Below are 144,179 nucleotides of genomic sequence, written 5' to 3'. Positions count from 1 at the left end.
AAGACCTTGGCAATACCGTGTTTCACCTTCTTCACCATGGTATCAAGAGTTGTGCCTCACGAATTTGGTCTTCCAAAATTGGAGTGACTTGAAGGTTGGCAAGAAAACCTTGAGGAACGACTTGGAGGTTGAGCTTGCGGAAAGCTTCACAAAGATCCGGTTGGAATGGCTTGAGAATTAAGTTGTTGCAATAAGCCTTTCTGCTCAAAGCATCTGCAATCACATTCACCTTTCCTGGAGTGTATTCAATACTTGGATTGTACTCTTGAATCATTTTGACCCAACGAGTTTGCCGGAGGTTGAGGTTGGGTTGAGTGAAGATATATTTGAGGCTCTTGTGATCGGTGAAAATGTCCACTTGCCTTCCCAACAAGAGATGTCTCCATGTTATTAATGCATGGACAACTGTCGCCAACTCAAGATCGTGAGTGGGGTAGTTCCTTTCATCTGCCTTCAACTGGCGAGAAGTATAGGCCACAACTTTCTTCTCTTGCATTAACACGGCATCGAGACCTTGTAACGAGGCATCACAGAAAACTTCGTATGGCTTGGACTCATCAGGAGGAGTTAGGACAGCAGCTGTGATGAGTTTCTCTTTGAGAGTATTGAAAGCAATGTCACACTCAGGAGTCCATGAATACTTGACATGCTTCTGGAGGAGGTTGGATAGAGGTTTAGCAATCTTTGAGAAATTCTCAAAAAACCTTCGGCGATAGCTTGCAAGCCCAAGCAAACTGCGGAGCTGCTTGACATTCTGAGGAGGTTCCCAGTTGACAATTGCAGAAGCCTTTTCTGGATTAACAGAAAGCCTTTGGCAGAGATGATGTGGCCAAGGTAAAGAACTTCATCAAGCCAAAACTCACATTTGGAGAATTTTGCATAGAATTGATACTCTCTGAGCTTGTCGAGCACCAATTGCAAATGTTTGGCATGATCTTCCTTATTCTTGGAGAACACCAAGATATCGTCGAGATACACCAGGACGAATTCATTGGTGTAGGGGTTGAAGATGAAGTTCATCATGCGAGAGAATGTTGGAGGGGCATTAACAAGCCCGAAAGACATGACAGTGTATTCATAAGAACCAAAGCTTGTTCTGAATGTTGTCTTAGGGATATCTTCTTCACGAATGTGAATCTGATGATAACCCATACGGAGGTCGATCTTGGAAAACACCTTTGCACCTTTGAGTTGCTCGAATAACTCGTTGATGTTGGGAAGTGTGTACTTATTCTTAATTGTGTTCTTGTTCAATGGGCGGTAATTGATGCAAAGTCGGTCTGTGCCATCCTTCTTTTGGACAAAAAGAATACCACAACCCCACGGAGATGAACTTGGTCTGATCAGACCCAGACACTCTTGTTCATCGAGCAGTTTCTTCAATTCCTTCAGCTCTTTTGGCCCAAGCTTGTATGGACGCTTGCAAACAGGTTCAGTACCGGGCTCAAGATCGATAACGAACTCGACTGGCCGGTGAGGAGGCATACCCGAAAGCTCTTCTGGAAAGACATCTTGATACTCACAAACAACTGGAATATGAGAAATGGCGTCTAACTCGCACTTCTCATTGAGAGAGAAGAACAGAATGGTTTCATGACGAGCGGCATAGATGATCACATCCTCAGAAGGGTGCATCAATTTAGTCTCCCTTGCAGCACAATCAAGAGAAGCCTTGTGCTGAGAAAGCCAATCCATGCCAAGAATTAGATCAATATCAGAGTCGCCGAGAACAATTGGGGAAGCCAGGAATATATAATTGCCCATCCTGATGGTAACATCTGGAACCACCAAAAGAGAACTCAAGTGCTTCCCCGGGGAAACAACCGCTAATGGTTTTTCCAAACATGCCGAAATGAAATCATGCTTTGTGAAGAACGGTGTTGACATGAAACAATGCGATGCACCAGTATCGAATAAAACTTTAGCAGGAATAGAGTTAACCGAGAGGTTACCCATGATCACATCTGAAGAATCCTCTGCTTGAGCTGCATTCAACATGTTTACCTTTGCATGCTTTGGATTGTGCTTGACAACTGCATTGCTTGAAGACCTCACATGAGGAGAAGGCGGAAGGCGCCTCTGGGTGCACTTGTTTTCATAGTGACCTTTTAGACCACACTTGTTGCAAGTAACATCTGAGAGCGGACAATGATAAGGAGGAGGAGGAGGACCACCTGTCCTTGGAGCTTGAGTCTGAGACTTGTTCTGATAGCCTAGGTTGGGTGGGTGGGAAGATCCATGACCAACTAAGTTCTTCTGCTGGTAGGGTTGATGAAACGGAGGAGGTGGAGGAAGCCAGAACTTATATTGCTTAGCTGCCACTTGAGAGGAAGAAGACGAGTGAACTGCATCCCTGATTCTCTTCTTTGAAGCCTCACACTTGAGCTGATCAGCTTCTTGCTTGTGGGCCATGTTATAGGACTGATCGAACTGAGTAGGCTCAACAAGAACAAGAGCTAACTGCAGATCTTCTCTGAGGCCACCCCTGAAGTGATAGATCATGCTCTTTTCATCAGGACCGTCTTGCCTTGCGAAGCGAGCAAGCTTCTGAAACTAGATGTTGTATTGATACACGGACATGCTTCCTTGCTTGAGATTGCGGAATTCCTCACGCTTGCTCTCAACAACACTTGTTGGAATGTGATGAGCTCGAAAGTCCCGGCAGAAGTCAGTCTAGGTAATCGCTCGAGCCCCTCTGGAATCTTTGTATTGCTGATACCAATCAGCTGCTTGGTCCTTGAGCTGAAAAGAAGCGAACTTGACGTAGTCCTTAGGCCTAACATTGCTACATTCAAAATGCTTGTTAATGTCCACGAGCCAATCATCGGCGTCTATGGCCTCGGCACAAGCGCTGAAAGACTTTGGCTGGTTTGCAAGAAACTGGTTGAGGGTAGCAAATTGAGGCTGGTTGTTGAATTGCCCTTGTCCTTGATTCCCTTGGTTGTCTTGACCTTGGGTGCACTCTTGCAAGAGTTGCAAAAGCATCTAGGTATGGGCGTTGGTGGCTGCCATCACAGCTTGCCATGCCTCCGGAGGCGGAGGAGGTGGTGGAGGTCTGGACTGCTCTCCGTCAGTACGTTGCGGATTCAGACGCGTTGGGGGAGCCATCCTGAAGAGGGTGACATCCGTTAGAATATGATAGGCAAGCTGAATCAATGGATAGATATGTGCAACATATAGTGTTCATAATAAACCAACCGGATCTACCAACATGGAAGGATGTATCAACTATGGGAGTATCTTGGGAAGTTGGTTTCCAATGTAACGCCCTAGATACAAGTTTCCTTATTTGTAACTCTGACCCTTGCCTTTTTCGGAGATGCGATACGATATTTCTTTCGTGGTTGGGTTTTGTCTTCGTCTTGCATTTTGTTCATGTCATGCATCCCATATCATGTCATCATGTGCATCGCATTTGCATACATGTTCATCTCATGAATCCGAGCATTTTCCTCGTTGTCTGTTTTGCAATCCGACACTCCTACGTCCTCCGGCGCCCCTTTTGTTCTCCTTTCGTGAGCAGGTGTTAAACTTTCTCGAACTGGACCGAGATTTGCCAGGCGGCCTTGGTACACCACCGGTAGACCGCCTGTCAAATTTCGTGTCATTTGGAGTCCGTTTGATACTCAAACGGTTAACCGGGTAACCGTGAAGGCCTCTTGTGTGTTACAGCCCAACACCCCTCCAAAACGGCCCAATAACCCTTCCAAACCTATCCCATGTCCTCCGCCGTCGGATCACGATCGCGTGGGCGAAAACTACGCCTCATTTGGACACTCCTACCTCCTCCTACCTATATATATGTGTGTGTGCCTCCCCGAAATTTCGCGCAGATGAAACCCTAGCCTTTTCCCCTCTCCGCCGCCGGACGAGTCCTTCCCTCGCCGGACATGTCCGCCTCCACCTCCGGAGCCAACCACAGCGTGCCACGTCACCCCGCCGCCCTCACTCTCCTTCGCGCCTGCCGCGGCCCGCCCCGGGCCAGATCTGGGTCCCCCCCCCCCCGCGCCCGCTCGCCGGCGCTCCCGCTGCTCCCTCGCCGGCGCTGGCCCCCGCGCGCCATCGTCCGATGTCCCCGCCGCCCGGAAGCCCGCCGCCTCGGCCTCGCCGGCGCTAGCGCCTCCACCGCCCAGCTCAGCGCTCGCCGGCCGGAGCTCGCCACCGGAGCTCCCGCGTCCCCGCGAGCCGCCTTGCCTCGGATCCGCGCTGAGGTGGCCGGAGCCGCCGCCCGCAGCCGGATCTGAACGGGGGACGGCCGGATCCGCACTCCTCCGGCCTCCCCCTCGCCTTCCTCCCTCGCCGGAGCAAGCCCTCCCTCGCTGGAGTTGACCTCGGGATGCATGCCCCGATAACCTAAATCCAGAACTATAGGGTAAAAATCGCCTAAGTCCTTTTTTCCCCTCATGAATTATGTTGCTCCCTTCATCATGACATAACTTTGTGCTCGGTGGTCCATTTTCTGCATATGATATATCAAAATGTTCATCAGGATGTGCTCTTCATTATGTTCCATTGTGCCATGCTTGTTTGAGTCCATCTTGATGCCAAAATCATGGATGCAAGAGTGCTATAAATTGTTAGGTGCTGATTCTTAGCAGAGTATGAGCTTTTGTCATTTTTGCTACATTTGTTGTGTGCTGCATATGGTCATGAGCTCTACATGTATTTTGGTCTATGCCATGCCATCTTTACAGGGGTGTATGCCATGTATTTTTGTGATCTTTGTGATGACTAGCACATGCATGCAAAGTAGCTCTCGTGATATTGCTGATTTTAGAGACTTAGAATTTCACGAAGTCTTTGCTCTGCTGTTATTTTTATGCCATGTATTCATGTTTCTACAGTGAGATCCATGCTTTGTTTGAGTATCTTTAGTAAGGATGATTTGGACATATGGTTATGCTCTATCCATCCATGCCCATGTTTGAATTTATCGAGTGCCCTAGCATGACTTAATCTTGCTCTACTTTTTCAATAAAATGTTCCTGGCAGATTGTTTACATGTTAATCAATTTTGCCAAGGTTGTTGTAGTTGATCCATGCATGTTATGAGCATGTTCTTGCCATGGTTAGCCTCTTGATAATGTCTTCTTACTGTTTATATGCTTATCTTGTCATGCAATGCCTTGTGTTGAGTGAATCGAGCTCGCAAAGAGGCATTCGTATTTCTGTTTTTGCCATGCCCAGTTTTTCTGCTAAGTCTAAATCTGTTAACGAACTTTGTTATGTTTACATGGGTGCCATCATATTTTTTGTACCCTTTTGGCTTATGGTCAGTAAGGGACTTTTGTTCTATGCTTTGAGTAGATTCATGCCATGCCATGTATTGCTATGTTCTTTTCCTGTATCATGTTGTTTGCTTGCTCTAAACATGTCTTCCTGATGTTAATTCCTGGCATGTTATTTTCACTAAGTCTGTGATGCTGATATCTTCTGCACTTTTGCCATGCCTGTTTGAACCTGCTCTTTTGTGTTTTAGCCGTAGCTCAGTGTTCATATTTTGTCAAGCATCTTGAGTAGATCACTGCCATGTGCTTTGTTGCTATGTTGGGGTGCAGTAGCTTAGCTTCTTGTTGCATTCTAGTTGGCATCGTGCTGTTAATCGCATGATTGTGCCATTCTTGTTTTGTTTGCCATTTGCAAACTGTGCATCCGATTCTGGTGATCTTTATATCGATTTCGACCGAAATCATCTCATCTTTCTAGCGGCACACTTGGTTTTGCCAAGTTGAGGCCTGGTTCAATCTTTTCCTTCCAGAGCTCGCATATGCATTGCATATCACATCTCGCATATCATGCCATGTTTTGCATCATGTTGCTTGTGCATTGCACCGTGATTGATTGTTAGTCCTTTGCTTCTGTTCTTGCTTTGGGTAGAGCCGGGGGACGAGTTCGTGATCGAGGAACCTGTTGAGTACGCTAACGAGGATCAAGCTTTCGTCAACTCGGAGAACTTTGCAGGCAAGATGACCAAACCCTCGAAATCACTTCTATCTTTGATTGCTAGTTGCTAGCTCTATTGCTATGCCGCGATACCTACCACTTGATATATCATGCCTCCCATATTGCCATGTCAAGCCTCTAACCCACCTTTCCTAGCAAGCCGTTGTTTGGCTATGTTACCGCTTTGCTCAGCCCCTCTTATAGTGTTGCTAGTTGCAGGTGAAGATGGAGTTTGTTCCTTGTTGGAACATGATTATTGTTGGGATATCATTATTAAATCTTATTTACTTTAATGCATCTATATACTTGGTAAAGGGTGGAAGGATCGGCCTTATGCCTGGTATTTTGTTCCACTCTTGCCGCCCTAGTTTCCGTCATACCAGTGTTATGTTCCTTGATTTTGCGTCCCTTACGTGGTCGGGTGTTATGGGAACCCCTTGACAGTTCGATTTGAATAGAACTCCTCCAGCAAGGCCCAACCTTGGTTTTACATTTTCACTAACAACCTATCACCTTCCCTTGGGTTCTGCAGACTCAAGGGTCATCTTTATTTTAACCCCCCCCCCCGGGGGGGGGCAGTGCTTCTCTAAGTGTTGGTCCGAACTAGAGTCCTTTGTAGCGCCACCTCGGGGAAACTTGAGGGCTGGTTTTATTTGTACGGGGTGCTCATCTGGTGTTGCCCTCAGAACGAGATATGTGCAGCTCCTATCAGGATGTCGGCGCATCGGGCGGTCTTGCTGGTCTTGTTTTACCATTGTCGAAATGTCTTGTAACCGGGATTCCGAGTCTGATCGGGTCTTCCTGGGAGAAGGAATATCCTTCCTTGACCGTGAGAGCTTGTGATGTGCTAAGTTGGGACACCCCTGCAAGGTTATGAACTTTCGAAAGCCGTGCCCGCGGTTATGGGCAGATGGGAATTTGTTAATATCCGGTTGTAGATAACCTGACACTTAGCTTAATTAAAATGAATCAACCGCGTGTGTAGCCGTGATGGTCTCTTCTCGGCGGGGTCCAGGAAGTGAACACGGTTCTTGTGTTATGCTTGAACGTAAATAGTTTTAGGATCACTTCTTGATCACTTCTAGTTTACGACCGTGCTTTGCTTCTCTTCTCGCTCTCATTTGCATAAGTTAGCCACCATATATGCTAGTGCTTGCTGCAGCTCCACCTCACTACCTTTTCCTACCCTTAAGATTAAATAGTCCTGATCGCGAGGGTGTGAGATTGTTGAGTCCCCGTGACTCACAGTTACTTCCAAAACCAGTTTGCAGGTGCCGATGATACCAGTGCAGGTGACACAACCGAGCTCAAGTGGGAGCTCGATGAAGACCTTTTCGTTGTTGTGTTTCGTTTCCTTTTGATCAATAGTGGAGCCTAGTTGGGGCGATCGGGGATCTAGCATTAGGGGTGGTCTTCTTTTATTTTGGTTCCATAGTCGGACCTTGATTGTATTCTGGATGATGTAATGCTATATTTATGTATTGTGTGAAGTGGCGATTGTAAGCCAACTCTTTATCCCTTTCTAATTCAGTACATGGGATGTGCAAAGATTACCCCTCTTGCGACATGCCTACTATGTGGTTATGCCTCTAAGTCGTGCTCCGACACGTGGGAGATATAGCCGCATCGTGGGTGTTACAAGTTGGTATCAGAGCCTTCCCCGACTTAGGAGCCCCCTGCTTGATCGAATCGCTGACGTTATTGAGTCTAGAAGAAAGTGTTTTGAGTCTTAGGATTATGTATATATATATCGTAGAGTAGGATTCTTTTTACTCCTCAGTCCCTTCGTCGCTCTGGTGAGGCCTCCTGACGTAGAAGTTTTGACTTTTCTCTCCTCAAATTTCACGAATTTTTTTTAGGATCACGCGGGTATCTTGGAACCGTTCCGATAGTTTTGTGACGAGAACATTGTTCTTGGTTCCTCCTAACATTTAGGAGTTGTGGCAGTGTCCCGGGGAGTTGAGCTCCGAGGTGTTGTCATCACAATTTTATCGTTACAGTTCTGGAATACCTGAGTTCGCCGACATCGAAAATCTCCTTTATGTAGTTGTTGGTGAGATAACCTCGACGCCACCCAGTACTGGGGCGGGAGTTCGGGAGTATTGCCATAACTCATATAACAGATGCTTTTAGAAGGTTGAGGTAAACGATTTCCGAAGGTTTCTTGGTTATGTGTTGAAGGATGGATACAGCTGGATGTAGGATTTGCTAGTTTTGGGTGAGATATTATGCTTCCCCTGTATCCCCAACACCTGATTGCATAACCGGAAAGTTTCGGGAGTTTATAAGTGGGAATTCAAGTATATCGTAGGATATCTTTCCAACAGACACATGATGCGATATGGGATCTATCATATGTTTGTTCCGGCTTATTTTGCAAGCCAATCCTTTGTTTTTGTGGTATTCGAGTTGCTTCGAAGTCAAATGTTGATTCCATACCTTTCCTAAGCAGTGTTCTCATATTTCTATGTGAGTACTAATCCATTTTGATCATCGAGGTTGTCATGTTAATTCTTTTTCATCCGGCGTGTTTCTCTTCAAGTGGATCTGATCATGTCAACATTCGCAAGACCACCTTTCAGTTCTTCTCAACGGTGTTCGTTTCATCCGTCTCCAAGTTGACTTTGTTTTCCCGCCCTCCCACCCTTTTTCTTAAAGGACTTGGATTTCTTAATCAAGTATCCATTTTATTGATGGGAAGCCTCTCCATTCTTTTCCGTCAATGTTCTTATCCGGTGATTCTCAGGAAGATACTAACGGAGCTTCAAGTTTATCATTCTTCATTCTTTTCTTCTCCGGTGGATTCAAGTCAAGCTTTGTCGATCATATACCTTCCTCGTTTCAAATGTTTTCTCATGCCGGTGCACTTCTTAATCATTCACCTCTCGCTATTCATTTGTTCCGGAGTGCTCAAGATATCTCGAAGATTCGTGTTTCCACTCTGCTTGTGTTCAAGCTCTTTCGAGGATGTTATCTCATTCAAGCCATTTAATTCAACCGGTGCAATCTCCTTTTCAAGTAATCATTTCAACGGTGTTTCCCTTGAGTGGGCCCTAACCCACAGGTCTTTTCTCAGGATCTTACCTGACTCTTCTTCTCTTTTTCTGGAGTTATTTTCAATTCATTTCAAAGTTTGACATAAGAATGAGTTATCATCAGTCAAATGCCTTCTCCAAGATCTTTCACACTCTTTTCATCATTGGTTCAACCTTTCTATTTCTTCATTCCAGAGTGTCTCAACAATTCATGGTGGTGTTTCTCGTCATCATTCTCAACATTTGAAGACCGAAGAAGAGTTTTCCTCCATATCTTGCTCCATTCTCTTCAAGATTCATGATGCTAGCCTTATGCCATCCTCTCATAATTGTTTTCAATTGTGAGAATTCTTTTCACCCATCCGGAGCAATTCAGGAGTCTTTTCAGTTTGATTCTTCGGAGGCCATCATCTCAGAATTATTCATTCTCAGCTTTCAGCTCTCTTTCTCTAAATCTTACCGGTGCATCGCTCAAGTATTCTCTAGTCTGCTCGTGAGATCTTCGTTCTCATGTATCCAAATTTCCATCAAGTATCGTCATTCGTTCTCTAATTCTCCCTGGTGTTTCTTTATCTTTTCTTCGTTCATTTGCTAATTCTTACCGGTGATTCATCCCTTTACTTCGTTCTTTTCCAATTCTTACGGTGGTTTGTTCAAAGATTGTTCTTTCTTCGTTATCATATCAATTCATTCGTTGTTTCCAAATCCTACCGATGGTCCATTGAGTTTACGCTATATCTCTCCTTTATTTTTATTTTTTTCCAATCAGAATGAGTAGTATGCCAAATCCGTTGCTTGTCATAAATTTAATTGGTGAAGGATAAGCATAATCTAATTCTTATTCTTGTTTCATCCAAGTGATTAATTCCTTATTCCGGAGGTTCATCAAATTCTTGGTTTCAATTGTTTCATCTTTCTTTTCCGGAGTTCCAAGTTTTTCCGCATTATCTCGTCGCGAAGCTCCATCTAAATCATCGCAAGGCTTCACCTTGTGTTTTCAACTTTTCTTTCTTTTCGTTTGATCATTCTTTTATTATCGGAGTTCTTCATGGAGGCTCTACATGATGGTTCATCAAGGATTTAATTCCTTCTCGAAGTATTCATCGAGATTCTTTTCAAAGGAGCTCAAGTATTGTTCATCTTGCATTCCGAAGTGCAATTCTTTCTACCTTATCTTTTGAGATGGTGTTATGTCATTTTTGACAATTTCTGTGTGTTTCATGATTCACAAGTTTAGGAATGAGATATTTAAACCCATCAATCTATTCTTGGGAGTTATCTTGGGTTATATTTCACCTAAAGCTTTCCTAAGGATTGTTACTATTTATGGTGCTTATAAATGATCCAAGTTCTTCATTCATCCTCCCGGTGAAATAAGTTTCTCGTCTCCTTGTTCATATCAATTCAGTCTATCGTTTCCATTAGTGGTAGAATTTCACCTCAAGATTTCGAGATGTTTTCCATAATCTGTGACGCCCCGAGTCCGATGTGCCAGGTGTCCTCCGCTTATTTGCTGTTGTTGGCTTGTCATTTGCTTGTGTGTTGCATCTTATCATGTCATCATGTGCATTGCATCATCATGTTTTCAAAACTTGCATCCGTCCCGGCCTCCTCGTTCTCTCCGTTGTCCGTTCTGAGCCCAGACACACTTGCACGCGCCCGCGGCATGTCCGAAATAGTATTTTATAAGTGGCCGGAAAATGTTCTCGGAATGGGATGAGAGTTGACGTGTGGTCTTATTATAGTGTAGATAGACCGCCTGTCCAGTTTCATCGCATTCGGAGATCGTTTGATGCCCCAACGGATAACTATAGCGGCAGTATAGTCGGTCTAACGTCGGACGTTTTCGGTCTCCGGAAACAGTCACCGGGCCTCCCTCTCTTCTCTTCTCTCAGCTCGAGACCGTCTACACGGCTCACTACCTACCGCTAGGTCCAACCTAACCTCTCTCGTCGGCCCGCAGCCTCCTCCCGTGCGCGTCCGAAATCTGTCCCGGACCCGAACCGGACAGTTGTCACCGTTGGATCCGGAACATCCCCAAACGTCTACAAAACATCTCCGTTTTGTTTATTAGACTTCCTAACCTATTTTTCTCAACCGCTTGATTTCGATCAAAGGCTTCAGATAGCCCCTAACCAAAAATCCAATACTATAAATAACCAGTCAAACCCTAGCCTATCCTGTCCAATCCACCAATCCTCCTTGCCGCCGCCACTCTCTTCATCGGGATCCTCCCATATCCATCCACCCTTTTCCAGCCGATCCCGACCAAATCCCTCGTTTTCAGCACCGGTCCAACCTCCTCCTCCCCTCGATCCACCCAATCCCGCAACCTCCTCCTCCCGAGAGCCCCGACCAGAGCACCACCGAGCAGAGCATCGGCCAACCCCCGAGCGCCGCCCTCACCCTCGAGCTTGAGCAGGCTGCTCCGCGCCTCCTCCCCTCCTCCCGTGCCTCGATCCACGGTGGATCGAGAGCAGCACCACGCCATGGCCCCGCCGTCAAGTTGCTCCGACCCGCAGGTCCTCCTCACCGCGCCTCCTCCCAGTTTCTTGCTGTTCTTCTCCTACTGCTGCTGCTAATCGTGTGGTCGCCTTGTTTCTTCTGCAAGGCCAGAGCACCACCAAGACGAAGAACGTCCCCGGCCACCGGTGCTGTCGCCGGCCTAACCTGCTGCTGCCGTTGCTTCCCTTGTCGAACGAACGATGCACGACCCCAGCGCCTCGCCTCTTTGAACGAACCAGGGACGAACGCCTCGCCGGAGCTCCGCAGGTCGCCGTGCGCCCCAGCTCCTTCTTCTCTTCCTCCCTGACCCCTTTCTCGTTCCCGTGTCCTGCAGGAGATCATCGCGCGCCGACCGTCCCGAGCTCCAATCTGCGACTCCCCTTGCCAGATTTGAACCCAGGCACCTCCCCGCGCTCAGTTCCGCCCGTTCCGACCGGTTCCCGTCGACCCTGTCGCCAAGACCCTCGCCGTTTTCTTCTCCATTGCCATGGCTCTGCTCCTGTTTCTGTTTCTTCAGGAATGAGTACAGCAGCAGCTCGTCTCGCACGCGTTGACCGAACAGAGGGCTAGCAGGCCAACTGCGCGCCCCCTGCCGGCCTCCCCTCTCCACCAGCCGGGCCTTGGCCCATGTGAGCAGCGCCCAGCCCCTATCCTGTTTTTGTTGGGCTAGGTGGTTTCAGCCCATGGACATATTTTTTCCTGCCTGAACGTGTTTTTCTTCTTTTTCCAGTGAATTCCTGTTTTGCAGAAAAGTCTCTAGAGTTCATGCATTTAATATCTCACAAACCGCGCATCGGATTAAAATGATTTATATAGGAAATATGCTTAGTTTTTCATCTAGTTTCATAATATGTCATTTTCATCCATGTTTAAAATGATGTTTGCATATACTTTGCCTATTGCCTTGTTAAAATGTTTTATTCCATAACTAATTAACCGTAGCTCCAAATCTAATAAACTTTATATGTAAATGGGGTGGAAAAATGTCTAGTTTAACATGGTGGAATCACTTTGCATGTTTAATAAATCTAAAATTGTGTTTAGGGAAGAACAGTACCAAACCTAATATATGCATATGGGGATTTACCGGAATTGTTGTTCGTTGCTTCCGGCCTCATTTAAACTTGACTGGATAGGTAGTTTTACTTTGCTTCACCCTCTTGCCATGTTAATCAACATTTAATATTGTTGGGTACATAAACAAGATCGAACTAAATACGTTATGTGGTGTTTTGGCAATATGCACCCCGATGCATATTGAGCTCCACTTAATTTGTAGGATTGTTTGTGCACTTTGCCATGCCATGCCTCAATAAACCGGACATGCATCATACTTGTTTGCGCATCGTGCCATGCTTTTGTGGTGGTTGTTTACTATGTTGTTTGCTTCTTTCCGGGTTGCCTTTCTCGTGAGCTTCGGTTCCGTTCCGGAGTTGTGAGGATCTGTTCGACTACGTCCTTTTGTCTTCTTCATGGACTCATTCTTCTTCCTTGCGGGATTTCAGGCAAGATGACCATACCCTCCAAATCACTTCTATCTTTGCTTGCTAGTTGCTCGCTCTTTTGCTATGCCCATGCTGTGATACCTACCACTTGCTTATCATGTCTCCTATATTGTTGAACCAAGCCTCTAACCCACCTTGTCCTAGCAAATCGTTGTTTGGCTATGTTACCGCTTTGCTTAGCCCCTCTTACAGCATAGTTAGTTGCAGGTGAAGATTGAAGTTTGTTCCTTGTTGGAACATGGAGATGTTGTTCCTTGTTGGAACATGTTTAGTTGTTGGGATATCACAATATATCTTATTTAATTAATGCATCTATATACTTGGTAAAGGGTGGAAGGCTCGGCCTTATGCCTGGTGTTTTGTTCCACTCTTGCCGCCCTAGTTTCTGTCATATCGGTGTTATGTTCCCAGATTTTGCGTTCCTTACGCGGTTGGGTTATAATGGGAACCCCTTGACAGTTCGCCTTGAATAAAACTCCTCCAGCAAGGCCCAACATTGGTTTTACCATTCGCCACCTAGCCTTTTCTTTCCCTTGGGTTCTGCAGACTCAAGGGTCATCTTTATTTAAACCCCCGGGCCAGTGCTCCTCTGAGTGTTGGTCCAAACTAGAGCACCGTGTAGGGCCATCCCTTGGCAACTTGGGTTACCTCGGCTCCTGTACGCTTAGCTTATCCGGTGTGCCCTGAGAACGAGATATGTGCAGCTCCTATCGGGATTTGTCAGCACAGCGGGTGGTCTTGCTGGTCTTGTTTTACCATTGTCGAAATGTCTTGTAACCGGGATTCCGAGTCTGATCGGGTCTTCCCGCTAGAAGGAATATCCTTCGTTGACTGTGAGAGCTTGTTATGGCCTAAGTTGGAACACCCCTGCAGGGATTGAACTTTCGAAAGCCGTGCCCGCGGTTATGGGCAGATGGGAATTTGTTAATGTCTGGTTGTAGAAAACCTGAAGTTGACCTTAATTAAAATGCATCAACCGCGTGTGTAACCGTGATGGTCTCTTTCCGGCGGAGTCTAGGAAGTGAACACGGTGTTGGAGTTATGCTTGACGTAGGTTGTTCTAGGATCACTTCTTGATCATAGTTTCTCGATCGTGATTTGCCTTCTCTTCTCGCTCTCTTTTGCGAACAGGTTAGCCACCATATATGCTAGTCGCTTGCTGCAGCTCCACATATTACCTTTTACCAGTCCTATAAGCTTAAATAGTCTTGATCGCGAGGGTGTGAGATTGCTGAGTCCCTGTGACTCACAGATACTTTCAAAACCAGCTTGCAGGTGTCGAGGATACCGTGCAGATGACGCAACCAAGCTCAAGGAGGAGCTCTATGAAGATCGTGTTCTTTATGTTATTCCGTTTTCCAGTTGGTCAGTAGTGGAGCCCAGTCGGGATGATCGGGGATCTGTGTAGCATTTGGGGTAGTCTTCTTTTATTTTGGCTCCGTAGTCGGGCCTTGAGTGTATTTGGTTGATGTAATGCTTTATTCATGTATTGTGTGAAGTGGCGATTGTAAGCCAACTATGTATCTCTTTCCCTTATGTATTACATGGGTTGTGTGAAGATTACCTCACTTGCGGCATTGCTTTCAATGCGGTTATGCCTCTAAGTTGTGCTTCAACACGTGGGAGATATAGCCGCATCGAGGGTGTTACATAATCCCACAACAAGCTTACTCTTTTCATTGTTGGTTTTTTCCAACAACTCCGTTCGACCCTTCTCCTAAAGATGCTTTTTCAAGCTCATTTGAGGTAGAAGATGTTGTTTTCTCCTCTATACTTTTGATTCCATTCTTACATTTGTTCCGGAGGCAGTGTGTTGTTGATTTCATCAAGTATCCTCTCATCTTGTCAAGATCATATTCTATGCCTTCCTTTTCCAACCGGAGTGTTATCGTAATTGATCTTTATCGTTCCTTGTACATTTCGTTGCTACCGGAGTGCTTGCATGTACTTCTTGTACATTGAAACCCTTTTCTTATGTTCTTCCAACCTACAAGGTTCTCGTAATGTTCCTTGTTCCTCTTTTCTAACGGAGTGTTTTCAAATTCCTTCATCTTCGTTGTATTCTTTCTTTCAATTTGTCAACCTCGCAAGGTTCTTTGGTTTCACTCGTTTCTCAAAGAAGCAACTTTGTTTTACCTCTTATCTACCTCTTCCTTTTTCCCTCCGGTGCCATCCTAGATCTCGAGACGAGATCCTTTCGTAGTGGTGGAGTGTTGTAACGCCCCGGATACAACTTTCCTTATTTGTAACTCCGACCCTTGCCTTTTCCGGAGATGCGATACGATATTTCTTCTGTGGTTGGGTTTTGTCTTCGTTTTGCATTTTTTTCATGTCATGCATCTCATATCATGTCATCATGTGCATCGCATTTGCATACATGTTCGTCTCATGCATCCGAGCATTTTCCCCGTTGTCCGTTTTGCAATCCGACACTCCTACGTCCTCTGGCGCCCCTTTTGTTCTCCTTTCGTGAGCAGGTGTTAAACATTCTCGGAATGGACCGAGATTTTCCAAGCGGCCTTCGTACACCACCGGTAGACCGCCTGTCAAATTTCGTGTCATTTGGAGTCCGTTTCATACTCCAACGGTTAACCAAGTAACCGTGGAGGCCTCTTGTGTGTTGCAGCCCAACACCCCTCCAAAACAGTCCAATAACCCTTCCAAACCTATCCCATGTCCTCCGCCATCGGATCATGATCGCGTGGGTGAAAACTACGCCTCATTTGGAAACTCCTACCTCCTCCTACCTATATATATGTGTGCCTCCCCGAAATTTCGTGCAGATGAAACCCTAGCTTTTTCCCCTCTCCGCCGCCGGACGAGTCCTTCCCTCGCTGGACATGTCCGCCTCCACCTCCGCAGCCAACCACGGTGTCCTCTCTCTCCTCCGCGCCCGCCGCGGCCCGCCGGGGCCCGAGGCCGGCCCACCCCAGGCCAGATCTGGGCCGCCGCCCCGCGCCCGCTTGCCAGCGCTCCCACCGCTCCCTCGCCGGCGCTGGCCGCCCCGCGCCACCGTCTACCGTCCCCGCCGCCCAGAAGCTCACCGCCGCCAAGTGCCTCTGCCGCCCCGCTCAGCACTCATCGGCCGGAGCTCGCCACCGGAGCTCCCGCGTCCCCGCGAGCCGCCTTGCCTCGGATCCATGCCGAGGTGGCCGGAGACGCCGCCCGCCGCTGGATCTGAACGGGGGACGGCCGGATCCGCCCCCCTCCGGCCTCTCCCTCGCCGGAGTTGACCTCGGGATGCGTGCCCCAATAACCTAGATCCAGATCTACAGGGTAAAAATCGCCTTAGTCCTTTTTCCCCTCATGAATTATGATGCTCCCTTCATCATGCCATAACTTAGTGCTCGGTGGTCCGTTTTGTGCATATGATATATCAAAATGTTCATCAGGATGTGCTCTTCATTTTGTTCCATTGTGCCATGCTTGTTTGAGTCCATCTTGATGCCAAAATCATGGATGCAAGAGTGCTATAAATTGTTAGGTGCTGATTCTTAGCAGAGTATGAGCTTTTGTCATTTTTGCTACATTTGTTGTGTGCTGCATATGGTCATGAGCTCTACATGTATTTTGGTCTATGCCATGCCATCTTTACAGGGGTGTATGCCATGTATTTTTGTGATCTTTGTGATGACTAGCACATGCATGCAAAGTAGCTCTCGTGATATTGCTGATTTTAGAGACTTAGAATTTCACGAAGTCTTTGCTCTGCTATTATTTTTATGCCATGTATTCATGTTTCTACAGTGAGATCCATGCTTTGTTTGAGTATCTTCAGTAAGGATGATTCGGACATATGGTTATGCTCTATCCATCCATGCCCATGTTTGCATTTATGGAGTACCCTAGCATGACTTAATCTTGCTCTACTTTTTCTATAAAATGTTCCTGGCAGATTGTTTACATGTTAATCAATTTTGCCAAGGTTGTTGTAGTTGATCCATGCATGCTATGAGCTTGTTCTTGCCATGGTTAGCCTCTTGATCATGTATTCTTGCTGTTTATATGCTTATCTTGTCATGCAATGCCTTGTGTTGAGTGAATCGAGCTTGCAAAGAGGCCTTCGTATTTCTGTTTTTGCCATGCCCAGTTTTTCTGCTAAGTCTGAATCTGTTAATGAAACTTGCTATGTTTACATGGGTGCCATCATATTTTCTGTGCCCTTTTGGCTTATGGTCAGTAAGGGACTTTTGTTCTATGCTTTGAGTAGATTCATGCCGTGCCTTGTATTGCTATGTTCTTTTCCTGTATCATGTTGTTTGCTTGCTCTAAACATGTCTTCCTGATGTTAATTCCTGGCATGTTGTTATTTTCACTAAGTCTGTGATGTTGATATCTTTTGCACTTTTGCCATGCTTGTTTGAACCTACTCTTTTGTGTTTTAGCCGTAGCTCAGTGTTCATATTTTGTCAAGCATCTTGAGTAGATCACTGCCATGTGCTTTGTTGCTATGTTCGGGTGCAGTAGCTTAGGTTCTTGTTGCATTCTTGTTGGCATCGTGCTGTTAATCGCAGGATTGTGCCATTCTTGTTTTGCTTGCCATTTGCAAACCGTGCATCCGATTCCGGTGACCTTTATATTGATTTCGACCGAAATCATCTCATCTTTTTAGCGGCACACTTGGTTTGCCAAGTTGAGGCCTGGTTCAATCTTTCCCTTCTGGATCTCGCATATGCATTGCATATCACATCTCGCATATCATGCCATGTTTTGCATCATGTTGCTTGTGCATTGCACCGTGATTGATTGTTGGTCCTTTGCTTGTGTTCCTGCTTTGGGTAGAGCCGAGAGACGAGTTCGTGATCGAGGAACCTGTTGAGTACGCTAACAAGGATCAAGCTTTCGTCAACTCGGAGAACTTTGCAGGCAAGATGACCATACCCTCGAAATCACTTCTATCTTTGATTGCTCGTTGCTCACTCTATTGCTATGCTGCGATACCTATCACTTGCTATATCATGCCTCCCATATTGCAATGTCAAGCCTCTAACCCACCTTTCCTAGCAAACCGTTGTTTGGCTATGTTACCGCTTTGCTTAGCCCCTCTTATAGCGTTGCTAGTTGCAGGTGAAGATGGAGTTTGTTCCTTGTTGGAACATGGTTATTGTTGGGATATTATTATTATTATATCTTATTTACTTTAATGCATCTATATACTTGGTAAAGGGTGGAAGGCTCGGCCTTATGCCTGGTGTTTTGTTCCACTCTTGTCGCCCTAGTTTCCGTCATACCAGTGTTATGTTCCTTGATTTTGCGTCCCTTACGCGGTCGGGTGTTATGGGAATCCCTTGACAGTTTGCTTTGAATAAAACTCCTCCAGCAAGGCCCAACCTTGGTTTTTCATTTGCACTAACAACCTATCACCTTCCCTTGGGTTCTGCAGACTCAAGGGTCATCTTTATTTTAACCCCCCTGGGGGGCCAGTGCTTCTCTAAGTGTTGGTCCGAACTAGAGTCCTTTGCAGCGCCACCTCGGGGAAACTTGAGGGCTGGTTTTAGTTGTACGGAGCGCTCATCCGGTGTTGCCCTGAGAACGAGATATGTGCAGCTCCTATTAGGATGTCGACGCATCGGGCGGTCTTGCTGGTCTTGTTTTACCATTATCGGAATGTCTTGTAACCGGGATTCCGAGTCTGATCGGGTCTTCCTGGGAGAAGGAATATCCTTCGTTGACCGTGAGAGCTTGTGATGGGCTAAGTTGGGACACCCCTGCAGGGTTATGAACTTTTGAAAGCCGTGCCCGCGGTTATGGGCAGATGGGAATTTGTTAATATCCGGTTGTACAAAACCTGACACTTAACTTAATTAAAATGAATCAACCGCGTGTGTAGCCGTGATGGTCTCTTCTCAGCGGGGTCCGGGAAGTGAACAGGGTTCTTGTGTTATGCTTGAACGTAAGTAGTTTCAGGATCACTTCTTGATCACTTCTAGTATACGACCGTACTTTGCTTGTCTTCTCTCTCTCATTTGCGTAAGTTAGCCACCATATATGCTAGTGCTTGCTGCAGCTCCACCTCACTACCTTTTCCTACCCTTAAGCTTAAATAGTCTTGATCGCGAAGGTGTGAGATTGCTGAGTCCCCGTGACTCACAGTTACTTCCAAAACCAGTTTGCAGGTGCCGATGATACCTGTGCAGGTGACGTAACCGAGCTCAAGTGGGAGCTCAATGAAGACCTTTTCGTTGTTGTGTTTCATTTCCTTGTGATCAGTAGTGGAGCCCAGTTGGGGCGATCGGGGATCCAACATTAGGGGTGGTCTTCTTTTTTTTTGGTTCCGTAGTCGGACCTTGATTGTATTCTGGATGATGTAATGCTATATTTATGTATTGTGTGAAGTGGCGATTGTAAGCCAACTCTTTATCCCTTTCTAATTCAGTACATGGGATGTGCAAAGATTACCCCTCTTGCAACATGCCTACTATGCGGTTATGCCTCTAAGTCATGCTCCGACACGTGGGAGATATAGCCGCATCATGGGTGTTACAGCCAAGTTGATGCCATGGTCATCCTTTCCCTTCCGGAGTACTCATATGCATTGCACATCATATCTTGCATCCCATGCCATGTCTTGCATCATATTGCTTGTGCATTGCACCGTGATTGATTGTTATTCCGTTGCTTGTGTTCTTGCTTTGGGAAGAGCCAGGAGACAAGTTCGTGAACGAGGATCCTGTCGAGTACGTTTACGAGGAGCAAGCTTTTGACAACCCTGAGAACTTTGCAGGCAAGATGATCATTACCCCTGATATCACTTCTATCTTTGCTTGCTTGTTGTTCGTTCTATCGCTATGTCGCGCTACCTACCACTTGTTTATCATGCCTCCCATATTGCCATGTTAAGCCTCTAACCCACCTTCCTAGCAAACCGTTGTTTGGCTATGTTACCGCTTTTGCTCAGCCCCTCTTATAGCGTTGCTAGTTGCAGGTGCCTTGCAGGTTGTTCCATGTTGGAACATGGATATGTTGGGATATCACAATATCTCTTATTTAATTAATGCATCTATATACTTGGTAAAGGGTGGAAGGCTTGGCCTTTTGCTTGGTGTTTTGTTCCACTCTCGCCACCTTAGTTTCCATCATACTGGTGTTATGTTCCTTGATTTTGCGTCCCTAACACGATGAGGGTTTATGGGCCCCTCATGATAGTTCATTTTGAATAAAACTCCCCCAACAAGGCCCAACATTGGTTTTACCATTTGCCTAATAATAACTAAAAACTTGCATAGGGACTTTCCGGACCCCGTGGACTTAATCAACAACCCGGGCCAGTGCTCCTCATGAGTGTTGGTCCAAACCGGGCAGACTGCGGGGCCACCTCGGGGAAACTCGAGGTATTTGGTATATACTTGTAGGCTGACCCATCCGGTGTACCCTGAGAATGAGATACGTGCACCTCCTATCAGGCTAGGTCGGTGCATCGGGAGGTCTTGCTGGACTAGTTTTACCATTGTCGAAATATCTTGTGCACCAGGATTCCGAGTCTGATCCTAGGGTCCCGCGATGGAGGATTGTCTCTGTGGATCGTGAGCTTGTCATGGGCTAAGCTGGGACACCCCTGCAGGGTTTAAACTTTTGAGAGCCGTGCCTGCGGTTATGTGGCAGATGGAAATTTGTTAATATCCGATTGTAGAGAACTTGACACTCGACTTAATTAAAATACACCAGCCGCGTGTGTAACCGTGATGGTCTCTTTTCGACGAGGTTCGGGAAGAGAACACAGTGGGGTTATGTTTGAACGTAAGTAGTTCAGGATCACTTCTTGATCACTTCTAGCTTAGGACCGCTGCGTAGTTTCTCATCTTACTCTTGTACTCGTATGTTAGCCACCATATTTGCTTAGTGCTTGCTGCAACTCCACCTCATAACCACATCCTACCTATAAGCTTAAATAGTCTTGATCTTGCGGGTTTTGAGATTGTTGGGTCCTCGTGACTCACAAATACTACCAAAACAGTTGCAGGTGCCGATGATACCGATGCAGGTGATGCAACCGAGCTCAAGTGGGAGTTCGACGAAGACCTTGGCCGTTACTATGTTTCCTTTCCGGATGATCAGTAGTGGTGCCCAGTTGGGACGATCAGGATTTAGCAATGGTGGTTGTCTTCTTTTCATTTGGATTCGTCCGTAGTCGGACCATGTGTGTACTCCGAATGATGTATGAATTATTTGATCATTGTGTGACGTGGCGATTGTAAGCCAACTATTTACTTCCTTGTTCTTGTACATGGGATTGTGTGAAGATGACCCTTCTTGCAACAATACCAAATGTGTGGTTATGCCTCTAAGTCGTGCCTCGACACGTGAGAGATATAGCCGCATCTTGGGTGTTACAAGTTGGTATCAGAGCCTACCGATGGTGTACCAAGGCCACTCGACAAACCTCGGCCCATTCCGAGAATGTTTTTCTCCCGCTCACGAAACGAGATCTGAGAGGTGCAACGGGTGCATGTGTGAGTGTCGGATTCCGAAACGGACAACGGGGAAAAAGACCGGATGCATGAGACGAACACGAATGCAAATGAGATGCACATGATGACATGAGATGGAATGCATGACATGAACAAAATGCAAAATGAAGACAAAAACCCAACCAAAGAGGATATAACATATAACATAGCCGGAAATGACAAGAGTTGAAGTTACAATTATGGAATGTTACATCTGGGACGTTACACATCTGTCCTCCACCTTCCAGAACGATCTCGCTGCCCCGCCTCGGGGAAGGAATTGTGACAATGCATGCCAAAGTCCTCCTCGTGTGTTGCGCCTCTTCCGCCTGCCTTTCCATGCTTGCATGTCGATTGGTCGGCCTCGCATCCTGCAAAGCAACCTGATTCTGGACCAACTCACCAACTACTGCCTGATCCTGACCCACGTCCCTTGTCTCCAATGGTACAATGCCAGGCTGCACCGCCACGCGTCCAGACAGCCGGTCAAAAGCAGACGTCCTGAACGTTATCCTTTCCCTGATGTGATTCCTCAGACGCGCTGGGGCCACCGGTGGAGCTTCCATGGGCGGTAGCCGCCATCCCTGGTTTTCCTGGCTCCGACCACCAACTCCGGCGAGCCCACTCCTTCCGGCACCACTGCTGCTCCCAACATTCCGGTCTCCCTGCGACCTGCTTCCAGTCACGCCTCTAACGTCTCTCACACCGAATTGCCAATGCCTCCGACTAGTGACCGGACCGCCACCGCCGCCCATGATGTCTTCGTCCGGCAAACCGCTCTGCCCGCTGTCCAAGGACCCGCCTAGGAAGAAAGGTTCATCCACCTCCGTGTAGTCTGTCACCTCATCCAGATGAATGAGAACTCTATACTGTAGCACCGCCGGCTCAAACTGCTGCAGCCCCGATTCAGGCACGGTGAGCCATCGAAGGGACGGGATGGCCTCCGGATCCGCCGTCCAAGCTGAAAGCTGGAAGGAAGAGAGATTGTTCCTTGCGCATGTCTCCGACGCCACATAATCCACCAAACACGAAGATCCCAACAGCCTCCCCACCACCTCGCGATCCCAAGCATGAGGAGGGATGCCCTCGATCTCTAGCAACACCTTGTGGAGAAACACTGCGTGCACGGCTTGCGCTTGCCTATTCCACAGACTTAAAACCAGCCTAACTCCATTGTGATCCAACGACGGCATCGCCGACATCCTGTTTCACTCCTCCGGACGCACGGACACGATTAGGAAATCCTCCGGTCTGTAGCGGTGCACAGAAAACCACCGAGACTGAATGACGGCCTTGACGCGAAGTGCCTCGCGGACGGACTCCGGCGCGATGCCCCTCCTGGCCCCCGCAGCGTAGATCACCATGGACAGCTGAAGGTGCCTCTCCAGCTCATCGAGCGACTGCGAGCGCCGCACGATGCAGACCTCCGCCGGATTGAAGGTCGTGTCCACCGGCAGGACCAGCCTAGTCGCCGGAAGTGAAGGCCAGACCTGCCCCCCCCCCCCAAGGTGTGGTGCGGCGGTGACAACGGAGGAAGAGGCAAAGGCGCTCCTCTGCTCTGCCCAGAACTTGCTCTGCCCAGCTGCGCAGCTGAGCCACTCACCGATACACCCCCCGCACCCCGGCGCGAGATCTTGGCGACGACACGACGAAGCTCCTCGGGCGACGCCGGGTTACGAGGCTGCGTACAACCGCCGGACCCATGCCTCGACAACCCGCACCGAATACAGACGATGGGGTTGGTGCAGTCCCTCCGAAAGTGGTCATCTTTGAAACAGCGGAAGCACAATCCCTCCATCTCCGGCGACACCTCCCGCCGCGGAGACGCCTGAGAGGGGCGACTTGGTGGGTTCTGAGGCCCAGAGAAGCGGCGACGCCTCCACCGAGATCTGTCGGAGGGACGTGGCTGGACCCATGGCGCCTTGGGCTGCCGCCCCTCCAACGCCGCCCGCAGCCCCGAGGAGACCTCCGGCTGCCCTTCCGCCAGCCCCGGCGCAACGGAACATCCAGAACACGACGACAAACTAAAGCCAGAGACAACTGGGCGGTCGCCAGCATGACGTGGGGTCACCGACGGCGAGCGCGAGTGGTCAGCCATAGCCGGGGAGGAGGAGAAGGTGGCCGTCACGGCCGAGTGGCACGTGACGGATGGGCGGTGGACATCGGTGCCAGAGTGACGCGCGGCGGAAAGGGGAGGGTAAGGCTCTTGCTCTCGCTCTCGCTCTGGCTCTGTTGAACCTCGCCCCGCGGTTGTCAAGGTTCATTCAACGGACCGGAAGTTGCCCTCCGCCCCATCCTCCTAAATTGTGCAAATCAAAGCCAACAAGAGACTGTTTGCTTCTCAAAAAAGGAAAAAGAAAAGACTGGTGGAAGACCTGGCAAATCTTCTCTCCTCCAGCGCACTTCGGCATGTCGTGCGCACCACCGCCGCCAATCCTCCGCTTGCACCCGCCCTCTTCTATCTCCCCCTTCTCATCCCCACGGCGGCCGCACCTTTCCCCACGAACCTGCCCGTGGAGGCTCGCCGCGGCGCGCGAGATGCCGTGGCCGCATGTGCTCACGGTGGCGGGCTCCGACTCCAGCGCCGGCGCCGGCATCCAGGCCGACGTTAAGGCCTGCGCCGCCCTGGGCGCATACTGCTCCTCCGTCATCACTGCCGTCACGGCCCAGAACACCGCCGGCGTCCAGGTGCGTAGGCTGCCCGATTTCTTCACTCATAGGTTCCTTTTTCACTTGCTGTCCCCGGCGGCGTCAGTCTGATCAGGAGAAGGAAGTAAATTGGGTGGTGGTGGTGGTGATGCAGGGCGTCCATCTCGTGCCGGAGGAATTAATCCGGGAGCAGCTCCAGTCGGTTCTTTCGGATATGTCGGTGGACGTGGTGAGCCATATCTATTCCTCTTCCGGTTGTGATGCCAACTTCAAATAATTCAGTTTAGGTATCTTGGATAGTGCTAGCTATTGGAAGATCTGTTTAGTGCTCTGTTTATGCGCTGCTCAGAGTTGATGCTGTCGCCTACTACCGCTGTTGCTGACTTGCTGTGAATCACTAAGCGGGGCATCTGTGTTTGCATTTGCTAATTTTTTACTTCCCTAGAAACTGGAACTTTGGACTGTCTAAATCAATTCTCATTTGGCATGATTAGTCTTATCACCGACAGTTCATTGACTGGTTAGTATCGTGTATCTTCAGAAGGCAGGTTGGAAATTTGTGCTGTTGCATTCATGCAAGTTTTGTTGTACGACTTATTTGATCGGCCTCAACTCTAGGTTTTGTGGTAGGATTTGGAGATGCTGCCCCGATGTGTGTCCTATGTGGATGACCTCGGATTTTTTTTCTTTTATTTTTTTGTTTGTCACTTTGATCAGCCTCAGTGCTTAGCTTAGCTTGGCATTGTTTCAATAATTAATAATATGGCTGTGTGCATCATCTGATGCAGAGGCCAGGGCTATATCCTCCTTTTCGGGGAAAAAAGATGTTGTACTTGACTTCCGCTGACAGTATTTATGTTAGTCTTGCGGACTGTGCATTAAGTAGTTTTTCACTATTATTAGAAGCCGTCATATGACTCTCTGGTTCTGGAACTTGAAGTGATGCACAACTTAGTAACTTAGTGTGCATTGATTGCATTTTAGCTTATCTATAGCGTATTAGCATGTTCATTGCCTTTTCTTGATTTGATCAGGTGAAAACAGGAATGCTCCCTTCGGCTGGAATAATTAAAATTCTGTGTGAGAGTCTCCAGAAGTTTCCAGTCAAAGGTATGGGGATCCATTGCAAGAGTTCGATTAAAACATATCTGTGGCAGCCCATTTATTTACTTAATATGACTTCCATATCTGAAGGCAGCTTTAGTGGTGGATCCAGTTATGGTGTCTACAAGTGGAGATAGTCTTTCAGATCCATCTACTCTCACTTACTATAGGTACTTGACTAATATGGATGCAAATTGATGGATGCCTACCGGCTAATACTTGTTTTGTACTATGTGCATTTATAAGTTCTGGTTGCATTGTTGTTGGCATAACATTCTCAGTTTCATATTGCTTACTAAGCTACTGTTACAATTGCTTTGAGCAGGGATGGACTATTTGCCATGGCCGATATAGTCACCCCAAATGTGAAAGAAGCATCAAAATTACTTGGGGGTGTATCATTGCACACAATCGCCGATATGCGTGATGCAGCAGAATCCATTTACAAATTTGGTCCAAGGTTTGCATTTTGTATTCTTGTAACCTTATTTTATTTCTTTGTTTTGAAGCGGGTCATACCTTATCTATTGCCATACCTTACACCTGCACTATCCTGTGCTTGTACTGATATGCATCCAGTTGTTAACTTACATGGGTAAAAGTCATCCAGTGTCTTATCCCTGGGTATAACCTTCTAAGTATATCTGTTGAAGCAAACTGGTTAAGCACATTTTGGATGAATGTGAAACCTTGTGAGCTGTTGCCATGTGCTGTACTAGTTGAAAGCTATTTCACCTTTCAATGGTTATTTAAGAAATGTAATCACTACACACTATTGCTAATTAGATCCATGGAAGTTTTAAGTTTTCAGTCAATAAAGTAAATGATGTGTAATTTGCAGATATGTACTTGTGAAAGGTGGGGACATGCCAGATTCGTCAGAAGCTATTGACGTATTCTATGATGGTATGTGTTCTATGATTATCTTTTCATACTACATTATTACATCTAGCTCCTGCTCTTTTAGCAGCCTGATATAAACTCTGGCCTACATCATTAGGCAAGGAATTCGTCGAGTTTCGTGGGCATCGCATAAAGACCCGCAACACACACGGAACTGGTTGCACTTTAGCCTCATCTATTGCGGCTGAGTTAGCAAAAGGTTCAAGTATGCTGAATGCTGTTCAGGTTTGTGTTAAAGTACTTTGTACCCACATATATCTTCACACAGTCAAGTTGCTCTCCACAAGTTCTCCCGTATAGTGAGTTCGGAAAATAGTGCATCACTAGAATAACTAGCCTTGTATTAGATGATCTATTGTACTCCCTCTGTTCCATATTAATTGGCACTAAATCAGTGACAATTAATATGGATCGGAGTTTGTAGCATACTTTTGTTGCTGCCAGCATCTTGATCAGTAACTAGGCATATCATCTGTAGACTGTTAAGTGTTGATCCATTGGCATGTCTGTTTTGGCCTATTTTTAGAATTGCTACATGTATCATGCAAATATCATCATAATTGTCAGAAAAATGATTCCTAATTTGTTCTTAGAACTTAGTATTTGCCTGCTTTATCATATCATGTAGCTAAATCAATCTCTAGTGGTTTCTGAATGTTTGTTTCTTTTGCTGTATATGTGAACTCTGCAGGTGGCGAAGAACTTTGTTGAATCGGCTCTTCATCACAGTAAAGACCTTGTCATTGGAAATGGACCTCAAGGCCCTTTTGACCACCTTTTCAGGCTCAAGTGTCCTCCATACAATATTGGATCGCAGCAAAGGTTCAATCCAGACAGCCTCTTCCTGTATGCAGTGACAGACTCTAGGATGAACAAAAGGTGGGGCCATTCAATAGAAGATGCCGTGAAAGCTGCAATTGAAGGAGGCGCCACCATTGTCCAACTGAGGTCTGTTTATTGCAAAATAGGAGTACTTGTGAATATCTACTATTGTATTTCACTGATGTACTTGGTGTTTGGTAATGTTCAGAGAAAAGGACATTGAATCACGACCGTTCTTGGAGGCTGCCAAGGCTTGCATGGAGATTTGCAGGTCGAGTGGAGTGCCGCTGCTGATCAACGACCGTGTAGACATTGCCCTAGCGTGCAATGCTGATGGTGTCCATGTTGGTCAATCAGACATTTCGGCACGGGAGGTTCGGGAGCTCCTTGGACCGGGTAAAATCATCGGTGTCTCATGCAAGACCCCTGCTCAAGCCGAGCAGGCTTGGAGGGACGGGGCGGACTACCTCGGCTGCGGCGGCGTCTTCCCAACCACGACGAAGGCGAACAATCCCACCTTGGGATTTGGAGGGCTGAAGGCTGTTTGCTTGGCTTCAAAGTTGCCCGTGGTCGCCATTGGTGGCATCAACGCGACAAATGCAGGTTCGGTGATGGAACTTGACTTCCCCAATCTCAAAGGTGTCGCCGTGGTCTCTGCTTTGTTCGATCGCGAATGCGTCTCGTCTGAGACGAGAAACCTCAGATCCATCTTGGCGAGTGTGCGTTGCTTGGCTTAGATCCCAGAGCTAGCTTTCACTTCTCTTGTTTTTTCAAGGGAGGATAAGCTTTTACTTCAGTCGAGTGTAATAATCCATCTGAAAAATTGGAAATCACGATTACATGGTGCGGTGGTACGAAATTTGCCTCCACGGTTTGATATGGAAGTATATGAATGCGAAATTCCGTTGTTTGGAGAGACAACTAAGCTATTTATGCTTCTGAATTATAGTTGTACTACTAATTTGTTGGCCCCTGTCAAAAGTAAACTCTCCATGACATCTTCCTCTCTTTTTTTTTTTGCCACAAATGGTGTAGTGGTATTTGACCAACATCTCTAAATTTCCACCAATATGAACGATCTGATGACAGAATCCATCTCTGGAGAGGCAACTTGAAGCATTGCCAGACTAATTTTGTTTCTGAAGTGTACTGTCTCTCTCAAAGTAAATGGCCGATGATGCAGCTGGAGCTGGTTGTTAAGTTGGCAGACGTGCCCCCTACTCGATCTGCCTGTCACCGTCGCCTTAATTAAAAGATGAAAGTTCTGGTATCGCCACATCTTGGCTTTTGCAATGGAGTAGGAGATCTCATGGAGTAGTGGCATTTGACAACACCCCCGCCACCACCACCAATCTCCTTCGTCGGCGGGTCTGATTCAGCCAAGATGAACGATCTGATGACCGACTCCTTCGTCGGCGCCGCTGCAGCAGCGCCCCAGGCCAAGAGGCAGCAGGACGGCGGGCCTACCGCCGGCGTCGAGAAGCTGCAGGCGTTCTTGGCAGAGGCGGAGGCGGCCAAGAACGAGATGGCCGCGCTGCGCAACGAGCTTTCCCAGCTCCAGTCCGCGCACGAGGCTTCCAAGTCCCTCCTCCGCCCCGGCGCGCCCCGCGCCGCCACGCAGGCCGCGCTCGTCCGCCTCCTAGGCTCCGCCCGCCGCCTCCGCGCCCGCCTTGCATCCATGGACCGCCGCGCGCCGGCGCCCGCGGCGCACGCCACCGCGGGCCTCCGCGGCCGCCTCCAGGACCTCACTGCCGGGGTCCAGACCCTCCGGCGTCAGGTCTCCGCCGAGCGCCGTGGCGACGCGGCCCGCTGCTACCTCGCCGTAGCCGGCGAGGCCCCCACCGAGGACCAGCTGGACCGGCTCGTCGCAAGCGGCGGAGCGGGCGCCGACGAAGCCGACGAGGCGATGCGGGCGGCCATGCTGTCCTCCTCCGAGGCTGAGAAGGTGGAGGGTGGGCTCCTGGAGCTGCAGCAGCTGTTTCTCGACATGGCCGCGCTGGTCGAGTCCCAGGGCCCGCTCTTGGAGGACGTGGAGCGGCATGTTGCAGCGGCAGCGGAGGACGTCGGCGCGGCCGAGGGGGAGCTGCGAGAGGCCCGGCGGCTCCAGGGCGCCGCGCGGCGGAGGAGGATGTGGTTGGGCGGGGGGCTCGCGGCGCTGCTGCTGGTCGCCCTCGCCGTGGCGGCCGTCGTGGTGGCTCTCGCGCTGGCGCGGCGCAAGGGCGGCAGGGTGCAGCTCGCCGGTGCCGGTCTGTCTGGCTTGGGTGAATTTGCCAGTGTTGGTGTGTTTCGTTTTCTTGGGTTGTGATGAGCCCCGCGTTCGGTCTTTTCGGTTTGCACGGTCCGGCCTTTCGATCTTTTAAGAAAAACCGGTCTGAAATTATTTCGGTCCCCTCTGTTCTTCACTATCTGGTCTTCGGTCTCTTTTGAACGGTGTTCAGTCCGGACCAAACATACTAATTTCGAAATATGTTTGTGGTAACCATGTGGCAGATTGTAAAACTGTCACATCAAATCATAATCTATATCTATACTTTTATACTTATACTTACTTATACAATTATACTATACTACTATTAAAAAAGCAAACATGAATCCTCCTAAAATCACATCAAAAGTGTACACAGAAGTAACAGAGACGTTTGATCAATCCCACTAAATCACATCCAACGTTCTATATTACATCAAAGGTCTGTCACACCAATCAACGCTCAGGATTAAATGTTCTACCAGGACAGACGCCCACGTTTTTCTTTTTTCAAAAAGGGGGATCTTCCCGGCCTCTGCATCAGAGTGATGCATACGGCCATTTTATTAACCAAATAAAAAGGTTCCAACAAGTTTTCGAAGTCTCCAACAGAAGAAAAAAAAGGACAGCAAGCTCACACAGAGCTAAATAGGGCTGGAAACACAAACTAGCCAAGAAAAAACGCCACAACCGGCTGGTTAAAGATAGATAGGTGCACTAATTACCTATCATATTACATGACCGCCATCCAAACCGATTGAAGATATCCCGAACTACCATCTCCCAGCGGACAGATCCAGTAACCAAATGCTCCCTGGCCCCCATCGGAGTGAGTAGCGACCACGAACGGATTAGTGCGTGGCTCGGGAAATAACCTGCAAAAAATGAATACGTGATGTTCTGTTAAAAACCAAATCATTTCTGCAATTCCAGATAGTCCACATCAAAGCGCAAACTCCAACCCGAATGTGTCTCGCCAAGTCAGGCTCAATCCCATTAAGCCATGTCCCAAATAACGCGTTGACAGAATTCGGTGGAGTAATATTAAAAGCAATGTGGACCGTCCGCCAAAGGACTTTGGCCAACGGACAATCAAGAAAGAGGTGTTTGATCGTCTCATCCCGATCACAGAAAATACACCTAGTAGGTCCTGTCCAATTACGCTTTATCAAGTTGTCCTTGGTTAAAATAACTTGTTTATGGACAAACCACATAAACACTTTTATTTTCAAAGGAACTTTGACATCCCAAACATTCTTGGAGGTAGGAATGGAGTTCGAATTAATAACATCAATGTACATTGATTTAACTGTGAATACTCCCGACCTAGTCAGTTTCCAGCGTAATTCATCGGGTTGTTGAGAAAACTGAACCTCCATCAGTCTCCTAACTAGAAGGAGCCATTCTTCCCAACGATTGCCCGCTAGCGACCGTCTAAACTGAATATTAAGGGGGATAGATTAAAATACCGTTGCAACGAACACCTCACGTCGTTGAACAATACGATACAAAGACGGATATTGAATGGCCAAGGGTGTCTCGCCGAGCCAAGTATCCTCCCAGAAGCGCGTACTAGCGCCGTTTCCAATAACAAACTTTGTTCTATTAAACAAGGATTGTTTGACTTTCATCAGTCCTTTCCAAAAAGGCGAGTCAGTCGGCCTGACTGTGACCTGGGACAAAGTTTTTGTCTGGAGGTACTTGCTGCGAAGGATTTGTGCCCACGTGGCATCAGTCTCAGATGAGAGCTTCCACAGCCACTTACTAAGAAGGCATCTGTTCTTAACCTCAAGATTCTCAATGCCAAGACCCCCTTGGTCTTTCGGTCTATAGATGATATCCCATTAGCAAGCCGGTATTTTCTTTTAAGTTCATCACCCTGCCAAAAGAAACGCGGTCGATAGAAGTCCAATCTTTTCCTAACACCAACTGGGACCTCAAAGAACGATAAGAGAAACATAGGCATACTCGTGAGCACCGAATTTATCAGAATTAATCTTCCTCCGTATGACATGAGCTTACCCTTCCAGCAACTCAGTTTCTTCTCAAATCGGTCCTCGATGCACTTCCATTCTCTGTTTGTCAGCCTACGATGGTGGATTGGAATACCTAGGTAAGAGAAAGGTAAATCCCCCAACTCGCACCCAAACAATTGCCTATAAGCCTCCTGTTCTTCTTTGGCTCTACCAAAACAGAACAACTCACTCTTATGAAAGTTAATCTTTAACCCGGTCAATTGTTCAAAAAGGCATAACACCAGCTTCATATTTCTCGCCTTGGCCAAGTCATGCTCCATAAAGATGATTGTATCATCAGCGTACTGAAGGATGGATACACCTCCATCAACGAGATGAGGTACCAAGCCACCTACTTGACCATGCTCCTTAGCCCTTCCTATCAAAATTGTTAACATATCCACCACAATGTTAAACATGATAGGGGACATCGGATCTCCTTGTCTTAGGCCTTTATGTGTCTGGAAGTAATGACCTATATCGTCATTCACTTTAATTCCCACACTCCCTTTTTGCTTAAATGATTCAACCCGTCGGCGCCAGGCTTCATCAAAACCTTTCATACGCAATGCCTGTTGGAGGAATGGCCATTTGACCTTATCGTACGCTTTCTCGAAATCCACCTTAAAAATTACTCCATCTAATTTTTTGGAATGGATTTCATGGAGCGTTTCATGAAGGATGACCACCCCTTCAAGGATGTTTCTGTCCGGCATGAAAGAAGTTTGGGATTGTTGCACCACAGAATGCGCAATCTGTGTGAGCCTATTAGTCCCGACCTTGGTGAAAATTTTGAAACTAACATTGAGGAGGCAGATCGGCCTGAACTGCTCAATTCTCACAACATCCATTTTCTTAGGAAGCAATGTGATAGTTCCAAAATTCAAGTGAAATAAGTGAAGTTGTCCAGAGAACAGATCATGAAACATAGGTAACAAATCCCCCTTAATAATGTGCCAGCACTTTTTATAGAACTCGACCGGGAATCCATCCGGTCCGGGAGCCTTATTGTTTTTCATCTGTGCAATAGCATCAAACACCTCCTTCTCTGAGAACGGGGCGACCAAAATTGCATTATCGGCATCCGATAGTTGAGGTATATCCTCAGTCCTGGACTCATCGAGGGACACACAATTATCCTGCCGAGGTCCAAATAACTGCCTATAATACTCGGTAATATAGGTTTTTAGGTTATCTTGTCCTAAAATAGTGCCCTCATCTTGTTCAAGTTGAAAGATTCGCTTCTTTCTGTGCTTACCATTAGCAATCAAATGAAAGAATTGAGTATTCGCGTCCCCTTGGACCACTTTGCGGGCCTTAGTCCGCAAAGCCCACTTCAATTCTTCTTCGCGGAGAAGTTCTTTCAACCTCTTCTCCGCCTCAGTTTTAACCTGAAGCTCAGCTGGCAGCAAAATCATGGATTCGGCCTTTATGTCCAGGGTCTGTATAAGAGAGAGGAGCCTATCCTTTTCAATCTTATACATCCCACTGAGGTGCTTAGCCCAACCCCGTAATAAACTTCTCAAATTCCTAATCTTATTTTGCCAACGCTCGACCGCAGTCCTACCTCCTGCACCCCTAGCCCATTCCCGGGCAATCAGGTCCAAGAACCCATCGCGTTCGAACCAGGCCATCTCGAATGAAAAGGTGTTTTTGTTTCCCACGTGGTTCGGCTCCCCTGAGTCCACGAACAAGGGTGTGTGATCGGATATTCCCCGCGAAAGAGCTTGCACCGTAACAAGAGGAAACTTCTGTTCCCACTCCACGCTCGCGAGAACTCGATGGAGTTTTTCGTATGTCAGGTTTGGCATAGCATTAGCCCAGGTAAACTTTCTGCCAGAAAGCTCAATCTCCCTCAGATCCAAGCTTTCGATAATGGTATTGAACATAAACGACCACCCACCGTCAAAGTTATCATTATTCTTCTCCTCTCTCCTCCTAATGATGTTGAAATCACCCCCAACTAAAATTGGAAGCTGCTCTGACCCACAGATTCGAACAAGGTGCGCCAAAAACTCCGGTTTAAGCTCGGGCTGTGCGGCACCATAAACCGCCACCAAAGCCCAGTTGAAACCATCAACTTTAGACCTGACTCGAAACTTTACCGCGAAGTCGCCCATCAATACACTTCGGACTTCAAGTGAATCGCATCTCACACCCAGCAAGATACCACCCGACCTTCCTCGCGGAGGGAGGCAATGCCAATCGAAATCAACACCGCCCGCAAGAGAGGAAAGAAACTGGGGCGCAAAGTTATCTCTACCAGTTTCCGATAGAGCAATAAAATCTAAACGATGCTCCAGAGATGCCTCAGCAATAAACCTTCTTTTAGCCAAGTCTTTCAGACCTCTGCTATTCCAAAAGATTCCTTTCATAATTCGTCATGAAATTTTTTAGTAGTCCGAATCCTAGCACTCCTACGAACTGCAGAAACAGGATAAATCTTCCGTTTCCACTTGCGCTTTGGTTTACTAGGCTCTGTCGCCTGGTCCTCATAACCGGGCTCAGCGGTACTAACAACGGCATTATCTAGGAGCATATCATCGTCCTCGGACCCATGATTGGAGGGTGCTAGATCCACACACAGATTATCGAGCACTCTAACCCCTAACGCATCAATCTCATCATCATTCATTGGTTTAACCGTTGCGAGATTACGAATCATCTCTAAGGCACGTTCCGCCTCCAAATCTAACAGATCATTCACCGAATTGGAAATCTCACTATCAGTACCCCCTAGTGAAACTCCTAATTGGTTTGCATTATTTATAATCTCCTCATTAGAAAAATGCAATAAAGAATTAGAAATGTTGATGGACATACCAGAAGAGACCCCAGCATCATGAAGCTTGGCCGCCCTCATAGCGCACTGATGTCTACTACACAACCATTTTCTTGTAGACGTTGTTGGGCCTCCAAATGCAGAGGTTTGTAGGACAGTAGCAAATTTCCCTCAAGTGGATGACCTAAGGTTTATCAATCTGTGGGAGGCGTAGGATGAAGATGGTCTCTCTCAAGCAACCCTGCAACCAAATAACAAAGAGTCTCTTGTGTTCCCAACACACCCAATAGAATGGTAAATTGTATAGGTGCACTAGTTCGGCGAAGAGATGGTGATACAAGTGGTATATGGATAGTAGATAAAGGTATTTGTAATCTGAAATTATAAAAACAGCAAGGTAGCAAGTGAGAAAAGTGAGCGTAAACGGTATTGCAATGCTAGGAAACAGGTCCTAGGGTTCATACTTTCACTAGTGCAAGTCCTCTCAACAATAATAACATAATTGGATCACATAACTATCCCTCAACATGCAACAAAGAGTCACTCCAAAGTCACTAATAGCGGAGAACAAACGAAGAGAGTAGGGTACGAAACCACCTCAAAGTTATTCTTTCCAATCAATCCGTTGGGCTATTCCTATAAGTGTCACAAACAGCCCTAGAGATCGTACTAGAATAACACCTTAAGATACAAATCAACCAAAACCCTGTTGTCACCTAGATACTCCAATGTCACCTCAAGTATCCGTGGGTATGATTATACGATATGCATCACACAATCTCAGATTCATCTATTCAACCAACACAAAGGACCTCAAAGAGTGCCCCAAAGTTCTACCGGAGAATCACGACGAAAACGTGTGCCAACCCCTATGCATAGGTTCATGGGCGGAACCCGCAAGTTGATCACCAAAACATACATCAAGTGAATCACGTGATATCCCATTGTCACCACAGATACGCATGGCAAGACATACATTAAGTGTTCTCAAATCTTTAAAGACTCAATCCGATAAGAGTACTTCAAAGGGGAAACTCAATTCATTACAAGAGAGAAGAGGGGGAGGAGAAACATAAGATCCAACTATAATAGCAAAGCTCGTGATACATCAAGATCGTGCCAAATCAAGAACACGAGAGAGAGAGAGATCAAACACATAGCTACTGGTACATACCCTCAGCCCCGAGGGAGAACTACTCCCTCCTCGTCATGGAGAGCACCGGGATGATGAAGATGGCCACCGGAGAGGGATTGCCCCCTCCGGCAGGGTGCCGGAACGGGTCTAGATTGGCTTTCGGTGGCTACAGAGGCTTCTGGCGGCGGAACTCCCGATCTATTGTGCCCTCTGATGTTTTTAGGGTATATGGAGATATATAGGCGGAAGAAGTACGTCAGGGGGGCACGAGGGGCTCACGAGGGTGGAGGGCGCGCCCAGGGGGGTGGGCGCGCCCCCCTGCCTCATGGCTTCCTCGTAGGTCCCCCGACGTGCACTCCAAGTCTTCTGGGCTTATTTTGTCGGAGTAATGGGCCACGGGTAGGCCAACCCAAGTCCCATGACCTTTCAAGACATCGGGGCAGGCTGCGCCCCTCAAGACCCCATGGCGAAGAGCCGTCTCCTGAGGAGTCGACGGCAGGGCGGCCGACTGCCCGCTCACGGCCGAGTTCCAGGGACGACTTCCAGAGAAGCCGACTTTGGGGAGTCGGCCGGCGACTCCAGCAAACCCATGACCTCATCAAAGGGGACGGGGCAAAGGCGTGGCTACAGTGAAGCCCACTCCCCGCCCCTTACCAAGGGCAGGCATGGCCACAGCACGCCGTACCTGGGAAGATCTCCGTGCGGCGTGGCACTGTTGCCCGACCGGCCCTGACATCAGCACCACAGTACCAAGTCCTGCGCCCACGACGGCTTGTCTGTACGACCTGGAGGCAGCGGGGCCCACCAGTCAGCGAGACCTCGGGAGACGGCGGGAGAACCGCCAGTCGGACCCGTCGGGAGTCGGCCCGAGGGAGTCGGCCGAGCCCTCCCCCGGGGCCCACGCGCCATTAATCAAGATGAGATGGGGAGTGGCCACAGTGATCGCCCGCCAGGCGGCGGGGCTGTTGCCACGACCCCATGACCAAGCCTGCATCATCAGAAGCACGGCTACAGTAATCAGCGGCCGGCAAGACCTGCCCGTGGCGGACGCGGCCTGTCGGCTCTGTACCAGACCAATCGGCGGGGCCCACCAGTCAGCGGGCCCCAACAGTCGGCGGAGAAGTCGGAGGTCGGAGGCACTGACGGCTGGGCCCGCGCCCAGTCAAATTACCATTGTACCCCTGGGGGGTAAGCCTATATAAACCCCCCAGGGCACCCATGCAAGGGGTTGGATCCCAGTAGTTCTAGACCATACCACATAGAAGGAAAGAGCTAGCCTTGCCCTCTTCTACCACCAGAAACAGCTCAAGGAGCACCCGTGTAAACACTTGGCCATAGTGATCATGCGGAGACCCCGCAGAGCAGCAGTAGGGGTATTATCTCCCCGGAGAGCCCCGAACCTGGGTAAGATTCGCCGGCATGCATGTCTACGCCTCATCCCGTTTCCAGGCACCGGCGACGTTCTACTCGCCCCCATCATGATAAGCCATCCGTTTGCATATGTCACACCAAACCCCCACATTTGGCGCCCACCGTGGGGCCTGGTGCACCGCCGTTCGGAGATCTGTTCTGGACGGGAACCCTTTTCCTCCCTCGTGAGCACAGCCAGCCAGGCACGCCAGGCGAAGTCTGCATCGACGCGCTGCGTAGCGTTGAGATCGCCTGCGCAACCAGCTCCTTGGCCGAACTTGTCGGCGAGGTCCGCCTCTCCGACGAACCTGCGTCCGACGCAGGCGCGGGCGGCCCCGAGAACCTCCTCGCGGGCCTCCTCGATCAACTCCACGTTTCCGGCGAGCCTGCCATAGACTTGGAGTCCGTAGGCTCCACCGACCCGATGCTGGTCGACTCCGACACCGCGTCGATCGACGCGTTCCCCACCAACGTGGTGGTCTACGACGAACCTCTCCCCCCCCACAGAGAGCGGCGGAAGCACTGTCACTGAGGTGCTAGTCATCAGTCATGACGAGTTCCCTGGCGGAGGAGCGCCCGACTCACTCAGCGCAGCGCTGCAAGACCTGACTGCGCCCATTCCGGAAGATGCTGACGCGAAGACGTTAGAAGCGCGCCGCCTTCAGCTCGTTGAAGGCGCGAAGAAGCTGGCCAGCATGAGACGCTTGTCAGAAGCTTACTAGCGGGAGATGGATCGCGCCGTTGGCGGCTCGCCGGCCCCGGCAGGGCCCAGCCGCCTTGGCGCGGTCCAGCAGCGCGGCGTAGCCATCGCCAGCCTGTTTGGGGCTAGCCGCCCCGTGTACGCTACACCGGCGGAGAACATCCGAGCCGCCCAGGCAGCGGCGGATGAGCTGGACAATTTCGAGGGCGAAGAACGCCGCCTCATGATGGAGCGAGTCCAGCGGCTCCTCGACGCGGCCGCCACTCAGAACAAGGCCGGCTGCCGCATGGAGGTGCCGCAGCGGCCAAACGACGACCCGCACCGAGATCAAGGCGCGACGTCTCGGACGCCAACTGGCAGCGCCCGAGGAAGAAAGGACAAGGAGCCGGCTGTCAGCCATAGTCCGACTCGCATTATCGTAGAGCGCGACCGAGATGGCCGCCCGAGAGTGGTGGAACGACGAGACGACTGTCCGCCTCCCCCTCCCCGCAAGGAGAGGCGAGTCTCCCCGCCGCTTGTTGACCATCCGACTCTCGGTGACCGCCTTGGCCGCCGAGAGGGAGTTGGAGAGAATGACGCCCGCCACCGGATCGACCGACTTCACCGGTCCCTGGCGCTGGAATAAGAAGACGAGCTGGGTCTGCCTTGTTTCGGGCCCCGCATTCGGGACGAGCCCTTTCCCAGAGGGTTCACGCTCCCAAGAGACACGCCCAAGTATACCGGCTCCGTGAAGCCGGAAGACTGGCTAGTCGACTACTCCACGGCTGTCAGCATAGCAAACGGCAACAAGCGTGTCGCCGTAAAGTACGTTCCGCTCATGCTCCAGGGCACGGCCCGGACATGGCTGAACAACCTAAAGCCCCGCAGCATCAACAGCTGGGTCGACTTCACTGAAGTATTCGTCCGCAACTTCACCAGCACGTACAAGCGTCCTCCCAAGCCTCGCCAGCTCTCCTTGTGCGTGCAAGGTCCTGACGAGTCGACTCGCGACTACCTCACGCGTTGGGCTGAGCTCCGGAACTCCTGCGAGGGCGTGCACGAGGTGCAGGCCATCGAGTACTTCACAGCCGGGTGCCGAGAAGGTACCCTCCTCAAGCACAAGCTCCTCTGCAACGAGCCAGAAACCCTCGACGAGCTGCTAATCATAGCGGACAAGTACGCCACAGCCGACTCCTCCATGAAGGCGGAAATTCAAATCAGCATGACTGGCAAAGTAGCTCCTCAGGCTCCAAGAACTCCGGCGGCAGACACCAGCCGGCGACAACAGCAGGGCGACAACAAGCGCAAGGCCCCGCAGCCGGCTTCCGGCAGCCGGCAGGTCGCGACCGTTGAAGCCCAGCAGCCAGAAGAGTAGCCTCCGCCCAAGCAACAGAAAGGCGGCAAGCCGAACTGGTTGCCGGCCTTCTCCTATGAGCAGACCTTGGATGGACCTTGCAAGTTACAAAGCCGTCAAATCACACCACCCGGAAGTGCCACTGGCTCACCAGGATCGCCAAGGAAGACGGCCTCCTGCCACCCTCGCCTGCTGGGCAGCCGCCTCCGCCTCTGCCCCAGCAGCCGGCAGTCAGGCCAGTCGGCGCAGTACAAGACGAATACCCTGAAGAGCATGGAGCCTATGTGGTGTTCACCAGTGTGGCTGATGATCGACGCAGCAGGCGGCTGCAGCGACAAGAGGTGAACGCAGTAGCCTCAGAGACGCCAGAGTTCATGCACTGGTCTGAGAAGCCCATCAGCTGGAGCAGGGCTGACCACCCAGCAGTGATGCCGAGTCCGGGCTCCTACGCCTTGGTCCTGGACGCCACCTTTGCCACGGACAAACGGGCCGCGCGTTTCTCGCGAGTTCTGATAGACGGGGGCAGCAGCATCAATATCCTGTATAAGGACACCATGGAGAAGTTAGGAATCAAGCAAAGACAGCTTCAGAACAGCCGGACTGTGTTCCACGGCATTGTTCCTGGGCTTTCCTGCTCACCAATCGGCAAGATCCTGATTGACGTCCTCTTTGGGGACAAAGATCACTTCCGAAGAGAGTCTGTTTGGTTTGAGGTGGTGGACCTTGAGAGCCCATACCATGCGCTACTTGGCCGACCCGCCTTGGCCAAGTTCATGGCGGTCCCCCACTACGCCTACCTCAAGATGAAGATGCCCAGTTCCAGGGGAATTCTGACTGTGGCCGGCGACTACCGGAAGTCGTCCGCTTGCGCGGCCAAGAGCAGTCGGCTGGCTGAGTCCCTGGTGATCGCAGCCGAGAAGTGACTCCTTGAACGAGTTGTGGTGATGGCCGGCAAGCAGCCGGAGATATCGCCCAACCCAAAGGAGTCGGAAGCTGAAGGTTCGTTCAAGCCGGCCAAAGAGACAAAGAAGATACCCTTGGATCCGGAGCACCCAGAGAGGTACACTATCGTAGGTGCAAACCTCGACAGAAAATAGGAAGGCGAGCTCATCGATTTCCTCCGTGAGAATCGGGACATCTTCGCATGGTCTCCCAAAGACATGCCAGGTGTACCGACGGATTTCGCCGAGCACAAATTACATGTCCGATCTGATGCAAAGACGGTCAGGCAGCCCCTGCGCTGCTTATCAGAAGAAAAGAGAAGAGTTGTCGGAGAAGAGATAGCCCGACTCCTAGCTGCCGGCTTCATTATGGAAGTTTTCTTTCCGGAGTGGCTGGCAAATCCGGTCCTGGTGCTAAAGAAGAACAAGCAATGGCGAATGTGTATTGACTACACGAGCCTCAACAAGGCCTGCCCCAAGGACCCATTTGCTCTACCAAGAATTGACCAGGTGATAGAATCCACAGCCGGATGCGAGTTGTTGAGTTTCTTGGATGCATACTCAGGATATCACCAGATCAAGCTGAACCCGGCTGACAGATTGAAGACCGCCTTCATCACGCCGTTTGGAGCATTCTGCTACCTCACCATGACGTTCGGCTTGAGGAATGCCGGCGCCACCTTTCAGCGTTGCATGCAGAAGTGTCTCCTCAAGCAGCTCGGCCGGAACGCCCACGTTTATGTGGACGACATGGTGGTGAAGACGGAAAAGCATGGAACACTGCTGGAAGACCTCAAGGAGACCTTTGAGAACCTGCGCCGGTTCCAGATCAAGCTCAACCCCGAGAAGTGTGTCTTCGGAGTACCAGCCGGCCAGCTGCTGGGTTTCCTGGTCTCTGAACGCGGCATAGAATGCAACCCAGTAAAAATCAAGGCCATCGAGAGAATGGAGGTACCCAGCCGACTGCTGGATGTGCAGAAGTTCACCGGCTGCTTAGCATCCATCAGCCAATTCATTAGTCGGCTGGGCGAGAAAGCTCTCCCCTTATACCAACTCATGAAGAAGACCACTTTTTTCGAGTGGAACCATAAGGCGGACGAAGCTTTTCACCAGTTGAAGAAGATGCTGACTACTTCACCCGTCCTGGCGGCTCCGACTCCCAAGGAACCTATGCTCCTGTACATCGCCGCCACCAGCCGAGTAGTCAGCACAGTCATGGTAGTGGAGCGCAAGGAGAAAGGCAAGGCGCTGTCTGTCCAGAGACCAGTATATTACCTGAGCGAGGTACTGTCGACCTCCAAGCAGAACTACCCCCACTACCAGAAGATGTGCTATGGCATACACTTTGCTGCCAAGAAATTGAAGCCTTACTTTCAAGAGCATCCAATCACAGTGGTCTGCATGGCTCCACTTGCCGAGATCATCGGTAGCCGAGATGCTTCTGGTCGAGTGGCCAAGTGGGCCATAGAGCTGGCTCCTTACACCATCTACTACCAGCCCCGCACCGCTATCAAATCACAAGCACTGGCCGACTTCCTCGTCGACTGGGCCGAGACCCAGTACCTGCCTCCAGCGCCTGACTCCACCCATTGGCGGATGCACTTCGACGGCTCCAAGATGCGCACTGGCTTGGGAGCCGGCGTCGTCCTCACCTCTCCCAAAGGCGACAAGCTCAAGTATGCACTGCAAATCCATTTTGCCGCCTCCAACAACGTTGCCGTGTACGAGGCGCTCATTCATGGGCTCCGTCTTGCCAAAGAACTTGGCATCCGTCGGATCTTGTGTTATGGCGACTCGGACTTAGTGGTCCAGCAGTCATCTGGCGACTGGGACGCGAAAGACGCAAACATGGCGAGCTACCGTTTCCTCGTGCAGCAACTCAGCGGGTATTTCAAAGGGTGCGAGTTCCTCCATGTGCCAAGAAACGACAACGACCAAGCAGACGCCTTGGCGCGAATCGGCTCTACCCGCCAAGCAATACCATCTAGCGTCGCCCTTCAACGCCTCCTCAAGCCGTCTGTCAAGCCTTCACCAGAATCAGACTCCATTTTTGTGCCGGCTCCTCCCAAAGACGGCGGATCCGACTCCAGAGCTCCGGCAGGCAGAACGGGGACTTTGGCGGATGACTCCAAAGCCGCCACAGTCGAGCCCGGCCCAGGGACTGTGGTGGCGGACTCAAAGATTCCAGAACTCGGCCCAAGGACCGCGCCAGTCGGCCTGGGGACTTCATCAACCCAGCAAGCAGCTGTTGACTCCAACCCGCCGCCTCCCAGCCCAGTTGCCCTCGTCCAAGTCGCGGTTCTAGTAGTCGAAGAAATAGCAGCACCATCATGGGCCGAGCCCATCCTCAAATTCCTGGTGAACAAAGAGCTACCAACTGATGAGACCTCAGCTCGGCAAGTACAACGCCGGGCGGAAGCCTATACCATAGTCAACAGAGAGCTGGTCAGGCGCAGCGTCACTGGTGTCTACCAGCGCTGCGTAGAGCCAGAGCAAGGCCAGGTGATTCTCAAAGACATCCATCAAGGCGAATGCGGCCACCATGTGGCTTCAAGAGCACTCGTCGCCAAAGCCTTTCGGCACGGTTTCTTCTGGCCGACTGCCTTGGAAGAGGCCAAGGAGTTGGTCCAAAAATGCAAAGGGTGCCAGAAGTTCAGCTCCAAGCCGCACCAGCCGGCTTCTGCGCTCAAGACCATCCCCATTGCCTGGCCTTTCGCAGTTTGGGGTCTAGACATGGTGGGACCATTCAAGACAGCACGAGGTGGTTTAACTCACCTACTTGTCGCAGTGGACAAGTTCACCCAGTGGGTGGAAGCGAAGCCAATTAAGAAACTGAACGGTCCGACTGCCGTGACCTTCATCACCGATATCACAATTCGGTACGGCATACCACATAGCATCATCACCGACAACGGCACAAATTTTGCCAAAGGCGCCTTGGACCGTTTCTGTGCAACACAGGGCATCCGACTGGACCTAGCATCTGTCGCCCATCCGCAGTCAAACGGCCAAGTGGAGCGAGCAAACGGCCTCATCCTGTCCGGCATCAAGCCTCGGTTGATCGAGCCTCTGGAGCGCTCGGCTGGCTGCTGGCTCGACGAGCTGCCAACCGTCCTCTAGAGTCTGCGCACGACTCCAAACAAGTCAACCGGCTTCACGCCCTTCTTCCTCGTCTACGGTGCCGAAGCCGTCATCCCAACAGACATAGAGTTTGACTCCCCACGAGTCACCATGTACACCAAGGAGGAAGCAGAAGAAGCACGACAAGACGACGTCGATCTGCTGGAAGAGGGCCGGCTGTTGGCACTCAGCCGGTCCAGCATCTACCAGCAGAGCCTGCGCCGATACCACAACAGGAAGGTTAGGCCAAGATCTTTCCAAGAAGGAGACCTTGTGCTCCGGCTGATCCAGCGAACAGCCGGCCAGCACAAGCTGTCGGCGCCTTGGGGAGGCCTTTTCATCATCAGCAAAGTACCGGGCAATGATTCCTACTACCTGATCGATGCTCAGAAGCCCCGAGCACGCAAGAGGGACAACTCCGGCAAGCAGACAGAGCGGCCATGGAATGCAAATATCCTCCAAAGATTTTACAGTTGATGCAGTATGTACCACACTACCTTTTGTATTAAAGTACCAAGACTTCGGGCCCCCCGAGACGAGCTCGGGGACTGCCCTCTTTTGTCTGTATGATAAAAATTATGCCTACAAGTTGTTGGGGAACGTAGCAGAAAACAAAAATTTTCCTACGGTTTCACCAAGATCCATCTAGGAGTTCATCTAGCAACGAGTGATTAGATGCATCTACGTACCTTGTAGATCGCGAGCGGAAGCGTTCAAAGAACGGGGATGAGGTAGTCGAACACGACGTGATCCAAATCACCGGAGATCCTAGAACCGAACGGATGGCACCTCCGCGTTCAACACACGTACGGTCAGCGTAACATCTCCTTCTTCTTGATCCAGCAAGAGGGAAGGAGAGGTTGAGGAAGATGGCTCCAGCAGCAGCACGACGGCGTGGTGATGGTGAAGCTGCAGTACTCCGTCAGGGCTTCGCCAAGCACTATGGAGGAGGAGGAGGTGTTGGAGAGGGAGAAGGAGGCAACCAAAGGCGTGTATGAAAAGCCCTCCTTCCCCCACTATATATAGGAGGTCCAAGGGGGGGGGCACCGGCCCTAGGAGATCCAATCTCCTAGGGTGGGGTGGCGGCCAAGGGGGGTTTCCCTCCCCCCCAAGGCACATAGGAGGTGCCTTCCCCTCCTAGGACTCTTTCCCCTTGTAACCCTAGGTGCATGGGCCTCTTGGGGCTGGTGCCCTTGGCCCATGTAGGCCAAGGCGCACCCCCTACAGCCCATGTGGCCCCCCCGGGACAGGTGGCCCCACCCGGTGGACCCCCGGGACCCTTCCGGTGGTCCCGGTACAATACCGATGACCCCGAAACATGTCCCGATGGCCGAAACAGGACTTCCCATATATAAATCTTTACCTCCGGACCATTCCGGAACTCCTCGTGACGTCCGGGATCTCATCCGAGACTCCGAACAACATTCGGGTTACTGCATATACATATCCCTACAACCCTAGCGTCACCGAACCTTAAGTGTGTAGACCCTACGGGTTCGGGAGACATGTAGACATGACCGAGATCGCTCTCCGGTCAATAACCAACAGCGGGATCTGGATACCCATGTTGGCTCCCACATGCTCCTTGATGATCTCATCGGATGAACCACGATGTCGAGGATTCAAGCAACCCCGTATACAATTCCCTTTGTCAATCGATATGTTACTTGCCCGAGATTCGATCGTCGGTATCCCAATACCTCGTTCAATCTCGTTACCGGCAAGTCACTTTACTCGTACCGTAATGCATGATCCCGTGACCAGACACTTGGTCACTTTGAGCTCATTATGATGATGCATTACTGAGTGGGCCCAGTGATACCTCTCCGTCATACGGAGTGACAAATCCCAGTCTTGATCCATGTCAACCCAACAGACACTTTTGGAGATACCCGTAGTATACCTTTATAGTCACCCAGTTACGTTGTGACGTTTGGCACACCCAAAGCACTCCTACGGTATCCGGGAGTTACACGATCTCATGGTCTAAGGAAAAGATACTTTGACATTGGAAAACTCTAGCAAACGAACTATACGATCTTGTGCTATGTTTAGGATTGGGTCTTGTCCATCACATCATTCTCCTAATGATGTGATATCGTTATCAATGACATCCAATGTCCATAGTCAGGAAATCATGACTATCTGTTGATCAACGAGCTAGTCAACTAGAGGCTTACTAGGGACATGTTGGTGTCTATTATTCACACATGTATTACGATTTCCGGATAACACAATTATAGCATGAATAAAGACAATTATCATGAACAAGGAAATATAATAATAATGCTTTTATTATTGCCTCTAGGGCATATTTCCAACAGTCTCCCACTTGCACTAGAGTCAATAATCTAGTTACATTGTGATGAATCGAACACCCATGGAATTCTGGTGTTGATCATGTTTTGCCCTAGGGAGAGGTTTAGTCAACGGATCTGCTACATTCAGGTCCGTATGTACTTTACAAATCTCTATGTCTCCATCTTGAACATTTTCACGAATGGAGTTGAAGCGACGCTTGATGTGCCTTGTCTTCTTGTGAAACCTGGGCTCCTTGGCAAGTGCAATAGCTCCAGTGTTGTGACAAAAGAGTTTGATTGGCCCCGACGCATTGGGTATGACTCCTAGGTCGGTGATGAACTCCTTCACCCATATTGCTCCGTGTGCTGCCTCCGAGGCTGCCATGTACTCCGCTTCACATGTAGATCCCGCCACGACGCTCTGCTTGCAGCTGCACCAGCTCACGGCTCCACCATTCAACATATACACGTATCCGGTTTGTGACTTAGAGTCATCCAGATCTGTGTCGAAGCTAGCGTCGACGTAACCCTTTACGACGAGCTCTTCGTCACCTCCATAAACGAGAAACATTTCCTTTGTTATTTTCAGGTACTTCAGGATATTCTTGACCGCTGTCCAGTGTTCCTTGCCGGGATTACTTTGGTACCTACCTACCAAACTTACGGCAAGGTTTACATCAGGTCTGGTACACAGCATGGCGTACATAATAGAACCTATGGCTGAGGCATAGGGGATGACACTCATCTCTTCTATATCTTCTGCCGTGGTCGGACATTGAGCTGAGCTCAATTTCACACCTTGCAAAACAGGCAAGAACCCTTTCTTGGACTGATCCATTTTGAACTTCTTCAAAATCTTATCAAGGTATATGCTTTGTGAAAGACCTATGAGGCGTCTCGATCTATCCCTATAGATCTTGATTCCTAATATATAAGCAACTTCTCCAAGGTCCTTCATTGAAAAACTCTTATTCAAGTAGGCCTTAATGCTGTCCAAGAGTTCTATATCATTTCCCATCAAAAGTATGTCATCTACATATAATATGAGAAATGCTACAGAGCTCCCACTCACTTTCTTGTAAACGCATGCTTCTCCATAAGTCTGCGTAAACCCAAACGCTTTGATCATCTCATCAAAGCGAATGTTCCAACTCCGAGATGCTTGCACCAGCCCATAAATCGAGCGTTGGAGCTTGCACAACTTGTCAGCATTCTTAGGATCGACAAAACCTTCCTGTTGCATCATATACAATTCTTCCTTAAGGAAACCATTAAGGAATGCCGTTTTGACGTCCATCTGCCATATCTCATAATCATAAAATGCGGCAATCGCTAACATGATTCGGACGGACTTCAGCTTCGCTACCGGTGAGAGTCTCATCTTAGTCAACCCCTTGAACTTGTCGATAACCCTTAGCGACAAGCCGAGCTTTATAGATGGTCACATTACCATCCGCGTCTGTCTTCTTCTTAAAGATCCATTTATTTTCTATGGCTCGCCGTTCAACGGGCAAGTCAGTCAAAGTCCACACTTCGTTTTCATACATGGATCCTATCTCGGATTTCATGGCTTCTAGCCATTTGTCGGAATCCGGGCCCGCCATCGCTTCTTCATAGTTCGAAGGTTCACCATTGTCTAACAACATGATTTCCAAGACAGGGTTGCCGTACCACTCTGGTGCGGAACGTGTCCTTGTGGACCTTCGAATTTCAGTAGGAGCTTGATCAGAAGTATCTTGATCATTAACTTCCTCTCTAGTTGGTGCAGGCACCTCAGGAACATTTTCTTGAGTTGTGCCATTTTCCGGTTCAAGAGGCAACACTTCATCAAGTTCTACTTTCCTCCCACTTACTTCTTTCGAGAGAAACTCTTTCTCTACAAAGAATCCATTCTTGGCAACAAAGATCTTGCCTTCGGATCTGAGGTAGAAGGTATACCCAACAGTTTCTTTAGGGTATCCTATGAAGACGCATTTTTCCGACTTGGGTTCGAGCTTTTCAAGTTGAAGTTTCTTGACATAAGCATCGCATCCCCAAACTTTCAGAAACGACAGCTTAGGTTTCTTCCCAAACCATAATTCAAACGGTGTCGTCTCAACGGATTTCGACGGAGCCCTATTTAAAGTGAATGCGGCAGTCTCTAAAGCATAGCCCCAAAAAGATAGCGGTAAATCGGTAAGAGACATCATAGATCGTACCATATCTAATAGAGTGCGATTACGACGTTCGGACACACCATTACGCTGAGGTGTTCCAGGCGGCGTGAGTTGTGAAACTATTCCACATTTTCTTAAGTGTGTGCCAAATTCGTGACTCAAGTATTCTCCTCCACGATCTGATCGTAGAAACTTGATTTTCCTGTCACGTTGATTCTCAACCTCACTCTGAAATTCCTTGAACTTTTCAAAGGTTTCAGACTTGTGTTTCATTAAGTAGATATACCCATATCTACTCAAATCATCAGTGAGGGTGAGAACATAACGATAGCCACCGCGAGCCTCAACACTCATTGGACCGCACACATCAGTATGTATGATTTCCAATAAGTTGGTTGCTCGCTCCATTGTTCCTGAGAACGGAGTCTTGGTCATCTTACCCATGAGGCATGGTTCGCACGTGTCAAATGATTCGTAATCAAGAGACTCTAAAAGTCCATCTGCATGGAGCTTCTTCATGCGTTTGACACCTATGTGACCAAGGTGGCAGTGCCACAAGTATGTGGGACTATCATTATCAACTTTACATCTTTTGGTACTCACACTATGAATATGTGTAGCATTACGCTCGAGATTCATTAAGAATAAACCATTCACCATAGGAGCATGACCATAAAACATATCTCTCATATAAATAGAACAACCATTATTCTCGGATTTAAATGAGTAGCCATCTCGAATTAAACGAGATCCCGATACAATGTTCATGCTCAAAGCTGGCACTAAATAACAATTATTAAGGTTTAAAACTAATCCCGAAGGTAAATATAGAGGTAGCGTGCGGACGGCGATCACATTGACCTTGGAACCATTCCCGACGCGCATCGTCACCTCGTCCTTTGCCAGTCTCCGCTTATTCCGCAGCCCCTGCTTTGAGTTACAAATGTGAGCAACTGCACCGGTATCAAATACCCAGGAGCTACTACGGGTACTAGTAAGGTACACATCAATTACATGTATATCATGTATACCTTTTGTTTTGCCGGCCTTCTTGCGCGCTAAGTATTTGGGGCAGTTCCGCTTCCAGTGACCACTTCCCTTGCAATAAAAGCACTCAGCCTCGGGCTTGGGTCCATTCTTTGGCTTCTTCCCGGCAGCTTGCTTGCCGGGCGCGGCAACTCCCTTGCCGTCCTTCTTGAAGTTCTTTTTACCTTTGCCCTTCTTGAACTTAGTGGTTTTATTGACCATCAACACTTGATGTTCCTTCTTGACTTCTACCTCTGCTGATTTCAGCATAGCAAATACTTCAGGAATGGTCTTTTCCATCCCCTGCATATTGAAGTTCATCACAAAGCTCTTGAAGCTTGGTGGAAGCGACTGGAGGATTCTGTCAATGACCGCATCATCCGGGAGATTAACTCCCAGCTGAGTCAAGCGGTTATGTAACCCAGACATAGTGAGTATGTGCTCACTGACAGAACTATTTTCCTCCATCTTATAGCTGAAGAATTTGTCGGAGACTTCATATCTCTCGACCCGGGCATGAGCTTGGAAAACCGTTTTCAGCTCTTCGAACATCTCATATGCTCCATGTCTCTCAAAACACTTTTGGAGCCCCGGCTCTAGGCTGTAAAGCATGCCGCACTGAACGAGGGAGTAGTCATCGGTACGTGCCTGCCAAGCGTTCATAACGTCTTGTTCTGCAGGGAGAACAGGTGCGTCACCCAGCGGTGCTTGTAGGACATAATATTTCTTGGCAGCTATGAGGATGATCCTCAGGTTCCGGACCCAGTCCGTATAGTTGCTGCCATCGTCTTTCAGCTTGGTTTTCTCTAGGAACGCGTTGAAGTTGAGGACTACGTTGGCCATTTGATCTACAAGACATATTGTAAAGATTTTAGACTAAGTTCATGATAATTAAGTTCATCTAATCAAATTATACAATGAACTCCCACTTAGATAGACATCCCTCCAGTAATATAAGTATAACATGATCCGAGTCAACTAGGCCGTGTCCGATCATCACGTGAGACGGACTAGTCAACGTCGGTGAACATCTTCATGTTGATCGTATCTTCTATACGACTCATGCTCGACCTTTCGGTCTTCTGTGTTCCGAGGCCATGTCTATACACATGCTAGGCTCGTCAAGTCAACCTAAGTGTTTGCATGTGTAAATCTGTCTTACACCCGTTGTATGTGAACGTTTTGAATCAAACACCCGATCATCACATGGTGCATTGAAACAACGAACTGTCACAACAGTGCACAGTTAGGGAGAACACTTTCTTGAAATTATTATGAGGGATCATCTTATTTACTACCGTCATTCTAAGTAAACAAGATGCAAAACATGATAAACATCAAATGCAATCAAATAATAATAGTGACATGATATGGCCAATATCACATAGCTCCTTTGATCTCCATCTTGGGGCTCCATGATCATCTTGGCACCGGCTTGACACCATGATCTCCATCATCATGATGCCCATCATCGTGTCTCCATGAAGTTGCTCGCCAACTATTACTTCTACTACTATGGCTAACGCGTTTAGCAATAAAGTAAAGTAATTTACATGGCGTTTCTCAATGACACGCAGGTCATACAAAAAATAAAGACAACTCCTATGGCTCCTGCCGGTTGTCATACTCATCGACATGCAAGTCGTGATTCCTATTACAATAGCATGAACATCTCATACATCACATATAGATCATTCATCATTCATCACAACTTTGGCCATATCATATCACAAAGCACTTGCTGCAAAAACAAGTTAGACGTCCTCTAATTGTTGTTGCATGTTTTACGTGGCTGAAGTAGGGTTCTAGCAAGAACGTTTTCTTACCTACGTGAAACCACAACGTGATTTGTCAACTTCTATTTACCCTTCATAAGGACCCTTTTCATCGAATCCGCTCCAACTAAAGTAGGAGAGACAGACACCCACCAGCCACCTTATGCAACTAGTGCATGTTAGTCGGTGGAACCAGTCTCACGTAAGCGTACGTGTAAGGTTGATCCGGGCCGCTTCATCCCACAATACCGTTAAAGCAAGATAAGACTAGTAGCGGCAAGAAAGTTGACAACATCTACGCCCACAACAAATTGTGTTCTACTCGCGCAAGAAGAACTACGCATAGACCTGGCTCATGATGCCACTGTTGGCGAACGTAGCAGAAAACAAAAATTTTCCTACGGTTTCACCAAGATCCATCTAGGAGTTCATCTAGCAACGAGTGATTAGATGCATCTACGTACCTTGTAGATCGCGAGCGGAAGCGTTCAAAAAACGGGGATGAGGTAGTCGAACACGACGTGATCCAAATCACCGGAGATCCTAGCACCGAACGTACGGCACCTCCGCGTTCAACACACGTACGGTCAACGTAACGTCTCCTTCTTCTTGATCCAGCAAGAGGGAAGGAGAGGTTGAGGAAGATGGCTCCAGCAGCAGCACGACGGCGTGGTGATGGTGAAGCTGCAGTACTCCGTCAGGGCTTCGCCAAGCACTATGGAGGAGGAGGAGGTGTTGGAGAGGGAGAAGGAGGCAACCAAAGGCGTGTATGAAAAGCCCTCCTTCCCCCACTATATATAGGAGGGCCAAGGGGGGGGGGGGGCGCCGGCCCTAGGAGATCCAATCTCCTAGGGTGGGGCGGCGGCCAAGGGGGGTTTCCCTCCCCCCCAAGGCACCTAGGAGGTGCCTTCCCCTCCTAGGACTCTTTCCCCTTGTAACCCTAGGCGCATGGGCCTCTTGGGGCTGGTGCCCTTGGCCCATGTAGGCCAAGGCGCACCCCCTACAGCCCATGTGCCCCCCCGGGACAGGTGGCCCCACCCGGTGGACCCCCGGGACCCTTCCGGTGGTCCCAGTACAATACCGATGACCCCGAAACTTATCCCGATGGCCGAAACAGGACTTCCCATATATAAATCTTTACCTCCGGACCATTCCGGAACTCCTCGTGACGTCCGGGATCTCATCCGAGACTCCGAACAACATTTGGGTTACTGCATATACATATCCCTACAACCCTAGCGTCACCGAACCTTAAGTGTGTAGACCCTACGGGTTCGGGAGACATGTAGACATGACCGAGATCGCTCTCCGGTCAATAACCAACAGCGGGATCTGGATACCCATGTTGGCTCCCACATGCTCCTCGATGATCTCATCGGATGAACCATGATGTCGAGGATTCAAGCAACCCCGTATACAATTCCCTTTGTCAATCGATATGTTACTTGCCCGAGATTCGATCGTCGGTATCCCAATACCTCGTTCAATCTCGTTACCGGCAAGTCACTTTACTCGTACCGTAATGCATGATCCCGTGACCGGACACTTGGTCACTTTGAGCTCATTATGATGATGCATTACCGAGTGGGCCCAGTGATACCTCTCCGTCATACGGAGTGACAAATCCCAGTCTTGATCCATGTCAACCCAACAGACACTTTCAGAGATACCCGTAGTATACCTTTATAGTCACCCAGTTACGTTGTGACGTTTGGCACACCCAAAGCACTCCTACGGTATCCGGGAGTTACACGATCTCATGGTCTAAGGAAAAGATACTTTGACATTGGAAAACTCTAGCAAACGAACTATACGATCTTGTGCTATGTTTAGGATTGGGTCTTGTCCATCACATCATTCTCCTAATGATGTGATCTCGTTATCAATGACATCCAATGTCCATAGTCAGGAAATCATGACTATCTGTTGATCAACGAGCTAGTCAACTAGAGGCTTACTAGGGACATGTTGGTGTCTATTATTCACACATGTATTACGATTTCCAGATAACACAATTATAGCATGAATAAAGACAATTATCATGAACAAGGAAATATAATAATAATGCTTTTATTATTGCCTCTAGGGCATATTTCCAACACAAGTATGTTACTCTTTGTCATGCCGCTTGGCACCGGGCTCGACAAGTCGGCCCGGGGACTTGCCGCCTTGCACTATGAAATGCTTCCTGCAGCCGGACAAGTAGTGTGTAACACCTAAACCGTCTTCTGTCAGAAGCCGCAGCTTGCAGAGCGACTGTACGGTGGGCAGAGGTAAGGTAGAATGGGTGTTCGCATGAAAAATGGCTAAGGACTCAAAGCGTAAAACATAGCTCAAGACGGCTTCCAGCCTTTCTCGCAAACCGACTCTCGGATAGTCGACACTTCTATCCAACTTGCTCAAACAATCTTGAAAACGGCTAAGTACTTGCTTTCCCAAAGTAGCCTAGCACTTGATCCAGCAACAGTCCGTAGAGCGGCTGTCCAATTGGCAAGGTAGGCAACTAAGAGAAAGCGGCAAAGGAAAAAGCCAAAAGAACAATGAGCAAGAAAAGATAGATATGTATATTTACATAACATAGGCCCTTGGCCGAATTGTTGAGTAGAGGTTCAAAATACACCCCGCAGGTGGAATTGTGCGAATTAACAAGTTCTTCAAAGACTACTGAAGCAGATAAAATAAAAGATACAACGGCAGCTTAGGAGGCAGCAGACGGATTCAGAGGGTCGGAGGAGGCGCCAGCGTCAGGCGTCGGGGCAGCCGGCTGGCTGGTCTCGGCTTGATCACCTCCGGCGGCAGTCGACTCGGTTGCACACGGCTCATTGCTGGAGGCGTGGTCGGGCTAAGGCTGGCCGTCTGCTCCGTCTTCTGGTGCCTCCGCCTCGCCCCCATCCTCCGCCTCGTCCTCCTCCTCGACGCTGGAGCCAATCACCTCCGCCGAGTCTTTGCCGTAGTTTGGGTTCATCCCAAACCACTCCGGCGGTACCTCCTCGCCGTCTTCAGACCGCTCCGGGACGAAGATGCTGGTGTCGGTGTACTCGGCGATCGCCGCAGCACGTTTGACGAGGGCGTCTTCCGCAGCCGCCAGCTCCGGCTGGGCCTTCGACCGAAGCGTGGCCAACCGGTCTAGATCCAGCCCCAGGTACCAGGCCTTGACGAACTCCAAGGCCCGGCGCGCTCCAGCCCGGGCCGAAGAGCCCTTCCAGGCCTCAAGACGACCAGCCGCGACCTCCAGCCAGTTGGCCGTCAGGCTGGGGGTGCGCGGAGCCTGCATATCCGGCCAAAGGGCGGCAATCGCCCGGGCACCAATGCGCTGGAGCCGGCGCAGCATCCGGTGAGCCGGCCAGAGGCGAGCCTCGATGCTCAGGATGTGCTCGTCAAGAGTTTTGGGGGCATCGGCGGCGATCTCTGCACCCTTCGCCCTTCGACCTTCACGGTCAGCCTCGATGGCTTGGATGGCGGCCTGCGACTGCCCAGGGAAGAAGTCTGCACAGACACAAAGAAACGAAGAAGCAAGTCAAAAACCAGGAGTCGGCACGATCTAAGTCGGCAACTCGAAGAAAGAAAATAAAGAGACTCACCATCAACGATGTCTTCAATCTCGTGGAAGCCGGAGGACAGCAGCGCCTCCTTGTCAGACCAGGAGGAGCGCTCGCTCGCGAACTCGGCCAAGAGGGTGGTTTCCGTCTCCTCCGCCTCCCTCTGCGACTTCACAAGCAGCTCCTTCTGCTTTGCCAACTGAGTGGCCAGCAGATCGCGCTCTGTGGCGAGCTTGCTGCACTCCTCCCCTTTGGCGTGCAGGGCGAAATTGGCTTCGCTCAGCTGCTGTTGAAGAGCAGTGTTGGCTCCTGAAGAAAAGGAAGAAAGATAACAGTCATCAATAAAGTAGGTCGCCGGGGAGATCCGGCCCGACTGCTCAGCAGTCGGCCCGAATCTCGGGGACTACAGCCCGCGGGTGCGCCAGCGCGCCCCTGCAGAGAAGGAAAAAGGACTTACTCCGGCTCTCCGCCAAGTTGGCGGTCCGCTTGCCCAGCTCTTCAACGTTACGGTTGAAGGCAGTGACGCGGAGGTTGTGGTAATCTTGCGACAAGCATTTCAGACAAAGTTAGTGCCCAGAAGTTCATCAATTGGAGTTTCGGGCCGCCTGCTCAGCCGCCAGCCCAAAACTCGGGGACTACACCCAGTGGGTGCGCTGGCGCACCCCCACAGAGAGGAGCAAGAAAACAAAGACCAAAGGAAAAAAACATACCCGGACGGCTGCCCGCGATGCTAGGAACGCCTTGGTGCAACTCTGGAGAGCATCGCCCTCAGCACGGAGCTTCGCCTGGACGTCCAGGAGCGCCCGGTTCAGCAGCCCTGTGCCACCTCCTCGCACCCACCCAACAGGTGCGGCGCTTGTCGCTTCGGCGTCTGGGGCCGTCGAGCTGGCGGTGCCGGCTTCTAGGGGGCGGGGTGCCGAAGTCGCCTTCTCCAGACGATGGCGCGTTGGCGAGCCGACTTGGAGGAGTAGCCTTGCCACGGCCTCGTCTTCGGTCGGCGGCACCGGAGGGTCCGCTGGCTGCTCGCCTTGCGCGCCTTCAGACGGCGGTGGAGGTGGCGGCGGAACGTGCGCGTCCGGAGTAGAGGGGTCGCCGCCTTCCCTCACCTCGACGAGGTTCTCCCCGCCGGCTTCTCCAGTTGGCCCCGTGAACTCCGGAGGCGGCGGCGCAGAGTTCAGCAGGGTGACAAGCAAGGCCGACTGGCGGCGTGCGGCTTCCTTAGCCTGCTGCTTCGCCGCAGCGGAGGTTTCGGCCTCCGCTAGTTTTTTCTTAGCGGAGGCCTCCGCCCTGTCGGCCTCCGCCTTCTCCAGGCGGAGGGCCTCTTCTTCGTTGCGCCTCTCCTGCGCATTCCGCTCCGTTGCCTCCCGGAGGTCAGCAGCAGGGTCAATCCGCCGAGTGGTGGCGGACGTCTCCGCTGACCCCATGACGGAGGCGGCGGCGACCCGCTCAAGAGAGAGGGGAGCCCTGAAGAAAGAGGGGAAAGCAGAGACTCAGACAAATCACGAAGAAAGAATAAAACTTTAAAGACAAAATACTTACGCGGAGACCAACGACAGCTTCTTCACTTCCTTACGGAAGCGGATGGCCTTCGCGGTTGCCTCGTCCCGCCGGGTCGCCGCAGCCGAGCCCTTGGGCTTCTTCGGCCGACTGCCGAACAAGGTCGGAATGGCCCTGCGCTTCTTCCCGCCGCCTGGAGCGCCCGGCGCGGCAGAAGAGCCCGCGCCAGGCTGGCTGGCTCCTGGCCGATGGCGAGGGGCGACTTCTCCCTCGGCAATGTCTTCAGGCCAGTCTGCGAAGGTAGCCGAAGGCCTGAAGTCGCCTGCTGTCCCTCCTCCTCCCTCGGCGTCGTCTTCCAGAGCCGCCGCCCCCAGATCGGGGTCGTCGACATCGCTCTCCGCCCGGTCGGCGACGAACTCACGGGCCGGCCCCGTGGTGCCGGCTGGTGGGTGAAGAAGGGTATTCTAACCAAAGCCGACTGGTCAAAACAAAACTCGGCAAGAAGAAGACAATCTAAAGAAAGAAAAGATAGGCGACTCACCACGGGCGGGGGGTTGGCGCGGGAGTACGGCTCCTTGCCGAATCGCCAGTCCTCCGGGAGCCTGCTGTCCGAGAGGTAGTTCACCATGAGGGCCACCTCTTTGTGAGGCATGTCCTTGGTGCACATCCGACTCAGGTCGCGGCGCCCGCTCATCTGGCTTATCATGTGAGGGCGGCCTTGGAGTGGGAGAACTCGGCGCGAGACAAAGGCGGCCAGCAGGTCCGGACCAGTCAGACCCTCCGACTGCGTCAGCACTCGGAGTCGTGTGATGGCGCCGGCTCCCGCAGGCGTCAGCGACCTGGCCCGGTACGACCAGTTGGGCAGTCTCCCAGCCGGCGGGCCGGCTTCGAAAGCCGGTAGGTTGACCCAGTCGCCCCTCGTGGCGACGTTCCTGACGTAGAAGTAGGATCTCTGCCACATCTTCACTGACTTTATCAGCGAGATGGAGGGGAAGGGGTTGTCGGCTCCTGACCTTCGCACGGCGATGAAGGCGCCGCACTGAGCCGGCACGCCCGCGGCCTGGGTGCCGAGCTTGGAGAAGAAGAACTCACCCCTAGAGCTCGAGGGTGGGGAGGACTCCGAGGAAGCCTTCGCACAAGGCCGTGAAGGCGGACAGCAGCACCACTGTGTTGGGGGTGAGGTGGTGCGACTGGAGGCCGTAGAACTCCAAGAAAGACCGGAAAAAGCTGCTCGCCGGCAGCCCAAGCCCGCGTAGGCAGTGCGAGCGGAAGATGACCCGCTCACCCTCCTGCGGGGCGGGGGAAATCTCCCCCTCCGGCGCAAGACGCACCTGCACGCGATCCTCGCCGGGAAGACGACGGGTCCGGCGGAGGAACTCAATGTGGTCTTCATGAACCTTAGAACCGTCCCAGGTGCCGGAACGCACTAGGGGAGGCGCGACAGCGGAGGAAGAACTCATCGCGAGCTGTCGCTGCAGCGTTCGCCGGAGCTTGGGCGTGCGGCGGAGCGAAGAGGAGAAGAGGAAGGAGGAGTGCGAGGAGCGGCAAGGAGAAAGAGAACAAGGAGTAGTGGGAAGGAGGGGCGCGCGTGCCCCCCTCTTCCCCCTACTTATAGCCCTATGGGCTGCGAAGCCGAGGGGGCGGACCTGGGAATTTACTGCGCCCACAACCCCATGACCCCCATGATCCACGTAAAGTTACTGCGCGCAGTAACTCCACGGGAATCCCAACCGTCCACCGGGGCCGCAGCGGATCCGCTCGGGCACCGAGGCACGGTAGTGGCGGGCCCCGCCTATGGGCCTGTCCTGTCGCACACGTGGGCTGGCAGGACGGCCTAGACACGTGCCCTCGCGTGCAGGACAAGAACGGGCGGCGACCTAGAGGCTTAGCTAGCACGCCACTTAAAATCCCGCCGCGACGTTCGAAATACCGAGCAAGTCGAAATTGAGTGAAGTCCGAGTTGAGCAAGTCCGACTCCTTCCAGACGGCCCGACAGAAGTCAATCAAGACCATGTGTTGAGCACCCGGAAAGAGAAACTGCTGAGGCTTCTCGGCCGATCGTCCGTGGCGCCTCACCAGCTTCGGGGACTACTGTCGGAGTAATGGGCCACGGGTAGGCCAACCCGAGTCCTATGACCTTTCAAGACATCGGGGCAGGCTGCGCCCCTCAAGACCCCAGGGCGAAGAGCCGACTGCCCGCTCACGGCCGAGTTCCAGGGATGACTTCCAGAGAAGCCGGCTTTGGGGAGTCGGCCGGCGACTCCAGCAAACCCATGACCTCATCAAAGGGGATGGGGCAAAGGCGTGGCTACAGTGAAGCCCACTCCCCGCCCCTTACCAAGGGCAGGCATGGCCACAGCACGCCGTACCCGGGAAGATCTCCGTGCGGCGTGGCACTGTTGCCCAACCGGCCCTGACATCAGCACCACAGTACCAAGTCCTGCGCCCACGACGGCTTGTCTGTACGGCCTGGAGGCACCGGGGCCCACCAGTCAGCGAGACCTCGGGAGACGGCGGGAGAACCGCCAGTCGGACCAGTTGGAAGTCGGCCCGGGGGAGTCGGCCGAGCCCTCCCCCGGGGCCCACACGCCATTAATCAAGATGAGATGGGGAGTGGCCACAGTGATCACCCGCCAGGTGGCGGGGCTGTTGCCACGACCCCATGACCAAGCCTGCGTCATCAGAAGCACGGCTATAGTAATCAGCGGCCGGCAAGACCCGCCCGCGGCGGACGCGGCCTGTCGGCTCCGTACTAGAGCAGTCGGCGGGGCCCACCAGTCGGCGGGCCCCAGCAGTCGGCGGAGAAGTCGGAGGTCGGAGGCACTGACGGCTGGGCCCATGCCCAGTCAAATTACCATTGTACCCCTGGGGGGTAAGCCTATATAAACCCCGAGGGCACCCATGCAAGGGGTTGGATCCCAGTAGTTCTAGACCATACCAGATAGAAGGAGAGAGCTAGCCTTGCCCTCTTCTACCACCATAAACAGCTCAAGGAGCACCCGTGTAAACACTTGGCCATAGTGATCACGCGGAGACCCCGCAGAGCAGCAGTAGGGGTATTATCTCCCCGGAGAGCCCCGAACCTGGGTAAGATTCGCCAGCGTGCATGTCTATGCCTCATCCCGTTTCCAGGCACCGGCGACGTTCTACTCGCCCCCACCATGATAAGCCATCCGTTGGCATATGTCGCACCAAACCCCCGACATCTTTCCTTCCAAAAATGAGTTCCGTGAAGTTTCAGGTCAATTGGACTCCGTTTGATTTTCCTTTTCTTCGAAACCCTAAAACCGGGCAAAAACAGAAACTGGCACTGGGCTCTGGGTTAATAGGTTAGTCCCAAAAATGATATAAAAGTGTATAATAAAGCCCATAAACATTCAAAATAGTAGATAATATAGCATGGAGCAATCAAAAAATATAGATACATTGGAGACGTATCAGCATCCCCAAGCTTAATTCCTGCTCGTCCTCGAGTTGGTAAATGATAAAAACAGAATTTTTGATGCGAAGTGCTACTTGGCATAATTTCAATGTAATTCTTCTTAATTGTGGTATGAATATTCAGATCTGAAAGATTCAATACAAAAGTTCATATTGACATAAAAATGATAATACTTCAAGCATACTAACTAAGCAATTATGTCTTCTCGAAATAACATGGCCAAAGAAAGTTCATCCCTTCAAAATCATATAGTTTAGTCATGTTTCATTTTCGTCACACAAGAATGCTCTCATCATGCACAACCCCGATGACAAGCCAAGCAATTGTTTCATACTTTAGTAATCTCAAACCTATAAACTTTCACACAATATATGAGCGCGAGCCATGGGTATAGCACTATGGGTGGAATAGAATAATGAGGGGGTTATGTGGAGAAGACAAAAAGGAGATGGTCTCACATCAACGAGGCTAATCAATGGGCTATGGAGATGCCCACCGATTGATGTTAATGCAAGAAGTAGGGATTGCCATGCAACAGATGCATTAGAGCTATAAATGTATGAAAGCTCAACAAAAGAAACTAAGTGGGTGTGCATCCAACTTGCTTGCTCACGAAGACCTAGGGCACTTGAGGAGGCCCATTGTTGGAATATACAAGCCAAGTTCTATAATGAAAATTCCCATTAGTATATGAAAATGATAACTCAAGAGACTCTCTATATGAAGAACATGGTGCTACTTTGAAGCACAAGTGTGGAAAAAAGGATAGCAGCATTGCCCCTTTTTATTTATTTTCTCTTTTTGGGCCTTTTTTTCTTTGGCCTTTCTCTTTTTTTTGGGCTTCTTTGGCCTCTTTTATTTATTTTTCGTCCAGAGTCTCATCCCGACTTGTTGGGGAATCATAGTCTCCATCATCCTTTCCTCACTGGGACAATGCTCTAATAATGATGATCATCACACTTTTATTTTTCTTACAACTCAAGAATTACAACTCGATACTTAGAACAAAATATGACTCTATATGAATGCCTCCGGCGGTGTACCGGGATGTGCAATGACTCATGAGTGACAAGTATGAAAGTTTTATGAATGGTGGCTTTGCCACAAATACAATGTCAACTACATGATCATGCAAGCAATATGACAATGGTGGAGCGTGTCATAATAATGGAACGGTGGAAAGTTGCATGGCAATATATCTCGAAATGGCTATGGAAATGCCATAATAGGTAGGTATGGTGGCTGTTTTGAGGAAGATATAAGGAGGTTTATGTGTGAAAGAGCGTATCATATCACGGGGTTTGGATGCACCGGCGAAGTTTGCACCAACTCTCGATGTGAGAAAGGGCAATGTACGGTACCGTAGAGGCTAGCAATGATGGAAGGGTGAGAGTGCGTATAATCCATGGCCTCAACATTAGTCATAAAAAAACTCATATACTTATTGAAAAAATCTACAAGCCATCAAAAACCAAAGCATTACGCGCATGCTCCTAGGGGGATAGATTTGTAGGAAAAGACCATCGCTCCTCCCCGACCGCCACTCATAAGGAGGACAATCAAATAACACCTCATGTTTCAAATTTGTTACATAACGTTTACCATACGTGCATGCTACAGGACTTGAAAACTTCAACACAAGTATTTCTCAAATTCACAACTACTCAACTAGCACGACTTTGATATTATTACCTCCATATCTCAAAACAATCATCAAGCATCAAACTTCTCTTATTATTCAAAACACTCATAAGAAATTTTTTAACTATTCTTTGAATACCAAGCATATTAGGATTTTAAGCAAATTACCATGCTATTTAAGACTCTCAAAATAATCTAAGTGAAGCACGAGAGTTCATCTATTTCTTCAAAATAAAACTACCACCATGCTCTAAAAGATATAAATGAAGCACTAGAGTAAACGACAAACTACTCCGAAAGATATAAGTGAGGATCAATGAGAAGTCGAATAATTATGCAACTATGTGAAGACTCTCTAACATTTAATAATTCCAGATCTTGGTATTCTATTCAAACAGCAAGCAAATCAAAATAAAAAGACATTCTAAGAATGGAAAACATCATGTGAATAAGCAAAAATGTAGGATCAACCGATACTAACCGATAGTTGTTGAAGAAGAAAGATGGGATGCCAACTGGGGCGTCCCCAAGCTTAGATGCTCGAGACTTCATGAAATATTATCTTTGGGATTCCTTGGGAATCCCCAAGCTTGAGATTTTGTGTCTCCTTAATTCCTCTCATATCACGGTCTCCCTAAATATCAAAAGCTTCATCCACACAAAACTCAACAAGGACTCGTGAGATAAGTTAGTATAAACCATTGCAAAAACCTTATCATACTCTACTGTAGAAAATCACTAAAATTATTATTCAACATTTCATACTAAATGCCTCTGCATATTTAATAATCCTATCCTCAAATAGAATCATTAAAGAAGCAAACATATGCAAACAATGCAAACATAACAGCAATCTGCCTAAACAGCATAGTCTGTAAAGAATGTTGCAACATCCATACATCCCTAGATCCAAAAATTATGAAAGAAACTTCCCACTGTAGTAAATTTATCAGAGCTTAATATGTAAAAAATTTCAACATTTTATCACATTCTGACTTTTCTAGGGAATTATTGCAACATCGGTAAACTTTCTGTTTTCAAACAGCAACACGTGGACTTCTAAAATAGGCATAGTAAAGGCTATCAATGCCATTTTTATTGAAATAAAAGATGAAAAACATTTTTCTAAATACCAGCAAGCAAATCCTAACAAAATAAATTGACGCTCCAAGCAAAACACATATCATGTGGTGAATAAAAATATAGCTCCAAGTAAAGTTACCGATGAACGAAGACGAAAGAGGGGATGCCTTCCGGGGCATCCCCAAGCTTAGGCTCTTGGCTATCCTTGAATATTACCTTGGGGTTCCTTGGTCATCCCAAATCTTAGGCTCTTTCCACTCCTTATTCCATAGTCCATCGAATCGTTACCCAAAACTTGAAAACTTCACAACACAAAACTTAAAGTAGAAAACTCGTGAGCTCCGTTAGTATAAGAAAATAAAAGACCACTTCAAGGTACTGTAATGAACTCATTATTTATTTATATTGGTGTTAAACCTACTGTATTTCAAATTCTCTATGGTTTATAAACTATTTTACTAGCCATAGATTCATCAAAATAAGCAAACAACACACGAAAAACAGAATCTGTCAAAAACAGAACAGTCTGTAGTAATCTGGATCAAACGTATACTTCTGGAACTCATAAAATTCTCAAATAAATTGCTGGACCTGAGGAATTTATATATTAATCATCTTAAAAAAGAATTAACTAAATAGCACTCTCCAAATAAAAATGGAAGTAGTTCTCGTGAGTGCTAAAGTTTCTGTTTTTTACAGCATGATCAACAAGACTTTTCCCAAGTCTTCCCAAAGGTTCTACTTGGCACAAACACTAATTAAAGACATAAAACCACTTATAAACAGAGGCTAGATGAATTATTTATTACTAAACGGGAACAAAAAGCAAGGAACTAAAACAAAATTTGGTTGCCTCCCAAGAAGCTCTATCGTTTAACGCCCCTAGCTAGGCATGATGATTTCGACAATGCTCACATAAAAGATAAGAATTGTAACATAAAGAGAGCATCATAAAGAATATGACTAGCACATTTAAGTCTAACATACTTCCTATTCATAGGAATTTTGTGAGCAAACAACTTGTGGGAACAATAATCAACTAGCATAGGGAGGTAAAACAAGCATAACTTCAAAATTTTAAGCACATAGAGAGGAAACTTGATATTATTGCAATTCCTACAAGCATATATTCCTCCCTCATAATAATTTTCAGTAGCATCATGAATGAATTCAACAACTATAACTATCACATAAAGCATTCTTTTCATGGTCTACAAGCATAGAAATTTTATTACTCTCCACATAAGCAAATTTCTTCTCATGAATAGTAGTGGGAGCAAGCTCAACAAAATAATTATCATGTGAGGCATAACCCAATTGAAAACTAAAATCATGATGACAAGTTTCATGGATATCATTATTCTTTATAGCATACAAGTCATCACAATAATCATCATAGATAGCAACTTTATTCTCATAATCAATTGGAACCTCTTCCAGAATAGTGGATTCAACACAAAATAAAGTCATGACCTCTCCAAATCCACTTTCATCAATATAATCATCATAAATAGGAGGCATGCTTTCATCATAATAAATTTGCTTGTCAAAACTTGGGGGACAAAAAATATCATCTTTATCAAACATAGCTTCCCCAAGCTTGTGGCTTTGCATATCATTAGCATCATGGATATTCAAGGAATTCATACTAACAACATTGCAATCATGATCACCATTCAAATATTTAGTGCCAAACATTTTATAGATTTCTTCTTCTAGCACTTGAGCACAATTATCCTTTCCATCATACTCACGAAAGATATTAAAAAGGTGAAGCGTATGAGACAAACTCAATTCCATTTTTTTATAGTTTTCTTTTATAAACTAAACTAGTAATAAAACAAGAAACTAAAAGACTGGATTGCAAGATCTAAAGATATACCTTCAAGCACTCACCTCCCCGGCAACGGCGCCAGAAAAGAGCTTGATGTCTACTACACAACCTTCTTCTTGTAGACGTTGTTGGGCCTCCAAGTGCAGAGGTTTGTAGGACAGTAGAAAATTTCCCTCAAGTGGATGACCTAAGGTTTATCAATCCGTGGGAGGCGTAGGATGAAGATGGTCTCTCTCAAGCAACCCTGCAACCAAATAACAAAGAGTCTCTTGTGTCCCCAAAACACCCAATACAATGGTAAATTGTATAGGTGCACTAGTTCGGCGAATAGATGGTGATACAAGTGGTATATGGATAGTAGATAAAGGTATTTGTAATCTGAAATTATAAAAACAGCAAGGTAGCAAGTGAGAAAAGTGAGCGTAAACGGTATTGCAATGCTAGGAAACAAGGCCTAGGGTTCATACTTTCACTAGTGCAAGTCCTCTCAACAATAATAACATAATTGGATCACATAACTATCCCTCAACATGCAACAAAGAGTCACTCCAAAGTCACTAATAGCAGAGAACAAACGAAGAGATTATGGTAGGGTATGAAACCACCTCAAAGTTATTCTTTCCAATCAATCCGTTGGGCTATTCCTATAAGTGTCCCAAACAGCCCTAGAGTTCGTACTAGAATAACACCTTAAGATACAAATCAACCAAAACCCTAATGTCACCTAGATACTCCAATGTCACCTCAAGTATCCGTGGGTATGATTATACGATATGCATCACACAATCTCAGATTCATCTATTCAACCAACACAAAGGACCTCAAAGAGTGCCCCAAAGTTCTACCGGAGAATCACGACGAAAACGTGTGCCAACCCCTATGCATAGGTTCATGGGCGGAACCCGCAAGTTGATCACCAAAACATACATCAAGTGAATCACGTGATATCCCATTGTCACCATAGATACGCATGGCAAGACATACATTAAGTGTTCTCAAATCTTTAAAGACTCAATCCGATAAGAGTACTTCAAAGGGTAAACTCAATTCATTACAAGAGAGAAGAGGGGGAGGAGAAACATAAGATCCAACTATAATAGCAAAGCTCGCGGTACATCAAGATCGTGCCAAATCAAGAACACGAGAGAGAGAGATCAAAGACATAGCTACTGGTACATACCCTCAGCCCCGAGGGAGAACTACTCCCTCCTCGTCATGGAGAGCACCGGGATGATGGAGATGGCCACCGGAGAGGGATTGCCCCCTCCGGCAGGGTGCCGGAATGGGTCTAGATTGGCTTTCGGTGGCTACAGAGGCTTCTGGCGGTGGAACTCCCGATCTATTGTGCCCTCTGATGTTTTTAGGGTATATGGAGATATATAGGCGAAAGAAGTACGTCAGGGGGGGCACGAGGGGCTCACGAGGGTGGAGGGCGTGCCCAGGGGGGTGGGCGTGCCCCCTGCCTCGTGGCCTCCTCGTAGATCCCCCGACGTGCACTCCAAGTCTTCTGGGCTTATTTCCTTCCAAAAATGAGTTCAGTGAAGTTTTAGGTCAATTGGACTCCGTTTGATTTTCCTTTTCTTCGAAACCCTAAAACAGGGCAAAAACAGAAACTAGCACTGGGCTCTGGGTTAATAGGTTAGTCCCAAAAATGATATAAAAGTGTATAATAAAGCCCATAAACATTCGAAATAGTAGATAATATAGCATGGAGCAATCAAAAATTATAGATACGTTGGAGACGTATCACGCACCGCTGGTGCATGTCATCAACCTCCGGAAGCTCCTGAATGCGAGCACTGATCCGTCTCTCTGTCGAGACCGGGTCAGGTATCCCGCCAAAAGCAACGACCTCCTCCCTAGTAAAGCCTCGCGCTGAATCCCTCAAAGGATCAACCAACGTTACCGGAGGAGGCGGCTGCGGGCTCCCATGCCCCTCAGACAAGTGCCCCACAGCAAGGCCCAAGGCCACGGGCACGTCAGGAGAGAGGATGGCGGGGGCCGCCTGCCCGAGCCCTCCTCCCGCCCCACCCGCCAGCGCAGAGTGGAGCGCCGTCGTTGTAGGAGATGCGGTCCTCCTGACCGCCGAAGAGGAAGGAGGAGCCAGGGCCACCTGCCCCAGACCCCCTCCCCCCAGCGCCACTGGAGGCGCAGGCGCTGTCGCCATGACCGGAGGAGAAAGAGCCGAGGCCGCCTGCCTCGGGCTCCCTCTCCCAGTGCTGGCCGACCCCCTCAGGACCGACGTCACCGGCGTCGGGATAGGGAGGGGAGAAGGCGAGGCCACCTGCCCCGAACCCCCTCCCCCAAGCCCCACCTCACACACAGTCGTCATCACCGGAGCCTCAACCACAGGAGAAGCAAGGGAAATAGAGGCAACCTCCGGCTCCCCCTCCCCAACTCCAACCAAAGTCCTCGCCGACGAGGCCCTCACCAAGCGTCCAGCCAATGATCCGCCAGCCCCCTCAAACTCCAACAAAGGGAGCATGCGCTCAAACATATCATCAGAATCTACCCGGTCACTCCAAATTCTGGGAGGCGCTGAGGCTGGCTCAAAGGACCCAAAACGAATGAAGTCATAGGCACCGATGGTGAGGCTGCCGGCTCAACCCCGGTCCTATCCCCGGGCAACTGAGCATCTGGGCGAGAGCCGTTAGACCCCTCTCATGTCGACTCATCAGTCGGTGCCCCCTTGGCTCCCGCACTGCCGTCACCCTCGTGCATATCAACACCATTCCCATTAACCGCATCAGCAAACAGATCAGTGTCCTCAAACTCGATCTCGAGCCGGAACACCTCTCCCCTATAAGTCTAGTTGACCACATCAGGCACGAACTCAATATCCAGAACACTCACTAAAATCCGGGCCACCCCATGAGCACGGGTAAAAGCCATATCCACGCTGTCCGTCTTCCCAACCATAATACCCATACTGGCCACAACTCGAACATCCTGCAAGGGCTTAGATGGAGCCCCTGAAAACTGCAACCAGACCTGCGTAAGTGGCTTTCCCTTAGGCTCCACCTTCTTCCACTCGTGAAACTCCAGAATGCACTTAGTGCCAGGAACTCTACACAAGCCAAAGGTCAGCAATCTCTGCAAATCATCCACAATGGGGAAATCAACCTTAGAAACATTGTCCTCGAGAACAACCAGCTCCCAACAAAAGTCCCCCGGAGCCAGCTCCTGAAGCCTCCGCACAATCTGAGCCTCAGTCACCTCGCCCTGGGTAGCTTACACAATCCTAGTGGTCAAGCTCAGGGTCTCCTCCGGAATCTCTCTCGCAGCTGGGGATTCAAAGGACATTAGCTCAGCACAATAGACTCCATACATTGTCAGTGACGGAGCCTGGTCACGCAATAATGGGCACTCCCCCGAGGCATGTGCTGGATTGCCACATGACTCACACAGCTCGGCCACACACTCAGCAATGAAGTGGCCCTTCTCACCACAACGGTAGCAAAGCATCCTTTCCTTCTTACGCGCATACTTGGATGCCCTCTCTGCATCAGACCTGTCAGTAACCTCGGCCACAGTCCCAGTCTCAGGAACCTCAACACCGGCCAAGGCTGTCATCACCTCCATCGCCTGGGTAGGAAGATCCGTGGAAGCGTGGTCGGTCTCCATTGCTGACGCCGCATGGTCAACAACTACCAGAGGTGGAGGCGGTCGGCGATACCTCCCACGGCCCCCACCCCGACCACCACGACGACCATGATAGCCTCCTCTCTGGCGGTGGTCCGGGCCTGAGGCTCCCTCGACAAATCCACCTAGAGGGCCGAGAAACGGTCTATCAGCAGACCCATCACTCTGCCAGGCATAGCCACGACCTCCTCCCGTGGAAGAGGAACCACGATGCTGTCCATCACCATACGCATCATACCCATCATCCCCCCACTGGTCTCGGGGCGGATCATTGGGCTCTCTATTGCTAGAATTCTGCCTCGTCTGTGCCGGACCCGACCGGTTCTGAGCCGGCCTCACGACGTAGTGGGGCGGAGGTGCGGCACGCGGCTGACCGCCCAAAGGCGTCGGCACAACCCCAAGGGCAGTACCACCGCGGCCAGCAGGAGCCACACCAGTCACGGCCGGTGCTAGAGGCCGAGGCCCACCACGACCCGCGGCCGGCTGAGCGATGGGAGCCGCACCCGGCGCTGCAGGCCTCAGCCCGCCCCGTCCTGCAGTAGATTGTAAGGGCACCTGCCCCGGTGGCCGCACGCCCAAGTGGCCAATGCCTCGGCCCGGGTTACCCTGCGCAACTCCCCCGCCCGCCGGCGGCGGAGCCGCCCCACCCCGTCCCGCTGGACCGGGTGAGGTCTTCTTGGCTGGCGGCGGCGCAGCCCCGCGGCCGGCCATGTCCAGGAGTGGCCGGATCCTCCTTGCCCGACGAGCTCCACAGACCGGGAAACCTCTCGTCCCGTGCTTGCGAACCCTAGAACCAGGAGGCGACGGCGCAAGACAGAGAGAAACACGATCGCCCTCGTACGTGCATGGGATGTCGATATGGGCAGGAGTATGGCCCGGTACAGCATGGGCCTCATACCCATCTGACCCTGGCCCAACTCCTCACGGACCCGGTTCCCTCCAAACCGTCCCAACACAACCCATCAGGTGTTTCAAACACAACAATCTCGCGTTCGAGATCCCGGTCGCTGACGTGGCCATCACGGGCGCCGCTGGTGCCTGAGGAATGGCGAGCCGCCTCGCATTCTTCCTCTTCTTCACAGTAATCCATGACTACGAGCTAATCATATCAAATAACGTAAGATTCGGAAGGCTCACCTTTAGGTAGGGGACCCTTCCAAGGTCTGAGCACCGACGCCGCCGTCTTCCGATGAACAATGCGTCGGATCATCTCATTCTTCTCGCCCGCGTGAAGACCGATATGCGCCGGATCGTCTGGTGGCAGAACCCGATCGATCGTTGTGGCCACTTCATCTTCGCTATAACCTGCATGGAAAAATTCGCAAATGAGATCCGAAGGTGTCGGCGAGGGCGGCGACTCCGCCAGGGATGCATCCCCATCGTCGTCCGCAACTTCCTCGTCGGACTCGGCGAGAGCCCAGAACCGCCCGCCGACGCGCCGGTGATCATCGGCGGCGGACGGCGCCATCGCGGTCGGGTGCATGGTCGCCCGCCCAGTCGCCCCTCATCGAATGGTCGACCCAATCATGCATGCTATTTTCTTCTCCCTCTGGTTCTGATATTAGATCGACAACCTCGATCTGATCCTCCCCTCTTAAGTTCTCCTGCACACATTCAACAACAACGACTTTGAAATCATCAATATTCAAACGCATACCTGCGTGGATCCGTTCGTTGATGTCCAAGTACCGGCCGGCGAGAATATCGTGATCGCGATCTCGAACCGTCATCCATCTTGACGGCGAATGTGTATAGAGAAATCCGCCTCTCCATGATCCAACCATCCAGAAATATGAATTGGATCCGCCATCGGGCTGGAGCCAAATGTTGGCCCTCCTGATCCAGAGTCGTCTCGGATTCGGATCCGGCAGCCACCACTTGGCCCGAACGATAGGACCCCAGGCCCGGCACCTGCGCCGGCAGCGGTGCCGGTGAGGCCCCCAGCGGTGACGGTGGCGGTGGTTCTGGTGGAGGCGGCAGGGTCGCCCCTCCCACCCCTTCTCCCTCACGTGCCATAGCCCCCCCACTCTCGTACCAAATCCTGGGTCTCGCTGCCCCGCGTAGACGCCCACGTCCTACTTCTCCCACGATCTACCTCACGCAAAGAAGCCGTCGCACAACATGCCACTTCAGTACGGATCCCACGCCTATACAAGGAAACATCAAGTCCATTTCGCATGGACTTGCTCAAGTATAGGGAAAGAAATCTGCTAAATTAGGGGGGAATCAATCCGGGAGTACAGCTTGACGTGCACCATCGTTGCTCGCTGCCCTGCACAGACGCCGAGGCATCAGACGACGACCGTGACGACGAGCTCTTCGCCAGCACAAGTGCAACCCCGAGTCACCCGATGACGGCCACGAGGACGAGCTCTTCTCCCTCACAGGTGCAGCTACCGAGGCGCCCGTCCACGGCCGCGCTGACAAGCTCGCCGCCAACGAAGGTGCATGCTCTTCAGTATATAACTGACCTCACCTAAAGGCCTTCCCAATCTGCATATGGATCGTCCAATGCTTTAGTTACAAGTAATATGAACACAAATAAAGACACATCCAGAAAGAGACCTAGATGAATGGTACTACAAACTACTACATCCTGTTGCATTATTCCTTCAGGTATAATTGTATGATAACATTCTTGACATTCACAGGGTTAAAGGACAATGTATGGTCCCGACCACTCCCAACGGGACGCTCATCCCGTGCCAGGATATAAGCAACACCCAATACTTGGTTGATGATCAGTACCCAAGCACCCGATTTCAGTTTTGTTGCTCAAATGCTAGATCGTGTCATTTATTGCAGACCCTAAAAAGTAAAAAAGGCAGAGGGATAGAGAGCAGTATGCACAAAATAGGGATGAGATTACTAAGAGACGGCATGAGGTCTATAAACAGAAGAAAATTGCCACAGCCAAGATCAATAGGGCACACACCCAACTGGCTGTATAACAAGGTAATGATGATCAACTTCATGATATATGGCCCAGTTTTATTGCTATATAATGATCTATGATCTGTTCTTCAAACATGCAGATCGTAATGAGATAAAGAATCAGATGGAAAGGGAGCTGTATGCACAAAATAGCGAGGACATTTTAAAGCGACAACGTCCAACCCGCGAGCAAAATAAGCATATTGCTGCCGTCCTTGATGGGAGTAACATTGTAGCACAGGTGCCAGCTACCGGACAATCGGCAGACACACAATTGCAGAACATAACATGTGCATGTGGTGCAGTCACTGGATTGTTGCTCAACTGCTAAACTATGTCATGAATTGCAGACACTAAAGAAATAAAAAGGCAGAGGGGTAGAGAGCGGTACTGTAGTTGGTCCTATCCTGAATCTCTCATTAATGCAGAGATGAGTGGACGTTCCAAAAGCACTTCTATGGTTTGTAGTTAGTCCTACCACCCCATCTTCTCAAATAAGCTTGTTTTTCTTTTTATTTGTGGCTTGTGATGCTAATACTTTTTCATTTGTTGGTGCAACAGCTAAAAGAACTGGATGATTTATTCAAATATGCATCCAAGGACATGGAATTAAAATCCGGTAAGTGGAATGCTCTAAATGTTACAACAATTTTCATTTTTCTGTATATAAATGAGGTCATCTTCTATTATTAAATTTTCATATTATATGGCTGCAGGGTAAGTATTGCATGATAAAAAAAGGAAAGTAAATGTCGTGAAATTGTCACGGCAGATGTCCTTAGTGTCAGGACTTAGTCGCGAGGCCAACGCATCTATGTGATAGCTTGAGAGGGGTTGAGCGGGATGAGAGACGCGATGTTTTACCTAAGTTCGGCTCCTCACGGTGGAGGTAAAAGCCTACATCCTGCTTCATTGATATTGATGATGATGATCACGGTTACAAGAGTGCTCTATCTCGAGAGCTATTGTCTAAACCTAACTTGTCCAACTTGTGGAACTTGTGAATCTTGTCCCACTTGGGGTGCCCTGCCCCTCCTTATATATGTTGAAGGGGCGGTTTACATGACTAGTCCTATTAGGATTAGGATTACTCTATTACAAGTGGAGTCCTAGTCTTGCTTCCTCTGTAAGGGAATATTCCTTATGCTTTCCTCTTAATCCGGCCCACCATAATACGAGACGGCCTTCCATGAACCGTCTGCTTGGGCCACCGGGTCTTGTTGCTCCTCTGTTCCGCCGGCCGGGTCACCAATGAGTCACCTAGCTTGGCTAGGTCATTAGTGAGTGGAGAGATCCGGGCGGGTCACTTAGTGAGTCACCAAGTCAGGGCGGGTCACCAATGAATCACCAAGTCCGTCCGGGTCATACTTCCGGCCGGGTCATACTTCCGGGCGGGTCATACCGCGGGGTATATCCCCGACATTAGCCCCCAGTTTAATTTGGATTTATCCATGTTTAACTGATCCTGCAAAATAAACACAAGAACATATTTGACAGCTTGTGATCCGGGTTAAAAATTCTTGTAAGCCGGCACCTGCTCATCTTTAAGTCCTTGTCATTTCCTTCTTGATACATGCCCATGAACTCATAGCAAATCTCCTTTAGTAGATATGTTCAAACTTTGTGAATGCAAAAAATCCAGATACTTCTTTTGAGAAATCCGGGTCAATAGACCAGCTTCAGAGTCAATTTGCTGATATTGGTTTCTTGTAGAGGAATATTCTGAAGAATAACTCCTTTGACTTTAGCTCCCAATGCTTAACAAAAAATATTGGCCTTTGAAATACTCATCTGATCTGCAGCCGGTTTAAGAATGTAGAACTTGCCGGTTTGAGAATGTTAAACTGTGCCGGTTTAAGACTTGAACTTGCCGGTTTATCATTACCGGTTTACAAATATTGACGGCACCAGGTCATAATTGTAGTTAATATCAAGCTTGAAAATATATCTCTTATATGCCTATCACTTGTAGCCCCCAAGTCTTAAGAAGGTAGCATAGCAACAGCTTAAGACTTGCTTCAATATGAATGTCACAAGCTTGAAGAAATCCAGGTTGTTCATCCCAGTCACTAGTCAGAATTGAGTATTCCACATATGTAGCCCCCAAGTGTCGGGTTGTCATGCTTGCAGTAACCTGGGACTTGTAATTGCTTGATGCTCATAAAAACTTCAACCAGTGTAGCCCCCAAGGGCCAGGTCATTATGCAATAATGAGCAGGGACTTTGTAAATATAATCTTGTAAACTTTGAACAACAACGTGTAGCCCCCAAGGGCCGGCTCAGTAAGATAATATTGAGCTGGGACTTTGATATATTCTTCAATGAAAATAACATCATATGATGTAACCCCCATCATGGGGCTTGAATTCACGTCCACAAGGTTAAGAGCCTTGTGCTTTACCAACTGAGCAGTGGACCCTTCAATGTAATGGATAAAAAGCTTTGTACCTTAAATTGTTGACGGAGGCAATTGGTAGCCCCCAAGGGACGGCTCATTACAATGTGATGAGTCGGGTCTTCAATAAGGTGAGCAAAAAATGACTTTACATTAGCCCCCAAGTGTCATGGTGCATGCTTGTAGCGACATGAGACTTGTGTATTTGATGTAATTTCAACTGAAATAATGTAGCCCCCAAGTGCTGGGTCGTAAGCCTGCAGCAACTTGGGACTATTCCTTCAATTGTAGAATAAATCATATCTATTGATAATATGATAGCCATTGCGCTAAAGCGACTTTGAAAACCTTAATCATAATACTGGTTATTGATAACCATAATAAAAATCCAGCCATGTTAGCTATTTGAATAATATACCCAACGATTTATAAGCGCATAATTCCAATGGCGAAATCCAAATATATACTGGCGACTTATAGTCCAAAGCCAAGCCGGGTCAATAAACACCGGTGATTTGTAATTATGCTTTATTCAACCTGTTTCTGCATACAACAAGTTTAAAGTGTCCTGGAGGTTTACCGCCGGACGTGTCATAATGCCCAACATATAACCCGGGTTTATAACCAAGGCTGCACTTAAGAATAATCAAATATGAAATAGATCATACCTGTGACATTGAATCACATCGTTGGTTTACCAACTTTTTTTAGTAAGGGTGATAACCCAAATCTTGAGTATGATAACTCCCGTCATATTTTGCCGGTTTGTAATAAAACCGTGTCGGGTTGTAATAAACACCGGATAATCATCCTGGCAACTTATAGTCAACGCCAGGCCGGGCTAGGAAAACTCCGGTTTATAATTGAGTTTGTACTAACAACTGATAGTTGAAAGCTTGTGTCGGGTTAAGAAACACTGGACTGATGAAATGACTTATAGTCTGGCCGGGTCAATGGACGCCGGTTTACCTTAAAACCTTATCAAAGGAGAAGAAACTTTGACAAAAAGCAAATGAAAAAACTTTTAGTCGAGGCTTTTCAAGGGCTGCCAGGCCCAAACTCGAGGCTTTTCATGGGCTACCAGGCCGCTGAGTTAAACCATTTGACAAATCCTTTTAAGATGGGCCTCCAACTAACCAATCGTCGTTTTAACTTTGACAAGTTCAGGGTCTGTATAAGAGTAACTCCGCTTTGCAAGCTTTGTTGTGGCGTGAAGCTCCCAAGCTTTGTTGTGGCGTGATAGCCGGATTAATGGACAGGACTCCGCTTTGCAAGCAGAAACCCCCATGTGATATATTTCTGAGTTGTGCTCGCCGGGTGCCTATGTTTGAGTTGTGGTGTGCAACAAACTCTCTTTGGCCCCTGATGATAATATTGTCTTGATAGCCGCATCAAGAGGGTAGTAACGCCATGTTCTCTTTGGTGAATACACCTATGTTTGAACAGGAAGCCCCCAAGTAATCATATGAAGATGAGCCCATAAGGCAGGACACCCATGTTTGAACCGTGCATCATGGCAGCAAGTTCTCTTTGGCAACCTTTAATTTTTCTAAGAACTAGAATCTTGCGAGAGATTAATTCCTTTTGAACCGAAACTTTAAACCGTATTTGAAAGCTTCAAAACTTTGTGAGAGATAGATTATCCTTGAGCCGGACGTTTGAACCGGATTTGAGAGTTTAAAAGCTTTGTAAGAGATAAATTTACCTTGAGCCGGATGTTTGAACCGGATTTGAGAGCTTCAAAGCTTTGCGGGAGAGAGATGTCTCTTAAACCGGATTTTAAACCGGAATCTTTATTTTGAGCCAGAAATTTTCTGACGGCCTTTTAAGTTTTCACCAATATGGCGGTAGCCTCCGGGACCGGGTTATCTTCCCTTCAGTGACCCAGAGTTCTGGATTATTGATACTGGCCAATTTTGCTGAGTCATGCCATTGTAGCCCCCATGTCTTAAGGCGACTCGAGGAGTTGTCTTGAGATTCTCCATATTTGACCATGATATAAACCGGTATGAGTCAGTCAACAGCTCAGTGATATAACTTGTCCTGTATTGGAGAACTGATATGTTAGACCGGAAAGTATTCACCGTGGAGTTAATGATCACCACGATGAAGCTGAAATTAATCATGAGCGAGTAGCCGCAACGTTGGAAGCCGGTGCGGACGGGAGAGTCGGCAGTGACACTGTAAGCTGGCGCGGACAAGAGAATCCGTCGTGTGTTGATGTAGCAAGGGCGGTGACTTGCGCACGTATCCGCCCAGCAGCACGACACGAGCAGACGCTAATAAAAATAATGCTAGTGCACGCCCTTTTATGCGTCACCATTGTAAGGAGTAATGGTCCTGCGAAAAAGTAGCATAGACCAGAGTAATTGTTCTCAAACAATTTTAATATGTGCTGATAAAATGTATAGAAAAGATAGCACCTGGTCTTTTTGGTTAGATGAACACATATACTATTTGCAACGTACACCCATATAGGCTCGGAAACAGTTTGGATTTTACAAGAGAAGACCTACTAAAGTAAATTCAGGTAGAATCAATGGCAAAGCTAGGATTTCCAAACAAGTTTGTCCTCATCTAAAAAAATCCCTGTATCCCTCCCGATTTGAACAGATTATGTGCAAACTTTCTATACATGTATGTGCTCATCAGTGAAATGTCTCAAACTATGCTTTGATGTGAGACTAGTCAAACACTTACACAGTGTAATTACATAAACATGTTGCCATATGCAGAGTGTAAATGTAGGTTTTCCAGTAAAGGCCAAACTAAGACCTAAGAAAGTACTATACCAGGACCAAATTAAAACAGGTTTTAAGATAGCCAAAGCATACCGTACAGTCACACATACTTGTCGTACACATTTTGGACAATAATTACAAAAACTCTCTTGTACGGAGAAGAGCAAGTATAGGAAACGAAAGTTGAGTAATTTTTAGTCAGAGTCCGAAGTCACAAAATCATGCTTAAGGCACGAGAATATGTGTAGAGTCTTAGCAGGGTACATTTGGTATGCTATTGTGCTTATTTTTTTCCTGCATAGCATTCCCAAAGCACATTTGATCATTTTTTGGTGTTGCAATCATAAATGCTGGTCTTCTGAGTCAAATGTGATTTTGAGCTCTTAACAAGGCGCATTTTGTAAGCTATGTATTCCTATTTTTAACTACATAGCCTTATGAAAACAGGATGACATATAAGAACTGAAATATGAAACCCATGCATTGGACTACCTTAATACACCCTTAAGTCGTTTCAGGTAAAGAGAAGCTTTGATATATCACCGAGTCGAACCAATACATTCAACAAATAACTGGTATATTCGGAAATTAATTGAGTAAGTACCTGATCGTTCTGACCGAACAAAATCCAATACTATCATGAAGTAAACATGTCAAGTACTTCTTCTGTACAATGCTCAAAAGCTTCGGGTTGATGTATATGGCAGGCAGGCATGCCTCCCCATTCACATCTTTCTGTTTATTCCAGAGCCCCAAAAATTTATGATGGAACAAATTCGATGACTCTTCCATTTTCTTCAATATCCATTCCTTGTAAGCTTGCAAAAGCACTTCTATTATAACCGGGAGTCCGGGACAAGAAGAAATACATCTAGAAGGTTGTGTTATATCAATTATTCATTCTTCAACCTATCTCTTTGCTTTGCTATAAATACCGGATTTGGAAAGTTAACCATGAACTTTCTAAAAACATGCTTCCGTCTTTTCAGAAGAAGTAAATTTCTTTGGCAGGATCAAGCCAAATCAACCTCATCTGCCTTGGTACCCTAGCTCCTCACAATGCCCCTAGCCACCCAGAATTCAAATCCACCAATCTATCCACTTTATGACAACATGGTTTCCTCAAAAATATTAACTAACTAGAAACTCCACTCATAACAGTTGTTACAACAAAGTTAAGAATGTCTAATCGAACAGCTTACTCCAACTTCTATTTTTTTCTCCCCGATCCTAAAATGACTCTCATGCTTAAACCTAAGATACTGAGCTACAGATGTACTGTACAGTGATGAATATCAACTAGGAATTAGCAAAAGTGTTTCCCCAAAAAAAGGAATTTGCAAAAGTGGGGAATGGGGCGTACCTCAAGTCAGAACTAAGCATATATGAAAGCTGGAGTGGGGAATGATCATCAACCAGCGCCGGCTTGCAGTTGCAGGGGACCAGCCACTACGGCACTACTGCCGCACCTGGCCAGGGCAGGGCACAACACAGCTGCATGCACAGGGTGGTGGGAGCCGACGATGAGCAGACGCTCTAAGAGCCGGGCGAGCGAGATGGAGAGGAAGGCACGGAGCCGGGCCATGAAGCTTTGGATGCACGATTGCCACGACCATTGATCTGGTGCAAGCGAGTCCCGCGCCTACGCATCGGCGTTTGTCCATGCCTAGCACTGGGTTGGCCAGCGAGCATGCCGAGCTCGAGCGGATCCTCGGGCACTTCAGAGACCGATTCGACGAGGAAGTGTTGAGAAGAGTGGGGAGAGGGGGTGCGAGACCTCGTGTCGGCAGTGGAGACGAAGAGGAGGGTCGACCTGAGGAGGTAGAGAGAGTTGTGGGCTTGTGGCCACAGGGAGAAGTGGGGAGACAGTGAAGTGATAAGGGTAGTTGAGGGAGTCCTGGATTAGGGGGTCCTCGAACAGCTAGACTATATACTTTGGCCGGACTATTGGACTATGAAGATACAAGATTGAAGACTTCGTCCCGTGTCCGGGTGGGACTCTCCTTTGCGTGGAAGGCAAGCTTGGCAATTCAGATATGTAGATCTCCTCCCTTGTAACCGACTCTGAGTAACCCTAGCTCCCTCTGGTGTCTATATAAACCGGAGGGTTTAGTCTGTAGGACAACAACAATCATAATCATAGGCTAGCTTCTAGGGTTTAGCCTCTACGATCTCGTGGTAGATCAACTCTTGTAATACTCATATCATCAAGATCAATCAAGCAGGAAGTAGGGTATTACCTCCATCGAGAGGGCCCGAACCTGGGTAACATTGTGTCCCCTGAAGGAAATATGCCCTAGAGGCAATAATAATTTTATTATTTTATTTCCTTATATCATGATAAATGTTTATTATTCATGCTAGAATTGTATTATCCGGAAACATAATACTTGTGTGAATACATAGACAAACTAAACGTCACTAGTATGCCTCTACTTGACTAGCTCGTTAATCAAAGATGGTTATGTTTCCTAACCATAGACATGCGTTGTCATTTGATTAACGGGATCACATTATTAGGAGAATGATGCGATTGACATGACCCATTCCATTAGCTTAGCACCCGATCGTTTAGTATGTTGCTATTGCTATCTTCATGACTTATACATGTTCCTATGACTATGAGATTATGCAACTCCCGTTTGCCGGAGGAACACTTTGTGTGCTACCAAACGTCACAACATAACTGGGTGATTATAAAGGAGCTCTACAGGTGCCTCCAAAGGTAAATGTTGGGTTGGCGTATTTTGAGATTAGGATTTGTCACTCCGATTGTCGGAGAGGTATCTCTGGGCACTCTCGGTAATGCACATCACATAAGCCTTGCAAGCATTGCAACTAATGAGTTAGTTGCGAGATGATGTATTATGAAACGAGTAAAGAGACTTGTCGGTAACGAGATTGAACTAGGTATTGAGATATCGACGATCGAATCTCGGGCAAGTAACATACCGATGACAAAGGGAACAACGTATGTTGTTATGCGGTCTGACCGATAAAGATCTTCGTAGAATATGTAGGAGCCAATATGAGCATCCAGGTTCCGCTATTGGTTATTGACCGGAGACATGTCTCGGTCATGTCTACATTGTTCTCGAACCCGTAGGGTCCGCACGCTTAAGGTTTCGATGACAGTTATATTATGAGTTTATGAGTTTTGATGTACCGAAGTTAGTTCAGAGTCCCAGATGTGATCACGGACATAATGAGGAGTTTCGAAATGGTCGAGACATAAAGATTGATATATTGGACGACTATATTCGGACACCGGAAGTGTTCTGGGTGATTTCGGAGAAAACCGGAGTACCGGAGGGTTACCGGAACCCCCGGGAGAAGTAATGGGCCATATGGGCCTTAGTGGAGAGAGAGAAGGGCAGCCAGGGTGGGCCGCGCGCCTCCTCCCCCTGGTCCGAATTGGACTAGGAGAGGGGGGCGGCGCCCCCCTTTCCTTCCCCCTCCTAGTAGGAGTCCTACTCGTACTAGGATGAGGACTCCTCCTTGGCGCGCCTATAGGGCCGGCCGGCCTCCTCCCCTTGCTCCTTTATATACGGGGGCAGGGGGCACCCCTAGACACATAAGTTGATCCACGTGATCGTTTTCTTAGCCGTGTGCGGTGCCCCCTTCCACCATAATCCTCGATAATATAGTAGCGGTGCTTAGGCGAAGCCCTGCGATGGTAGAACATCAAGATCGTCACCATGCCGTCGTGCTGACGGAACTCTTCCCCGACACTTTGCTGGATCGGAGTCCGGGGATCGTCATCGAGCTGAACGTGTGCTAAAACTCGAAGGTGCCGTAGTTTTGGTGCTTGACCGGTCGGGCCGTGAAGACGTACGACTACATCAACTGCGTTGTGCTAACGCTTCCGCTGTCGGTCTACAAGGGTACGTAGATCACACTCTCCCCTCTCGTTGCTACGCATCACCATGATCTTGCGTGTGCGTAGCAATTTTTTTGAAATTACTACGTTCCCCAACAGTGGCATCCGAGCCTAGGTTTTATGTGTTGATGTTATATGCACGAGTAGAACACAAGTGAGTTGTGGGCGATATAAGTCATACTGCTTACCAGCATGTCATACTTTGGTTCGGCGGTATTGTTGGACGAAGCGGCCTGGACCGACATTATGCGTATGCTTACGCGAGACCGGTTCTCCCGACGTGCTTTGCACAAAGGTGGCTAGCGGGTGTCAGTTTCTCCAACTTTAGTTGAACCGAGTGTGGCTACGCCCGGTCCTTGCGAAGGTTAATACAGCACCAACTTGACAAACTATCGTTGTGGTTTTCATGCGTAGGTAAGATTGGTTCTTGCTTAAGCCCGTAGCAGCCACGTAAAACTTGCAACAACAAAGTAGAGGACGTCTAACTTGTTTTTGCAGGGCATGTTGTGATGTGATATGGTCAAGACATGATGCTAAATTTTATTATATGAGATGATCATGTTTTGTAACCAAGTTATTGGCAACTGGCAGGAGCCATATGGTTGTCGCTTTATTGTATGCAATGCAATTGCGCTGTAATGCTTTACTTTATCACTAAGCGGTAGCGATAGTCGTGGAAGCATAAGATTGGCGAGACGACAACGATGCTACGATGGTGATCAAGGTGTCGCGCCGGTGACGATGGTGATCACGACGGTGCTTCGAAGATGGAGATCACAAGCACAAGATTATGATGGCCTTATCATATCACTTATATTGATTGCATGTGATGTTTATCTTTTATGCATCTTATCTTGCTTTGATTGACGGTAGCATTTTAAGATGATCTCTCACTAATTATCAAGAAGTGTTATCCCTGAGTATGCACCATTGCAAAAGTTCTTCGTGCTGAGACACCACGTGATGATCGGGTGTGATAGGCTCTACGTTCAAATACAACGGGTGCAAAACAGTTGCACACGCGGAATACTCAGGTTATACTTGATGAGCCAAGCATATGCAGATATGGCCTCGGAACACGGAGACCGAAAGGTCGAGCGTGAATCATATAGTAGATATGATCAACATAGTGATGTTCACCAATGAAACTACTCCATCTCACCTGATGATCGGACATGGTTTAGTTGATTTGGATCACGTAATCACTTAGAGGATTAGAGGGATGTCTATCTAAGTGGGAGTTCTTTAGTAATATGATTAATTGAACCTAAATTTATCATGAACTTAGTACCTGATAGTATCTTGCTTGTTTATGTTTGATTGTAGATAGATGGCCCGTGCTGTTGTTCCGTTGAATTTTAATGCGTTCCTTGAGAAAGAAAAGTTGAAAGATGATGGTAGCAATTACATGGACTGGGTCCGTAACTTGAGGATTATCCTCATTGCTGCATAGAAGAATTACGTCCTGGACGCACCGCTAGGTGCCAGGCCTGCTGCTGGAGCAACACCAGATGTTATGAACGTCTGGCAGAGCAAAGCTGATGACTACTCGATAGTTCAGTGTGCCATGCTTTACGGCTTAGAATCGGGACTTCAACGACGTTTTGAACGTCATGGAGCATATGAGATGTTCCAGGAGTTGAAGTTAATATTTCAAGCAAATGCCCGGATTGAGAGATATGAAGTCTCCAATAAGTTCTATAGCTGCAAGATGGAGGAGAGCAGTTCTGTCAGTGAGCATATACTCAAAATGTCTAGGTATAATAATCACTTGATTCAATTGGGAGTCAATCTTCCAGATGATTGCGTCATTGACAGAATTCTCCAATCACTGCCACCAAGCTACAGGAGCTTCGTGATGAACTATAATATGCAAGGGACGAATATGACTATTCCCGAGCTCTTCGCAATGCTGAAAGCTGCGGAGGTAGAAATCAAGAAGGAGCATCAAGTGTTGATGGTCAACAAGACCACTAGTTTCAAGAAAAAGGGCAAAGGAAAGAAGAAGGGGAACTTCAAAAAGAACAGCAAGCAAGTTGCTACTCAAGAGAAGAAACCCAAACCTGGACCTAAGCCTAAAACTGAGTGCTTCTACTGTAAGCAGACTGGTCACTGGAAGCGGAACTGCCCCAAGTATTTGGCGGATAAGAAGGATGGCAAGGTGAACAAAGGTATATGTGATATACATGTTATTGATGTGTACCTTGCTAATGCTCGCAGTAGCACCTGGGTATTTGATACTGGTTCTGTTGCTAACATTTGCAACTCGAAACAGGGACTACGGATTAAGAGAAGATTGGCTAAGGACGAGGTGACGATGCGCGTGGAAAATGGTTCCAAAGTCGATGTGATCGCGGTCGGCACGCTACCTCTACATCTACCTTCGGGATTAGTATTAGACCTAAATAATTGTTATTTGGTGCCAGCGTTAAGCATGAACATTATATCTGGACCTTGTTTGATGCGAGGCGGTTATTCATTTAAATCAGAGAATAATGGTTGTTCTATTTATATGAGTAATATCTTTTATGGTCATGCACCCTTAAAGAGTGGTCTATTCTTATTAAATCTCGATAGTAGTAACACACATATTCATAATGCTGAAGCCAAAAGATGCAGAGTTGATAATGATAGTGCAACTTATTTGTGGCACTGCCGTTTGGGTCATATCGGTGTAAAGCGCATGAAGAAACTCCATACTGATGGACTTTTGGAATCACTTGATTATGAATCACTTGGTACTTGCGAACCGTGCCTTATGGGTAAGATGAAAAAAACACCGTTCTCCGGTACTATGGAGAGAGCAACAGATTTGTTGGAAATCATACATACAGATGTATGTGGTCCGATGAATGTTGAGGCTCATGGCGGATATTGTTATTTTCTCACCTTCACAGATGACTTAAGCAGATATGGGTATATCTACTTAATGAAACATAAGTCTGAAACGTTTCAAAAGTTCAAAGAATTTCAGAATGAAGTTGAAAATCATCGTAACAAGAAAATAAAATTCCTACGATCTGATCGTGGAGGAGAATATTTGAGTTATGAGTTTGGTGTACATTTGAAACAATGCGGAATAGTTTCGCAACTCACGCCACCCGGAACACCACAGCGTAATGGTGTGTCCGAACGTCGTAATCGTACTTTACTAGATATGGTACGATCTATGATGTCTCTTACTGATTTACCGCTATCGTTTTGGGGATATGCTCTAGAGACGACCGCATTCACGTTAAATAGGGCACCATCAAAATCCGTTGAGACGACGCCTTATGAACCGTGGTTTGACAAGAAACCAAAGTTGTCGTTTCTGAAAGTTTGGGGCTGCGATGCTTATGTGAAAAAGCTTCAACCTGATAAGCTCGAACCCAAATCGGAGAAATGTGTCTTCATAGGATATCCAAAGGAAACTATTGGATACACCTTCTATCACAGATCCGAAGGCAAGACTTTTGTTGCTAAATTCGGAAACTTTCTAGAGAAGGAGTTTCTCTCGAAAGAAGTGAGTGGGAGGAAAGTAGAACTTGACGAGGTAACTGTACCTGCTCCCTTATTGGAAAGTAGTACATCACAGAAACCAGTTTCTGTGACACCTACACCAATTAGTGAGGAAGCTAATGATAATGATCATGAAACTTTAGAACAAGATACTACTGAAACTCGTAGATCAACCAGAGTAAGATCCGCACCAGAGTGGTACGGTCCTATTCTGGAAGTCATGCTACTAGATCATGATGAACCTACGAACTATGAAGAAGCGATGGTGAGCCCAGATTCCGCAAAATGGCTTGAAGCCATGAAATCTGAGATGGGATCCATGTATGAGAACAAAGTATGGACTTTGGTTGACTTTCCCAATGATCGGCAAGCAATTGAGAATAAATGGATCTTCAAGAAGACTGACGCTGACGGTAATATTAATGTCTACAAAGCTCGACTTGTCGCAAAAGGTTTTCGACAAGTTCAAGGGATTGACTACGATGATACCTTCTCACCCGTAGCGATGCTTAAGTCTGTCCTAATCATGTTGGCAATTGCCGCATTTTATAATTATGAAATTTGGAAGATGGATGTCAAAACTGCATTCTTGAATGGATTTCTAGAAGAAGAGTTGTATATGATGCAACCAGAAGGTTTTGTCGATCCAAAGGGAGCTAACAAAGTATGCAAGCTCCAGCGATCCATTTATGGACTGGTGCAAGCTTGTCAGAGTTGGAATAAACGCTTTGATAGTGTGATCAAATCATTTGGTTTTGTACAAACTTTTGGAGAAGCTTGTATTTACAAGAAAGTGAGTGGGAGCTCTGTAGCATTTCTGATATTATATGTAGATGACATATTACTAATCGGAAATGATATAGAATATCTGAATAGCATAAAGGGATACTTGAATAAGAGTTTTTCAATGAAAGACCTCGGTGAAGCTGCTTACATATTGGGCATTAAGATCTATAGAGATAGATCAAGATGCTTAATTGGACTTTCACAAAGCACATACCTTGACAAAATTTTGAAGAAGTTCAAAATGCATCAAGCAAAGAAAGGAATCTTGCCTGTGTTACAAGGTGTGAAATTGAGTAAGACTCAATGCCCGACCAATGCAGAAGATAGAGAGAAAATGAAGGATGTTCCCTATGCTTCAGCCATAGGCTCTATCATGTATGCAATGCTGTGTACCAGACCTGATGTGTGTCTTGCTATAAGTCTAGCAGGGAGGTACCAAAGTAATCCAGGAGTGGATCACTGGACAGCGGTCAAGAACATCCTGAAATACCTGAAAAGGACTAAGGATATGTGTCGGTGTCAAAACCGGCGGATCTCAGGTAGGGGGTCCCGAACTGTGCGTCTAGTCCGGATGGTAACAGGAGACAAGGGACACAATGTTTTACCCAGGTTCAGGCCCTCTTGATGGAGGTAAAACCCTATGTCCTGCTTGATTAATATTGATGATATGGGTAGTACAAGAGTAGATCTACCACGAGATCAAGGAGGCTAAACCCTAAAAGCTAGCCTATGGTATGATTGTTGTATGATGAAGTTGTCCTACGGACTAAAACCCTCCAGTTTATATAGACATCGGAGAGGGTTAGGGTTACACAAAGTCGGTTACAATGGTAGGAGATCTTGAATATCTGCATCGCCAAGCTTGCCTTCCACGCCAAGGAAAGTCCCATCCGGACACGGGACAGAGTCTTCAATCTTGTATCTTCATAGTCCTGGAGTTCGGCTGAAGGTATAGTCCGGCTACCCGAACACCCCCTAATCCAGGACTCCCTCAGTAGCCCCTGAACCAGGCTTCAATGATGACGAGTCCGGCGCGCAGATTGTCTTCGGCATTGCAAGGCGGGTTCCTCCTCCAAATTCTTCATAAAAGTTTGTAAACACCAAGAGTAGTGTCTGGCTCTGCAAAATAAGCTTCCACGTATTGCCATAGAGAGAATAATATTAACACAAATCTAATCTGCTGACATATTCCGCAGCATGACATCACACTACGGCCAAGCCTTTATTCGAATCGTTTTCACTTCTCCACCTCAGCGTGTTTTGCGAGGCGGTTTCCTTGGCACGTCTTGTCAAAGCAGAGATCATGTCCCCTTTGTTTACAGGATTCTCGTTAATACGGACGTGGGTAACCCAACCACGCCACTTATCACGGCGCTTGGGAGGCAAGCGAGTTTTACTAGGCTGGTGGGGACGCATAGTCGCATCCGCCCATATAAGGGGATAAGGATCCACCTTTTTACCTACGCCTTCTTCCTCCTTTGCCTATCCATCTTCTGCGCACCTGAGCTCCAGTGCCCAAGCCCGCACTTCCTACCTCAACCCTCTCCAACAATGTCTGGAGCGGGAGGCAAGTGGATGGTCTCCTCCGTCACGGAGGGCCATGTCAAAAGGTTAAGGAAGGCCGGATACTTGTCCAAAGACATCGCGCACCGGCTTCCTGAGGAGGGGCAGCTTCTCCCCACCCCAAGGCCCCATGAGAGGGTAGTATTTCTTCCCCACTTCCTCCGCGGACTGGGTTTTCCTCTTCACCCATTTGTCCGCGGGCTCATGTTCTACTATGGCCTAGATTTCCACGATCTGGCCCTGAACTTCATCCTCAATATCTCGACGTTTATCGTCGTGTGCGAGGCTTTCCTCTGCATTCGCCCCCATTTCGGCCTCTGGCTCAAGACCTTCAACGTCAAGCCAATGGTGGTGCGCGGCAACCAGGCGGAGTGCGGAGGTGCCATGGCGGGCAAAATTGCCAACGTCCTATGGCTCGAGGGCTCCTTTGTGGAGACCTTGAAGGCGTGGCAGTCAGGGTGGTTTTACATCACCGAGCCACGCGATCCGAAGTGGATGGCAGCCCCTGAATTCCGATCCGGACCCCCTACGCGGCTCACGTCCTGGAAGGAGACGAGCTTGTCGTGGGGCGACGAAGAAGAGTTGACCGTACTGCAAAAATGCATCCAGTCCCTGGTGAACAAGCAGCTCAAGCTTGTCAACGTAATCCAGGTCATGCTCGTCCGCCGGATCCTTCCGTGTCAAGAACGGGACTTCAATTTGTCGGAGTTCAACCCAGCGCAGCACCGAACTCTGAGCAGGCTCTTCGACACGACATACGAAGATGTCTGGAGGGGGCTAACCAAAGGCGCTGAGGCTCCCACATCCGCCTCCGAAGACCGCGGATTCAGCTCGCAGCGTCCTGCTGGCGAGGTAAGATATTTCCATCTTTTATAGGATGTTAAGTTTTTTCATAGTTTGACTCTATGCGGGATCTAAACTCCCTTACCTTTGACGGGATTGGCGGGAGAAGTCCAGACAGATTAAATGTCCGGCTCCCTTGCCCGAAGACCCAGCCCCTGCTCTCCTAGAGAAGCTGCTGGTTCTGGCACCTTATGTGGTGCCGGAGAAGAAGGCCAAGAAGAAGAAGGCCACGGGGACTCGAAAGAGTTCCCGGCATATGGTGGTGTCAGACTCGTCGTCCGACGAGTCCGAGGCGCACTCCTCCCGTGAAGACGAGGAGGAGGAAGAAGAAACCTCTCCCCCTCCAGCGGGGGGAGGAAAGAAGAGGGAGGCCGCCCCAGTAGGGGAGGCCGAGGGGTCCAAGAAGAGGAAAACCCCTCCGCCGGACTACGTCCCCGACGCCGACGAGGACGAAGAGGAGTGGCCGGACAAGGCCAAGCGTCCGGCGAGATCGTAAGTGTTCGGATACCAGAGTAACTCATGATATTCCTTTTGTTGCACAGGTTTCCCTAATGTCGGATATAATCATGCAGTCCGCCCAAGGACGGGCTCGACGAGTCGTCGAGCGGCTCCCTGGATTCATCGGACGTGAATTCAGTTCCGCCCGCTGCTTCCCCTTGTGCTGCGGATGACGCCGAAGTGGCATCGCGACAAGCTCTGGGGCGAGAGGAGGTGGTCCAGGAGGAGCCACGAGGCGACCTCCCGGACTCCTGGAGTGAAGGGGACAAGACCCCCATGGGCTCCAAGTCCGGCTTTAAGCCGGACACTGCGCCGGAATCATCAACGGTTCCGGACCGCGGTAGGCGAACTCCTGCCAAGAGGAGCAAGCCTACTGAGCTGACGTCCTCCGTCCAACCGGAGGCACCAGACAATCTGCTGGAGGAGCTTAAGGGCGCCTCCATCGACGAGGAGCACCGTGCCATCATGAGTACGGTGGTCCAGAAGGTTCGGACCGCCAAAAGCGGACTGACTGAAGCTTGTGCTAGCCTTCTAACAGGCTTCGTGGTAAGTAAAAATATGTAAAAATATTACCGTATAGACAGTAGCCCCTGATGCTCTGTTTGGCGTTCGGAAAGAAAAGCCGAATAGAGGATCTATTAAATATCGCAGGAGTCTAACTAAAAAGGAGTCAATATACGTATGCAAGCTTCGCTGCTGGCCACCGCCGCACTGACTGCGGAGGTGGGTGCCCTGAAGCAGGGCCTCGAGCGGACCGAGCAAGAGCTCGGCCTTGCCAAACGACAGCTCGAGGAGAAAGAAGGTAAGAGATACCTTATAGAAAAATGCCTATAGGGAGGCACAATTGCAAAAATGACAGGAGTATACTGCTTATTGTAGGGGCCGCAACTGAGGTGGCGACCCTCAAGCAGGCGCTGTCCGAGGCCGAGAAGAAAGCGGCCATGGAGCGCGCCGAGCGGGAGAAATTTGAGGCACAGATCGGTGAGGTGCGGCAAGAGCTTCAGGTTCTCATGCAAAAACATGAGAGTTTGGAGCTCGACTCGAAGACGCGAGCGTCCGAGCTTGCTGCGGCCCTTAAAACTGCCAAATCTGCCAAGGCCGAAGCCCAGAAGGCCCTCCAGGAATTGGATGCGGTGAAAAATATAGCGGCGGGTAAGGCATTCTATATGCAAAGCAAACATATAAAAGTAAACTACTTGTTACTTACCCGAATCCGGAGCTCTCCAGGGGCATTCGCAGATCTTCCCCGTAGCGTATCCGATGCCGCCACATTCTACCGAGCCGAGGAAGGCAGCTCGACGGAGAAGGTGTTCTGGTCTCAGTATGCTAAGGCCGGACACCCTGTGCCCTTGAGCGACCGGCTGAAGCAGCTGGTCGAGCTCCACAAGGCGGCCGAACAGGCCCTGAAGGGCTTCATAGTTCGGCTGTGGCCTGGAGAGGCCCTGCCTGGGAGCTACTTCGGACTGCTGCGGCGGCTCGTGGAGGCTTATCCAAGGCTCGAGGTCATCAAGCGCTCCGTCTGCATCGAAGGTGCCCGTAGGGCCCTTGCCCGTGCAAAGGTGCACTGGTGTAAGCTGGATGGTGAGAAGCTTGTGAAGGACGGGCCGCCGCCGGGGAAGGAGCATTGCAAGCCCGAGAACTATTACAAGGATGTTCTTGCTGGTGCCCGCCTTGTGCCGGATGAATGTACCAAGGATGTAATTTTTGAATGAAATCGCTCGTGTTATCCTGTGCGCTAAAAGCTTGTTCATATGCGCTAAGCAATGCTTGAATTTAAAATATTACTTTCTGTGCGACCGTTTATGAAAAAATTGAGAGATGGCCAGTCATCGGCTTCTGCCCCCATGCCACTAGTGCTGGGGTGTTCAGGATAAACCTGAGGGCTCTTTTTCCCATGATTGGGTCCATCGAGGGAGGCGGTCAGCACAACGAACAAGGCAATCGGACTATAATGCTTGAACACTCTCACTTAACCATAGAACTCTATAATTTTAAATTTCGGCGAAGCCCCTAGTATTCGGAAGACCGACTTCGGGGCGCTATCCACACCTTGGCCGGACAAAGCCGGTTCCTTGCTCGAAGCGGCATAAGCCTTTAAGGACTCGAAAAACCTCTCGAACAGCGACCGGTCTCTCGCCTCATCATGACAGTCAGTTTTAGCTTTCTCCACTGAGGTGCTCGGCCCAGCTCAACTGGGGCACAATCGCAGTGGTTCTCCTAGTGCTAGCTTAGCCGATATAGCGGAACGTAAGGCACCAAAACATAGGAGCCGGGCAAACCCAACTATTGACCCAAATCATGATTCAGAGCCGATGCATATAGTGCTATAAGTTCGGGGTGCCGCACTTGTGAAAGTAGACGGACTTCTCACGCCATATTGATGGGTACTGAAGCCCCTGGCGTATTTTGCCGTACCACAGTGTACGGATGCAGCATGTTATTAATAAACATATATATAAAAAGAGGGTAATGCAAAAAATAGACAAAAAGCTATGCATTGTTTATAGAAAGGCTGCTATGAAAGCGGAATGATACAAATAGTGCGATAAGCAAAATAAATTGGACTATTTAACATGTCCTGGCCAGGGGCAGGCCGCGGAATTGTATTAAAAAACAGGTATACTGCTCGCAATAGAGACCACCTGGGAGTTCCATAATGCGGCGTGGCTTGTCTGCTTCCCTGGATCTTGCATCGTTTGTGCAGCAGTTGAATTGCCGAACAGGTCGTCCGAAGTATGGAGTCCTGAGAGTAAGAGAAAAAAAGAAGGAATCCGGCAGCCCCTGGTGCGGTTTAAGCCGTATTTCGGGCGTGCCGTGATAGTGCCCCTTCCCCTGTGCCCATGGTATTTCGAGAGCGTAGTTATGTACGCGAAGCGCTGGTTTCGCTATATCGCGAGGGCTAGGGTTCAGGACGCATTGCTACGCTAGCTCGGAATGTGCCAGGCGGTCTTGTTATAGGGTACTCCGGGCGCGCTTGACAGTGTCCGGCTTTTTGAAGGCCGAACTAGAGAATGCCTAGAGAGGCTGCTTTGTACTTCTGCTGTGAGCGCAGCCGTGTGCTCCTCCGTTCGGAGGGAGCGTTCAATGTTCCCATTGACCGTGATTACTCCTCTAGGGCCTGGCATCTTGAGCTTGAGGTATGCATAGTGTGGTACCGCATTGAATTTTGCGAATGCGGTTTGCCCGAGCAGTGCGTGATAGCCACTACGGAACGGGACTATGTCGAGGATTAACTCCTCGCTTTGGAAGTTATCCGGAGATCCGAAGACCACTTCCAGTGTAACTGAGCCTGTACAGTTGGCTTCTACACCTGGTATGACGCCTTTAATGGTCGTTTTGGTGGGCTTGATCCTCGAGGGATCTATGCCCATCTTTCGCACTGTATCCTAGTAAAGCAGGTTCAGGCTGCTGCCGCCGTCCATGAGGACTCTTGTGAGATGAAATCCGTCAATGATTGGGTCTAGAACCAATGCGGCGAAGCCGCCGTGACAGATGCTAGTGGGGGGTCCCTTCGATCAAAGGTGATCGGGCAGGAGGACCATGGGATGAACTTTGGGGCGACCGGCTCCATCGCATATACGTCCCATAACGCACGCTTCCGCTCCCTCTTGGGGATGTGGGTTGAGTATATCATGTTCACCGTCCGCACTTGCGGGGGAAATCCCTTCTGTCCACTGCTGTTTGGCAGCCTGGGCTCCTCCTCGTCGTCGCTATGCAGCCCCTTGTCTTTGTTTTTGGCTCTTAACTTGCCTGCCTGCTTGAACACCCAACAATCCCTGTTGGTGTGATTGGCTGGCTTTTCGGGGGTGCCATGTATCTGGCACAAGCGGTCGAGTATTCGGTCCAAACTGGCGGGCCCTGAGTTTTTCTTTTGAATGGTTGTTTCCGTTGACCGGATTTGTAGCCCCGGAATACGGCATTAACTGCCGTATCCTCGTTGTTGTCGCTGTTAACGCGGCGCTTTTGTTTGTTCCGATGCGACCTGTCAATTTTGTCCTTGGTATTCGAATTACCAGTGTTCTTGGTTAAGTTGTTACCGCGAGCTAGCCAGCTGTCTTCTCCCGCGCAAAAGCGGGTCATGAGTGTTGTGAGGGCTGCCATAGATTTCGACTTTTCCTGTCCCAGGTGCCGGGCCAGCCACTCGTCACGGATATTATGCTTGAAGGCCGCTAAGGCCTCTGCGTCCGGACAGTCGACTATCTGGTTTTTCTTTGTTAGGAACCGTGTCCAGAATTGCCTGGCCGATTCTTCTGGCTGCTGAATTATGTGGCTTAGGTCATCGGCGTCCGGTGGTCGCACATAAGTGCCCTGGAAGTTGTCAAGGAATGCAACTTCCAGGTCCTCCCAAGAACCGATTGAGTTTGCTGGCAAGTTGTTAAGCCAATGCTGGGCCGGTCCCTTAAGTTTGACTGGGAGGTATTTGATGGCGTGTAGATCATCACCGCGGGCCATGTGGATATGAAGGAGATAATCCTCGATCCATACCGCAGGATCTGTTGTGCCATCGTACGATTCGATGTTTACGGGTTTGAAGCCTTCAGGGATTTTATGATCCATTACTTCATCTGTGAAGCATAGTGGGTGTGCGGCGCCTCTGTATTGGGCTATATCACGACGCAGCTCGAAGGAGCTTTGTCTGTTGAGTTCGGCCCGGCCGGATTCATTGCGTCCGGAGTGACGATCACCGTCACGTGCCGTGGGGCGCCTGCGCGATCCGTAGATCGATCTTGTTTGCCTTGCCTTGTCCTCCAGGATGTCACGCAGGTCGGGCGCATTTTCCCGTGCCTTAGTATGCTTGACGCGGTGCCGGGGCATGGCTTGAGTGGAGGGCCAAGAGGCCTCTCTGTCGCGGCCACGAGGTGGCCGGTCGGCCATGTCATGCGCTGGTGATGTAGGTGCTTCCTCCTCTAGTCGGGGTAGCAGCCTGCGCTTTGGGTAACTCTTGGAGGGGCGTTCGAGTTCATACTCTTCGGCCGCAAGGACTTCAGTCCATCTGTCAGCTAGCAAATCCTGATCAGCTCTAAGATATTGCCGCTTTTTCTTGAGGCTGCTTGCCGTGGCCATGAGCCTACGTTTAAAACGCTCTTGTTCGGCAAGATCCTCTGGCACGATGAACTCGTCGTCGTCGAGGCTTGCCTCGTCTTCGGAGGGAGGCGTATAATTATCGTCCTCAACCTCTTGGTCCGCCGCCCTCTCGTGAGGGCTGGCTTCTCTGTCCTCCTGTGCTGAATTTTGCTGGAGGGGGTGTTCTTCAGCGCTATCCGGAGTAGTATTATCTCCCGTGCCGGAATCACCGTTTTTGCTTTGGCGAGATTTAGAGCGACGCCGCTGACGCCGGCGCTTGGGCTGTTTCTTAGAGGTATCGTCCACCGCTGTTCCATCGCCATCTCCATCCTTTGGAGTGTCCACCATATATATGTCATATGACGAGGTGGCCTTCCAACGCCCTACAGGTGCTGGTTCTTGTTCGTCTCCTGCATCGTCGTCCATGCCGTTGATGTCTTCGGAGTCGAAGTCAAGCATGTCGGTTAAGTCGTCGATAGTGGCTACAAAGTGGGTGGTGGGTGGGTTTTGAATTTCTTCATCGTCCGTATCCCACCTTGCTGACCGTAGTCCGGCCAGGGCTCTCCTGATAAAGAGAGAGACTTTAGAGAATTCAGGATGTCGCCGAAGGGCGAGTGCTGAAAGATGTCCGCGGCGGTGAACTCCATTATTGGCGCCCAATCGGATTCGATCGACGGGGGCGCGGGGGGCTCGGAGTTCGGAGAGGAATCCGGCTCCTCGGAGTCACAGGCCATGCGGAGTGCGGGGCTGGAGTTCGGCTCGATCGCCTCTGAGATCGCAGCCCCTGAGGCAGTGTCCAACCGCTGATCCTCGATTGGCGTAGTGGGCTCCGAATCAATGGTCAGAACCGATGCGTGTGCGGCCTCCAAGCCGCTGTTCGGTGGCAGAGCTATATCATGCCCATCGAGACAGTGCGGCACGCTTGGCTGTGGCTCGAATCCGTCAAAGATCAAGTCCCCGCGGATGTCAGCCATGCAGTTTAGGCTTCCAAATCTGACCTGATGGCCAGGGGCGTAACTTTCGATCTGCTCAAGGTGACCAAGCGAGTTGGCCCGCAGTGCGAAGCCGACGAAAACGAAGATCTGTCCGGGGAGAAAAGTCTCACCCTGGACTGCATCGTGGTTGATGATCGAAGAAGCCATTGGGCCTGAAAGCGACGACACAGAGGAACTCTCAATGAAAGCACCAATGTCGGTGTCAAAACCGGCGGATCTCGGGTAGGTGGTCCCAAACTGTGCGTCTAGGCCGGATGGTAACAGGAGACAATGGACACAATGTTTTACCCAGGTTCGGGCCCTCTTGATGGAGGTAAAACCCTATGTCCTGCTTGATTAATATTGATGATATGGGTAGTACAAGAGTAGATCTACCACGAGATCAAGGAGGCTAAACCCTAAAAGCTAGCCTATGGTATGATTGTTGTATGATGAAGTTGTCCTACGGAGTAAAACCCTCCGGTTTATATAGACACCGGAGAGGGTTAGGGTTACACAAAGTCGGTTACAATGGTAGGAGATCTTGAATATCCGCATCGCCAAGCTTGCCTTCCACGCCAAGGAAAGTCCCATCCGGACACGGGACGGAGTCTTCAATCTTGTATCTTCATAGTCCTGGAGTTCGGCTGAAGGTATAGTCTTGCTACCCGAACACCCCCTAATCCAGGACTCCCTCAATATGTTTCTCATATATGGAGGTGACAAAGAGCTCATCATAAATGGTTACGTTGATGCAAGCTTTGACACTGATCCGGACGATTCTAAATCGCAAACCGGATACGTGTTTACATTAAACGGTGGGGCTGTCAGTTGGTGCAGATCTAAACAAAGCGTTGTGGCGGGATCTACATGTGAAGCGGAGTACATAGCTGCTTCGGAAGCAGCAAACGAAGGAGTCTGGATGAAGGAGTTCATATCCGATCTAGGTGTCATACCTAGTGCATCGGGTCCAATGAAAATCTTTTGTGACAATACTGGTGCAATTGCCTTGGCAAAGGAATCCAGATTTCACAAGAGAACCAAGCACATCAAGAGACGCTTCAATTCCATCTGGGATCTAGTCCAGGTGGGAGACATAGAGATTTGCAAGCTCCATGGGTGTTAGAATCATTACTGTGTAATCTAGATTATTTACTCTAGTGCAAGTGGGAGACTGAAGGAAATATGCCCTAGAGGCAATAATAATGTTATTATTTTATTTCCTTATATCATGATAAATGTTTATTATTCATGCTAGAATTGTATTATCCGGAAACATAATACTTGTGTGAATACATAGACAAACTAAACGTCACTAGTATGCCTCTACTTGACTAGCTCGTTAATCAAAGATGGTTATGTTTCCTAACCATAGACATGTGTTGTCATTTGATTAACGGGATCACATTATTAGGAGAATGATGTGATTGACATGACCCATTCCATTAGCTTAGCACCCGATCGTTTAGTATGTTGCTATTGCTTTCTTCATGACTTATACATGTTCCTATGACTATGAGATTATGCAACTCCCGTTTGCCGGAGGAACACTTTGTGTGCTACCAAACATCACAACATAACTGGGTGATTATAAAGGAGCTCTATAGGTGTCTCCAAAGGTAAATGTTGGGTTGGCGTATTTCGAGATTAGGATTTGTCACTCCGATTGTCGGAGAGGTATCTCTGGGCCCTCTCGGTAATGCACATCACATAAGCCTTGCAAGCATTGCAACTAATGAGTTAGTTGCAAGATGATGTATTATGAAATGAGTAAAGAGACTTGCCGGTAATGAGATTGAACTAGGTATTGAGATACTGACGATCGAATCTCGGGCAAGTAACATACCGATGACAAAGGGAACAACATATGTTGTTATGCGGTCTGACAGATAAAGATCTTCGTAGAATATGTAGGAGCCAATATGAGCATCCAGGTTCCGCTATTGGTTATTGACCGAAGACATGTCTTGGTCATGTCTACATTGTTCTCGAACTCGTAGGGTCTGCACGCTTAAGGTTTCGATGATAGTTATATTGTGAGTTTATGAGATTTGATGTACCGAAGTTAGTTCGAAGTCCCAGATGTGATCACGGACATAACGAGGTGTCTCGAAATGGTCGAGACATAAACTTTGATATATTGGACGACTATATTCGGACACCGGAAGTGTTCCGGGTGATTTCGGAGAAAACCGGAGTACTGGAGGGTTACCGGAATCCCCCGGGAGAAGTAATGGGCCATATGGGCCTTAGTGGAGAGAGAGAAGGGCAGCCAGGGTGGGCCGCGCGCCTCCTCCCCCCTGGTCCAAATTGGACTAGGAGAGGGGGGGGGGCGGCGCCCCCCTTTCCTTCTCCCTCCCCACTTCCTTCCCCCTCCTAGTAGGAGTCCTACTCCTACTAGGAGGAGGACTCCTCCTTGGCGTGCCTATAGGGCCGGCCGGCCTCCTCCCCTTGCTCCTTTATATACGGGGGCAGGGGGCACCCCTAGACACACAAGTTGATCCACGTGATCATTTTCTTAGCCGTGTGCGGTGCCCCCTTCCACCATAATCCTCGATAATATTGTAGCGGTGCTTAGGCGAAGCCCTGCGATGGTAGAACATCAAGATCGTCACCACGCCATCGTGCTGACGGAACTCTTCCCCGACACTTTGCTGGATCGGAGTCCGGGGATCGTCATCGAGCTGAACGTGTGCTAAAACTCGGAGGTGCCGTAGTTTCGGTGCTTGATCGGTCGGGCCGTGAAGACGTACGACTACATCAACCGCGTTGTGCTAACGCTTACGCTGTCGGTCTACAAGGGTACGTAGATCACACTCTCCCCTCTCGTTGCTATGCATCACCATGATCTTGCGTGTGCGTAGGAATTTTTTTGAAATTACTACGTTCCCCAACAGTGGCATCCGAGCCTAGGTTTTATGTGTTGATGTTATATGCACGAGTAGAACACAAGTGAGTTGTGGGCGATATAAGTCATACTGCTTACCAGCATGTCATACTTTGGTTCGGCGGTATTGTTGGACGAAGCGGCCTGGACCGACATTATGCGTATGCTTATGCGAGACCGGTTCTCCCGACGTGCTTTGCACAAAGGTGGCTAGCGGGTGATAGTTTCTCCAACTTTAGTTGAACCGAGTGTGGCTACGCCCGGTCCTTGCGAAGGTTAAAACATCACCAACTTGACAAACTATCATTGTGGTTTTGATGCGTAGGTAAGATTGGTTCTTTCTTAAGCCCGTAGCAGCCATGTAAAACTTGCAACAACAAAGTAGAGGACGTCTAACTTGTTTTTGCAGGGCATGTTGTGATGTGATATGGTCAAGACATGATGCTAAATTTTATTGTATGAGATGATCATGTTTTGTAACCAAGTTATCGGCAACTGGCAGGAGCCATATGGTTGTCGCTTTATTGTATGCAATGCAATTGCGCTGTAATGCTTTACTTTATCACTAAACGGTAGCGATAGTCGTGGAAGCATAAGATTGGCGAGACGACAACGATGCTACGATGGTGATCAAGGTGTCGCGCCGGTGACGATGGTGATCACGATGGTGCTTCGAAGATGGAGATCACAAGCACAAGATGATGATGGCCATATCATATCACTTATATTAATTGCATGTGATGTTTATCTTTTGTGCATCTTATCTTGCTTTCATTGACGGTAGCATTTTAAGATGATATCTCACTAATTATCAAGAAGTGTTCTCCTTGAGTATGCACCGTTGCGAAAGTTCTTCGTGCTGAGACACCACGTGATGATCGGGTGTGATAGGCTCTACGTTCAAATACAACGGGTGCAAAACAGTTGCACACGCGGAATACTCAGGTTATACTTGACGAGCCAAGCATATGCAGATATGGCCTCGGAACACGGAGACCGAAAGGTCGAGCGTGAATCATATAGTAGATATGATCAACATAGTGATGTTCACGAATGAAACTACTCCATCTCACCTGATGATTGGACATGGTTTAGTTGATTTGGATCACGTAATCACTTAGAGGATTAGAGGGATGTCTATCTAAGTGGGAGTTCTTTAGTAATATGATTAATTGAACCTAAATTTATCATGAACTTAGTACCTGATAGTATCTTGCTTGTTTATGTTTGATTGTAGATAGATGGCCCGTGCTGTTGTTCCGTTGAATTTTAATGCGTTCCTTGAGAAAGAAAAGTTGAAAGATGATGGTAGCAATTACATGGACTGGGTCCGTAACTTGAGGATTATCCTCATTGCTGCATAGAAGAATTACGTCCTGGACGCACCGCTGGGTGCCAGGCCTACTGCTGGAGCAACACCAGATGTTATGAACGTCTGGCAGAGCAAAGCTGATGACTACTCGATAGTTCAGTGTGCCATGCTTTACGGCTTAGAATCGGGACTTCAACGACGTTTTGAACGTCATGGAGCATATGAGATGTTCCAGGAGTTGAAGTTAATATTTCAAGCAAATGCCCGGATTGAGAGATATGAAGTCTCCAATAAGTTCTATAGCTGCAAGATGGAGGAGAACAGTTCTATCAGTGAGCATATACTCAAAATGTCTGGGTATAATAATCACTTGATTCAATTGGGAGTCAATCTTCCAGATGATTGCGTCATTGACAGAATTCTCCAATCACTGCCACCAAGCTACAAGAGCTTCGTGATGAACTATAATATGCAAGGGACGAATATGACTATTCCCGAGCTCTTCGCAATGCTGAAAGCTGGGGAGGTAGAAATCAAGAAGGAGCATCAAGTGTTGATGGTCAACAAGACCACTAGTTTCAAGAAAAAGGGCAAAGGAAAGAAGAAGGGGAACTTCAAAAAGAACAGCAAGCAAGTTGCTACTCAAGAGAAGAAACCCAAACCTGGACCTAAGCCTGAAACTGAGTGCTTCTACTGTAAGCAGACTGGTCACTGGAAGCGGAACTGCCCCAAGTATTTGGCGGATAAGAAGGATGGCAAGGTGAACAAAGGTGTATGTGATATACATGTTATTGATGTGTACCTTACTAATGCTCGCAATAGCACCTGGGTATTTGATACTGGTTCTGTTGCTAACATTTGCAACTCGAAACAGGGACTACGGATTAAGCGAAGATTGGCTAAGGACGAGGTGACGATGCGCGTGGGAAATGGTTCCAAAGTCGATGTGATCGCGGTCGGCACGCTACCTCTACATCTACCTTCAGGATTAGTATTAGACCTAAATAATTGTTATTTGGTGCCAGCGTTAAGCATGAACATTATATCTGGATCTTGTTTGATGCGAGACAGTTATTCATTTAAATCAGAGAATAATGGTTGTTCTATTTATATGAGTAATATCTTTTATGGTTATGCACCCTTAAAGAGTGGTCTATTCTTATTAAATCTCGATAGTAGTAACACACATATTCATAATGTTGAAGCCAAAAGATGTAGAGTTGATAATGATAGTGCAACTTATTTGTGGCACTGCCGTTTGGGTCATATCGGTGTAAAGCGCATGAAGAAACTCCATACTGATGGACTTTTGGAATCACTTGGTACTTGCGAACCGTGCCTTATGGGTAAGATGACAAAAACACCGTTCTCCGATACTATGGAGAGAGCAACAGATTTGTTGGAAATCATACGTACAGATGTATGTGGTCCGATGAATGTTGAGGCTCGTGGCGGATATCATTATTTTCTCACCTTCACAGATGACTTAAGCAGATATGGGTATATCTACTTAATGAAACATAAGTCTGAAACGTTTGAAAAGTTCAAAGAATTCAGAGTGAAGTTGAAAATCATCATAACAAGAAAATAAAATTCCTACAATATGATCGTGGAGGAGAATATTTGAGTTACGAGTTTGGTGTACATTTGAAACAATGCGGAATAGTTTCACAACTCACGCCACCCGGAACACCACAGCGTAATGGTGTGTCCGAACGTCGTAATCGTACTTTACTAGATATGGTACGATCTATGATGTCTCTTACTGATTTACCGCTATCGTTTTGGGGATATGCTCTAGAGACGGCCGCATTCACGTTAAATAGGGCACCATCAAAATCCGTTAAGACGATGCCTTATGAACTATGGTTTGACAAGAAACCAAAGTTGTCGTTTCTGAAAGTTTGGGGCTGCGATGCTTATGTGAAAAAGCTTCAACCTGATAAGTTCGAACCCAAATCTGAGAAATGTGTCTTCATAGGATATCCAAAGGAAACTATTGGATACACCTTCTATCACAGATCCGAAGGCAAGACTTTTGTTGCTAAATTCGGAAACTTTCTAGAGAAGGAGTTTCTCTCGAAAGAAGTGAGTGGGAGGAAAGTAGAACTTGACGAGGTAACTGTACCTGCTCCCTTATTGGAAAGTAGTACATCACAGGAACCAGTTTCTGTGACACCTACACCAATTAGTGAGGAAGCTAATGATAATGATCATGAAACTTCAGAACAAGATACTACTGAAACTCGTAGATCAACCAGAGTAAGATCCGCACCAGAGTGGTAAGGTAATCCTGTTCTGGAAGTCATGCTACTAGATCATGATGAACCTATGAACTATGAAGAAGCGATGGTGATCCTAGATTCCGCAAAATGGCTTGAAGCCATGAAATCTGAGATGGGATCCATGTATGAGAACAAAGTATGGACTTTGGTTGACTTGCCCAATGATTGGCAAGCAATTGAGAATAAATGGATCTTCAAGAAGAAGACTGACGCTGACGGTAATATTACTGTCTACAAAGCTCTACTTGTCGCAAAAGGTTTTCGACAAGTTCAAGGGATTGACTACGATGAGACCTTCTCACCCGTAGCGATGCTTAAGTATGTCCGAATCATGTTGGCAATTGCCGCATTTTATAATTATGAAATTTGGCAGATGGATGTCAAAACTGCATTCCTGAATGGATTTCTGGAAGAAGAGTTGTATATGATGCAACCGGAAGGTTTTGTCGATCCAAAGGGAGCTAAAAAGTATGCAAGCTCCAGCGATCCATTTATGGACTGGTGCAAGCTTCTCGGAGTTGGAATAAACGCTTTGATAGTGTGATCAAAGCATTTGGTTTTGTATAGACTTTTGGAGAAGCCTGTATTTACAAGAAAGTGAGTGGGAGCTCTGTAGCATTTCTGATATTATATGTAGATGACATATTACTAATCGGAAATGATATAGAATATCTGAATATCATAAAGGGATACTTGAATAAGAGTTTTTCAATGAAAGACCTCGGTGAAGCTGCTTTCATATTGGGCATTAAGATCTATAGAGATAGATCAAGATGCTTAATTGGACTTTCACAAAGCACATACCTTGACAAAATTTTGAAGAAGTTCAAAATGGATCAAGCAAAGAAAGGATTCTTGCCTGTGTTACAAGGTGTGAAATTGAGTAAGACTCAATGCCCGACCAATGCAGAAGATAGAGAGAAAATGAAAGATGTTCCCTATGCTTCAGCCATAGGCTCTATCATGTATGCAATGCTATGTACCAGACCTGATGTGTGTCTTGCTATAAGTCTAGCAGGGAGGTACCAAAGTAATCCAGGAGTGGATCACTTGACAGCGGTCAAGAACATCCTGAAATACCTGAAAAGGACTAAGGATATGTTTCTCATATATGGAGGTGACAAAGAGCTCATCGTAAATTGTTATGTTGATGCAAGCTTTGACACTCATCCGGACGATTCTAAATCGCAAACCGGATACGTGTTTACATTAAATGGTGGAGCTGTCAGTTGGTGCAGTTCCAAACAATTTAGCTAGCACGCTTAGCTAGCACGCCACTTAAAATCCCGCCGCGACGCCACTTAAAATCCCTCGCGTGCAGGCCAAGAACGGGCGGCGGCCTAGAGGCTTAGCTAGCACGCCACTTAAAATCCTGCCGCGACGTTCGAAATACCGAGCAAGTCGAAATTGAGTGAAGTCTGAGTGGAGCAAGTCCGACTCCTTCCAGACGGCCCGACAGAAGTCAATCAAGACCATGTGTTGAGCACCCGGAAAGAGAAACTGCTGAGGCTTCTCGGCCGATCGTCCGTGGCGCCTCACCAGCTTCGGGGACTACTGTCGGAGTAATGGGCCATGGGTAGGCCAACCCGAGTCCTATGACCTTTCAAGACATCGGGGCAGGCTGCGCCCCTCAAGACCCCAGGGCGAAGAGCCGTCTCCTGAGGAGTCGACGGCAGGGCGGCCGACTGCCCGCTCACGGCCGAGTTCCAGGGACGACTTCCAGAGAAGCCGGCTTTGGGGAGTCGGCCGGCGACTCCAGCAAACCCATGACCTCATCAAAGGGGATGGGGCAAAGGCGTGGCTACAGTGAAGCCCACTCCCCGCCCCTTACCAAGGGCAGGCATGGCCACAGCACGCCGTACCCGGGAAGATCTCCATGCGGCGTGGCACTTTTGCCCGACCGGCCCTGACATCAGCACCACAGTACGAAGTCCTGCGCCCACGACAGCTTGTCTGTACGGCCTGGAGGCACCGGGGCCCACCAGTCAGCGAGACTTCGGGAGACAGCGGGAGAACCGCCAGTCGGACCAGATGGAAGTCGGCCCGGGGGAGTCGGCCGAGCCCTCCCGCGGGGCCCACGCGCCATTAATCAAGATGAGATGGGGAGTGGCCACAGTGATCACCCGCCAGGTGGCGGGGCTGTTGCCACGACCCCATGACCAAGCCTGCGTCATCAGAAGCACGGCTACAGTAATCAGCGGCCGGCAAGACCCGCCCGCGGCGGACGCGGCCTGTCGGCTCCGTACCAGACCAGTCGGCGGGGCCCACCAGTCGGCGGGCCCCAGAAGTCGGCGGAGAAGTCGGAGGTCGGAGGCACTGACGGCTGGGCCCATGCCCAGTCAAATTACCATTGTACCCCTGGGGGGTAAGCCTATATAAACCCCGAGGGCACCCATGCAAGGGGTTGGATCCCAGTAGTTCTAGACCATACCAGATAGAAGGAGAGAGCTAGCCTTGCCCTCTTCTACCACCATAAACAGCTCAAGGAGCACCCGTGTAAACACTTGGCCATAGTGATCACGCGGAGACCCCGCAGAGCAGCAGTAGGGGTATTATCTCCCCGGGGAGCCCCGAAGCTGGGTAAGATTCCCCGGCGTGCATGTCTATGCCTCATCCCGTTTCCAGGCACCGGCGACGTTCTACTCGCCCCCACCATGATAAGCCATCCGTTGGCATATGTCGCACCAAACCCCCGACATCTTTCCTTCCAAAAATGAGTTCCGTGAAGTTTCAGGTCAATTGGACTCTGTTTGATTTTCCTTTTCTTCGAAACCCTAAAACCGGGCAAAAACAGAAACTGGCACTGGGCTCTGGGTTAATAGGTTAGTCCCAAAAATGATATAAAAGTGTATAATAAAGCCCATAAACATTCAAAATAGTAGATAATATAGCATGGAGCAATCAAAAAATATAGATACATTGGAGACGTATCAGCATCCCCAAGCTTAATTCCTGCTCGTCCTCGAGCTGGTAAATGATAAAAACAGAATTTTTGATGTGAAGTCCTACTTGGCATAATTTCAATGTAATTCTTCTTAATTGTGGTATGAATATTCAGATCTGAAAGATTCAATACAAAAGTTCATATTGACATAAAAATGATAATACTTCAAGCATACTAACTAAGCAATTATGTCTTCTCAAAATAACATGGCCAAAGAAAGTTCATCCCTACAAAATCATATAGTTTAGTCATGTTTCATTTTCGTCACACAAGAATGCTCTCATCATGCATAACCCCGATGACAAGCCAAGCAATTGTTTCATACTTTAGTAATCTCAAACCTATAAACTTTCACACAATATATGAGTGCGAGCCATGGGTATAGCACTATGGGTGGAATAGAATAATGAGGGGGTTATGTGGAGAAGACAAAAAAGAGATGGTCTCACATCAACGAGGCTAATCAATGGGCTATGGAGATGCCCACCGATTGATGTTAATGCAAGAAGTAGGGATTGCCATGCAACGGATGCATTAGAGCTATAAATGTATGAAAGCTCAACAAAAGAAACTAAGTGGGTGTGCATCCAACTTGCTTGCTCACGAAGACCTAGGGCACTTGAGGAGGCCCATTGTTGGAATATACAAGCCAAGTTCTATAATGAAAATTCCCATTGGTATATGAAAATGATAACTCAAGAGACTCTCTATATGAAGAACATGGTGCTACTTTGAAGCACAAGTGTGGAAAAAAGGATAGTAGCATTGCCCCTTTTTATTTATTTTCTCTTTTTGGGCCTTTTTTTCTTTGGCCTTTCTCTTTTTTTGGGCTTCTTTGGCCTCTTTTATTTATTTTTCGTCCAGAGTCTCATCCCGACTTGTTGGGGAATCATAGTCTCCATCATCCTTTCCTCACTGGGACAATGCTCTAATAATGATGATCATCACACTTTTATTTTTCTTACAACTCAAGAATTACAACTCGATACTTAGAACAAAATATGACTCTAATGAATGCCTCCGGCGGTGTACCGGGATGTGCAATGACTCATGAGTGACAAGTATGAAAGTTTTATGAATGGTGGCTTTGCCACAAATACAATGTCAACTACATGATCATGCAAGCAATATGACAATGGTGGAGCGTGTCATAATAATGGAACGGTGGAAAGTTGCATGGCAATATATCTCGAAATGGCTATGGAAATGCCATAATAGGTAGGTATGGTGGCTGTTTTGAAGAAGATATAAGGAGGTTTATGTGTGAAAGAGCGTATCATATCACGGGGTTTGGATGCACCGGCGAAGTTTGCACCAACTCTCGATGTGAGAAAGGGCAATGTACGGTACCGTAGAGGCTAGCAATGATGGAAGGGTGAGAGTGCGTATAATCCATGGCCTCAACATTAGTCATAAACAAACTCATATACTTATTGAAAAAATCTACAAGCCATCAAAAACCAAAGCATTACGCACATGCTCCTAGGGGGATAGATTTGTAGGAAAAGACCATCGCTCCTCCCCGACCGCCACTCATAAGGAGGACAATCAAATAACACCTCATGTTTCAAATTTGTTACATAACGTTTACCATACGTGCATGCTACAGGACTTGCAAACTTCAACACAAGTATTTCTCAAATTCACAACTACTCAACTAGCACGACTTTGATATTATTACCTCCATATCTCAAAACAATCATCAAGCATCAAATTTCTCTTAGTATTCAAAACACTCATAAGAAATTTTTTAACTATTCTTTGAATACCAAGCATATTAGGATTTTAAGCAAATTACCATGCTATTTAAGACTCTCAAAATAATCTAAGTGAAGCACGAGAGTTCATCTATTTCTTCAAAATAAAACTACCACCATGCTCTAAAAGATATAAATGAAGCACTAGAGTAAACGACAAACTACTCCGAAAGATATAAGTGAGGATCAATGAGAAGTCGAATAATTATGCAACTATGTGAAGACTCTCTAACATTTAATAATTCCAGATCTTGGTATTCTATTCAAACAGCAAGCAAATCAAAATAAAAAGACATTCTAAGAATGGCAAACATCATGTGAATAAGCAAAAATGTAGGATCAACCGATACTAACCGATAGTTGTTGAAGAAGAAAGATGGGATGCCAACTGGGACGTCCCCAAGCTTAGATGCTCGAGACTTCATGAAATATTATCTTGGGATTCCTTGGGAATCCCCAAGCTTGAGATTTTGTGTCTCCTTAATTCCTCTCATATCACGGTCTCCCTAAATATCAAAAGCTTCATCCACACAAAACTCAACAAGGACTCGTGAGATAAGTTAGTATAAACCATTGCAAAAACCTTATCATACTCTACTGTAGAAAATCACTAAAATTATTATTCAACATTTCATACTAAATGCCTCTGCATATTTAATAGTCCTATCCTCAAATAGAATCATTAAAGAAGCAAACATATGCAAACAATGCAAACATAACAGCAATCTGCCTAAACAGGATAGTCTGTAAAGAATGTTGCAACATCCATACATCCCTAGATCCAAAAATTATGAAAGAAACTTCCCACTGTAGTAAATTTATCAGAGCTTAATATGTAAAATGTTTCAACATTTTATCACATTCTTACTTTTCTAGGGAATTATTGCAACATCGGTAAACTTTCTGTTTTCAAACAGCAACACATGGACTTCTAAAATAGGCATAGTAAAGGCTATCAATGCCATTTTTATTGAAATAAAAGATGAAAAACATTGTTCTAAATAGCAGCAAGCAAATACTAACAAAATAAATTGACGCTCCAAGCAAAACACATATCATGTGGTGAATAAAAATATAGCTCCAAGTAAAGTTACCGATGAACGAAGACGAAAGAGGGGATGCCTTCCGGGGCATCCCCAAGCTTAGGCTCTTGGCTATCCTTGAATATTACCTTGGGGTGCCTTGGTCATCCCAAATCTTAGGATCTTTCCACTCCTTATTCCATAGTCCATCAAATCCTTACCGAAAACTTGAAAACTTCACAACACAAAACTTAAAGTAGAAAACTCGTGAGCTCCGTTAGTATAAGAAAATAAAAGACCACTTCAAGGTACTGTAATGAACTCATTATTTATTTATATTGGTGTTAAAACTACTGTATTTCAACTTCTCTATGGTTTATAAACTATTTTACTAGCCATAGATTCATCAAAATAAGCAAACAACACACGAAAAACAGAATATGTCAAAAACAGAACAGTCTGTAGTAATCTGGATCAAACGTATACTTCTGGAACTCATAAAATTCTCAAATAAATTGATGGACCTGAGGAATTTATATATTAATCATCTGCAAAAAGAATTAACTAAATAGCACTCTCCAAATAAAAATGGAAGTAGTTCTCGTGAGTGCTAAAGTTTCTGTTTTTTACAGCATGATCAACAAGACTTTTCCCAAGTCTTCCCAAAGGTTCTACTTGGCACAAACACTAATTAAAGACATAAAACCACTTCTAAACAGAGGCTAGATGAATTATTTATTACTAAACAGGAACAAAAAGCAAGGAACTAAAACAAAATTTGGTTGCCTCCCAAGAAGCTCTATCGTTTAACGCCCCTAGCTAGGCATGATGATTTCGACAATGCTCACATAAAAGATAAGAATTGTAACATAAAGAGAGCATCATAAAGAATATGACTAGCACATTTAAGTCTAACATACTTCCTATTCATAGGAATTTTGTGAGCAAACAACTTGTGGGAACAATAATCAACTAGCATAGGGAGGTAAAACAAGCATAACTTCAAAATTTTAAGCACATAGAGAGGAAACTTGATATTATTGCAATTCCTACAAGCATATATTCCTCCCTCATAATAATTTTCAGTAGCATCATGAATGAATTCAACAAATATAACTATCACATAAAGCATTCTTTTCATGGTCTACAAGCATAGAAATTTTATTACTCTCCACATAAGCAAATTTCTTCTCATGAATAGTAGTGGGAGCAAGCTCAACAAAATAATTATCATGTGAGGCATAACCCAATTGAAAACTAAAATCATGATAACAAGTTTCATGGATATCATTATTCTTTATAGCATACAAGTCATCACAATAATCATCATAGATAGCAACTTTATTCTCATAATCAATTGGAACCTCTTCCGGAATAGTGGATTCAACTCAAAATAAAGTCATGACCTCTCCAAATCCACTTTCATCAATATAATCATCATAAATAGGAGGCATGCTTTCATCATAATAAATTTGCTCGTCAAAACTTGGGGGACAAAAAATATCATCTTTATCAAACATAGCTTCCCCAAGCTTGTGGCTTTGCATATCATTAGCATCATGGATATTCAAGGAATTCATACTAACAACATTGCAATCATGATCACCATTCAAATATTTAGTGCCAAACATTTTATAGATTTCTTCTTCTAGCACTTGAGCACAATTATCCTTTCCATCATACTCACGAAAGATATTAAAAAGGTGAAGCGTATGAGACAAACTCAATTCCATTTTTTTATAGTTTTCTTTTATAAACTAAACTAGTGATAAAACAAGAAACTAAAAGACTGGATTGCAAGATCTAAAGATATACCTTCAAGCACTCACCTCCCCGGCAACGGCGCCAGAAAAGAGCTTGATGTCTACTACACAACCTTCTTCTTGTAGACGTTGTTGGGCCTCCAAGTGCAGAGGTTTGTAGGACAGTAGCAAATTTCCCTCAAGTGGATGACCTAAGGTTTATCAATCCGTGGGAGGCGTAGGATGAAGATGGTCTCTCTCAAGCAACCCTGCAACCAAATAACAAAGAATCTCTTGTGTCCCCAACACACCCAATACAATGGTAAATTGTATAGGTGCACTAGTTCGGCGAATAGATGGTGATACAAGTGGTATATGGATAGTAGATAAAGGTATTTGTAATCTGAAATTATAAAAACAGCAAGGTAGCAAGTGAGAAAAGTGAGCGTAAACGGTATTGCAATGCTAGGAAACAAGGCCTAGGGTTCATACTTTCACTAGTGCAAGTCCTCTCAACAATAATAACATAATTGGATCACATAACTATCCCTCAACATGCAACAAAGAGTCACTCCAAAGTCACTAATAGCAGAGAACAAACAAAGAGATTATGGTAGGGTATGAAACCACCTCAAAGTTATTCTTTCCAATCAATCCGTTGGGCTATTCCTATAAGTGTCCCAAACAGCCCTAGAGTTCGTACTAGAATAACACCTTAAGATACAAATCAACCAAAACCCTAATGTCACCTAGATACTCCAATGTCACCTCAAGTATCCGTGGGTATGATTATACGATATGCATCACACAATCTCAGATTCATCTATTCAACCAACACAAAGTACCTCAAAGAGTGCCCCAAAGTTCTACCGGAGAATCACGACGAAAACGTGTGCCAACCACTATGCATAGGTTCATGGGCGGAACCCGCAAGTTGATCACCAAAACATACATCAAGTGAATCACGTGATATCCCATTGTCACCATAGATACGCATGGCAAGACATACATTAAGTGTTCTCAAATCTTTAAAGACTCAATCCGATAAGAGTACTTCAAAGGGGAAACTCAATTCATTACAAGAGAGAAGAGGGGGAGGAGAAACATAAGATCCAACTATAATAGCAAAGCTCGCGGTACATCAAGATCGTGCCAAATCAAGAACACGAGAGAGAGAGAGAGATCAAAGACATAGCTACTGGTACATACCCTCAGCCCCGAGGGAGAACTACTCCCTCCTCGTCATGGAGAGCACCGGGATGATGAAGATGGCCACCGGAGAGGGATTGCCCCCTCCGGCAGGGTGCCGGAACGGGTCTAGATTGGCTTTCGGTGGCTACAGAGGCTTCTGGCGGTGGAACTCCCGATCTATTGTGCCCTCTGATGTTTTTAGGGTATATGGAGATATATAGGCGAAAGAAGTACGTCAGGGGGGGGGCACGAGGGGCTCACGAGGGTGGAGGGCGTGCCCAGGGGGGTGGGCGTGCCCCCTGCCTCGTGGCCTCCTCGTAGGTCCCCCAACGTGCACTCCAAGTCTTCTGGGCTTCTTTCCTTCCAAAAATGAGTTCAGTGAAGTTTCAGGTCAATTGGACTCCGTTTGATTTTCCTTTTCTTCGAAACCCTAAAACAGGGCAAAAACAGAAACTGGCACTAGGCTCTGGGTTAATAGGTTAGTCCCAAAAATGATATAAAAGTGTATAATAAAGCCCATAAACATTCGAGATAGTAGATAATATAGCATGGAGCAATCAAAAATTATAGATACGTTGGAGACGTATCACGCACCGCTGGTGCATGTCATCAACCTCCGGAAGCTCCTGAATGCGAGCACTGATCCGTCTCTCTGTCGAGACCGGGTCAGGTATCCCGCCAAAAGCAACGACCTCCTCCCTAGTAAAGCCTCGCGCTGAATCCCTCAAAGGATCAACCAACGTTACCGGAGGAGGCGGCTGCGGGCTCCCATGCCCCTCAGACAAGTGCCCCACAGCAAGGCCCAAGGCCACGGGCACGTCAGGAGAGAGGATGGCGGGGGCCGCCTGCCCGAGCCCTCCTCCCGCCCCACCCGCCAGCGCAGAGTGGAGCGCCGTCGTTGTAGGAGATGCGGTCCTCCTGACCGCCGAAGAGGAAGGAGGAGCCAGGGCCACCTGCCCCAGACCCCCTCCCCCCAGCGCCACTGGAGGCGCAGGCGCTGTCGCCATGACCGGAGGAGAAAGAGCCGAGGCCGCCTGCCTCGGGCTCCCTCTCCCAGTGCTGGCCGACCCCCTCAGGACCGACGTCACCGGCGTCGGGATAGGGAGGGGAGAAGGCGAGGCCACCTGCCCCGAACCCCCTCCCCCAAGCCCCACCTCACACACAGTCGTCATCACCGGAGCCTCAACCACAGGAGAAGCAAGGGAAATAGAGGCAACCTCCGGCTCCCCCTCCCCAACTCCAACCAAAGTCCTCGCCGACGAGGCCCTCACCAAGCGTCCAGCCAATGATCCGCCAGCCCCCTCAAACTCCAACAAAGGGAGCATGCGCTCAAACATATCATCAGAATCTACCCGGTCACTCCAAATTCTGGGAGGCGCTGAGGCTGGCTCAAAGGACCCAAAACGAATGAAGTCATAGGCACCGATGGTGAGGCTGCCGGCTCAACCCCGGTCCTATCCCCGGGCAACTGAGCATCTGGGCGAGAGCCGTTAGACCCCTCTCATGTCGACTCATCAGTCGGTGCCCCCTTGGCTCCCGCACTGCCGTCACCCTCGTGCATATCAACACCATTCCCATTAACCGCATCAGCAAACAGATCAGTGTCCTCAAACTCGATCTCGAGCCGGAACACCTCTCCCCTATAAGTCCAGTTGACCACATCAGGCACGAACTCAATATCCAGAACACTCACTAAAATCCGGCCACCCCATGAGCATGGGTAAAAGCCATATCCACGCTGTCCGTCTTCCCAACCATAATACCCATACTGGCCACAACTCGAACATCCTGCAAGGGCTTAGATGGAGCCCCTGAAAACTGCAACCAGACCTGCGTAAGCGGCTTTCCCTTAGGCTCCACCTTCTTCCACTCGTGAAACTCCAGAATGCACTTAGTGCCAGGAACTCTACACAAGCCAAAGGTCAGCAATCTCTGCAAATCATCCATAGTGGGGAAATCAACCTTAGAAACATTATCCTCGAGAACAACCAGCTCCCAACGAAAGTCCCCCGGAGCCAGCTCCTGAAGCCTCCGCACAATCTGAGCCTCAGTCACCTCGCCCTGGGTAGCTTTCACAATCCTGGTGGTCAAGCTCAGGGTCTCCTCCGGAATCTCTCTCGCAGCTGGGGATTCAAAGGACATTAGCTCAGCACAATAGACTCCATACATTGTCAGTGACGGAGCCTGGTCACGCAATAATGGGCACTCCCCCAAGGCATGTGCTGGATTGCCACACGACTCACACAGCCCGGCCACACACTCAGCAATGAAGTGGCCCTTCTCACCACAACGGTAGCAAAGCATCCTTTCCTTCTTACGCGCATACTTGGACGCCCTCTCTGCATCAGACCTGTCAGTAACCTCGGCCACAGTCCCAGTCTCAGGAACCTCAACACCGGCCAAGGCTGTCATCACCTCCATCGCCTGGGTAGGAAGATCCGTGGAAGCGTGGTCGGTCTCCATTGCTGACGCCGCATGGTCAACAACTACCGGAGGCGGAGGCGGTCGGCGATACCTCCCACGGCCCCCACCCCGACCACCACGACGACCACGATAGCCTCCTCTCTGGCGGTGGTCCGGGCCTGAGGCTCCCTCGACAAATCCACCTAGAGGGCCGAGAAATGGTCTATCAGTAGACCCATCACTCTGCCAGGCATAGCCATGACCTCCTCCTGTGGAAGAGGAACCACGATGCTGTCCATCACCATACGCATCATACCCATCATTCCCCCACTGGTCTCGGGGCGGATCATTGGGCTCTCTATTGCTAGAATTCTGCCTCGTCTGTGCCGGACCCGACCGGTTCTGAGCCGGCCTCACGACGTAGTGGGGCGGAGGTGCGGCACGCGGCTGACCGCCCAAAGGCGTCGGCACAACCCCAAGGGCAGTACCACCGTGGCCAGCAGGAGCCACACCAGTCACGGCCGGTGCTAGAGGCCGAGGCCCACCACGACCCGCGGCCGGCTAAGCGACGGGCGCCGCACCCGGTGCTGCAGGCCTCAGCCCGCCCCGTCCTGCAGCAGATTGTAAGGGCACCTGCCCCGGTGGCCGCACGCCCAAGTGGCCAATGCCTCAGCCCGGGTTACCCTGCGCAACTCCCCCGCCCGCCGGCGGCGGAGCCGCCCCACCCCGTCCCGCTGGACCGGGTGAGGTCTTCTTGGCTGGCGGCGGTGCAGCCCCGTGGCCGGCCATGTCCAGGAGTGGCCGGATCCTCCTTGCCCGACGAGCTCCACAGACCGGGAAACCTCTCGTCCCGTGCGTGCGAACCCTAGAACCAGGAGGCGACGGCGCACGACAGAGAGAAACACGATCGCCCTCGTACGTGCATGGGATGTCGATATGGGCAGGAGTATGGCCCGGTACAGCATGGGCCTCATACCCATCTGACCCTGGCCCAACTCCTCGCGGACCCGGTTCCCTCCGAACTGTCCCAACACAACCCATCAGGTGTTTCAAACACAGCAATCTCGCGTTCGAGATCCCGGTCGCTGACGCGGCCATCACGGGTGCCGCTGGTGCCTGAGGAACGGCGAGCCGCCTCGCATTCTTCCTCTTCTTCACAGTAATCCATGACTACGAGCTAATCATATCAAGTAACATAAGATTCGGAAGGCTCACCTTTAGGTAGGGGACCCTTCCAAGGTCTGAGCACCGACGCCGCCGTCTTCCGATGAACAATGCGTCGGATCATCTCATTCTTCTCGCCCGCGTGAAGACCGATACGCGCCGGATCGTCTGGTGGCAGAACCCGATCGATCGTTGTGGCCACTTCATCTTCGCTATAACCTGCATGGAAAAATTCACAAATGAGATCCGAAGGTGTCGGCGAGGGCGGCGACTCCGCCAGGGATGCATCCCCATCGTCGTCCGCGTCTTCCTCGTCGGACTCGGCGAGAGCCCAGAACCGCCCGCCGACGCGCCGGTGATCATCGGCGGCGGACGGTGCCATCGCGGTCGGGTGCACGGTCGCCCGCCCAGTCGCCCTCATCGAATGGTCGACCCAATCATGCATGCTATTTTCTTCTCCCTCTGGTTCTGATATTAGATCGACAACCTCGATCTGATCCTCCCCTCTTAAGTTCTCCTGCACACATTCAACAACAACGACTTCGAAATCATCAATATTCAAACGCATACCTGCGTGGATCCGTTCGTCGATGTCCAAGTACCGGCCGGCGAGAATATCGTGATCGCGATCTCGAACCGTCATCCATCTTGACGGCGAATGTGTATAGAGAAATCCGCCTCTCCATGATCCAACCATCCAGAAAACTATGAATTGGATCCGCCATCGGGCTGGAGCCAAATGTTGGCCCTCCTGATCCAGAGTCGTCTCGGATTCGGATCCGGCAGCCACCACTTGGCCCAAACGATAGGACCCCAGGCCCGGCACCTGCGCCGGCAGCGGTGCCGGTGAGGCCCCCAGCGGTGACGGTGGCGGTGGTTCTGGTGGAGGCGGCAGGGTCGCCCCTCCCACCCCTTCTCCCTCACGTGCCATAGCCCCCCCACTCTCGTACCAAATCCTGGGTCTCGCTGCCCCGCGCAGACGCCCACGTCCTACTTCTCCCACGATCTACCTCACGCAAAGAAGCCGTCGCAGAACATGCCACTTCAGTACGGATCCCACGCCTATACAAGGAAACATCAAGTCCAATTCGCATGGACTTGCTCAAGTATAGGGAAAGAAATCTGCTAAATTAGGGGGGAATCAATCCGGGAGTACAGCTTGACGTGCACCATCGTTGCTCGCTGCCCTGCACAGACACCAAGGCATCAGACGATGACCGCGACGACGAGCTCTTCGCCAGCACAAGTGCAACCCCGAGTCACCCGACGACGGCCACGAGGATGAGCTCTTCGCCCTCACAGGTGTAGCTACCGAGGCGCCCGTCCACGGCCGCGCTGACAAGCTCACCGCCAACGAAGGTGCATGCTCTTCAGTATATAACTGACCTCACCTAAAGGCCTTCCCAATCTGCATATGGATCGTCCAATGCTTTAGTTACAAGTAATATGAACACAAATAAAGACACATCCAAAAAGAGACCTAGATGAATGGTACTACAAACTACTACATCCTGTTGCATTATTCCTTCAGGTATAATTGTATGATAACATTCTTGACATTCACAGGGTTAAAGGATAATGTATGGTCCCGACCACTCCCAACGGGACGCTCATCCCGTGCCAGGATATAAGCAACACCCAATACTTGGGTGATGATCAGTACCCAAGCACCCGATTTCAGTTTTGTTGCTCAAATGCTAGATTGTGTCATTTATTGCAGACCCTAAAAAGTAAAAAAGGCAGAGGGATAGAGAGCAGTATGCACAAAATAGGGATGAGATTACTAAGAGACGGCATGAGGTCTATAAACAAAAGAAAATTGCCGCAGCCAAGATCAATAGGGCACACACCCAACTGGCTGTATAACAAGGTAATGATGATCAACTTCATGATATATGGCCCAGTTTTATTGCTATATAATGATCTATGATCTGTTCTTCAAACATGCAGATCGTAATGAGATAAAGAATCAGATGGAAAGGGAGCAGTATGCACAAAATAGCGAGGACATTTTAAAGCGACAACGTCCAACCCGCGAGCAAAATAAGCATATTGCCGCCGTCCTTGATGGGAGTAACATTGTAGCACAGGTGCCAGCTACCGGACAATCGGCAGACACACAATTGCAGAACATAACATGTGCATGTGGTGCAGTCACTGGATTGTTGCTCAACTGCTAAACTATGTCATGAATTGCAGACACTAAAGAAATAAAAAGGCAGAGGGGTAGAGAGCGATACTGTAGTTGGTCCTATCCTGAATCTCTCATTAATGCAGAGATGAGTGGACGTTCCAAAAGCACTTCTATGGTTTGTAGTTAGTCCTACCACCCCATCTTCTCAAATAAGCTTGTTTTTCTTTTTATTTGTGGCTTGTGATGCTAATACTTTTTCATTTGTTGGTGCAACAGCTAAAAGAACTAGATGATTTATTCAAATATGCATCCAAGGACATGGAATTAAAATCCGGTAAGTGGAATGCTCTAAATGTTACAACAATTTTCATTTTTCTGTATATAAATGAGGTCATCTTATATTATTAAATTTTCATATTATATGGCTGCAGGGTAAGTATTGCATGATAAACAAAAAAAGGAAAGTAAATGTCGTGAAATTGTCACGGCAGATGTCCTTAGTGTCAGGACTTAGTCGCGAGGCCAACGCATCTATGTGATAGCTTGAGAGGGGTTGAGCGGGATGAGAGATGCGATGTTTTACCTAAGTTCGGCTCCTCACGGTGGAGGTAAAAGCCTACATCCTGCTTCATTGATATTGATGATGATGATCACGGTTACAAGAGTGCTCTATCTCGAGAGCTATTGTCTAAACCTAACTTGTCCAACTTGTGGAACTTGTGAATCTTGTCCCACTTGGGGTGCCCTGCCCCTCCTTATATATGTTGAAGGGGCGGTTTACATGACTAGTCCTATTAGGATTAGGATTACTCTATTACAAGTGGAGTCCTAGTCTTGCTTCCTCTGTAAGGGAATATTCCTTATGCTTTCCTCTTAATCCGGCACACCATAATACGAGACGGCCTTCCATGAACCGTCTGCTTGGGCCACCGGGTCTTGTTGCTCCTCTGCTCCGCCGGCCGGGTCACCAATGAGTCACCTGGCTCGGCTAGGTCATTAGTGAGTGGAGAGATCCGGGCGGGTCACTTAGTGAGTCACCAAGTCAGGGCGGGTCACCAATGAATCACCAAGTCCGTCCGGGTCATACTTCCGGCCGGGTCATACCGCGGGGTATATCCCCGACATTAGCCCCCAGTTTAATTTGGATTTATCCATGTTAAACTGATCCTGCAAAATAAACACAAGAACAAATTTGACAGCTTGTGATCCGGGTTAAAAATTCTTGTAAGCCGGCACCTGCTCATCTTTAAGTCCTTGTCATTTCCTTCTTGATACATGCCCATGAACTCATAGCAAATCTCCTTTAGTAGATATGTTCAAACTTTGTGAATGCAAAAAATCCAGATACTTCTTTTGAGAAATCCGGGTCAATAGGCCAGCTTCAGAGTCAATTTGCTGATATTGGTCTCTTGTAGAGGAATATTGTGAAGAATAACTCCTTTGACTTTAGCTCCCAATGCTTAACAAAAAATATTGGCCTTTGAAATACTCATCTGATTTGCAGCCGGTTTAAGAATGTAGAACTTGCCGGTTTGAGAATGTTAAACTGTGCCGGTTTAAGACTTGAACTTGTCGGTTTATCATTACCGATTTACAAATATTGACGGCACCAGGTCATAATTGTAGTTAATATCAAGCTTGAAAATATAACTCTTATATGCCTATCACTTGTAGCCCCCAAGTCTTAAGAAGGTAGCATAGCAACAGCTTAAGACTTGCTTCAATATGAATGTCACAAGCTTGAAGAAATCCAGGTTGTTCATCCCAGTCACTAGTCAGAATTGAGTATTCCACATATGTAGCCCCCAAGTGTCGGGTTGTCATGCTTGCAGCAACCTGGGACTTGTAATTTCTTGATGCTCATAAAAACTTCAACCAGTGTAGCCCCCAAGGGCCAGGTCATTATGCAATAATGAGCAGGGACTTTGTAAATATAATCTTGTAAACTTTGAACAGCAACGTGTAGCCCCCAAGGGCCGGCTCAGTAAGATAATATTAAGCTGGGACTTTGATATATTCTTCAATGAAAATAACATCATATGATGTAACCCCCATCATGGGGCTTGAATTCACGTCCACAAGGTTAAGAGCCTTGTGCTTTACCAACTGAGCAGTGGACCCTTCAATGTAATGGATAAAAAGCTTTGTACCTTAAATTGTTGACGGAGGCAATTGGTAGCCCCCAAGGGATGGCTCATTACAATGTGATGAGTCGGGTCTTCAATAAGGTGAGCAAAAAATGACTTTACATTAGCCCCCAAGTGTCATGGTGCATGCTTGTAGCGACATGAGACTTGTGTATTTGATGTAATTTCAACTGAAATAATGTAGCCCCCAAGTGCTGGGTCGTAAGCCTGCAGCAACTTGGGACTATTCCTTAAATTGTAGAATAAATCATATCTATTGATAATATGATAGCCATTGTGCTAAAGCGACTTTGAAAACCTTAATCATAATACTGGTTATTGATAACCATAATAAAAATCCAGCCATGTTAGCTATTTGAATAATATACCCAATGATTTATAAGCGCATAATTCCAACGGCGAAATCCAAATATATACTGGCGACTTATAGTCCAAAGCCAGGCCAGGTCAATAAACACCGGTGATTTGTAATTATGCTTTATTCAACCTGTTTCTGCATACAACAAGTTTAAAGTGTCCTGGAGGTTTACCGCCGGACGGGTCATAATGCCCAACATATAACCTGGGTTTATAACCAAGGCTGCACTTAAGAATAATCAAATATGAAATAGATCATACCTGTGACATTGAATCACATCGTTGGTTTACCAACTTTTTTTAGTAAGGGTGATAACCCAAATCTTGAGTATGATAACTCCCGTCATATTTTGCCGGTTTGTAATAAAACCGTGTCGGGTTGTAATAAACACCGGATAATCATCCTGGCAACTTATAGTCAACGCCAGACCGGGCTAAGAAAACTCCGGTTTATAATTGAGTTTGTACTAACAACTGATAGTTGAAAGCTTGTGTCGGGTTAAGAAACACTGGACTGATGAAATGACTTATAGTCTGGCCGTGTCAATGGACGCCGGTTTACCTTAAAACCTTATCAAAGGAGAAGAAACTTTGACAAAAAGCAAATGAAAAAACTTTTAGTTGAGGCTTTTCAAGGGCTGCCAGGCCCAAACTCGAGGCTTTTCATGGGCTGCCAGGCCGCTGAGTTAAACCATTTGACAAAGCCTTTTAAGATGGGCCTCCAACTAACCAATCGTCATTTTAACTTTGACAAGTTCAGGGTCTGTATAAGAGTAACTTGTCAAACATTCGATGGGTCATGCCAGGATTACCTGGATAGGAGTGGCTTACTTGATGAAGGCAGGTTAACCCGGGGTTTTAGGTGAATACACCAGGCTTCCAAGCCGTGGGTCGATACTCAATTACAAGGGTCCTTTCAAACTCTTTATTACTTTACACAAAGAGCCCCCAAGTAACTTTGTGAGCTATGCTCAATGGGTGCCTATGTTTGAGTTGTGGTGTGCAACAAACTCTCTTTGGCCCCTTGGGTGTGAAGCTCCCAAGCTTTGTTGTGGCGTGATAGCCGGATTAATGGACAGGACTCGGCTTTGCAAGCAGAAACCCCCATGTGATATATTTCTGAGTTGTGCTCGCCGGGTGCCTATGTTTGAGTTGTGGTGTGCAACAAACTCTCTTTGGCCCCTGATGATAATATTGTCTTGATAGCCGCATCAAGAGGGTAGTAACGCCATGTTCTCTTTGGTGAATACACCTATGTTTGAACAGGAAGCCCCCAAGTAATCATATGAAGATGAGCCCATAAGGCAGGACACCCATGTTTGAACCGTGCATCATGGCAGCAAGTTCTCTTTGGCAACCTTTAATTTTTCTGAGAACTAGAATCTTGCGAGAGATTAATTCCTTTTGAACCGAAACTTTAAACCATATTTGAAAGCTTCAAAACTTTGTGAGAGATAGATTATCCTTGAGCCGGATGTTTGAACCGGATTTGAGAGTTTAAAAGCTTTGTAAGAGATAAATTTACCTTGAGCCGGATGTTTGAACCGGATTTGAGAGCTTCAAAGCTTTGCGGGAGAGAGATGTCTCTTAAACCGGATTTTAAACCGGAATCTTTATTTTGAGCCGGAAATTTTCTGACGGCCTTTTAAGTTTTCACCAATATGGCGGTAGCCTCCAGGACCGGGTTATCTTCCCTTCAGTGACCCGGAGTTCTGGATTATTGATACTGGCCAATTTTGCTGAGTCAAGCCATTGTAGCCCCCATGTCTTAAGGCGGCTCGAGGAGTTGTCTTGAGATTCTCCATATTTGACCATGATATAAACCGGTATGAGTCAGTCAACAGCTCAGTGATATAACTTGTCCTGTATTGGAGAACTGATATGTTAGGCCGGAAAGTATTCACCGTGGAGTTGATGATCACCACGATGAAGCTGAAATTAATCATGAGCGAGTAGCCACAACGTTGGAAGCCGGTGCGGACGGGAGAGTCGGCAGTGACACTGTAAGCCGGCGCGGACAAGAGAATCCGTCGTGTGTTGATGTAGCAAGGGCGGTGACTTGCGCACGTATCCGCCCAGCAGCACGACACGGGCAGACGCTAATAAAAATAATGCTAGCGCACGCCCTTTTATGCGTCACCATTGTAAGGAGTAATGGTCCTGCGAAAAAGTAGCATAGACCAGAGTAATTGTTCTCAAACAATTTTAATATGTGCTGATAAAATGTATAGAAAAGATAGCACCTGGTCTTTTTGGTTAGATGAACACATATACTATTTGCAACGTACACCCATATAGGCTCGGAAACAGTTTGGATTTTACAAGAGAAGACCTACTAAAGTAAATTCAGGTAGAATCAATGGCAGAGCTAGGATTTCCAAACAAGTTTGTCCTCATCTAAAAAAATCCCTGTATCCCTCCCGATTTGAACAGATTATGTGCAAACTTTCTATACATGTATGTGCTCATCAGTGAAATGTCTCAAACTATGCTTTGATGTGAGACTAGTCAAACACTTACACAGTGTAATTACATAAACATGTTGCCATATGCAGAGTGTAAATGTAGGTTTTCCGGTAAAGGCCAAACTAAGACCTAAGAAAGTACTATACCAGGACCAAATTAAAATAGGTTTTAAGATAGCCAAAGCATACCGTACAGTCACACATACTTGTCGTACACATTTTGGACAATAATTACAAAAACTCTCTTGTACGGAGAAGAGCAAGTATAGGAAACGAAAGTTGAGTAATTTTTAGTCAGAGTCCGAAGTCACAAAATCATGCTTAAGGCACGAGAATATGTGTAGAGTCTTAGCAGGGTACATTTGGTATGCTATTGTGCTTATTTTTTTTCCTGCATAGCATTCCCAAAGCACATTTGATCATTTTTTGGTGTTGCAATCATAAATGCTGGTCTTCTGAGTCAAATGTGATTTTGAGCTCTTAACAAGGCGCATTTTGTAAGCTATGTATTCCTATTTTTAACTACATAGCATTATGAAAACAGGATGACATATAAGAACTGAAATATGAAACCCATGCATTGGACTACCTTAATACACCCTTAAGTCGTTTCAGGTAAAGAGAAGCTTTGATATATCACCGAGTCGAACCAATACATTCAACAAATAACTGGTATATTCGGAAATTAAGTGAGTAAGTACCTGATCTTTCTGACCGAACAAAATCCAATACTATCATGAAGTAAACATGTCAAGTACTTCTTCTGTACAATGCTCAAAAGCTTCGGGTTGATGTATATGGCAGGCAGGCATGCCTCCCCATTCACATCTTTCTGTTTATTCCAGAGCCCCAAAAATTTATGATGGAACAAATTCGATGACTCTTCCATTGTCTTCAATATCCATTCCTTGTAAGCTTGCAAAAGCACTTCTATTATAACCGGGAGTCCGGGACAAGAAGAAATACATCTAGAAGGTTGTGTTATATCAATTATTCATTCTTCAACCTATCTCTTTGCTTTGCTATAAATACCGGATTTGGAAAGTTAACCATGAACTTTATAAAAACATGCTTCCGTCTTTTCAGAAGAAGTAAATTTCTTTGGCAGGATCAAGCCAAATCAACCTCATCTGCCTTGGTACCCTAGCTCCTCACAATGCCCCTAGCCACCCAGAATTCAAATCCACCAATCTATCCACTTTATGACAACATGGTTTCCTCAAGAATATTAACTAACTAGAAACTCCACTCATAACAGTTGTTACAACAAAGTTAAGAATGTCTAATCGAACAGCTTACTCCAACTTCTATTTTTTCTCCCCGATCCTAAAATGACTCTCATGCTTAAACCTAAGATACTGAGCTACATATGTACTATACAATGATGAATATCAACTAGGAATTAGCAAAAGTGTTTCCCCAAAAAAAGGAATTTGCAAAAGTGGGGAATGGGGCGTACCTCAAGTCAGAATTAAGCATATATGAAAGCTGGAGTGGGGAATGATCATCAACCAGCGCCGGCTTGCAGTTGCAAGGGACCAGCCACTACGGCACTACTGCCGCACCTGGCCAGGGCAGGGCACAACATAGCTGCATGCACAGGGTGGTGGGAGCCGACGATGAGCAGACGCTCTAAGAGCCGGGCGAGCGAGATGGAGAGGAAGGCACGGAGCCGGGCCATGAAGCTTTGGATGCACGATTTCCACGACCACTGATCTGGTGCAGGCGAGTCCCGCGCCTACGCGTCAGCGTTTGTCCATGCCTAGCACTGGGTTGGCCAGCGAGCATGCCGAGCTCGAGCGGATCCTCGGGCACTTCAGAGACCGATTCGACGAGGAAGTGTTGAGAAGAGTGGGGAGAGGGGGTGCGAGACCTCGTGTCGGCAGTGGAGACGAAGAGGAGGGTCGACCTGAGGAGGTAGAGAGAGTTGTGGGCTTGTGGCCACAGGGAGAAGTGGGGAGACAGTGAAGTGATAAGGGTAGTTGAGGGAGTCCTGGATTAGGGGGTCCTCGAACAGCCAGACTATGTACTTTGGCCAGACTATTGGACTATGAAGATACAAGATTGAAGACTTCGTCCCGTGTCCGGGTGGGACTCTCCTTTGCGTGGAAGGTAAGCTTGGCAATTCAGATATGTAGATCTCCTCCCTTGTAACCGACTCTGAGTAACCCTAGCTCCCTCTGGTGTCTATATAAACCGGAGGGTTCAGTCTGTAGGACAACAACAATCATAATCATAGGCTAGCTTCTAGGGTTTAGCCTCTACGATCTCGGGGTAGATCAACTCTTGTAATACTCATATCATCAAGATCAATCAAGCAGGAAGTAGGGTATTACCTCCATCGAGAGGGCCCGAATCTGGGTAACATTGTGTCCCCTGAAGGAAATATGCCCTAGAGGCAATAATAATGTTATTATTTTATTTCCTTATATCATGATAAATGTTTATTATTCATGCTAGAATTGTATTATCCGGAAACATAATACTTGTGTGAATACATAGACAAACTAAACGTCACTAGTATGCCTCTACTTGACTAGCTCGTTAATCAAAGATGGTTATGTTTCCTAACCATAGACATGCGTTGTCATTTGATTAACGGGATCACATTATTAGGGGAATGATGCAATTGACATGACCCATTCCATTAGCTTAGCACCCGATCATTTAGTATGTTGCTATTGCTATCTTCATGACTTATACATGTTCCTATGACTATGAGATTATGCAACTCCCGTTTGCCGGAGGAACACTTTGTGTGCTACCAAACGTCACAACATAACTAGGTGATTATAAAGGAGCTCTACAGGTGCCTCCAAAGGTAAATGTTGGGTTGGCGTATTTCGAGATTAGGATTTGTCACTCCGATTGTCGGAGAGGTATCTCTGGGCACTCTCGGTAATGCACATCACATAAGCATTGCAAGCATTGCAACTAATGAGTTAGTTGCGAGATGATGTATTATGAAACGAGTAAAGATACTTGTCGGTAACGAGATTGAACTAGGTATTGAGATATCGACGATCGAATCTCGGGCAAGTAACATACCGATGACAAAGGGAACAACGTATGTTGTTATGCGGTCTGACCGATAAAGATCTTCGTAGAATATGTAGGAGCCAATATGAGCATCCAGGTTCCGCTATTGGTTATTGACCGGAGACATGTCTCGGTCATGTCTACATTGTTCTCGAACCCGTAGGGTCCGCACGCTTAAGGTTTCGATGACAGTTATATTATGAGTTTATGAGTTTTGATGTACCGAAGTTAGTTCAGAGTCCCAGATGTGATCACGGACATAACGAGGAGTTTCGAAATGGTCGAGACATAAAGATTGATATATTGGACGACTATATTCGGACACCGGAAGTGTTCTGGGTGATTTCGGAGAAAACCGGAGTACCGGAGGGTTACCGGAACCCCCGGGAGAAGTAATGGGCCATATGGGCCTTAGTGGAGAGAGAGAAGGGCAGCCAGGGTGGGCCGCGCGCCTCCTCCCCCTGGTCCGAATTGGACTAGGAGAGGGGGGCGGCGCCCCCCTTTCCTTCCCCCTCCTAGTAGGAGTCCTACTCGTACTAGGATGAGGACTCCTCCTTGGCGCGCCTATAGGGCCGGCCGGCCTCCTCCCCTTGCTCCTTTATATACGGGGGCAGGGGGCACCCCTAGACACATAAGTTGATCCACGTGATCGTTTTCTTAGCCGTGTGCGGTGCCCCCTTCCACCATAATCCTCGATAATATTGTAGCGGTGCTTAGGCGAAGCCCTGCGACGGTAGAACATCAAGATCGTCACCATGCCGTCGTGCTGACGGAACTCTTCCCCGACACTTTGCTGGATCGGAGTCCGGGGATCGTCATCGAGCTGAACGTGTGCTAAAACTCGGATGTGCCGTAGTTTTGGTGCTTGACCGGTCGGGCCATGAAGACGTACGACTACATCAACTGCGTTGTGCTAACGCTTCCGCTGTCGGTCTACAAGGGTACGTAGATCACACTCTCCCCTCTCGTTGCTATGCATCACCATGATCTTGCGTGTGCGTAGCAATTTTTTTGAAATTACTACGTTCCCCAACAGTGGCATCCGAGCCTAGGTTTTATGTGTTGATGTTATATGCACGAGTAGAACACAAGTGAGTTGTGGGCGATATAAGTCATACTGCTTACCAGCATGTCATACTTTGGTTCGGCGGTATTGTTGGACGAAGCGGCCTGGACCGACATTATGCGTATGCTTACGCGAGACCGGTTCTCCCGACGTGCTTTGCACAAAGGTGGCTAGCGGGTGTCAGTTTCTCCAACTTTAGTTGAACCGAGTGTGGCTACGCCCGGTCCTTGCGAAGGTTAATACAGCACCAACTTGACAAACTATCGTTGTGGTTTTCATGCGTAGGTAAGATTGGTTCTTGCTTAAGCCCGTAGCAGCCACGTAAAACTTGCAACAACAAAGTAGAGGACGTCTAACTTGTTTTTGCAGGGCATGTTGTGATGTGATATGGTCAAGACATGATGCTAAATTTTATTATATGAGATGATCATGTTTTGTAACCAAGTTATCGGCAACTGGCAGGAGCCATATGGTTGTCGCTTTATTGTATGCAATGCAATTGCGCTGTAATGCTTTACTTTATCACTAAGCGGTAGCGATAGTCGTGGAAGCATAAGATTGGCGAGACGACAACGATGCTACGATGGTGATCAAGGTGTCGCGCCGGTGACGATGGTGATCACGACGGTGCTTCGAAGATGGAGATCACAAGCACAAGATTATGATGGCCATATCATATCACTTATATTGATTGCATGTGATGTTTATCTTTTATGCATCTTATCTTGCTTTGATTGACGATAGCATTTTAAGATGATCTCTCACTAATTATCAAGAAGTGTTATCCCTGAGTATGCACCGTTGCAAAAGTTCTTCGTGCTGAGACACCACGTGATGATCGGGTGTGATAGGCTCTACGTTCAAATACAACGGGTGCAAAACAGTTGCACACGCGGAATACTCAGGTTATACTTGACGAGCCAAGCATATGCAGATATGGCCTCGGAACACGGAGACCGAAAGGTCGAGCGTGAATCATATAGTAGATATGATCAACATAGTGATGTTCACCAATGAAACTACTCCATCTCACCTGATGATCGGACATGGTTTAGTTGATTTGGATCACATAATCACTTAGAGGATTAGAGGGATGTCTATCTAAGTGGGAGTTCTTTAGTAATATGATTAATTGAACCTAAATTTATCATGAACTTAGTACCTGATAGTATCTTGCTTGTTTATGTTTGATTGTAGATTGATGGCCCGTGCTGTTGTTCCGTTGAATTTTAATGCGTTCCTTGAGAAAGCAAAGTTGAAAGATGATGGTAGCAATTACAAGACTGGGTCCGTAACTTGAGGATTATCCTCATTGCTGCACAGAAGAATTACGTCCTGGAAGCACCGCTGGGTGCCAGGCCTGCTGCTGGAGCAACACCAGATGTTATGAACATCTGGCAGAGCAAAGCTGATGACTACTCGATAGTTCAGTGTGCCATGCTTTACGGCTTAGAATTGGGACTTCAACGACATTTTGAACGTCATGGAGCATATGAGATGTTCCAGGAGTTGAAGTTAATATTTCAAGCAAATGCCCGGATTGAGAGATATGAAGTCTCCAATAAGTTCTATAGCTGCAAGATGGAGGAGAACAGTTCTATCAGTGAGCATATACTCAAAATGTCTGGGTATAATAATCACTTGATTCAATTGGGAGTCAATCTTCCAGATGATTGCGTCATTGACAGAATTCTCCAATCACTGCCACCAAGCTACAAGAGCTTCGTGATGAACTATAATATGCAAGGGACGAATATGACTATTCCCGAGCTCTTCGCAATGCTGAAAGCTGCGGAGGTAGAAATCAAGAAGGAGCATCAAGTGTTGATGGTCAACAAGACCACTAGTTTCAAGAAAAAGGGCAAAGGAAAGAAGAAGGGGAACATCAAAAAGAACAGCAAGCAAGTTGCTACTCAAGAGAAGAAACCCAAACCTGGACCTAAGCCTGAAACTGAGTGCTTCTACTGTAAGCAGACTGGTCACTGGAAGCGGAACTGCCCCAAGTATTTGGCGGATAAGAAGGATGGCAAGGTGAACAAAGGTGTATGTGATATACATGTTATTGATGTGTACCTTACTAATGCTCGCAATAGCACCTGGGTATTTGATACTGGTTCTGTTGCTAACATTTGCAACTCGAAACAGGGACTACGGATTAAGCGAAGATTGGCTAAGGACGAGGTGACGATGCGCGTGGGAAATGGTTCCAAAGTCGATGTGATCGCGGTCGGCACGCTACCTCTACATCTACCTTCGGGATTAGTATTAGACCTAAATAATTGTTATTTGGTGCCAGCGTTAAGCATGAACATTATATCTGGATCTTGTTTGATGCGAGACAATTATTCATTTAAATCAGAGAATAATGGTTGTTCTATTTATATGAGTAATATCTTTTATGGTCATGCACCCTTAAAGAGTGGTCTATTCTTATTAAATCTCGATAGTAGTAACACACATATTCATAATGTTGAAGCCAAAAGATGCAGAGTTGATAATGATAGTGCAACTTATTTGTGGCACTGCCATTTGGGTCATATCGGTGTAAAGCGCATGAAGAAACTCCATACTGATGGACTTTTGGAATCACTTGGTACTTGCGAACCGTGCCTTATGGGTAAGATGACAAAAACACCGTTCTCCGATACTATGGAGAGAGCAACAGATTTGTTGGAAATCATACGTACAGATGTATGTGGTCCGATGAATGTTGAGGCTCGTGGCGGATATCATTATTTTCTCACCTTCACAGATGACTTAAGCAGATATGGGTATATCTACTTAATGAAACATAAGTCTGAAACGTTTGAAAAGTTCAAAGAATTCAGAGTGAAGTTGAAAATCATCGTAACAAGAAAATAAAATTCCTACAATATGATCGTGGAGGAGAATATTTGAGTTACGAGTTTGGTGTACATTTGAAACAATGCGGAATAGTTTCGCAACTCACGCCACCCGGAACACCACAGCGTAATGGTGTGTCCGAACGTCGTAATCGTACTTTACTAGATATGGTACGATCTATGATGTCTCTTACTGATTTACCGCTATCGTTTTGGGGATATGCTCTAGAGACGGCCGCATTCACGTTAAATAGGGCACCATCAAAATCCGTTGAGACGATGCCTTATGAACTATGGTTTGACAAGAAACCAAAGTTGTCATTTCTGAAAGTTTGGGGCTGCGATGCTTATGTGAAAAAGCTTCAACCTGATAAGTTCGAACCCAAATCTGAGAAATGTGTCTTCATAGGATATCCAAAGGAAACTATTGGATACACCTTCTATCACAGATCCGAAGGCAAGACTTTTGTTGCTAAATTCGGAAACTTTCTAGAGAAGGAGTTTCTCTCGAAAGAAGTGAGTGGGAGGAAAGTAGAACTTGACGAGGTAACTGTACCTGCTCCCTTATTGGAAAGTAGTACATCACAGGAACCAGTTTCTGTCACACCTACACCAATTAGTGAGGAAGCTAATGATAATGATCATGAAACTTCAGAACAAGATACTACTGAAACTCGTAGATCAACCAGAGTAAGATCCGCACCAGAGTGGTACGGTAATCCTGTTCTGGAAGTCATGCTACTAGATCATGATGAACCTACGAACTATGAAGAAGCGATGGTGAGCCCAGATTCCGCAAAATGGCTTGAAGCCATGAAATCTGAGATGGGATCCATGTATGAGAACAAAGTATGGACTTTGGTTGACTTGCCCAATGATTGGCAAGCAATTGAGAATAAATGGATCTTCAAGAAGAAGACTGACGCTGACGGTAATATTACTGTCTACAAAGCTCTACTTGTCGCAAAAGATTTTCGACAAGTTCAAGGGATTGACTATGATGAGACCTTCTCACCCGTAGCGATGCTTAAGTCTGTCCGAATCATGTTGGCAATTGCCGCATTTTATAATTATGAAATTTGGCAGATGGATGTCAAAACTGCATTCCTGAATGGATTTCTGGAAGAAGAGTTGTATATGATGCAACCGGAAGGTTTTGTCGATCCAAAGGGAGCTAAAAAGTATGCAAGCTCCAGCGATCCATTTATGGACTGGTGCAAGCTTCTCGGAGTTGGAATAAACGCTTTGATAGTGTGATCAAAGCATTTGGTTTTGTATAGACTTTTGGAGAAGCCTGTATTTACAAGAAAGTGAGTGGGAGCTCTGTAGCATTTCTGATATTATATGTAGATGACATATTACTAATCGGAAATGATATAGAATATCTGAATATCATAAAGGGATACTTGAATAAGAGTTTTTCAATGAAAGACCTCGGTGAAGCTGCTTTCATATTGGGCATTAAGATCTATAGAGATAGATCAAGATGCTTAATTGGACTTTCACAAAGCACATACCTTGACAAAATTTTGAAGAAGTTCAAAATGGATCAAGCAAGGAAAGGATTCTTGCCTGTGTTACAAGGTGTGAAATTGAGTAAGACTCAATGCCCGACCAATGCAGAAGATAGAGAGAAAATGAAAGATGTTCCCTATGCTTCAGCCATAGGCTCTATCATGTATGCAATGCTGTGTACCAGACCTGATGTGTGTCTTGCTATAAGTCTAGCAGGGAGGTACCAAAGTAATCCAGGAGTGGATCACTTGACAGCGGTCAAGAACATCCTGAAATACCTGAAAAGGACTAAGGATATGTTTCTCATATATGGAGGTGAAAAAGAGCTCATCGTAAATTGTTATGTTGATGCAAGCTTTGACACTCATCCGGACGATTCTAAATCGCAAACCGGATACGTGTTTACATTAAATGGTGGAGCTGTCAGTTGGTGCAGTTCCAAACAAAGTGTTGTGGCGGGATCTACATGTGAAGCGGAGTACATAGCTGCTTCGGAAGCAGCAAACAAAGGAGTCTGGATGGAGTTTATATCCGATCTAGGTGGCATACCTAGTGCATCGGGTCCAATGAAAATCTTTTGTGACAATACTGGTGCAATTTCCTTGGCAAATGAATCCAGATTTCACAAGAGAACCAAGCACATCAAGAGACGCTTCAATTCCATCCGGGATCTAGTCCAGGTGGGAGACATAGAGATTTGCAAGATACATACGGATCTGAATGTTGCAGACCCGTTGACTAAGCCTCTTCCACGAGCAAAACATGATCAGCACCAAAGCTCCATGGGTGTTAGAATCATTACTGTGTAATCTAGATTATTGACTCTAGTGCAAGTGGGAGACTGAAGGAAATATGCCCTAGAGGCAATAATAATGTTATTATTTTATTTCCTTATATCATGATAAATGTTTATTATTCATGCTAGAATTGTATTATCCGGAAACATAATACTTGTGTGAATACATAGACAAACTAAACGTCACTAGTATGCCTCTACTTGACTAGCTCGTTAATCAAAGATGGTTATGTTTCCTAACCATAGACATGTGTTGTCATTTGATTAACGGGATCACAGTATTAGGAGAATGATGTGATTGACATGACCCATTCCATTAGCTTAGCACCCGATCGTTTAGTATGTTGCTATTTCTTTCTTCATGACTTATACATGTTCCTATGACTATGAGATTATGCAACTCCCATTTGCCGGAGGAACACTTTGTGTGCTACCAAACATCACAACGTAACTGGGTGATTATAAAGGAGCTCTACAGGTGTCTCCAAAGGTAAATGTTGGGTTGGCGTATTTCGAGATTAGGATTTGTCACTCCGATTGTCGGAGAGGTATCTCTGGGCCCTCTCGGTAATGCACATCACATAAGCCTTGCAAGCATTGCAACTAATGAGTTAGTTGCGAGATGATGTATTACGAAACGAGTAAAGAGACTTGCCGGTAACGAGATTGAACTAGGTATTGAGATACCGACGATCGAATCTCGGGCAAGTAACATACCGATGACAAAGGGAACAACGTATGTTGTTATGCGGTCTGACCGATAAAGATCTTCGTAGAATATATAGGAGACAATATGAGCATCCAGGTTCTGCTATTGGTTATTGACCGGAGACATGTCTCGGTCATGTCTACATTGTTCTCGAACCCGTAGGGTCCGCACGCTTAAGGTTTCGATGACAGTTATATTATGAGTTTATGAGTTTTGATGTACCGAAGTTAGTTCGGAGTCCCAGATGTGATCATGGACATTACGAGGAGTCTCAAAATGGTCGAGACATAAAGATTGATATATTGGACGACTATATTCGGACACCGGAAGTGTTCCGGGTGATTTCGGAGAAAACCGGAGTACCGGAGGGTTACCGGAACCCCCTCGGGAGAAGTAATGGGCCATATGGGCCTTAGTGGAGAGAGAGAAGGGCAGCCAGGGTGGGCCGTGCGCCTCCTCCCCCCTGGTCCGAATTGTACTAGGAGAGGGGGGCGGCGCCCCCCTTTCCTTCTCCCTCCCCACTTCCTTCCCCCTCCTAGTAGGAGTCCTACTCCTACTAGGAGGAGGACTCCTCCTTGGCGCGCCTATAGGGCCGGCAGGCCTCCTCCCCTTGCTCCTTTATATACGGGGGCAGGGGGCACCCCTAGACACACAAGTTGATCCACGTGATCATTTTCTTAGCCGTGTGCGGTGCCCCCTTCCACCATAATCCTCGATTATATTGTAGCGGTGCTTAGGCGAAGCCCTGCGACGGTAGAACATCAAGATTGTCACCACGCCGTCGTGCTGACGGAACTCTTCCCCGACACTTTGCTGGATCGGAGTCCGGGGATTGTCATCGAGCTAAACGTGTGCTAAAACTCAGAGGTGCCGTAGTTTCGGTGCTTGATCAGTCGGGCCGTGAAGACGTACGACTACATCAACCGCGTTGTGCTAACGCTTCCGCTGTCGGTCTACAAGGGTACGTAGATCACACTCTCCCCTCTCGTTGCTATGCAACACCATGATCTTGCGTGTGCGTAGGAATTTTTATGAAATTACTACGTTCCCCAACATGCCCCGCCTCCTGTTACCATTAGCCTTAGACGCACAGTTCGGGACCCCCTACCCGAGATCCGCCGGTTTTGACACCGACATTGGTGCTTTCATTGAGCGTTCCACTGTGCCGTCACGTAAAGGCTTGATGGCTCCTTCGATCATCGGCAACGATGCGATCCAGGGTGAGGTTTTTTCCCCCGGACAGATCTTCGTATTCGGCGGCTTCGTACTACGGGCCAACTTGCTTGGCCATCTAGAGCAGATCGATAGCTACACCCCTGGCCGTCGGGTCAGATTTGGAAGCTTGAACTACACTGTCGATATCCGCGGAGACTTGATCTTCGACGGATTCAAAGCTCATGTCAGGCGCGCCGCACGGCCACGACGAGCATGACTTAGCTCTGCCGTCGGACGATGTTCGAGAGATCGCACCTGCGGTTACTCCGGCCCTCAATCCAGAGCAGATCGTGCCATCCGAGGACGGGTGGATGGACCCCGCCATGGAGGCCGCACACTCAGTGGTGATAGAGCCGAATACTGACTTCACCTCCTATAAGACCTGTGTTACCGGACCCTTGGATTCGTCCCCGGCCACAGGCTCCGAATCGCCTGCGTCCATGCCTATCCAATCTGATTGGGCACCGATCATGGAGTTTACCTCCGCGGATATTTTTCAGCACTCGTCCTTGGGCGATGTGCTAGATTCATTGAGGTCTCTCTCCTTGTCAGGAGACCCTCGGCCGAACTATGTCCGGCTCGAGTGGGAAGCAGACGACGAAGGAATTTGTTCCCCAGCCACCACCCACTTAATAGCCACTGTCAACGACTTAACCAACATGCTTGATTTTGACTCCGAAGACATCGACGCTATGGACGATGATGCAGGAGAGAAACAGGAACCACCGCCCACAGGGCGCTGGACAACCACTTCATCACACGATATATACATGGTGGATACACCCAAAGAAAACAACGACAAGGAACGAGAGGATGCAGCGAAGGATAGTCCCCTCGAGAAGCAACCAAAGCGACGACTTAGGCGCCGCTCCAAATCCCGCCTCAGCAAAAACAGCGATAACAGCGCAAGAAATAATAATACCCCGGTCGACTCCAAAGGAAACGACGACCACATGGACCCAGCGATGGAGCAGGATGAGCCAGTGGAAGGCAAACATAGTACAGAGCCGTTGTCCGATCATGACGACGTCAAGGGTAAAGCTCATGAACTTGTCTCCGGAGAGGAGAACAGTCCGGACGACGATGCACACATCATCCCGGAAAGACACTTGGAACAAGAGAACCTCCATAGAAGGCTTATTGCCACCGTGAGGAGCCTGAAGAAGCAGAAGAAAAGGCTTAAGGGCGCACAGAATACGCTCAACAACAGATGGAACAAAGTTCTTGACACTGAAGAAATGTACAGCGGCAGTCACCACAAAAAGAGCTATCCAAAGCGCAAGCTGCTGCCTGAATTCGACGACGAGGCTTTAGAGCCCATTCAGCCAAAAAATAAAACGGCCGATCAGCCGGATCGACCACCCCGTGGCCGCGACAGGGCGGCTGACGACGTCGCACACAAGTCAGTGCACGATTTACGTGAAGACCTGCACAAAAAAGCAGGTATGACCAGGCCCATCTACGGATCTAGGAAGCGCGCTCTGGCACAAAATCATGGCCGCCCAAACGACTATACAGACCAAATAACAGCTCGAAATCAAAACCAAATGCTACAACCGTCCGAAGAATTCCATGACACATCCAAATACAGGGGTGCTGCGCACCCCCTATGCTTCACCGGTGAGGTGCTGGACCATGAATTTCCAGAGGGATTCAAACCCATGAACATAGAGGCATACGACGGAATGATAGACCCTAGGGTCTGGATTGAGGACTTTATCCTTCACATCTACATGGCTCGCGGAGATGATCTCCACGCCATCAAATACCTGCCCCTCAAGTTGAAAGGACCAGCTCGGCACGGGCTGAAAAGCCTCCCCGAAAACTCAATTGGAAGCTGGGAAGAGCTTGAGGATGCTTTTAGGGCCAATTTTCAAGGGACCTATGTACGACCTCCGGACGTAGACGATTTAAGTCACATAATTCAACAGCCCGGAGAGTCAGCCCGAAAGCTTTGGAACAGATTTCTCATGAAGAAGAATCAAATCGTCGACTGCCCGGATGCTGAAGCCCTAGAGGCTTTCAAGCACAGTGTCCGGGACAAATGGCTCGCCAGACACCTCGGCCAAGAAAAACCGAGGACAATGACAACCCTAACAAGCCTTATGACCCGCTTTTGCGCGGGTGAAGACAGTTGGCTGGCCCGTAGCGGCACCAGCAACCCAGGCACATCCGAAGTCAGGGATGGCAACGGAAACTGTGACGCAATAAAAGCAAGCGTCAAAACAACGAAGACAGCCCAGACAACACGGCAGTAAACGCCGGATTCAGGGGCTCTCGACCCAGTCAACGAAAAAAGCCATTTAAAGGCAGCAGAGATGGACCGTCCAGCCTAAACAAGATTCTAGACAGATTATGTCAGATTCATGGCACCTCCGACAAACCTGCAAATCATACCAACAGAGAATGTTGGGTCTTCAAGCAGGCCAACAAGCTAAACACCGAACACAAGGGGAGGGAGACACCAAGCGAAGACGAGGATGAGCCTCGCCAGCCGAACACTGGGGGACAGAAAAAATTCCCACCAGAGGTCAAAACGGTGAACATGATTTACGCAACTCACATACCGAATAGGAGGCACCAGTGCGCACCCCGAGACGTATACGCCGTGGAGCCCGTCACCCCCAAGTTCAACCCTTGGTTGGCCTGTCCGATCACTTTTGATCGCAGGGATCACCCGACTAGTATCCGGCACGGAGGATCGGCTACCTTGGTGCTAGACCCAATAATTGACGGATACCATCTCACCCGAGTCCATATGGACGACGGCAATAGTCTTAATATGATATATTAGGACACCGCCCACAAAATGGGGATAGACCGAACAAGAATCAGCCAAAGCAATACTACCTTTAAAGGAGTAATAGCAGGCCCAGAGGCCCGCTGCACGAGCTCTCTAGTACTATAGGTTGTATTCGGTTCTCCCAAGAACTTCCAAAGCGAAGAATTAATCTTCGACATCGCTCCATTCCGAAGCGGCCATCACGCACTACTTGGAAGAACGGCCTTCGCTCGTTTTAATGTAGTACCACATTACGCTTATCTTAAGCTTAAGATGCCCGGTCCACGTGGCATCATCATAGTTAGCGGAAACACAGAGCGTTCCTCACATACGGAGGAATACGTGGCGGCTCTAGCAGCCAATCACTGAACGGCCTCTCCAAACAGAAGAAATGATCGATTGTCAAGACCGCGGACATGGTTAGATGAGTCCGACGCACCACTAGCTGTAACAGCTCAGATAAACCTGAGATTGGGTCGATGGATATACCCCCATAGGTGGTGCTAGGGGCTTCCCGCATGTAAAAAGGGCTACAATTCGGCTTGACCCCATTTAGATTGCATTTTAATGGTTCATTAAGAATAACCAATTTTTCACACGAAGACTTTCACTTGTGTTTTTCTCTTTTACAGATGATCATCATGCTACGCCCTTCCAGAATACGGCACAACGGAGACACAGGCGCAGACGTGCAGCAAGGCCCCGCTCAAAGGCTTCTGTTTAGATTAAGACCCTATGTAAACCTTTTTTACTGTCTCTTGTTGCTTCACTCCCTCCGGATACTCAACACAACCGAAAGGGATGCCGGCGTTATTGGCATTTCGTCACGTCAGACTAATGCAAGTACCTGGAAAATCAGGGCTCATTATCGAGGGCGTTACTCAGCCCAGTATATGTTGTGAAGTCCGAATGCCTTAGGGAGTGTTCGGCGTCGTGAATTTGGCCTTATATGCGTCAGCTCTGAATCATGTCTTTGGTCAATAGTTGGGTTTGCCAGGCTCCCGTGTTTTGCTACCTTACGTTCCGCTCTATCGGCTAAGGTGGCACCGGGAGAACTACTGTGATTGTGCCCTGGTTCATCTGGATGAGCACCTCAGTAGAGAAAGCCAAAAAAACGGACTGCCATGATAAAGCGCGAGACTGGTCAACCACTCGATGACTCAGCGGAATCTTCGCGATTCCTCCACATTAACGAAGGACCAGTTTCCCGGTCATGTATGTACGCACACCGTACTCGGATGAGCGCGGAAGTACCAGGGGCTATATAGTAGCCCCACCATCAAACTCCTATGGCTAAGTGAAAGTGTTAAAGCTATATAGTCCGATTGCCTTGTTCGCCGTGCTATCACCTCCTTAATGGACCAAGACGTTGGGTTAAGTGTGAATACGTGCTTTTCCGAACACCCCCACATTATGTGCGTGGGGGTTGAAGCCGACGACTGCAAACTTTTAGGTTATATACATACATAAACGGCCGCACAGGAGGCACCATAATACTTTCAGGCAAAATTATAAACACAACCTTTATAATCCAAATAGCACTGTTTTTACAATTGGGATACACGTCACTCAAACATGATACTCTTCGAGCACTGAGCCTCTATTAAACGAGCGCCTTCTAGGACTTCTTTAAAATAGTGCTCAGCCGAGACCTGGCCTACAGCTGGATCCCGGGTTGCAATAGCGGTGGCCTCCATCTCTGCCCAGTATGTCTTAACACGGGCAAGAGCCATCCGTGCACCCTCTATGCACGCCGACCTCTTTGCAGCGTTGATATGCGGCACAACACCAAGGAATCGTTGCACTAGACCAAAATAACTATTCGGCCTTGGTCCCTTCGGCCAAAGATGATCCACGACAGACCTTATGGCAAGTCTGGACAACCTATGGAGCTCGGCCCACTCGGCCATTTGTTCATTTAACAGCAGCAGACGCATTGGAGCACTGAACTGCGACCAGAACAATCTTTCCACTTCATGATATTTCTGATCTTTGAAAAACTCAGTCGCATCTGCAGCACTCATTGCCAAGTCCAAGTACGCATCTGCAGCACTCCATGATTCATCCAGAGGGGCATACTATTCGCACATGAACACGTCACCGTTTACCCTCGGCGTCGAGCATGATACGCATGACACGTCGCCGAAGGAGGCTCACCGGAAGCGCGATACGCAAGACAATCCGGCGAGCTCTTTTGAAGACCCGAAACCCCACGCGGCAGGGAGAGACCCCGTCTGGACGCACGGCGGTGATGGGCTGCCCTAGCCCCTAGGGCTTCGTAGATGGAAGCTCTCCGAAGCGAAGAACACTGATGAACGAGAAGCAGAAAACTAGGGTAGGAGATGAAAGTTTGTAGATGGGTTTTGCGATTGTGTGTTGTTGTTTAATCGGCCATCACCCCTTAGGTATATAAGAGGCGGCTGGACTTCCCGTGCAAGGAAAAGGCTTGGGTTCGCGTCCAAAACCCTAGTTTGGGTCCAACTCGGAGTCAAACTTTCCAAAACGGTTTGGTTTACAACCTGGCTGCACCTTGCAGGTCATGTTTGAGGCAGTAAACGACCTCGGATGGAAACGAGTCCAAAAGCAATCTTGACCGTTTCGACGAGACGCAAAACTTTTATGTTGAACATTTTTTGATCAGAGGTCATCTTAAAGGTCAAATCGCTCACATAAAACGGACTATTACGCAAAACACCCGTTCCCTCGCGCTACCCATCAGACATAGGTCTGGTGGGGCGCGCCACATCACGCCTCACGAAAGGGCTGCACTCCAATACCTCTAACTTTTGCATACGAACTTGAATTGGAACGATTTTTATATTAAAATCGTTCGTTTCGACGAGACGAAGACAATCCGCGTAGACAACTTTTCCATACGAGGCGGTCTTGAGGGCGTAATGAGCCGAATTGTGTTCTGAATACAAAATCTCAGTATTTCGAACACAACTTCGGCCTACGAGATGAGATCGGATGGCGATGGCCCAAAATTTAAAGATGTTCATATCGATAATACAGAACTTTTTTATGTAGATCACTTCTCCATTTGAGGGCATATTAATTAAGTTCTTAACCATGCCAAAATCTGATGTCAACACATGCCCTGCTGTTTTTCGGCAAAGCTAGCGCGCCGAAAAATAACTTATACCTTGTTTGTTCTAAGGACGATGTCAACACTCCATCGGCCATTTATAGTTTCTTAGGGCGATAATTATATATTGGCCATGTTTATGCTAAGGGCGATAGCTATTTATCGGCCATGTCTTTGCTTAGGACGATAGTGACATATCGGCCATTGCCTATCTAGACTTCTTGCCACACACTTGGGTGATATTTCTTTAAATATTTGCCATTGAGATCTCGAGGTAATAATGTGCCTTGTACGGATTCCACCAAATATGAGTTTCCGGGAACCACTCTTGTAATCTTAAAAGGACCTTCCCAACTTGGAGACCACTTCCCGAATTTTCTATCTTTTGAACCAATTGGTAGAATCACCTTCCACACAAGATCGTCAACTTGAAAATTCTTCAACTTGACCTTCTTATTGTAAGCTCTTGCCACCCTCAACTTATCTCTCTCTATGGCATTCAAAGCAGACAAACGTTTATCGGCGACTTCATCAATATTGTCCATCATCAAGTTATAGAAGTCCACCACCGATAAATCATTTTGTTTGGCTATTTTCAACGCATTCAAATTCACTTCCACTAGTAAAACGACCTCTTGACCATATACGAGCTCATATGGAGTTACCTTTGTAGCACCATGCCTTGATATTCTGTGCGCCCACAAAGCTTCAGACAGTAGCTCATGCCATCTCCTTGGATTATCCTCAATCTTCTTCTTGATGAGTTTGATTAAAATTTTATTGCTAGACTCAGCCTGTCCATTGGCTTGGGCATAATATGGAGAGGAATTGAAAAACTTTATGTTATAAGATTCGGCAAATTCTCTGACTTGGTGTGACATAAAATATGAGCTTTGATCTGTAGTCAACGTTTGAGGAATGCCGAATCTATGAATAATGTGCTCGGTTATGAATTTAATTACCTCCACATGTGTCATGTTCTTGAGAGGTACTGCTTCAGACCATTTAGTGAAATAATCGGTTGCCACCAATACGAACTGATGCCCCTTTGAGGAAGACGGATGAATTTGTCCAATAAAGTCTAAACCCCATCCTCTGAAAGGCCACGACTTGATAATGGGATGTAACATAGCAGCAGGAGCCAACTGAATATCACCAAATTTTTGACAAGCTTCACACCCTTTGTAATATGTGAAGCAATCATTACTCATAGTCGGCCAATAAAATCCAGCACGTCGTAGCAACCATTTCATCTTGGGAGCCGACTGATGAGTGCCACAAATACCTTCATGGACCTCCCCCATAGCAACTCTCACTTGGTCCTCGTCCAAGCACTTTAGAAGAACAGCATCAACCTTTCGGCGATAGAGACCATCATCTCTCATTTGTATTTAAAAGCCATACGCCGAACAACCCTGTCCACCCTTCTACCAGGATCACGCAAATAATAAACAATGGGTTTCCTCCAGTCTTGATTTTCTCCTGCATTGAATATTTCATTAGTGGCCGAAATGGTGGGCTCCGGTTTGGCCTCCCCTCTGTTGGCAAGACTAGACATCGGCCTTTGAGAAATATGAAACATGCCATGATCCACATGATAGCCAGATGCTTGTTGTGCCAACCCGTTTGCTTTCCAGTTGTCATGTCTAGATATATGAGCAATGCTAAAATAATCCAAAGTAGAAATTATATCTAGACACTTATCAAGATAAACATTAAGTGATTAGTCAAAACACTGAAAAAACTTTGGATATTTGCTGCACTACTAATAACGAATCACCAAAAGCCTCAATATGTGTAGCACCTATGGCAAGCAACATCTCTAAGCCGAATAACAATGCTTCATATTCGGCTTGATTATTTGTGCAAAAATATTCTAAGCGGCACGAGGCTTCAAAAACAGCACCACGAGGAGATATATAAACAATACCAACACCTTGGCCATTGCTACAAACTGAACCATCAAAATATAATCTCCATGGTACTAACGAGACATGGTTTATATCAATATCATGCTTGTCATCAACCCGATGCTCAACAATAAAATTAGCAACGATTTGTCCTTTCATGGATTTCAGAGATTCATAAGCCAAATCATATTCAATTAAAGCATAAGCCCACTTGCCAATTCTACCACTAAGAATTGGCCTATGCAACATGTACTTGATGACATCGGTTTTACAAGCTATAATGCAAGTACTAGGCACTAGGTAATGTCTCAATTTTGTACAAGCATAATATAAGCATAAGCATAATTTCTCAATAAATGTATACCTTGTCTCGGCGTCCAATAAGCGTCGGCTTAAATAAGTAATAACATGCTCCTTCCCTTCGGTCTCTTGAGTTAAAACAACACCAATAACACCTTCTTCCGCTGCAATGTAAAGTCTAAGTGGCTCCCTGTGCCTGGGCGCTTTCATAACCGGAGGAGTGCACAAATATTTCTTAATTATATCAAATGCCTCTTGCTGTTTCCCCCCAAGTAAAATCAACATCATTCTTTAACCGAAGGATAGGAGTAAATGCATCAACCTTCCCTGATAGATTGGCTATGAACCTCCTCAAATAATTGACCTTGCCAAGGAATTTTTGCATATCTCTCTTGCATGTTGGAGCCTCTACTTTTTGTATAGCTTCTATCTTTGGGGGATCAATTTCCACGCCATCTTCATGAATAATGAAACCCAGAAACTTCCCAGCCGATACACCAAAGGCACACTTCAAAGGATTCATTTTCAGCCCATATTTCTTCATTCTTTCAAAAGCTAAGCGCAAATCGGCTAGATGAGATTCAAAAGCATCCGATTTGACAACAATGTCATCAATATAAACCTCAAGTATAACACCAAGTAAATCATGAAAAATTAAATTCATAGCCCTTTGATACGTGGCACCGGCATTTTTTAATCCAAAGGTCATCACTGTCCACTCAAATAAACCAAGGAAACCGAGACATCAAAAAGCCGTTTTGGACATGTCCTCTTCGTCCATAAAAATCTGATTATACCCCGCATTACCATCAAGAAAGCTAATGACCTTATGTCTAGAAGCATCATTAATAAGCATATCGGCTATTGGCATAGGATATCCATCTTTAGGTGTAGCTCTATTCAAATCTCTGAAATCAATGCACACCCTCAACTTGCCGGAGCCTTTCTTCTCTACTGGTACAATGTTAGAAATCCACTTGGCATACCTGCAAGATCTAATAAAATTAGCTTTAAGCAAACGACCGATCTCTTCCTTGATCCGGTCATACATTTTTGGATTAAACTTTCTGGCCGATTGCTTATATGGCCTAAAACCGGCCTTTATAGGTAACCGATGCTCCACTAGCTCTCGTCTTAAACCTGGCATCTCATGATATTCCCATGCAAAGCAACAAACATATTCTTTTAATAGCTTGATCAACTTAGCCTTATGATCGGCTCTTAAATTTTCGTTTACAAATGTCGGCCTAGGAATTGAACCATCTCCTATATCTATCTCTTCTAATGGATCGGCCGATGTAAAACCTTGTCCTAGTTTATCCATATCATCTAACTCTTCTATGGACTCATACATATCGTTCTCATCGGACCGATATTCTACAAGACATTTCTGTAACCACTCTGAGTTAGGCTCCATTTAAATACATCATACCTTGGAGCCGATTACCGCCAACCGGCTTTAAAGAAACGGGCACAAAACCACTTTTCGTGGCGCTAAGAAAATCATATTCTGATAAGTCACACCCCGTCAGGCAAGTAGCATTGGGATGTTGCCAATCCACCGATGCATCGGCCAAAGCAACACAAGCTGAATTATCCGCATGAATGACTTCTACTTCATCATCAACCCATTGAATTAAAAACTGGTGCATAGTAGATGGCACGCATTGGTTTGCATGAACCCAATCGCGGCCTAATATCACATCGTAGTTACCTTGCACCTCGGCGACAAAGAAGGCGGTAGCCAAAGTTTTGCTTCCCACCGTAAGCTCCACATACATTACACCTTTGGCTTCACTTTTCTCTTTGCCTTCAAATCCATTAATCACCATGTTGGTCTTTATTAACTCTTCATCACGCAGCCCCAATTTTTTGAAAACCGAATATGGCATAAGATTAACCACAGCACCACCATCGACAAGCATTCTAGCAACCGATGATCCATTAATATGACCTTTAAGGAATAATGGCTTCAAGTGCGTCACCGGTTCTTTTGGCTTCTCAAATATAGCATTTCTAGGACCGAAATCTAGCTGAGCTACTTCCCCTTCTTCATCTATAGCACGAAATTCAGCGGGTAAGTAATACACCATATTAATATCCATACCTTCATGTACCGGTGTAGACTCATAATCAAGCATTTCATCTTCTTCCGCAAGCATGTCCACTGACTCCAAAATATCTTCAAGGGAAGAGGAAGTAATAGGCAAAGTGGACGATGTAATAGTAGCCGCATCGTCCTCCATTGGTGTGTAGGTGTTGCTATGATCAATGCAGAAGCTGCTATGTTTTCCTTTTGCTTTGGCCTCCACACTTGTTTTGGGGGTACCATGGGACGGCTTTCATTGAAAAATTTATCCCTTAGCTTTTCTGCTTCTTGTTCCTCCTTCTCATGACTCCTCATGCGCTGCAATCTCCTTTTTTGCGCCTTGGTAAGACCAGAAGGACACCACTTAGGCTGAGTATATTTTGGATCCCTCGACTTGGCCTTGCTTGTGCTAGCTTTATGATCATTAGCCATGGGACCCTGCTGGACAGCAGCCACATCTTTATTAGAATCAGCCGGATTATCACCAATAATCGGCTCTTTGATTGTTAATTCTTTAGTGCCTATCATAATAGTTTCAGCACTAGTATTCTTCTCCTTTTGCTTGCCAGGCTCTGAAATCTCAGCACTTGGTGATTTAGCACGCCACACTTGCTTGCCAACCCTTCCATGATTATCTTGCATTGGCTGATTGACACTGTTGTTCAAACGGCCTCGTGTGGGATAAAAAAGCCTCTCATGAACGGGCCTCCTTGGTTCATCCCAACCCGGATGAAAATCATAAGGGGCTATTAAGGGCTGCCCCCATCCTCCATTGTAGCCTCCCATGTAGTATGGCGCATAGGGGGGTGGCGCCATCCATGGTCCCGGTGCTCATGACCCATATGGCCTCGCGTGATGCTGAAATTCTTCCCGAGGAGGTGACCTTGAGCGCTTCAAATTTAATGCCCGGTCAGAGCTAGAACCGGCCGCTTGATTGGCATACTTGGACAACAGCATATCAAAAGTTGGCTTCATTCTCTTGCGCTGCACTTTAGCTTCATTCGTCTTCCACTTGCCAACCTCTGGACTCTTGGGCTTAACAAATTTGACATGAGTGTTCTCTTGCACTTGTGGTTGCCCCCCGAGTGTAGGAATCTTGATGGTGATCTTGATTACCTCCTTTACACCGGGTCGCTTGTCAAGCACAACTTGTCTCCCCAAGATCTTGTCACTCTCCATATTTTTACTGGGCTCACCAAGGACAATATTATTTTTATTAGCCGATTCAGCTATGTTGGGCCGAATTAACATCTTCTTCCCCTCCAAATCCATGGTGTTCATTGGGAAAGACGGCCTATCAACTTGCATCTCAGAAAAATTCAATCGTCCGTCATTAATGGCTGATTGTATCTATCGTCGAAAAACATTACAATCATTAGTAGCATGAGAAAAAGAATTATGATACTTGCAATAAGCACGCCGTTTCAGCTCTTCGAACGGCGGTAAAGTATGAGATATTCTAATAATCTTGGCTTGCAACAAAGCATCAAATATTTTATCACACTTAGCAATGTTGAAAGTAAATTTCATCTCTTCATCACGATTCTTATGAATCGGCTTTAAATCATTGCAAGTAAACGGTTTGGCCTTAGATGGCCAAACAAATTCAGCAGCATAAATATCACCCTCATCATCCGAGTGATCACTATCATACTCAACCATATTCATCTTAGGATGATCAGTTTTATATCTATGCACCTCTTTAAGATCTTTGCTTCGGCTTTCCTGAGCCAAAGCCCTTTGCAAGACTTGGTTGATATTTAAAAAATCATGTCCTTCTAGCCTTTCTCTAATGTGAGTTCTCAAACCACTAAGCACAAGATCAGCCAAATCTCTCTCGGTTATCACCAAACTATAGCACCGTTTTTTTGTATCTCTAAATCTTTTGACATAATCGGAGACCGATTCATCATGCTTTTGCTTAACCGATGTAAGATGGGATAGTTTAAGCTCATTGTCACCACTGTAGAAGTGATCATGAAACTTTTGCTCCAATTCAAACCATGTAGTAATAGAACCGGGTGGTAATCCAGAAAACCACGAGAAAGCAGTACCGGTTAAAGATAAAGGAAAATAACGTACTTTCCACTCGTCTCGTGAACTTGCCTCACCTAATTGTGCCAAGTATTGACTAACATGCTCCCATGTAGTCTTTCTTCCCTCTTCGCTAAACTTAACAAAATCTGGAACTTTATATCCGGAAGGACATGGCACGGCATCAAAAATTTCTAGATATGGTTTCCTGGAAATTCGTGGTTTAGGTAGTTCAATCCCACAATGCTCTCGGAACACCCTAGAAATTTCCTTCTGACATTAGCCAAAATATCACTCGTATTGAGTGACGTTGCGTGTGGTTGTGGCGCATGGTGAATATGATTTCTAATAGTTGGTACAGTGCTAGTCAGAAGAGATGGTGGTGTGTATGTTGTACCATAGTTCGACAGCAATCCACTTGGACTTGCCGAACCATAACCTAGCAATGCAGTTGGATTCACTGAACTTGGTACGTTCATGGCAGGATTAAAGGGTGGACCGACAAGTTGGTTTGACTGACTGGGATAAGAATTCAACGGCACGGGCGGCACCGATGAAATAGGTAAGGTTGGACTAAAGTTTTCCACACCAGCAGACATACTACCACTACCATGATATGACTCAGGAGTATTATTTCGAGCAGTATTATTGTCTATGATAGCTTGGTAAATAAGATCATTATTCTGAGCAATAAGAGTAGTAATTTCAGCCGACTGTTCAGGAGAGAAGATTTTGCTTACAGCCGGTTCTACCTGCTCATTGTGAAGAGGAGGAAACTTGATTTCTTCAATTGAAGTGATGTTGCCTTGGCGATCCTTTTTGAAATTAGCAAGGAACTCCTGCATCTCCTTCTCTTCACACGCCTTCTTGTACTCCTCAAAGCTTGGCGATGTTCTGCTGATAATTCCTCAAAATTGGGCTTGATGATGTTATCGGCATCCACTTCAGATGGCTTGGGAAGATCGACCATGATGGATGATGATGATTGCTCTTTGTCCCCAGTGGAGTCGCCAAAAAGTGTGTTCGCACACGAACACGTCACCATGTACTGTCAGTGTCGAGCGCGATACACAGGACACGTCGCCGAAGGAGGCTCACCGGAAGCGTGATACGCAAGACAATACGGCGAGCTCTTTTGAAGACCCGAAACCCCATGCGGTCGGGAGAGACCCCATCTGGACGCACGGCGGTGATGGGCTGCCCTAGGTCAGTTCGCCCGCCCCTAGGGCTTCGTAGATCGAAGCTCTCCGAAGCGAAGAACACCGATGAACGAGAAGTAGAAAACTAGGGTAGGAGATGAAAGTTTGTAGATGGGTTTTGCGATTGTGTGTTGTTGTTTAATCGGCCGTCACCCCTTAGGTATATAAGAGGTGGCTGGACTTCCCATGCAAGGAAAAGGCTTGGATTCACGTCCAAAACCCTAGTTTGGGTCCAACTCGAAGTCAAACTTTTTAAAACGGTTCGGTTTACAACCTGGCTGCACCTTGCGGGTCTTGTTTGAGGCAGTAAACGACCTCGGATGGAAACGAGTCCAAAAGCAATCTTGACCGTTTCGACGAGACGCAAAACTTTTGTTTTGAATTTTTTTTGATCAGAGGTCATTTTGATGGTCAAATCACTCGCACAAAACGGACTGTTATGCAAAACACCCATTCCCTTGCGCTACCCATCAGACATAGGTCTGGTGGGGCGCGCCACATCACGCCTCATGACAGGGCTGCACTCCGATAGCTCTAACTTTTGCAAACGAACTCGGATTGGAACGATTTTTATATCAAAATCGATCATTTTGACGAGACGAAGACAATCCGTGTAGATAATTTTTTCATAAGAGGCGGTCTTGAGGGAGTAATGAGCCGAATAGTATTCTGAATACAAAATCTCAGTATTTCGAACACAACTTCGGCCTGTGAGATGATATCGGATGGCGATGGCCCAAACTTCAAATATGTTCATATCGACAATACGGAACTTTTTTATGTAGATCACTTCTCCATTTGAGGCCATATTAATTAAGTTCTTGACCGTGCCAAATCTGGTGTCAACACATACTTCGAGTTTCCGAACTTCGTTCGCAACAAAAAGGGCTTCCCAGACGTGATATCTCCGGTTTGACGGAGCTCCTCCTTCGCCACTCTGATTTGAGAGCGGGTTTCCTTGGCTGCTTCCACGGCTTTCTTCAGGTCAGCCGCTTTCGCTTGGCTTTCCTTTTCAAGAAGCTCATATCGGCCGGCAGCATCTTTCAGCTCAACAGCCATCTTGGCTATTTTATCTTCCCTCTGGCGACGAGCAGCCTGTTCGGCTCTTAAGTCTTCGGCCGCCTTTAGGGCGGCCGCATATTTTCTCATGGCTTGTTCCTTGGCTCGGGCAAGTTCCGCCTGAAGGGTCTCCACGGCGGCAGCTCCATCCGCAAGCACAGCATATTATAGATACTAGCATCATGCTCCTCTTAATATTTGTTGACCATCCAAAAATACATACCCTGTGCCTCGTCAAGCCGCTTGTTCACAAGCGCAATGTCGGCATCTGCCGCGTCAAGTTGCCGCCTCAGTCTGGCAAACTCAGCAGTCCGGCCAGCGACCGGACCCTCAGCCGCCTGCACATGAAAGCAACGCGATCATTACCTAGGACTATGATCCTCCGTTTGCCGCCTCTGGATAGCAACCAGAGTCTCAGGGGCTACTATCTGTATAGAGCACACCTAGCATGTGCGGTACCGTCAAAAAAATTTATATATTGCTTTGCGTACCTCAAAGCCTCTTAGCAGGCTCGTAAAAGCCTCATGCAACCCACTTTTGGCAGACGAAATCCTCTCAACCACCGTACCCATTAAAGTACGATGCGCCTCTGAGATAGCCGCTTGCTCCAAAAGACCCATCAGTGCGTCCGGTTGTGCACCGGACAATCCCAAACTCTTTCTGTTGCTCTCTTTAGGAGCCAAGTACTCCGGACTTTGGGTGGCCGAAGGGTTACCTTCTGGCCTTGGCGGATCAGGAGAAATCCTCCGTGATGACACCTCAGGGTCATCCGCCCCAGGAGGCAGGGAGACAGGGGGAGGCGTTTCGCTGTCAATCATCTCCGGAAGAAGATCCCCCGAAGACGAACTTTGTCGAGAAGGGATACTAGTCGGACTACAAGATATATGTCTCGGTTATTGTCCTCGGAGATACAGCAGGATATATTTACCAAAAGTACTCTTGTTCACTTACAGCTTGGTGGAGGGATGGCCCCCTTGCGGGCACTGTGCAGTAAGGACGCCCTCCGGGGCAGGGACC

The 144,179-nt window shown here is 47.7% G+C and overlaps 2 protein-coding genes and 2 pseudogenes across 2 annotated transcripts; 2 read left to right on the top strand and 2 right to left on the bottom strand.

The window, feature by feature from the left end:
* Nucleotides 1–23,749: 23,749 nt before the first annotated feature.
* Nucleotides 23,750–27,834, top strand: TH1 (thiamine biosynthesis protein). The gene is made up of 9 exons (XM_048682313.2): nucleotides 23,750–24,123; nucleotides 24,239–24,313; nucleotides 25,119–25,194; nucleotides 25,283–25,358; nucleotides 25,514–25,648; nucleotides 26,030–26,094; nucleotides 26,189–26,316; nucleotides 26,783–27,039; nucleotides 27,122–27,834. The coding sequence occupies exons 1-9, from the start codon at nucleotides 23,845–23,847 to the stop codon at nucleotides 27,648–27,650; spliced, it is 1,620 nt and encodes a 539-aa protein (XP_048538270.1). The 5' UTR covers nucleotides 23,750–23,844; the 3' UTR covers nucleotides 27,651–27,834.
* A 154-nt stretch (nucleotides 27,835–27,988) lies between these two features.
* LOC125517127 (syntaxin-111) lies at nucleotides 27,989–29,455 on the top strand. The gene has a single exon (XM_048682315.2). The coding sequence runs from the start codon at nucleotides 28,298–28,300 to the stop codon at nucleotides 29,216–29,218; it is 921 nt and encodes a 306-aa protein (XP_048538272.1). The 5' UTR covers nucleotides 27,989–28,297; the 3' UTR covers nucleotides 29,219–29,455.
* Nucleotides 29,456–53,669: 24,214 nt separating this feature from the next.
* LOC147964463 (uncharacterized) lies at nucleotides 53,670–67,240 on the bottom strand (annotated as a pseudogene).
* An 883-nt stretch (nucleotides 67,241–68,123) lies between these two features.
* Nucleotides 68,124–110,983, bottom strand: LOC147964462 (uncharacterized; annotated as a pseudogene).
* Between the last annotated feature and the right edge of the window lie 33,196 nt (nucleotides 110,984–144,179).

Source organism: Triticum urartu, chromosome 6A (genome assembly GCF_056163025.1).
Source record: "Triticum urartu cultivar PI428250 chromosome 6A, HENAU_Tu73, whole genome shotgun sequence".
In the NCBI taxonomy this organism is placed as follows: domain Eukaryota; kingdom Viridiplantae; phylum Streptophyta; class Magnoliopsida; order Poales; family Poaceae; genus Triticum; species Triticum urartu.
This window is presented reverse-complemented; position numbering and strand designations above follow the sequence as displayed.

Bases quoted from the DNA above. Each gene is read 5' to 3' on its own strand.
- TH1 (XM_048682313.2), top strand. From the start codon at position 23,845: ATGTCGTGCGCACCACCGCCGCCAATCCTCCGCTTGCACCCGCCCTCT. The intron at 24,124-24,238 runs GTGCGTAGGCTG...GTGGTGATGCAG, and splicing joins AGAACACCGCCGGCGTCCAG to GGCGTCCATCTCGTGCCGGA. The intron at 25,195-25,282 runs GTATGGGGATCC...ATCTGAAGGCAG, and splicing joins CCAGAAGTTTCCAGTCAAAG to CTTTAGTGGTGGATCCAGTT.
- LOC125517127 (XM_048682315.2), top strand. From the start codon at position 28,298: ATGAACGATCTGATGACCGACTCCTTCGTCGGCGCCGCTGCAGCAGCG.